This window comes from Lepisosteus platostomus, chromosome 5, assembly GCF_059453375.1.
Source record: "Lepisosteus platostomus isolate fLepPlt1 chromosome 5, fLepPlt1.hap1, whole genome shotgun sequence".
Taxonomy (NCBI): domain Eukaryota; kingdom Metazoa; phylum Chordata; class Actinopteri; order Semionotiformes; family Lepisosteidae; genus Lepisosteus; species Lepisosteus platostomus.
Genome location: NC_142615.1, coordinates 24,920,897 through 25,062,408, shown reverse-complemented (window position 1 = coordinate 25,062,408; position 141,512 = coordinate 24,920,897). Strand labels below are relative to the sequence as shown.

Below are 141,512 nucleotides of genomic sequence, written 5' to 3'. Positions count from 1 at the left end.
GGGTGTGTACATTAAAAGGCTCATAGTGTCCCTGGGAGGGCTCAAACCACCACCCTTTTGGTTAACAACCGAACCACAAAGACTCATGTACAGCTTAACACTTCTCGGTCTCAGTGAAAGTGATACACTCCGTAAAATTTCCAGAGAAAATCACCAACAGCGGCCGAGATCTACTGGAGTTTTTTCATTCTATACTGCGATTTCTGAAGGGTAATCTGTGAAAATACGAGTTTTGACGAGAAGGGATGGACATATAAGGTCAAAAGGCTTGAGGAATTGAACCTTAAGGTGAAGACTGCGGGTTCAGTAGCAGCAGAACCTGATCAGTATCAGTTGACTCCGATATACTTTGAAAATGAACTTGGGGATTTAGAGTCAGACGTGCTACCGTTGCACCATGGGGTACTTAATTAAAAAAAATAGAAAAAAAATCAGTGTTCCTGGATCTGTAATTGAGAACAACACCTGCACAAGAGCTGCGCAGGAAGAATAAAATGTGGTCTGTGAAGAAGAGACTCTCTTCGGAGAGCTGCGCTCTTCACAGGAGATTTTTTTTTTTGTGAAGCTGATTTGTCTCCTTTGGGAAATTCAACAGTTCTGACAACCGTGACTTCGTGGCGCAACGGTAGCGCGCCTGACTCCAGATCAGAAGGCTGCGTGTTCAAATCATGTCGAGGTCAGCTGTTACTTTTTCAGGTTCTGCTGGTCCTGAACACGGAATTCACCCCATGCAGTTGAGTTCTATCTGTACACCACATAGATAATCAAAACAAAATAGAGCAGTACAGGACACGCAGTGTGGAGCTCACACAGGCTTACAGTCTCCAGCATTGGAGTGGAGGGGAAAAAAGAACTTTGTTTTTTTTTTTTAAGAGAAAAGGCACAGTTCACATCTGCTTAACATCACGTCCAACTTTAGAGACAGCTACATCAGATAATGGAATCCCGGAAGTTTCAGATAACTTTTTTTAATACAGGTTCAAGCAAACCTGAAAGTTAATGAGTTTCCGGACACTTTTGTTTTATTAAAAAGTGTCTGAAGCCTGAAACTGTAATTTGAGAACAAAACCCGCTATTGGACATTAGCAGGTGCTTTTTGTAACGATTTGCTATTTCATGCTGGAAAACAAAGGAAACAGACCCAACGTTTGCTTTCAGGTGCGGTTCATTACATAATATACATCTATTACTGAGGAGCTTGAATAAAATTTACACGAACCAGGTAGAAGTCGAACCTACAATCTTATGATACGAAATCAGACGCGTTGTTTATTAAACCGCTGGCATTTCACATGACCTGAATTCCCCCAAAGTGTGCTCAGCGCCGCTACTAGTCATGCACCGCTCCGTCTAAAATTTCAAAGTGAGAAACATGTGTTTTCTGATTTTTTATGAGTTTTAAAATATAATCTCTTTAAATCAGACAAGGGGTTTATGTTTCGCACTGAAATTCCGATTGACTGAGAATTCAAAGAAAGACTGTTTTCTTCCACAACACCGTATAATTATCACATCCACCAGACTCTCCAACCTCTCCAGATCTTGCTGGTCGAGCAATTGCTCCGATAAATTAGGTCACGTATCATGTTAAATCATTTCTTCTCAACACAACATTTCCTGGTGCACGTTTTCTCTATGAAAAAAAAGACATTTTTCCCTTGCACGATTTCTCGTTTTTTATCAAAGCGTACAGAAATAAAAAAGAAGAAGAAATAGTGTCGCAAAAGAACTCTGTCGCCCTTGGGAGATGTCAAACGCATTGGACATGAAAATGCCAGATAAAAGCCAGTTCTCTTCGTTTCTCAGTGTCGGGGCTGCTATGTAAAAGAGGCAATTTGCTCTGAGCGCAGGTTCAGCGCTTACTGAACGCAGATGTCTCAGAGCGGTGTGTCCAAGCGGCTGTAAAAGGTGATGCTTGTCCTGTCACCGTAGCCTAGTTGGTTAAAGCGCTTCTCTATTAAACAAAAGAACCGAGATTCAAATCCTAGCTGTGTCTTTCTTCCTATCTTGTAGTACAGAATGTATCATTTCGGGCAATCACAAAGGGCTTAAGTTCGTTAAATGCAGGTCTTCATTTCCTTTCTGGAAAAGTTGTTTTTGATGAAATTCACACAACTTGCGAAAAATGAAATTCAATTCTTGGTTATCAGTGCAGAAGAAATATTACCGGCTGGCGAAATAAACGGGAAGATATTTTTTTAACCGAAAACTTGTGATTCGAGAGGAGGACCCGCCAGTTAGTGTCTGTGGCGCAATCGGTTAGTGCGTTCGGCTGTTAACCGAAAGGTTGGTGGTTCGAGTCCACCCAGGGACGGGGTTCTTCCCCGATGTAAACGTTGTTTTCAGTCGATTGGATTTCTCAGCGAAACCATAGCCATTTTAATATTTGCAGGAAATGCGATTGTTTAACACGTGTCAGGGTAACCGGTAAATGTCCAATAATGCCCAACATCGCAACTCCCCAGAAAACCATATTCACCCACGAAACATTATCGTCGAATAGTCATTTATACTCCAATTGAATCCTCTGCTGAAATATTTTAAAAATACAATGCAGGTTTGTTTGAGAACTTGACAAGCATTGTTACGATAGCACTGTGCAGTTGGATTTTGATATTTTGACATATTTACCTTAATTTTAAACATAAATACTATACAGTCTATTGTAATTTTAAAATATGTTAGCTGAGGATGCAAAGGGGTGAAAGGGAAAGGTCAGAGGGTATAGTAAAAACAAGGTTAGGATTGGTGGAGGTGGTAGGGGTTTTGATGGTTTTTCTCTTTAGAGGATGATTGAGTTTTTTATCCTTCTCTGAAGTGAGAAATTGGAAGAGTTGGGAGTTGAGGGATCTGATGAGGTTAGTTATAAAAGGAAGTTGATGTGGAGCTGTTAGCCGTAAAACTTCCTAACGTCTTTGATGTTGTCATCAAAGATAAACTGCAGTAAGCAAAGATAAAGAAGGTCTTTCTCACACCTGAAGAAGGCTCCACGGTCAACATGTTGTTTCCTTTCTTCTCTTTTCAGCATGGAATAATCCTTTACTTTTTCCTTTGCAGCCTACGCATGCTGACACAGCTACCCACCTGATATATAACATTCCTATAATCACAACTATGAATGTTTACTGTGGGTATTTTTTCCATTATTATTTATTTTGGCATTGAAGCATATTTTATGTAATACTGAAGTGTCATAATCACTGAAAAACATATTTTTTTCATTTAGAAAGGATTAAAAATATATAAATCGCTATGAATTACATTTAGCCTGTTCTGATCTAGGTTTTCTATATACTTTAACATGCCATGTTCAGAATGTCACAACACAGAAATGCAACAGTGAAGTTTTGTAATTACAAATGTTCGTGATGAGTGATTTTGTCTCTTACCTTAGTGTCAGAATACTAAGATGTTCTGGTAACGAGGAAGGAGGGAATAAGTAATTCAGCAGAAGGGGTGCTATTTGTTGACTATAAATCCTCACATGCCATGTTCAGAGGGTCATATTTAAAAAAATGGTACAGTAAATTTTCTTATACTTCATGATTTTCAAAATTTGTTACATTGTGTCTCACACCTTTGTGTCAGAATTCTGAGATGTTTTTTTTCTAAACAGGGGCCATCGCAATACAACAGAAAGAGCAATTAGCTTTTCCCAATGAATTCTCTCATGCCATATTCAGAGGGTCATATTTTAAAAATGGTAAGGCAACATTTCCTGAAGTTCAGGATTTTGACAGTCTGTTACATTGTGTCTCACACCTCAGTGGCAGAATTGTGAGACGATTTTATAATCAGGAAGGAGGGTCATAGCAATAAGCAGAAAGTGTCATCACCCTTTGCTCATCCTCCGTTAATCATATATTCTCATATGCCATGTTCTAAATGTCCCATTGTAAACTGCTATAATAACATTTCTTGCAAAATGCAAGATTTTGAGACTTTGAGAATTCACGTTTTGCCTTTGTCTTATTTACTTGTTGTCTAACATGCCAGTTTGTGTTATTGTGAGTTTTAAAAATTGGTTTTCGATTTTCTGAAATGTGTTTCATACAAAAATGCAATTTGGATAATCACTACTTACATATTCCCCTTTACTGAGGATATCCGGCCAGCAGCCATATCAGCCATATCAACTAAGGTTGCTGCTGGAAGAGGTGTTAGTGGGGCCAGCAGGGGGCGCTCACCCTGTGGTCCATGTGGGTCCTAATGCCCCAGTATAGTGATGGGGACACTATACTGTAAACAGGCGCCGTCCTTCGGATGAGACGTAAAACCGAGGTCCTGACTCTCTGTGGTCATTAAAAATCCCAGGGCCATTAAAAATCATTAAAAATCCCAGGGCGCTTCTCGAAAAGAGTAGGGGTGTAACCCCGGTGTCCTGGCCAAATTTCCAATTGGCCCTTACCAATCATGGCCTCCTAATAATCCCCTTCTATGAATTGGCTACATTACTCTGCTCTCCTCCCCACTGATAGCTGATGTGTGGTGAGCGTTCTGGCGCACTATGGCTGCCGTCGCATCATCCAGGTGGATGCTGCACATTGGTGGTGGTGGAGGGGAGTCCCCATTACCTGTAAAGCACTTTGTATATAAGTGTAAGCAATTATTATTATTATTATTATTATTATTATTATTATTATTATTATTATTATTATATGTGCAGTAATCCACTCGGATTAGTATTTTTAAAAATGACTATAGAGAGCCATCTACAGGCGAAAGGCGGCATAACATCATAGCAGCAGCACTTAAGGTGGAACAAAAAACGCGAGTAAGAAGCTGGCGAATAAGCAGCCAACTTCAGCCTCGTTAATGCAACAGGATTGGGTGAGGTAGAAAAATATTTCTTCCTCTGAATCCTAACATTTTTATCGGTGTTCTAGGACTTCTCGCCTCAGATAAAGCTGCCAATACATCACTTATTTCTACTCCATCAATATCAGCAGTGTTATCAGTACTGAGCCCTAAGTGTAGGTCCTGTCATCATTTAAAAACTTGAACGTATCGACTGCATTCACCTGAAAAAATCTGATAAAATTGAAAAATACATCGGAAACAAATTTGCACTGTTTTTTTTCAGATCCAGAAGAGAATCATCATGAGACTCAAAACAGACCTGTTTTTAATTCTTTCCAGGAGGAAAGATTATTCAGATGCAAACATGGGTCCAAAATCAATGTACTCACCTATCGGTGTTGCTTCTTCAAATCCTTCAACTAAACGTCGGTATTAAGGGATGATATCATACAAATTTTGGTTTTCTTTTAAAGCACTTTTTTAAAAATATGAGCCTCTATTATAGTTGTCTTTGATCTTTCGCAAGGTATAATAGACCCCCTTGTGCCCTCCGCTAAAATATTATAAAATACAACAATCTTTATATATATATAGAACAGCATTTATGGTTACATCTATATTAAAATTAAGATAAATATACAAAAGTATTGAAATACAAATGTACAGTCCTAACATAATCATGCTGTCCAACTGTCTTTTTCGCTTTTCAAGTTCTCCAAAAAATCTGTGTTGTAATTTTAAATATTTTAACTAAGGGTGCAACGAGAGTATAAATGAATTCTCCCGCCAGCCATTTGAAGGTCAAAGTCCATGGCTGAATATGATTCCCTTGAATGTTGGCCATGACTGGTCATTCCCAGTGATAATGAATGTACTCACTTGTTTACTTGTTGTAGTTTGACAAACAAAACAACTGCATTTCCTGCAAATATCAAGTGGGTTAAGGTTTTACTAAGAAATCCAATTAAGTAGAATAATGAGAAACGGGCTCAAAGCACTAACCTTTCAATTAACAGCTCCCAGAGACTCATGTGCAACCCTTTTCTCCATTTGTAAGCTTTTGGTAAAAAAAAGACTTTATTCTTGCCGGCCTGTGATATTTGTTTTGCACTGATAAGCAAGATCTGTGTTTTATCTTTCGCAAGCTGTATGAATTTCATGAAAAGCAAGTTGTTCTAGAAAGAAAATGAAAACTTGCATTTAACAAAATCAAGCCACACGTGATCATCCATAGTGATACATTCTATAAGACAAGACAGGAAGAAAGGCAACACTGGGATTTGAACTCAAGATCTCCTGTTTAATAGGAAAACGCATTAACCAAATCAGCCAAAGTGCTGTCAGAGTATTAACATCATGTCTGATGTCAGTGATTGCAGCTGATGAGGAGGATCGCTGGAGGACAGTTCACTGTGAACAAGTCAGCCTGCATAATGAGGGGAAGAGACCGGCCTCTGTGATGCACTATAGAGTTACACTAACCTTCTGCCCTACTGTTCTCTGCTGCATTCTACCCTAGCAGATAAATATTGGTTTCCATGCGTGTAAGATTTCTTTTTTTTGTCAAATATTTTCAAGCATATTTTTGCTGTTGAAAATAAGTGGTTTGTGGTTTTGAGTGTTGTGTTCCTCTTCCCTTAGTGTCACCCAAAATGATACATTGTGCTTTGGCAATTCTTCAGGCTATAGTGTTTAGAGGAGCTCAGTTGAATTAGTGTGCATAGATAAAGTATTTATTTTCCTTTTAATCCTTTAAAGCATATTACATTGTCAATACATTGTATCTTTCTTCCTACTAATTGTCATCATTTTTTTTCTGGCTTAATCTCTTATCAGATATTTCAGAATCTTCTTTAAAAACTAGTAAAAGAAGTGGGACACATTCATGCACACTAAAAATACGAAAGGGAAGCAGGACACAGTAACCACCAAACATCTTGTAGATTACGAATGTGCCTAAAATATTTCAGTACTTTAGAGGGTTCTGCCATTTTTGATGTTGTTCTGTGCCTGACTGATTTATCACACGTGTCATTTAAATCTCCCGTCATTTCTAAATCAGTCTGAAGGCCTTGCAGTAAAGAGTGCAATTCATCCCAAAATGCCAAGTTTCCCACTGATGATACGTACAAAGAAATTAATGTACATTTTACCCCAAAATCAACCAATTTAAAAATCAAATGCATCCCTCCTCATCTGCAGTTGGAGAGAATAATGTCAGAATAAATACAGGTTTAAAAGTCAGGAGCATTGATAGTCCTATTTAAAATTTTGCTAAAATGCTCACAATATATTAAAAAAGTTCTATAAAATGCAAAAATAATTAAAACATATTAAAACAAGGTAAAAATAATAGATATACAGTTATAAAGATCAGGAATTATCAATTTGAAGTTACAATCCACTTACAATATGCCAAAAATGGCAAGAATATGTAAAACAGGTGTATAATTTTCTTTTTAAATAAAACAAGTTAAAAATAAATACTAAATACTTTTAAAATTCAGGAATGTGATTGGCCAGATGCTTACGATGAGTGTTGTTGGTGTTTCGTGTGATTTAGCGAATTGAAAAAATATTAAATTTAAAAACGGCAATAGCTCGTATGAAAAAAATAGTTTGTAAGTATCTTTGTTGTAACAGCTGCACCAGAACTACTGTATTCATATTCAGCAGAAAAGTACCTGAACTTGACTGGTTTATATTCAGTTATGTGCATTGGGAACAAAAGGGAGACTTACTGTACGTGGATTTTATTAGGTTTTATGAATCAGAAAATGTATTTTTACACGTTTATGCCTACGAGCAGAACTAACTTCCTGCTTTCAGCGCTTTTATTGTTTCTGCTTGTAATCTCGAACAGAGAAACTCAGTACTGACTCACAGAAACGCCCCTGAGTTTCTGTGTTTCTGGGATTCAAGAGGGATGTATGAAGACAGTAGAGGGGAGTTTGTTTTTTTTCCCCGCTGTAGAAGGCGGTGTGACGAGTCTGGAGATAGGAGACGCACATTCCGCACGGGGAGCGCAGAGCAATGAGTTTCACCTGCAGCTCGCCGAGTCCTGTTCTATATAACCGCTGAGCCCGGACACACAGAGTCTCCAGCCAGTGTTGGAGACTTACAGGGTTAAAGCCTAGAAGTTGAGAGTAGAGTTTGTGTACGAGTATAAGATTAAGGTAATAGGGTTTGGTTTGTTTTTTTGTTTGCTTTTGACACATTTGTAACGGCCATGGCGGCCTGTAGGGTCGGCATGCGCCGTTACTTTTGCGTGCGTTTAGTGTATAAGAGAGGTGAGGGCTCGGCTCACTCGGGTGATATTTCACGGTTGGACTTTTCAAGGAAGGTGTTATAGAAAGAGTTAAAGGTTAAGGCATTAGATGTCAATTGTTTAATTACTTTGCCGAAGGGAATTGGTTTTGACATTAGTTTCAAATCGGCAAAGTTATTTAATTATGTAATTTGGAGAAAAATAGAAGAGAAAAAAGATGTGGGTCTGATTAGAATGTTTGAATGGCAGAAGCTGATGGATCTTTCTAATACGACTGTGATTGTTTGTATTTTTAATGAGATGGTGATGATGGTAGATATTGTGACATGGTTGTTTAAGTATTGTTTAGTGAAAGGTGAGCCTCAGAAAGTCTTGGATGATGATGGGATCTGGAACTGTGCATGGAGAGTACCTGTTTCGTTGCATGAAGACAAAAATGGTTATGGTGGATTTAAACACATTCCTTCTTTGATTCGATTAGGTGAAAATAGAGGCCTTGTGTTCTACCAAGGGCAGCCAAAACTGCAGGAGGTGTGGGGAGCTGGGTCACTTTGTGGATGCCTGTACAAAGGTGGTGTGTGGTAAGTGCAAGGAAATTGGACATGCATATATTGAATGTACAAGCGTGAGGAAATGTAATCTCTGTGAGTGTGAAGGTCATGTGTTTAAAGACTGTCCAAATTCCTTTGCAAATAGAACAAAACTGGGAAGACCAATGCAAAAACAGGAAGAGTTTGAAGAGGTATTTAGGGCTGGAGCAGTGGTTCTGGATCAGGAACTGGATGTGGTTGACGTTGAAGAAAGTAGTGGAAAAGAGAGCGAGGGTTCAGAATGTAGTGAAGGAGATGAGGCTGAGGTAGAAGAGAATGATAATGATGTGGAAAGTGAGGTGGACTCTGAATTGATTGGTAGCATCTCTCCTGATCGTCTGCCACCCGTGGAGACTGAAAGCGCTCAAATGGAATGTACAGAACAGAGGGTGCAGTCTAAAAGGTCTGCTGAGACATCTGATTTAGAAAGTGATCTAACTCCGAGTGGAAAAGTGAGGGAAGATCATTTTCAGAGTCCTCAGATGGCAGGTTCTCCCATGGGATTAGATCTCTCCAATCCTACTGATCCAGCTTTAGAACTAGAGACTCAAGGAGGGCAGGTGGAGAACCATCGTATTGATGGTGGGGGTGGTGGAGGAGGAGGCAAGGAGAGCAAATGGAAAAAGAAAAAGGCCTGTATAGTAGGTGTCACAGACTGAATGATTCTAGCCAGAGCTTTTAGTCTTCCCTGGTCTACCTTTAAGTATGGCTCTGAACATTGTGTCCATAAATGTGAGAAGCATTCGATCCAAGTTAAGGGCAAGGACTATACTATCATTTGTGAGTAAGGTAAATGCTGATATTATGTTGTTACAGGCGTGTGGATTACCTTTTAAAAACAGCTATAAGGATATGGAAGAACTGTGGACATTGGGCCCATCACTTTGGAGTGGGTCCAATGAGAATAAATCTGATGATATAGCTGTTTTAATTAAAAATAAGATGGTAGAGGTACGTCAGTACCTCGTGGTGAAACCAGGGAGAGCACTGGTGTTGTATCTGTGTTTCATGAATGTCAAATTTAAACTTTTAAATGTGTATTGTCCGAGTTGCCCACTTGCATTTTTACTTGCACAACTGCAGGCTTAACCCCCGTTTTTTTCTCTGACCATTGTTTACTGTCATGTACACTTGCTATTCAAAAGGCTGTTACTGTGGGGAAGGGTGTGTGGAAGCTGAATATTTCACTTCTGGAGGATGAGGAAGTGAGGAGCAGGTTCAGGGAAAGATAAGGAATGGCAGTCTTTGTATGACCTGTTTGGCACAAGAGCACAGTGGTGGGAGGAGGTGAAGGAGCGTACAAAAGCATTCTTCATAGAGATGGGGAGGAGAAAACAGGCTAGGATACGAACGGGTTGAAAACGGATTACAAAAGAGATTGCAGAGGTATGTTAAGTTATTGGAAGAGGGGTGGGACTTCAGTGAGGAAATCAAAGAATGAGCTTTTAAATCTCTCTAGAGAAAAGATTAAAAAAAATCATGTTTCAAAGCAAAGTGAAAGAGCTTGAAGAAGGTGAAAAATGTACAAAATTCTTTTTCAAGAAAAGGGTTGCAGAGAGGGGACTAATGTCAGCATTGAAGGGACGAGAGGGGGTTTTGCAAACTTGTATGGAAGACATGTTGACTGTAGCTGAGGATTTCTATGGGGAGTTGTTTGGAAAGAAACAAGTGTCTAAGGATTTGTTAGAAAAATTTGTGCAAGTCATTCCAAAGAGTGTAAAAGACAATACTGCGTTATCAAAAGGCCTTTCTGTAGAAGAGTTAATGGAAAGTTTGAAGACCTTCAAAACGGGTAAAACTCCAGGGTTGGATGGTCTACCCATTGAGTTTTACAGGGCCTTTTGGGATATTTTAGCATTGGATCTTTTAACCATTTTTAAAGAATTTGAGTTTTTAGAAGAACTGCCGGACAGCTTTAAGACGGGAGTTGTGATCTTACTATTCAAAAAGAATGATCGCATAGACCTGGCAAATTGGCGACCGATAACTTTATTGAATTGTGATCTTAAACTGTTTTCCAAGTGTTTAACGCTTAGATTAAAATCTGTCCTGAGTGAAGTCATTCATCCAGATCAAGCTTGTGGTGCGGCAGGGAGGAGGATCACGGAGAGCCTAATACTGATTAGAGATACCATAGGTTATGCGAGAGAGAGGAATATTGGATTAGCGGTCTTAAATTTGGATTTTGAGAAAGCTTACGATCGTGTCTCTCATGAGTATATGTTTAGAGTACTACAAAAGATGGGGCTTTCAACCAGGTTCCTCACTTGGGTAAGGTTATTATATAAGGGTATAGGAAGTAGAATAATGATTAATGGAAGCATGTCAAATGTGGTTAATGTGAATTGCGGTGTTTGCCAAGGCTGTCCGTTATCCCCACTCCTTTTTGTTTGCTGCATAGAACCACTGGCACAAGCCTTAAGAATGGAGAATGGGATTGAAGGCATTAAAATCCCTGGGAGTGGAGCCCAAGAGGTGAGAACTGCACTATACATGGACGATGTAAATGTTTTTTGTACAGATTATAAGGGAGTCAGAAATAGCTTGGAGGTGACAACTCAGTTTTGCGGCGCATCAGGGGCCAAGCTGAATAAAAATAAATGTGTGCTGATGCAATATGGAAACTGGAGTGAAGAGGAAAATGTGGGAATCACAATTCTGGAGGTCAAAATGGGAGAGAGTAAAGAGGGTGGTTGTAGGAAAAAAAGGTGGAAATGGGTGGAAAAGGCATGCCTGAACTGTTCACTTTCCTAATGTACAAATATGTATCATTACATTTGTCTTTAGTGGTAGGGAACAGGGGGAAAGTATCCTTTACGTCTCGCTTTTTGTGTGGTTTTTATTTAAGGACATTGAAAGTTTTAGAGGTCCCTTTAATAGCACCTGTTGCTTTTAACCTCCCATATTCATATTTTATCATAAAGAAATTAAGGGAATGGAATTTGGAAAATGAGGCACTGGATGTGTTGACAAGTGCAAGAAGGTTGGAACTTGTTGTGCAGGGTAGAGGTGCAGTATGTCATATTCGTGGCCTTGTGGCTGGGGATCCCAGCCATGTTTGGAAAAGGGTTGGCCACACGGTTTTGTTGAACAGACACAGAGACATGTGCTGGTTGATTGCACATGAAGTTTTACCAACAAGGGCTGTGATGCATTCGAGAGGCATGGGGAAGACCTCAAGGTGTCCAGTGGAAGGATGCGGACAAGAAGAATCCATCCGGCACGTCCAGTGGGACTGTGGTATCGCAAAAGAGGTGTGGACATTGGCTAACAGCTGGATAAGGTTCTTTCTGGCTTGCGGTATAAGTGACCCCCAGGTAGTGCTCTATGGATATGGACTTGAGAAGCTATCGAAATCGGAAGAAAGCAAAGCCTGGCAGGTCATCTGTTGCCTAAGGGAAGCTTTATGGAAGACTAGATCTACATTGGTATATAGAATGGAAAAAATTCGGCCTCTGTCAGTGATACAGAAGCCTGTGTCTTATTTGAGAGACTACATTTTGATCCACCGGAGAAGATTTGGGGAGAAAGAGACTGAGAGGGTCTGGAAGTTGACATTATGGCCCAAGCATGTTGCAATCAAATGGTGATAGATCACAAGTCATGTTTCAGCAGGTCATGTTGGAAACTTTTTTTTGTGATACCTCTTGCCTTGCACAAAAACTGTCTAGTGTTTTTTATTCTTTAATCTTTGCTTTTGTATCTTATTTAATTTTATGTAGAACTTAATAGTGTAAGTTGTTATCACTTGTGTATCAATAAAAACTTTAAAATTTAAATTTGTGTTTTTTTTTATGCAGAAGCTGGGATTCTTTTGCTTTTATAATAATAATTATTAGTGGATTATTGGAGTTAGTGGTTACTATGCTAAACTGGCGCAAATGGCGCTTCTATTTCTTCTCTCTGCACAAACACTGCTGGGCAAAGCTTAAATTAAAACCCTTTTTCTGAAACATTGAGTGTGAGGGGTAACAGGTGGAGTTTAAAGCCAAATAAAGGGCTGTTTTGGATGAAAGCAGTAGATTGGGTCTGATCGAGCTCGTTACTCGTCACTCACGCAAACTCCATACGTGCGGTAAAGAGAAGAGTACAGATGCAGCCATTCAAAATGGGTGGGGTATTTCGCGGCATACCCCGGTGGGCGTGTCGCGATATCATGCGGTTAATCGTGTCATTTGACGTCACGCCGGAAACTATCCGGAGTCACCTTGTAAAACCGCCGGGGGGAGCTTAACCTCTCATGTACAGCATTTGAGCCTTTAATTTTGAACTGTGTATTACAGCATGTTAATCATCAGTCATTAAAATGTTGGTCTATTTTATGAAAGCAAGATTGCTCAGTTGGACAAAAGTACACAACCTACCTTTATCAGAAATATTTATGCATCAAAGCCTTTACCGAAGATATTACTAATAGTATTAATAATGGATGACTTTGGACAAGCTGTATACTCAAAGTATAATTTCTTTAGCACATTTGTACAAGCACTTGGAATCTGTCCAAGCCATACTTTGTCAGGCATTTTCTTTTACTTCAATGGGCATAAAAACTCCCTTGCTTTTAACAGGGCGTTTCATAATTTCTAACTACGAAAATGATTTAAAATGCAACACTTATCATTCAACTAGAGCTCAAAATATCACAAGGATCCTCAAGAGCACAGCCAAGACTGTATTAAAAGATACTTGTATGTATGAACCCTTTCTTTTCCGTATACCAGATTTTATGGAATCACTTCAGAAGGGTGTCAGCCAGTTAGATTCCAGGAATCGGTACTTTAAAGGAAAAATACACACCGGTATTCCATTTCTCCCTAACGATTTTAAGCATCCAAGTATTTAACTACCATGTGAAATAGCATGTGATAAAGTGGTAGTTTTAAGCTTTTCTGCTAATATAATATGGAATCGCATATCTAAAAAATTGAATAACGATATGATTATATTTGTGTACTGTGACAGGGCTGCGTAGGGCTGTTTCGCCTCTCTCTTCATGCGACTTCCCTTGTAGCCCACTGGTCTATGTGCCCGATTACCAACTCCCGGGTTGTGTGTTCAAATCCAGCTGGTGCTGGACTTTTCTTTTAACAAACATTTCTTCGAAAAAATAGAATAGCGATAGTATGGACAATCAATTGAATTTATTTCAAAATATCACAACATGATTGATTCTAAGTCATTTTTGATAACAATGAATAGTCACCTTCTTCCCTTCTGACAACGGTCCCTGCTTCTGCTTCCTGCTTCTATTGTGTGTGTGTGTGTAATAGAGTAAATTTTTATAGAGAAATGGAGGCTGGACAGTATGCTTTACAATATAAACATTTATATTGATTTAAATCGTGTTTTGATTTAAATCGCAAACACGTTTAATTATATGTGTTTTTTTATCATAATCAGGCTAATGCAACATAAATTGATACAGTATCTTTGTCTTCTAAGTATCTTAATAAACTTTCAGCATAGCTTTCTACCCGTTTAGATTTATATTTCTTGGGATTTTGGGATCAAACGTGGAAGGATTAGGTTGTAATCGTTTTTATTTTTCAAATACGTTTTAGAAAAGTGTAATCTATACCTGCCCAGACTATACGCCTTCCTAAACCCCGCCTTTCACTCCTGTCCTGCTCTTCCCCGCGCACCCCAGCTGGGCGCTCTTCGGCTTCTGCCCGGGACGAATGTATATTTTGATATTTACACCCGGCGCGGCACCGAGGGAGCGTCTGCATTTATAACTTTTTCTTTTTTTTTTCAGCATGGAATAAACCTGTTACTTGATTCATATGGATGCCCGATTCCGCCAGGGATTCAAAACATTTTTTATTTCTTTTATATTTATTTATTTTATTTTTTATTTTTTTAATCGGGTATCAAAGGGAATAGGCAGTATAACCCTGTTCATGCACAAACTGTGGCATGTTACATTGATTTGGGTGTCTCCTCTTGCCAGAAAGCTCTAAATTGCATTTTGAGCGCAGTTTTTGACTTTTTTTAAATTGCATTTTGGGTGCGGACAGCACATACAATGGTTAATGAACTGCACCAAGAAATTTAGAAATTTAAAATTCTTTAGGTGTGAGGGTAGGAGTGGACTGCAGCAGGCATAATCAGCAAACCAGGAAAACAAAGAACAGGACAGGTGAGACGTGTATCCAGAAAGCGAGTGATCAGAAAAAGGAAATGGTGTTACGCCCAGGTTTTCAACCCAATTGTTTTAACTTGCTAATGCATCAGACACATTTCCTGGCGTATTGTGTTTTAAATAAAATAGGAGTGTCTTTCCCTGGCATTAGCTCATCTGTATGGTGTAAGTTTTATGTGTACCATACCATACAGTATATAGGTACAGAATTCAAGCTGCACCACTGTATCGCTTTGGTAAGGAGACGGACAATGACCAAAATCACGAAGACTCTCTCGCACCAAATAATGAAGATGAAAAGAAACGGGAAGTCAACACGGGACATTGTACAGCAGTTGGCTTCGATGGACATCTTCGTTTCTGAAAGCACAGTGAGACGGCATTATAAAGGGAAGAGGAGGCAAAGAGAATCTAAACCGAGGACGATTCAAAGGTAAATAAATTTCTAAAAATACCTTTCTTGCATGTAAATACAACTACGCACATTATTTTTAAAGCTAACTACTGATCTCTTTTTTTTCAAGTCCTATTGTGCGAGCTATCGCCAAACTGACCGATGAAAATGATGAGCTACCGGCGATGCAAGTCCAAAGACGGCTATGGGCTGACCTCGGTGCGAATATTAGCCCGACATCGATAAGAAGAGTACAAAGAAGGCTTGGATGGAGATACAGAAAAACCAACACATGACCCATGATAAGGCTAAAAAACAAAGAGGAAAGACTCAAGCAAGCACTCCAATGGATTGAACAGGGGGAGGCATTTCAGGATGTACTTTTCACCGACGAAACAACAGTGGCTCTGGAACAGTTTTCAACAATGGCATTTTGCAAAAAGGGGAGATATGTGGACAAGCCGAAGCCCAAACATCCACTGAAGGTTCACGTCTGGGGGGGTATATCTAGAAGAGGCCCGGGACCACTTCTTATTTTCGAAGGAATTATGGACCGTGTATTCTTCGAGGAAGTTGTGGTCACACAGCATGCTGCCCCATATATCAGGGAGCAGTTTGGATCAAGGCACCGTCTCTTTCAAGACAACGATCCGAAACACACAGCAGCAAGGGGGAGGCTTATAGCAGAAGGAGTGAACTGGGTAAAAACTCCAGCCGAAGCCCCAGATCTAAATCTGATAGAGATGGTTTGGCATTCGTTGAAAGACTACGTTCGGAAAACTGCTAAGCCCGGCACAAAGCAGGAACTGATCAATGCGATCTATAAATTCTGGGAGGAAGAACTGACCGAACAAAATTGTAAAAATTTTATTAACAGGCTGTTTCGTGTTCTTCCTAGGATTGTTGACCGGGGCGGGGGACATTCGGGAATGTAAGTCTGAGAAAGACAGTCTCACATTTATGGACAGTCTGTCCACAAACAAAACATTCCTGTTAGACAAGAGGAATTGAAAAAAAACAATTTTGTCAATGGAAACCGGTGTGTGTGTCTCTCTCTGCTGGATGTCCCTCTCACTCTCTGCTGAATGAATAAAAGCATTTTATTAAAAATGCTTTTGTGTTTGTCTGGTATTTACTTTGGTCCCTTTTAACTGTTTTTCGATCTACTGTATTGCTTTGAGATGACACTTTTAAAGGTGATATGTAAAATAAAGTTTTTTATTATTGTTATAGAGAAACATGATCAGATTTTCCCTGCTTCAGAAAAAAAGATCTAAAGTGCTACACATAACTTTCTTAATTCGATGTATTTAAAGCAGTGAACTACTGTAGGTGTAACATAGCATTCAGAAATACAATCGAGAATAGTTTTGTGGTGTTTGTTTAGATGAAACGTTCCTAAAACGTATAACGTAACAAAATTAAAGATGATTAAAATCTGTAATCTTTCCACTTGTACTGTATGTCATCGGAAAGTTTCTGCTTTGTGTAAGGATGGTATCAAAAAGCAATCTTAAGTGGTGAGAAAGCTGTGTTCAATGTATTTTATTGACTTAAAAGTAAAAGGAGATGCTTCATATTGCTTGACTAATTTTAAAAATAAGTTATAAATGCAGACGCTCCCTCGGTACTAATATTTTAGTACTTAGTACTAAGTATTTATTTTAGTACTAAAAATAAGATACACTCTACAGACATTCACAACGGCGACTGTCAGAAGATAGGACACAGCGGCTCAGGCACCCGCTGAATGGAAAAGGGGCACTTTAATTTTCTGTATGGCTAATACTAAAGCCAATACTAATATTCAATACTTTAATATTCTTTTCTGTATGTTTAACAATAGTGGGTACTGGCCTTATTCGTCCCTGCTCCCGTTGTTAGGTGTTAATGTGTTGTTAAGTGTGAATTTGTACCTGTTTCCCTGAGGTCTGGCTTTTTTTCTGGAAAACCATAACTCTGGTCTTGTCCAGATTGACTGTCGGCGCCCAGGTCTGACAGTGCTGCTCCAGCAGTGCCAGGTTCTGGCGCAGCCTCTGTTCTGTGGGCGACAGTGGGACCAGGTCGTCTGCAAAGAGCAGGAACTCGATTTCCATAATTAATGCAGATCAGTAAATCAAGGGACAAAACAACTATTGCGCCCGGGTCGTCAATGGGCTTTGACGTGCTAATGCACGGATGTGGCAAGCCTCTAATGTCTCCCGACTTTGGCAAAAGGCACCCGCCTTTCATTGGAAGACAATGAACATTCTAGCCATACATGTGAATATAGCATAAATACACCAAGGGATTGGGTGAGCTCCCATCACAAAAAAAAACTGCGAACCTGCACTACAGCGACCACAGTACAGTATGGAGACCAAGACCTTTTACGGGAAGAGACGGGGTGCTTCTGCCGCCCCAGCTTCCAAAGAGCGAAGGGTAAGCAAATACAGCAAACTTCATCTGAAATACTCGATTACAGCGCATACAGTATTACAAGGTATTATTGCCGTTTTGAATTTTAAATTCAATTATAATTATTTCTTCGTAGCCTGTTCTTCAAGAAAACACCGCACAGGCGAAACGATCTTCGAAATCTACCACCAGGACAGTAAAAAAGAAAGCGGTAAGAGGGAAAAAAAGAAAAGTTTATTTTGAAGTCTGTTCCGCGACTGATGAATACTACTGTGTGACTTTATTTCTTACATGAATTATGTTATTTTGCCACAGGCCGTGGGTCTCTGCTCTTGGCCACTGGCCAGGGTGCCAACCTGTAGAAGCAGCACCTGTGTGGAGACATTTCGGCAGCAGCGGGAGCGGTACGACGCATTACTGGGGAGGACTGGAAGGCTAGAGACACTCCTGAAAATGCAGACGAAGGAGACAGCATGTTCCAGCAGTCAAACAGTTGAGCAGCTGTCTCCCGAAAAGTGCCTCTCCCCGCCGCGCAGGTTGCAATGCCTGGCGGAAGCTCTGCCCCCTGCAGAGCACACACCGCCTCAGGACACTCCATCCCGGCCTCTCCGCTCACCACCGCGCAGGAATCTGTTGATGCCGTCCCCACCGTCTATCTCCCCCCAGGAAGCACAGCGGAATTCACAGACGCCAGTGGGACGAATAATTCTCCCAGATGTCCAACTGCTACCCATCACTCAGGAGATGGAGGGGGGGTTGTACTTGCAGTGCATCGGCATAGACGGGAAAGCAAGAGCCGACCGCTACGCCGCCCTCATGTTTCGAAATCTTGTGACTTTTGAAATTTATTGGGGGTGGACCACGTCTGTAAATTTCGATGGGTCCAGAGGCAAAAGTGCCTTGCCTTGCAATCTCCGGGAAACCATTAGTAGCATGGTGAATCGGAGATTCTCAACCCTTACTTTGTGCGACTGGAAAATAATTCGTGATCGGATCAACGAAATGCTTCGTAGAAGGAGGTGCTCTTTTCCTCTCGTCTAACAGTCTGTCCACAAACAAAACATTCCTGTTAGACAAGAGGAATGTAAAAAAACAATTACGTTTGTCAATGGAAACCTGTGTGTGTGTCTCTCTCTGCTGGATGTCCCTCTCACTCTCTGCTGAATGAATAAAAGCATTTCTATTAAAAACGCGTTTGCGTTTGTCTGGTATTTACTTTGGTCCCTTTTAACTGTTTTTCGATCTACTTTTTTGCTTTGAGATGCCACTTTTAAAGGTGATATGTAAAATAATGTTTTTTATTATTGTTATAGAGAAACATGATCAGATTTTCCCTGGTTCAGAAAAAAAGATCTAAAGTGCTACACATAACTTTCTTAATTCGATGTATTTAAAACAGTGAACTACTGCAGGTGTAACATAACATTCAGAAATACAATCGAGAATAGTTTTGTGGTGTTTGTTTAGATGAAATGTTCCTAAAACGTATAACGTAACAAAATTAAAGACGATTAAAATCTGTAATCTTTCCACTTGTACTGTATGTCATCGGAAAGTTCCTGCTTTGTGTAAGGATGGTATCAAAAAGTAATCTTAAGTGGTGAGAAAGCTGTGCTCAATGTATTTAAGGGACTTAAAAGTAAAAGGAGATGCTTCATATTGCTTGACTAATTTTAAAAACTAAGTTATAAATGCAGACGCTCCCTCGGTGCCACGCCGGGTGTAAAGATCAAAATATACATTCGTCCCAGGCAGAGGCCGAAGAGTGCCCGGCTGGGGTGCGCGGGGAAGAGCAGGACAGGAGTGAAAGTGGTCAGGGCGGGGTTTAGGAAGGCGTACAGTCTGGGCAGGTATAGATTACACTTTTCTAAAACGTATTTGAAAAATAAAAACGATTACAATCTAATCCTTCCACGTTTGATCCCAAAATCCCAAGAAAAATAAATCTAAACGGGTAGAAAGCTATGCTGAAAGTTTATTAAGATACTTAGAAGACAAAGATACTGTATCAATTTATGTTGCATTAGTCTGATTATGATTAAAAAAACACATATAATTAAACATGCATTTGGGATTTAAATCAAAACACAATTTAAATCAATATAAATGTTTATATTGTAACGCATACTGTCCAGCCTCCATTTCTCTATAAAAATTTACTCTATTACACACACACACAATAGAAGCAGGAAGCAGAAGCAGGGACCATTGTCAGAAGGGAAGAAGGTGACTATTCATTGTTATCAAAAATGACTTAGAATCAATCATGTTGTGATATTTTGAAATATAAAAGTCAATTGATTGTCCATAATATTGCTATTCTATTTTTTCGAAGAAATGTTTGTTAAAAGAAAAGTCCAGCACCAGCTGGATTTGAACATACAACCCGTGAGTTGGTAATCGGGCACGTAGACCAGTGGGCTACAAGGGAAGTCGCATGAAGAGAGAGGCGAAACAGCCCTACACAGCCCTGTCGCAGTACACGAATATAATCATATCGTTATTAATTTCTTGAGATACGCGATTCTATATTATATTCCCTTTTAATCAAATTCTAAAAGTATGCTTGTTGACTCCGGTATCACGTTAGTTAAAGACTTCGATGCTTAAAATTTTTAGGGAGAAATGGAATACTGGTGTGTATGTTTTCTTTAAAGTACCGAGACCAGCCATATACTGTATGTTTAAGTTCCAAAATTAATATCGTTTATGGCCTTCACACGCGTTGCAGTATGCTCCTATTCTTTTTATGCTCAGGCACTAAGATTTCCCTTCAGTGGTAAAATTCCATATTCAATACTTAAACGGGCACATATTTAAGACATTAAATATACATATACATACTGTATACAGTACAGTTTGCATACGGTAATATGTTTATGTTCCTAAATCAATCTCTTTTATGAGCATGTGAAAAGCATGGTGGATCGATTCTCAAAAATTACTGTACTTTGCATGATTGGAAACAAATGCGTGATTGCGAAATGCTGTGGTGTTACTTTTACAAAGACGGTCAATAAAAAAAAGAATGTGGACCAGGGCAATACTTTGAGTTTACACTTACAGCTTGTCCAAGGTCATTCATTATTACTACTATTAGTAATATCTTCGTTAAAGACTTTGATAGCGACAGCTCAAACATGAGAGGTTGAGCTTTATTAGCTCCACCTTGCCGAAATTCTGGATACTATTATTTTGCTTGCTGTATTATAGGTGAATTTACGGTAACTAGCAGTATTTACCGGTAACTCGCGGTAGACTGCGTACAGAAAAAAACAAGTGTTCCTCTGACTTAAGCATTTTTTTTTAAGGCAATACATTTCTTTAGCAGGGTGTGCCTTGTGTTTACTTTTCAGAACTTTGATTTTCTCTCTCTCCTGTATCAGTAGGAGTGTACATTTCAAATTAAGTTATTTTTTAGTCAGTTCCAATGTCTTCCTTTCAGTTCAGCTCCACTTGTGCTTAATAAACATTTGGAACAAAGTTGGAGCTCAGCTCATCTTGTGCTTAATCCAGTTCACAGGGCTCAGCACTGTTGTTGTACTATTTAGCCCGAATTGCAGGGGACTGTGCATCAGAACATTGCATCTGATAAGTAGGTTAATTCATAGGCCATGCTAATTACTTTCTCTTGTTTAAAATTAGTCAGGAAATTTAGTTTAAATATAGTTTTTAAATGTAAGAATTGCATTGAGGCTACAATTCACCAAATGAGGGATACTCAATTGCAATAAGTCACAAAACAAATGAGAACTGCGGCTGTGGGCTTGAGACAGGACACTACTGTATTGATTTGACATTCATTTATTTTTAACAGAACTTAACTGAAAATTAAACTTATAAAACTACCTGAGCAAATATATACAACAATTATTGTTCGTCTGACCTTCTCAGAATCAGTTCCAGCATCTTCCTTTCAAAGTGGGGAAGTGCTTGCTGGCGTGTTGTTTTGCTAACTCATGCTTATCCTTTATAACGGTATCTTCTGACACCTTTGCACTATCCAACTACATTACAATACCAGCACTATAACAGGAGTCATAAAAACACAAGAAGCCACATTGAACGAGTCATTGGATCACAGCCACAGGACAGAAAAGGGACTGTAAACCATCATAAATCACTTTTAAGATGCCGAGTTTTTTCCTTTAACATACTTGGGTGCCACCTATTTCCTCCTCATCCCTGCTTTCCTCCGATAACCACAAATACGGAGACCCATCACTAAAATATTTAACAAATCTATCCAGTTGACTCCTCGATTTTATAGAACACATAAAAGCCTCACGCTACATTTATATAAATAATAGCTTAAGTTCTGTTCTCTTCACTCCCTAGCACCTTAAACTTCACAGCTACTAGTAATGATTAACATTCAACATAATAAGTAAGTGTCACTTTTGTAAATACCCACATTTATTAATAACGAAGTTGATTAATGTGGTATGAGTGTTAAGCAATTTTAATTAAATATTACAATGTTTCCAAGCGACGGACGCATAAATTCAGTACGTGGTAACGATATTATTTCCCCTATATTCTGGAGCCTTCTAATGCGATTCTTCGTTACACCAAGTACGGTACTAAGTTGCTCAAGCCATATTAAGAGGTGGTTTAAAATAATTCACTAGTTTAGTCACTTCTAGAGGGCAACAACTATTACTCTGTGTTCGTTGCAATTGAGAACAGGTTTAGTACGGTGCTGGACTAAGCACAGCAGCAACGTTCGTTGCAATTGGACTTAAGGTGGAGCACAACTTCAGACCACAGCTGCGTACTAAACACGGGTTGAACGCCTGTTAGTACTTCACTTTCAGTTTGTTGCAATTAACCCCTAGACTTTGCACTATGAAGGTGTAAATCAAGCTCAAGCAGAGACAACCCATTAATGGCTTTCATAACTTCCATTAGTCTCCACCTCTGTCTTCCCTAACTCATTCTTGATCTTCCTAAACTAGGCGTTTAACTGAAATTCAGCCCAATGATACTGTTTAGTCTGAGAAAAAAAAATATAATAAGCTCTATTCCTGACAGCCTGAAAAGAAACACAGATTCCTATAGCCTCAACTGAGCAAAAGAGTCCGTTTCTGCACCTTCTGAAGTATTATTTTAAAAAAAAACACCAGCACTGGCTGGAGAGGCTGTGGGTGTCCGGGCTCAGCGGTTATATAGGACAGGACTCAGCGCGCAGCAGGTGTGACTCATTGCTCTGCGCTGCCCATGCGGAATGCGCGTCTCCTCCCTCCACACGCCACCGCCTCGCTAAACCGCCTTCATACTCCCCAGCGGCAATAACATCTCCATTTATTAAATTTATTCTTCCATCTTAACCCAGAAAACTCCTGGGACGTTTCTGTGAACCGGTAAAGCTCTCTCTGTTGGTGGTCACAAGTAGAAACAATGCACGAGCTGAAAGCAGGAAGTCAAGCACTCCTCCCTCACTGTATATCTGGGTCCTGACTTCCGAAAACTCCTAAAAGTGAATTCCCAGAAAGCCATATTAAAGTCTCCCATCCGTTCGTTTCAAATACATAAATTAGATGAGTTTGGGTACTTTTATGATGTATTTTAATTGTTTGGCACTGTACCTTGTTAAATATGTTACAAGCAAAGTTTATCAACTTCATGCGAGGTTTTGCGTGGATACAAAAACATTATATGATATCTATAACACACGTGAATAGTGAATCTGAATTAATCAGAATGCCTCGCAGCACCAGAATTGTTATTTGCGTATTTTAAAAATACATCTGGTGCATCTGAAGACAGAATAAAACCCAGAACTGTAAAAGGACGACAGACCATTAAACTGTCTGGTGATATTGCTGCATGGGGCGCAAGATCACAATAGAACACGTTATTGTAAAAAATGTTTACATTCGTGAATTAGTATTTTTTTTAATTATACCAAATGTCCGTTAAATAATGAATTACGTTTATCAGACCATAAACACTATTATATGAAAAAGAAAAACATTTACTATATATGCATTTAACTTGCTTTTTTAAAAAAACATGACAATACGGTAGATAAAAATTGTTGTTCAGCGCTCTTGTATTAAATATACTCTACCAGCCTTTTAAGTCATGTGTCAGAAATAAAGTGTATAAAATTCGCTAAATCAAACAAAACACAAGCGCTACGAAAAATAAAAAATGTGTTTATCCTGCAATTTTATCTTGCTGAAACGTTTTTTTTTCCTGTGGCACTAACGGGCTAACGGTTAGGATTCCTGGTTTCCTGATTACATAGAAATGTGTCTCTCTTGTCTTACGGTGTCCAAATGACCAGTTCAGTGTAGAAAGGAGCAGCGTAAAACACCGGGGTAAAGTTAGCTTGAAGTTCGAAAACGATTTTGCCACGCCTGTAGCGTTTACACGAAACCTCTTAGAATCGCGAGAATACTTGCTTTGTGCATAAAATACATTGTGAATGCTTTCTCAGCCTTTACTTTTTCGTTTATATTACATTTCTTGGACCAAGCACGAATAGTCTTTTGTCCATATCTTCGCAACGGAAGCACAGAACGCCTTCAAACCAATTGCATTTTAAAGACCACGACGTGGATATTTCCACAGCCTCTACATCAAAGTATCAGTGAGCTAATTATCTTTTTTTAAACCTCCGGTTTTTCATCGATGCGTAATTACGCACTAACTGGAACCCGGGGGACCGCTGTATACACAAGTTCACAACGCGAGAAATACTGTTCAATACGGCTTCATGCGAAAAACCCGTATATGACCATAGGCAACAGAATAGCGCAGTCTCAAATTACTCAGACTGTAAGCACGGGAATAAAGCTTTGTCTGAATTCTGAAACCCTTCCTTTACGTCCTGTTTTCATTCAGGTAAGAGTCAACTTAATACTACTGACAGCAGGAAGATGAAAATATTCTTTACTCAGCAGCTTATTAAAAACAGCTCCCATGATGTTCATACCGACTTTTTACACAGAACACTGACACAGCTTTGCGTTCTGAATCTCTTTTTCTCGTGTGTTTATTTAATCTGGCACAATGTACTGGGATAGGGGTATTCTGTTCACAAACCAATATCATTTAAACCACAGCACCCACAATGCTGCAAGTAAGTGTTTTGCACACTAAGCAGAGAGCGATGTCTTCCTCGTTAGTATAGTGGCAAGTATCCCCACCTGTCACGCGGGAGACCAGGGTACATCAGGACATGCATTGAAGTGAAAGCAGGATGCGCTGCGACATCCACTGTGCAGATCCCGCCACACTAAGAGGTGAGTGGGTCTGTTCGATCACAGCGCTAGGCGAACCCCCAAACAGTGTGCGTGGCAACAAACGAAACGGGCCTGTTTCCGCCCGGTTTCGATCCGGGGAAATCGGGCCCAGTAGTGGCGGGATCTGTACAGTGCATGTCGCAGCGCTTCAATGTGCTTCCTGATGTCCTACCCCGAGAACAGAAAAGACAGCATCCACAGCAACAACAGCTCAGGTCTCTGCACAGGAGCTAAGCTGCCCTCATCTCCTCTGCTCTGCGGCTCCTGCGGAGTGGAGTCCCGCCTGGAGCCGTGTTTGCAGACGGCGGCTCCCCGCGCCCTGTCTGTGCGTCGTGTCCAAGAGCTCCTGGGAGGAAGAGAGAGCCCTCCCACTCGGGGGCTTTTCCACAGTCTATGTGAGGAGGGGCGGGTGTGTCCAGTAGCTTATCGAGCGGAAGCCTGGGGCGGCGGAGAGCTGTGATCGTGCAGACCTTGAGGTGTCACCTCTTTGTCTGCTTTCCCGCCCCCCCTCCGCCCAAGCTCTGCTCCAAAGTAGCCCGGCAACCCCTCACACCTGCACGTGTCACAACCTAAGGTGCGGTCATGAGACACCCATGGGGTGTCGTTCTGTTCTTGCTAATTGTTTCCTGCCCGTCGCAGGCAGGAGTCCATGCGAGGAAGATGCGCTGGACAGAGCTCAGAGGGCGCAGCTGGGTTGCTTTCCTTCTGAGTGACGTTCCTGCAACACTCTCCCGCTACTCTTGGTGCGCTCATGCCACAACACAGCAAGGCTGGAGCAGGTGGCTGTGGGCTTTGCGCACCGCCGAAATAGCTCAGTTGGGAGAGCGTTAGACTGAAGATCTAAAGGTCCCTGGTTCGATCCCGGGTTTTGGCATTTTGTTTCATCGCGCCCTTTGTTCCTCTCTCCAGCGCCACCTGCCTAAAGTGACGCGTCCCTTTCTCAGCCCGAAACGCAAGCGAGACACCAGCAGCGGTCCCTGCAGGTTTCCGTAGTGTAGCGGCTATCACGTTCGCCTAACACGCGAAAGGTCCCCGGTTCGAGACCGGGCGGAAACAGCCTCGTTTTGCACGCTCCTGTACTTCACAGAGGTCTTGAGCGACCGGTCATTTGTTCCCAATGTATTTCCGGTGCCTTCGTGCACTCTTGTACCAAACGCACGTTCCTTCTGTACGCGGAGCCGATCATTTGCAATTGGGCTGTGCCGACAGACCAGGACGAGCTCTGTCGGCTCAAAAGCAGCGCAGGACCTGCAAGAACAACAGAAAGATTAGCATCCAGCGGGGGCCTCTTAGTGAGCCCAAGAGCTCATCAAGAATCGGCTCCAGCAACAGGGCTGGGCGCATTGTTCCATTCTCCGCCCACTCTCGGTGTAAACAAGTCCCTCCTGGTCTCTGCTTGAAATGCACTTTCCTGCGTTTGCTTTGGTGTAACTGGCTTCCCCTGCATGGGTGAATGTGAAGAAGATCCTTAGTAAGTCATTGAAGAAAACCGAGAAGAGGTCGGAGTGGCCTCTGTCGTTCATCAACGATCCAGTCAGGCAGTACTCCTCTGTAAAGCGCCGTTCGTTCACATCGATTGGCTTTTTTTTTGCCTTCATTCGTGCAAGTAGTAAAAGCAGACGCCCCTATTCTGCCGTGACCCGGATTCGAACCGGGGTTGTTGCGGCCACAACGCAAAGTACTGACCACTATACGATCACAGCGAGTTACCGAGACACACGCGGCAGGGCGGAAAGGGCTGTGCTCTCTTCGTCTGACATAATTCGGAAAAGTCCTGACGTTGCATTTCAACTGAGCCCCAGTATACATCGACCCTTCGACACTCTGAGTGACAACTCTCTTGCGTGTTTTCTCATAGTTATGTAGTTTGCTTGCATGATGCCGGGAACAGCATGGTTGTTCGCTGCCATATAGTCTAGCGGTTAGGGTTCCTGGTTTTCACCCAGGCGGTTCGACTCGGTTTTGCCTCCTGCTTTCCAAAAGATCAGCACCGTGTACGAAAGAGCCGCATTAAAACTACTCGAACGTGCAAAACGTGCGAGAAGAGGGGGCGCTTGTTTCCAACCGAAACTTCTCGCGTGTGAGACGAGCTGATCATCGCTGTGGGAGGGTTACTCTGGTAGACAGGGCTGACCTTCGGCAATAGGATTTATAGTCTCCAAGATGATATTTGCACTTTCTGGAGAGGCGATTTTCTCCACTTCAGTAGCCCGATTTCGTCGATTGCGTGGAGAGGGCTGTAGAATGTGGCGCCGCCTTTCCTGCTCCGTCCATGACAGGCGTGCTGGTCTCTGGAGAGAGAGCACGGTACATCAGCGCACTCCAATAAAGGCACTGGAAGCAGCTGAATCGCATTGGCGAAGCTCAGCGCTGGGCCGCTGGGCACGTCTTACCACCGTTTCCGTAGTGTAGTGGTTATCACGTTCGCCTCACACGCGAAAGGTCCCTGGTTCGAAACCGGGCGGAAACAGACATCTTTTGTCGCCAGGCACAAAAGGGGATTGGGGATTCGCCTAGCGCTGTGATCGAACAGACCCACTGGACCCACCTCTTAGTGTGGCGGGATCTGCACAGTGCATGTCGCAGCGCTTCCTGCTTTCACTTCAATGTGCTTCCTGATGTCGAGTCGTGTGCCGTGCGGAGGCTCTGAAAGCGAGAGCAATGAAAAGGTGCACGACGCTGTGAAAGAAAACAGAGAAGGGAAAGGCAGTCATTTCTCTAAGGAGGTGAAAGAAAAGCTACTCCCCGTCGGGGAATCGAACCACGGTCTCACGCGTGACAGGCGGGGATACTTGCCACTATACTAACGAGGAAGATATCGCTCTCTCCAACCCCCGGCATCGTGTCCCGACCCAGCATGCTGGAAGCCGACGCGTGCTGTGATCCCTTTACGGAGCAGAAATGACAACCGAGGAGCCGAGAGATCATTTCCACATTTCGCGTCTGAACGGAAAACACAAACGACCAACTCGGAATGACTTGCCTTTGACGCTTTTCAAAGCGTTTTGTGCACGACGACTGCGCCGCCTAGCAGATACAAATGGGTTGTACAACTTTGAACTAGCAAATGGAAGAGGGCTAAGCCCCCTCTCTTTTAGCCCAGGTTCGATCTGTCTCCCAGAATCACCAGGGCGCGCACACACACACACCCGTGCCGTTGAAGTGCTCTGCTTCATTTCTAAGGGCAACTCAACATTCACTCCTACCCCGAGTGCAGAAAAGACAGCATCCACAGCAACAACAGCTCAGGTCTCTGCACAGGAGCTAAGCTGCCCTCATCTCCTCTGCTCTGCGGCTCCTGCGGAGTGGAGTCCTGCCTGGAGCCGTGTTTGCAGGCGGCGGCTCCCCGCGCTCTGTCTGTGCGTCGTGTCCAAGAGCTCCTGGGAGGAAGAGAGAGCTCTCCCACTCGGAGGCTTTTCCACGGTCTGTGTGAGGAGGGGCGGGTGTGTCCAGTAGCTTATCGAGCGGAAGCCTGGGGCGGCGGAGAGCTGTGATCGTGCAGACCTTGAGGTGTCACCTTTTTGTCTGCTTTCCCGCCCCCCCTCCGCCCAAGCTCTGCTCCAAAGTAGCCCGGCAACCCCTCACACCTGCACGTGTCACAACCTAAGGTGCGGTCATGAGACACCCATGGGGTGCCGTTCTGTTCTTGCTAATTGTTTCCTGCCCGTCGCAGGCAGGAGTCCATGCGAGGAAGATGCGCTGGACAGAGCTCAGAGCGCGCAGCTGGGTGGCTTTCCTTCTGAGTGACATTCCTGCAACACTCTCCCGCTACTCTTGGTGCGCTCATGCCACAACACAGGAAGGCTGGAGCAGGTGGCTGTGGGCTTTGCGCACCGCCGAAATAGCTCAGTTGGGAGAGTGTTAGACTGAAGATCTAAAGGTCCCTGGTTCGATCCCGGGTTTCGGCATTTTGTTTCATCGCGCCCTTTGTTCCTCTCTCCAGCGCCCCCTGCCTAAAGTGACGCGTCCCTTTCTCAGCCCGAAACGCAAGCGAGACACCAGCAGCAGTCCCTGCAGGTTTCCGTAGTGTAGCGGCTATCACGTTCGCCTAACACGCGAAAGGTCCCCGGTTCGAGACCGGGTGGAAACAGCCTCGTTTTGCACGCTCCTGTACTTCACAGAGGTCTTGAGCGACCGGTCATTTGTTCCCAATGTATTTCCGGTGCCTTCGTGCACTCTTGTACCAAACGCACGTTCCTTCTGTACGCGGAGCCGATCATTTGCAATTGGGCTGTGCCGGCAAACCAGGACGAGCTCTGTCGGCTCAAAAGCAGCGCAGGACCTGCAAGAACAACAGAAAGATTAGCATCCAGCGGGGGCCTCTTAGTGAGCCCAAGAGCTCATCAAGAATCGGCTCCAGCAACAGGGCTGGGCGCATTGTTCCATTCTCCGCCCACTCTCGGTGTAAACAAGTCCCTCCTGGTCTCTGCTTGAAATGCACTTTCCTGCGTTTGCTTTGGTGTAACTGGCTTCCCCTGCATGGGCGAATGTGAAGAAGATCCTTAGTAAGTCATTGAAGAAAACCGAGAAGAGGTCGGAGTGGCCTCTGTCGTTCATGAACGATCAGTCAGGCAGTACTCCTCTATAAAGCGCCGTTCGTTCACATCGATTGGCTTTTTTTTGCCTTCATTCGTGCGAGTAGAAAAGCAGACGCCCCTAATCTGCCGTGATCCGAATTCGAACCGGGGTTGTTGCGGCCACAACGCAAAGTACTGACCACTATACGATCACAGCGAGTTACCGAGACACACGCGGCAGGGCGGAAAGGGCTGTGCTCTCTTCGTGTGACATAATTCGTCCTGACGTTGCATTTCAACTGATCCCCAGTATACATCGACCCTTCGACACTCTGAGTGACAACTCTCTTGCGTGTTTTCTCATATTTATGTAGTTTGCTTGGTGGCGCAGTCGTCGTGCACAAAGAAGGCTTTGAAAAGCGTCAAAAGCAAGTCATTCCAAGTTGGTAGTTTGTGTTTTCCGTTCAGACGCGAAATGCTGAAATAATCTCTCGGCTCCTCGGTTGTCATTTCTGCTACATAGAGGAATCACAGCACGCGTGTTAAAAGAAGACTGTGATATTCGGTGCGTCTTGGATTAGACGAGATTAAAGAGTGAGTAGTTTTGTTTTTCTGTGATGTAATGGGACCAATGAAGAATGTGGCATTCAGACTAATGTGGAGTATTTGTTTCCTTAGGGAAATTGCCACTACCATATACTGGGGCATTAGGACCCATATGGACCGCAGGGTGAGTGCCCAGCGACAGAAACCAGACGGTACAGTGTGTCGGGCTCGGCCGCGAGCAGGACAATGACTTCACTGAAATGTTTAACTGATAAAACCCAAATGAACCAAACCTGTATAAATTAGTGGTGGAAAGGAGTCTTTTTATATAGCAAAAGGTCCCTGATCCTTTGGTAAGAACGATGGGTATATAACCCATTGTCCTCAATATTAGAAATGAATCCTTGAGCACTGCTGTTGTACCAACGGTCCATAAAAGCCTAACATTACCCTTTCTTGCATAAATTGTAGAACATGCCGTCACATTTCAGTTGCGCCTCAGTAGCAGTTTGATCTATTATCACCCTACTCCCCACCTCATAACCTTCACTCTTCTAATTCTGGTCTCCTAATTGTCCCCCAAGCCCGTCTACACTGTATGAGTGACAAGGCCTTCTCCTGTTATGCCCCCAAGCTCTGGAACTCCCTCCCCAAGGATAGCAGAGTCACCTTCCCTAAACTCCTTCAAATTCAGACTCAACACCTTCTTCTGTAGAAGAGCCTTTACTGAACTGGTTCCATTCTTTAGCCCTCTACTTCTACTTTCCTTAGTACCACCATCCATGGTCTCCTCTGTCTATTGGAATTGTTTTATCCTGTGTATTCTTATTGTAATTATTTCAAGTGCTTTGAGAAGCCACCTTTGGAACCATTATATAAAATAGTTTATCCTAAATCCTTGAAGCTTTAATAGGGCAGTGCAGTAGGGCTAAAAATTGACAGCCTTTGTGGGCCAGCAGGATTTGTGCAAGTTATAGGTAGTCACAAAGGTAGATTAGGATTCACTTGAAATTCATGACATGGGACACTGAAACAGGGGAGAGGCTTTGTGTAGTAAGCGTTCAGTCTCAATCTACACAGTCTGTGCTGCTGATAGAGGTGGTTGTGAACACCTGTCTTGCCAGTCAAGTACTGGGATCTCCTGTCTCAATCCTAATACTTCCCATAACTGTCCAATACTGTGAAATCAACACCCATAAGACAAGACCTCCAAGATTCTAACTGTACCATTATTCACTGATGTTTGCGCACCAGTATTGTTCCTCTGCTAAGGAAGGGAAGGCCTACTTTACACCAAGCCCCTGTTGACAATTCCTTCCTTGTGTTTCTTTTAGTCAGTTTGTGCAGCCTAGAATGGGACACCAGATCTCACTCTTACTGGGCACAACAGTAGCAACTCACACTCCATAAGCACTACCCCTCTCAGAAACGGGAGGATTTCCAGTATATTGAACACCTCTGTCTCTCCCCCAGTAAAAAAAAGGCACACTGCCCTGCCCAAGGAATAGTGCGGCCATCTTCCCCCAGTACAACGCTTTATTACTCCAGCCATTTTCAGTCCTCATTGGCAGCAATATGGGAAGCATTCTTGAAAGGGGAACCCCCACAAATACTTCCCTTGAATTCCTCCACCCCATTCAAACCTATAAACCATAAAGAAACAAGGGCAGGCAGAAGGGTCTTTCACAGCTTTATTGAGATGTTGCCATTACAAGGCAAGTGGAGGCAGGAGAGTCACAAGGGCCAGGCTGGAGCCTTCATTCAGGCACCTGTGGAGGAAGAAGGAGAACAATCCAGCTACACTGCAGGACACCACCCCTACAGGAGCTCCTCCTGCCAGACCCTACCTGTCCACTGGCCAACATCTCCAAAGTCCTCTGCTCCCTCCACATCCTCACTGGTGCTCTCAGCATCTTCACTGGAGCTCTGAGGGTCTCCTTCCTCATCCTCAGTCCAGTCAGCTCCCACATCCAGAGGAGCTTCTACTGGTGCCACAGCCACCCGACTACTGGTCACCAGGCTCCTGGTACCTGTGGACAAGCAACACCCAGGAGTGAGGGATCCGCTATACCCAGAGACCCACAGTCTACTCATCTAAACAGTCCCTTTGTCCAGCACGGGATCATTCCTCAGTTGTCCAAGCATGGTTGTCTCTTGAGCAGAGATGCATCCACAAGGGATAGAGAACCAGACCCACCTTCATTCCGACTGCCAGCACACCTGGACTCACAGCAGGCACAGACCTCATGGTCACCATACAGCTCCTCCCACCTGGAAGAGAGGAGGACAGGTGAGGCCTAAACCTGGCATGTCCCAGAGCACCCTCAGCAGGCTCCTTGCAGAAGTACCTCTTAGCCTCCCTGTTGTAGGTGCAGGACTTGGTCCCTGGTGTTGCTTTAGCAGGAGCCACAGCCATGACACAGTGCATGTACAGCTCAGTCACTTCATGCTGCAAGAGGGAAAGGCACAGCATTAAGGGATCAAGGCCAATAGAGGGACAGAGAAGGACCTTCTGCCATCAGTGAAGGCAAGCTGGCAGCTCTAGGCACTACAGCTGCCACAGTCTGGTTCACATCTAGATCATGGCTGTGAAAGCAGACAATGGATCAGTAGAGCGAGAAGGCTGAGCAGCCTTTGAGAGCAGTACCTTCCTGGACAGCTTTTTCTGGAAGAGGAAGGCATCAATTGTGAAGCGGAGCACATCCTTCTGCTTGGAGGGGACAAACCTGGACAGGCAGCCATCTGCCTTGCTGTCCACCATGCACCTGGGGACAAGGACAAGGATGAACCCCTGCAGGCTCTCAGGGCTCCTGCCCACCTCCCCTCCCAGAAGGGGCCGTACCCCAAGTTGTCGATCACGGGGAAACGGGGCTGGGAGTGCTGGTCTGGTTTCCCCGTTACGTAACACGAGTGGATGTACAGCCTCTGCTCCGCTGTGGCAAAGTAGGCAGTGGCCTGGAAGTACATGGGCTGACCCAGGAAGTACTCATCCTTGGGAGAGAGCCGGACCCAGTGGGCTGGAGAGAGAGGCAGCATTACACCTGCACACAGCACCCCCTGCAGGCAGGTGAAGCCACTCGCTCAAGGAGCTTACAGTTGGTGGTGAGCAGCACAAAGCTGTGTTTGTTCTTCAGGTCCTTGAAGAAGGTCCTTCTCCTGGCCTACGTGGGGACATAGCCAACCTTGTAGGAGTAGTGGAACCTGCAGGACAGAGGGGATGAGGGGCTTCTGGACACTTTCTCAGTGGCTTCTCAGCAGCAGCAGAGCCCTGCCTACCTGTTGTAGGAGCACTTGACCGGCACAGAGAAGGGAATGAAGCGATGCACAGGTGCACTGGAGGAGGGCGGGGCATAGCGGAGAGTATTGGAGTACACCAGGCGGCCCTGGACAACCTGCAGGGTCACAGAGGAAGGGATATTCCCAGGAAAGGCAACCCCGATACTGGCCCTACAGCTCACATCGATACACTGCCTGTAGATGAAGACCCGCTTACCGATCGCTCGGTGCCGCACTCGTGAAGCCCGTAGATGAAGTAGAAGTAACTGCGTGTGGTTCGGCTGACGCTGCAGTTGCCCAAGGTCACCTCCGATGGCCGACAGCTGAAGCCGAACAGGAGCCGACTGACCCTCACGTACATCCTGCTGGAGTCGCACCACACAGCCACTCCTCGGGTGCCCCCGATGGCCGGGCGAGCCGGCTGCCGCCCTCGCTGGGGAGGAAACAGGACGCTCTTGATGTAGGCGGGTAAGGGGCGGCTGCCGGCTTCGGGCTTCATCTTCTCCTTGTCGAAGTACGGCGAGTACGCGTCTCTGGACACGGGAAGGCGGCGAAAGTCGGGAGCCAAGGACTGCGAGTCGTTCTCGCTTGCAGACAGGTCTTCGGAGGGCGCATCTGCCAGGTTCAAGTCCTCCGACTGGGCTGCGTCTTCAGGAGCCGGGAGGTCGGCCTGGAGCGCTAATTCCCGAGAGTCCCAGCCAGCCGGCCCGGCGGAGATCAGTGCGGGGAGCCCGGCCCCTGCGCACAGGCACAGCACAAAGAGAAACGAGCGCATTGCCAAATTGACGTCCCGCTAAACTGCTACAGAAGTAAGACACATAAACCACCAAACTGTGTTGAAGCAAGAGAGCATAAAGTGTGAACGCGGTGACTAGGTTTTTATACTAGTAGGACTATGCTACCACACACATGGTCGCACTACCGCTCAATCAACACAATCAATTACACACAGAGACCCGGATTGTTCTCAGCGTCTAATTAGAACCTGCTTCCAGTCTGAGGCGGGACTCCGTGAAGCCGCCTGAACACTTTCCCGTGTGTATCTGACCCCAGCGGAGGAGTTCCACGTAATTTCGACAGAATTAAATCACCCACACGTGTAAAATTAGCTCAGATTAATTTATTGTTCAATTAGTTTCTAATTTCCAAGGACAGTGTGTTAAACTCGCTGTCAGACAGAGTACGGAACATGCGACACGTCCGTCCACACTTTCTTTTATCGAGGGGGTTGTTCTATCAACACGTACTGCAATGAAAATAATTTTACTCATTTTCATGTGTAATTGCATGTCATATTAAAATGTGTAATACAAGCATTTCTTTGTTTTCCAGTAAAGAAATACTGATCAGCTTTTGACATGTTCTGATAATAATTTGTCTGATTTCTCAGAGATTGCTTTTGCTTCGCAGCACTGAGAACCAATGGAAGCCCGTTTCCGCCAGGGAGTAAAAAAAAAACGCACTATGGTATCTCAGAATTGCGACCTAAAAACTCAGAATTTTGACTTTATATCTCACATTTGCGACTTCGAAATAGCCCATATTTCATTGTCTATGCTTTTGTTATTGTAACGGATTCGGGTTCTAGGGCTTGTGCCCTCGCCGCTCCCACCCTACTTCGTGCCTCACTGTATTGGCTTGAATCCAGGCCTTGCTAGCTGAGCTAAAGAACATTTTAGATATAAAGTCGGAGTTCTGAGTTACCAAGTCGCAATTTTGAGTTACTTAGTCGGAATTCTGCGATACCATAGCGCGTTTTTTTAACTCCCTGGCAGAAACGGGCTTTCATACATTTCAATTAGTCTGATCAGTGTAGGACAAGTTAATGTAGAACCATTGCTATGTCTGTCTCTTGTTTGTATATAAATGAATGTCTTTGACAACTTAATGTTAGTTTTTAATTTAGTTTTACGATGTAGGTCATGCGTTAACATATGCACGAGCATACAAAATGTCTCCCTCCTGATTCAGCTCATGCTCCATTGGAGAGAAGCGATGCCTCCTGCTTCTCGTACAACCATATCAGAACAGAAGCCCGTGTCACCCGGCTCTGATTCAAGAGCCACTCACATCTTTAGCCCCTTTTTTTATTCGTGATCATAATTTTCTTAAGTTATGATCAATATTGAACTTTTTCTAAATAAAACGACAATAATCAAACATACAAAGTATTAGGAGTTGACAGGGTGCCCCTTTGGAGTAGTCGTCAGAAAATGTGAGAAAAGGAAAGTTACCTAAGCTCTCACACACAGCATTAGAGATTGGAATCTGATTGTAAAACAAAAAACTACCTGTCTCCCCTTCATTTAACGGTGCTGTTGTTTTTATTTTACATGTTGTTAGCATTTTAATGAATTGTTAAAAGATTGATACACAAATCGCTAAATAAGAAAACGTAAAAACCCAACTGTAAGCAATTGACCATTCATATTCCTGAATTTTAAATCCCTGTGTTTATCTGTGTCCAAGTGCCTGGTGCAGCTATTTTGAAAGCAGAGTCTATGATTTATTGCGGAGGCGCATTGTTGCCACCCAGGAAAAAAATCTTAATTAATAAATACCAAATTATCTCCTAATTACGAGATAGCAACGATGTCATTTGTGTGTATGAACAACCTGTTACATTTGCAATGGCAGTACCTACAGGCTATCGAAAGGTTTGCTGGCACTGTGGGTTTAGTTTTCCTGACAATGTGCATGCTGAGAAATGCGCACGGACTGACTTTCTTCTCGCAATGAAAATGTTACCGTTTGTACCTCATGTAAACACAGTTCTAACCATTAGCACACTCATATACAGTATATCCTGAATCAAGAACGAATGTGACCTAGAATCCATTGTACTGCTTCAAACTGAAAGTCAGATATGTAGTCTCAAAACTACATAACTCAGGATTTTTTTTTTCCTTGATGGCAGCATTGGCTTCTGTTATTTAGATTCAACCACTGAAGAGGTTGGTTTTGTGTTTTTAGCTATTGAACATAACTGGTAAGTTTAAGTCAGTTCTTGTAACTCTTTCCGCTCGAAAGCGCTGTATTAATACCGGCGCACCTGTCTCCACAGGAAAGTTATTGCTGTTCCAAAACCAATGTACTGCAGCTTGTGGCCACGTGTTCCTGCTGTCAGCATGTGATACCATGTTCTTCCACCGCTAGAAATATTACTGCTCTAGTACAGGAGTAAAAGAAGAAACAAATGCAAACACCGTTTAGAAAAAACACACACGTCTCAGGCCTTAACTATGACAAGGATGGGATTTGAACCTAGACGAGCAGAGCACAGTGGATTAGCAATCCAAAAAAAGACTCCTGTTTAATTTTCTTTTCGCTTGCTCGATTTGTAGTACGCACCTCAATCCTTACAACCGGCAAACAAAAGGGCTTCATGTGCCACAGAATTCTGCTGCAGGTACGGTTTGCACCGTGTATTGGGCGAACCCGAATGAAATATTTCAAATATGTGAAGAATTTCATGAAACCTGAAAAAAGAAGATCACAGCCAATGTCAACAATTCGGAGCCTGTAGGTAGCTTCAACAGAACAAAACGATCTGAAGCCGCAATTCTTTCATAGAGTATTGTGACACTCTACGCTGTTGCTATTACTGCTATATCTGCTGCCGTTGCTTAAAACTCTACTCAGCGGGCAAGTTAGTTGTACAAGGAATAGACTACTTTGAGCCGTCCAAATTCCATTATGTGAATTTAAGCTTTTTTTTTATTAATAACAGCATTAGTAATACAATGCGTGCTCAGAAACGTTACTTATTAGCTCATGAAGCAATAGTGTTTCGACAATTTGCGGTCTTCAAAAAGTAAACGCTGAAGTTTTTATACTTCCTTGTGAGCAGATCACCTTTGATTTAGAAAAGGAAAACTTACTCCCCTGTTGCTTTCATTGCAATATCTGAATCGAGACCCAAGCGCTAAGAAAGCTGAAAAACGCAGAAGTCATAAACCCGATTTTAATTTAGATACACATTTTCTAATGCAGCCTTCATTACAAGACAGTCTATTTCTCGAAAGCGTGTTATGTAAAAAAGAGAAAAACGAAAATATGTGGATGACAATATTTAAAAGCTGAAGATTTTACTTTTGAGAAATTGTCATTTTATGTATCTAGACGCTTTTCAACCACTGCTTTTAGAACTTTGCTGTGCTTCCTGAATCATTTTCAGTGTTATAAACTGGGTGTGGAAGTAGCGATCACTTTGTAGAGCAGTTGATAGACTGGAGCTGTTCAGACTACTCTTCTTATTTCTCAAATGCTTCCATCATTTTTCTTTCACACTAGGACGCGAGTGTGCACATGTGTTTGGTTTTCGTTTCACTGATTCTCATTGAAGATTTGTGAATTAAGGAGGAAAAATCAGTTGCTTGGGAAAGCAGAAGGTTTGGTTCTCAACGATCTTGAAGACACGCCCATGTAGTGCAGCGTGTGATATTTGTACTATAAAAGACCAAGTGCTCAAAGTGACGTCTGCGTTTACCGTTTAGACTTTTCATCTCGGGCGCACTTTTAGAAAGCAAAGATAGAGCAGTTGTGTTGAATCACCCTATGACAGCTGTCAGCAGAGTGGCGCAGCGGAAGCGTGCTGGGCCCATAACCCAGAGGTCGATGGATCGAAACCATCCTCTGCTATACACACCGTCAGTCTAATAAAGTGAATTTAAACAGATTTTTTTCTCTCGTGTGTGTGCAAGCTTCACACTTACTGTATTCGTTAATCTTTACCAATAGCAGATGCCCAAATGTATCTTTGGTTGTTCTGTGATCCTTCATAGTTTCCTCAATTCCTTCAAATGAACATCCATATCAAAGCAATTATATATATATACATTACAATTAAGGTACATATTAAAAATATCAACGCACATTTGTATAATGCTCATTTAATAATGATTGTCAAGGATTGTCAAGTTCTCCAACAAATCTGTGTTCTAATTTTAAAATATTTTTGCTAAGGATACAACGGGTGTATAAATGAATTCTCCCAACAGCCAGTTAAAGAAAAATTCCACATGTGAGGATGGTTTATTGGACATTGACTTAGGTACTTAATTGTTTACTTGTTGTAGTTGCACACGAGTAAAACACGAAGATTTCCTGCAACATTCAAGAGGGTTTGCGAAGAAATCCCTTCAATTTTTAGCGGAGATTATGTTTACATCATCACAATCTGAAGCTCGTCCCTGAGTGCGTTTGACCCAGCAGCCCTTTGTTTAACAGCTGCACAGGGACACATTCCCATTGGTTTTCACAAATCACTGGCATTTTTTTGCAGCATTTCTTCTGTCCTGAGAAGCAAGATTTGTATTTTATCTTTCAGAAGTTGTATGAATTTTTTGAAGTTCAGAAACAAATTGTTCCAGAAAAGAAATGAACACTTGCTTCAAAGTAAATCAAGACGTATGTGTCTCTTGCTGTGTGTGCTCTTATCTGTCCATCTCTCTCTCCTCTTCTCTCTGGCAGTCTGTGTAGAGTATCTGAAGGGGATGTAACACCACTTGGAAAAGAAGAAAAATTCTCAGGCAGAATAAAAAATCATTATTCTCTTCTCAGTCAGATTCACAGCTCAGACTCACACTCAGACAGAAGCTCAACTCCGTACTGCTCTCTATCCTCACAATCCAGAACTAGAAGATATTCAGACAATCAGTGCTGCTACATGAACAATATCAGACAGAACAGCCTGGACTCATGTCACATTTCCCCCTTTTTTCCTTCCTCCCAGCCCTCTTAGAGACATAGAAGAGCTCCTGGTTCTCCTCTCTGTGAACTGGGCTCAGGGGTCACTGATCTGGCAGTTGTGGGCTCTGTTCCAGGTCGAAAGCAAGAAGGTTCTATTAACGCTTTCTAGGACTTCCAGCCCTTCAGTATTACTTTCTTTACTGTATGTCAGCCTCCCAAAATGTTTATAAATGTTTTATAACACATATGAGTGTGGAATTATCTTATTATTTATATATAGTATTTATGTAATAAACACCAGTAGTGACACTATGATCAGTATATTGATTATTTGTAGCCGATGGTCCGATGGTCGTGTCTACAATAGTGACCATTTGACCAGTCTGTAGCTCTGGGCAGTGGGACTCAGATCACACAGAAGACCCGTCTGTGTGTGATTCCATACGAGCCCTGGGATTCAGCTACTCTAACAAATGTCTCACAGACTGTCTTATAAATTTACAATTAGATGAAGTCATGTAACAGTTTTACAGATAATTTAAATAATCAGACAGCAGTTTTGGCAGTGGATACATCTCCACATGGGGGAAAGAAACTGAAATATATGTGCTCACTGTGAAGTAGGAAGAGGTGGTCAGACAAGCAAAACAACTTTGCAAATAATGTGAAGTGACATTGTTATGTGTCAATCAGCTCACAGATTTCGCTTCATGTGCCTTAAGCTGTGCAATTTGTATGGTTGTTGAATGAGATTGGTTTCTTCACAAGCCCAGTCAATTGCCCAGCTTGCCGACGCACACCTCCATGAAGACTCTCTTTAAGATTTAATTGTCAAGTCGCCTCCTTTGCATACAATAGTAGCACCGACACTAAGAGAAAGGATGAGAAATGGCGTTTATCAAGCGATTGCAGTGTTTGTTTGACTGAGGATCCTTGTGTGCTGAACTGGCATCTGGAGAAGTGTAGTGCTGTAAAACAGAAGGTTTGTGTCACTCAAGATTGTTACAGAACAGAACAATACAATTACAATACTTTTGTGAGAGTAAATATTACTGGTGCATCACAGTTCTTATAATGGTGAAAACAGGAGCACCTTCTCTACATTTTTGACTAAAGTATTTAAATGGAAAGAAATAATATCACTATGCAATTCATAAATGCAATTGAGCTCCTCTAAATGTTCTAGTCTGATGAAACAATGTATAGAATTAGGTGACAATATCGGAATTAATTCAAATGCACAAGATTAATTTTCAGCAACAAAAAAAGTGCTCGGAAATATTTTACAAGAATGAAACCTAACATTCACCTAAATAAACATTCACCCTCTACATAAGTAGAGAACAGTAGGACAGAAGGTTAGTGTCACTGGACACTACGTCAGTAAGGCCGATCTCTTCTCCCTCATTATGCAGGCTTGCCCACTCATGATGAACTGTCCTCCAGTGATACTCAGCTCCCATCATCGACTTAGACATGACGTTCATGTACATATTATACCTTAATATGGCACTGCATTACAATAATTTGATAAAAAACTGGTGAAAAAATAATAATCAAATATTTCTTTCCTTCTTTTAGTAGATAAAGACTTTGTCCAAAAAAGAAGCATTTATTCCTTTCCTCTCCTACCAGCCTTTACAAGTCAGCCAGTTTTTAATTTAGAGGTGGATTAAAGCTCTAGTCTCTTTGGGGGTGTGAGTTGGAATCCCACTGCTGCCAAATATCTCCAACTATCTCAGTGTTAAGAAGCAAAAAACACACATTTGCTGCAGAAGGAACAGGATAATTTGTGCCATTCAGCCTTATAGCGTGATGTCATTTTCTCATGCTCATTTTTAGATGCTTGTGATCGAATCTATGATTCTTATGAGTGTGCTCAACCTCCATAAAGGTAGAACAGATACAGATGCAGCCATTCAAAATGAGCGGGCGATACCGCATTATTTTGCGGTGTGCTTTATGCAGTCTACCGCGAGTTACCGTAAATTCTCCTATAATACCGCAATAAAATAATAGTATCCAGAATTTCCGCAAGGTGGAGCTAATAAAGCTCAACCTCTCATGTTTGAGCTGTCGCCATCAAAGTCTTTAACGAAGATATTACTAATAGTATTAATAATGAATGACCTTGGACAAGCTGTAAACTCAAAGTGTTGCCCTGGACCACATTCTTTTTTTCATTGGCCGTCTTTGTAAAAGTAACACCACAGCATTTCGCAATCACGCATTGGTTTCCAATCATGCAAAATACAGTAATTTTTGAGAATCGATTCACCATGCCTTTCACATGCTCATAAAAGAGATTGATTTAGGAACATAAACATATTAACGTATGCAAACTGTACTGTATACAGTATGTATATGTATATTTCATGTCTTAACTGTGCCCATTTAAGTATTGAATATGTATATGGAATTTTACCACTGAAGGGAAATCTTAGTACCTGAGCATAAAAAGAATAGGAGCATACTGTAACGTGTGTGAAGGACATAAACGATATTAATTTTGGAACTTAAACATACAGTATATGGCTGTCTCGGTACTTTAAAGAAAACATACACACCAGTATTCCATTTCTCCCTAAACATTTTAAGCATCGAAGTCTTTAACTAACGTCATACCGGAGTCAACAAGCATACTTTTAGAATTTGATTAAAAGGGAATATAATATGGAATCGAGTATCTAAAGAAATTAATAACGATATAATTATATTCATGTACCGCAACACAAGAATAGTACATGCTGTACATTGTTGATAATGTTTCTGTAGTGCTTTTTCAGCACTCCCCATGTGCCCTTGCTGGTGGCGCAGTGGGTTAGGTTCTTGATTCCTACTGTATATCACGTTGTCTGTGATCAAATCCTGCTGGAGCTATGACCCTTTTTTTTAACAAACATTTGTTTGAAAAAATGAAACGTTTTCCTGAGTCAGAGATTAAATAAAACCTCACTCGCATCAAGCAAATTTATATTTCTAAATATCACAACATGATCGAATTTAAGTCATTTTAATAACAATGAATAGTCACCTAGGCGTTACAATATAAACATTTAGATTGATTTAAATCGCATTTTGATTTAAATCGCAAACGCGGGTTTAAATATGTGTTTTTTGATTCACAATCAGACAAATGCAACATAAATTGATATTTTTGTCTTCTAAGTATCTTAATACATTTTCAGCATAGCTTTCTCCCCATTTAGATTTATTTTTCTTGGGATCTTGGGATCAAATGTGGAAAGATTAGATTGTAATCGTTTTTATTTTTAAAATACATTTTAGAAAAGTGTAATCTATACTAAAAAGCTGTACACCACCTGCTATAAAGATACATATTGTAATACTTTCGGGTTCAGATAGGACAGACACAAGAACTCAGACTAAAATCAAAGTCTGTTAAAGCTTTGATTTTATATATCACCTTTAAAAGTGGCATCTCAAAGCAAATACACAACACTGATCGTACCCATCTGTCATGCTAATAAAGCACCTTGAATTGAATTGAGAGGGGGGGGAAGGGCGAGCAAGAGAGCGAGAGAGCACAACCAGCACAGACAAGCATCGCATATCTAAGGAAATAGCAGTATAACCTTGTTCATGTACAAACAGTGGCATGTTTCATTATTAATTTGGGTGTCTCCTCTTGCCAGAAAGCTCTAAATTGCATTTTGAGTGCGGTTTTTGACTTTTTTTAAATTGCCACCCGTAAATAAAGCAGATACTGTTTAGACTTCTAATTATTTTAAACTGTATTACAGCAGCACAATGCAACGTAAATTGCATAAATGCACTTGGAATCTGTCCAAGCCCTACTTTGTCAGGCATTTTCTTTTACTGTAACGGACATAAAACCTCCCTTGCTTTTAACAGAGTTTCATACGAAACTACGAAAATTATTTAAACTTATCATTCAACAGAGCTCGAAATATCACAAGTATCCTCAAGAGCACAGACTGTATTAAAAGTATACTAGTGACAAACTAGTATACTTTAGATATTTTTTTCTGAACGGGGGAAAATCTGATCATGATTCTCTATAACAATAATAAAAACATTATTTTACATATCACCTTTATGTGATATCACCTTAAGCACAGCACATACTGTACAAGGGTTAATTGCACAATGGACCGCACAAAGAAATTTAAAATAGTCTTCTTTAGGTGTGAGGGCAGGAGTGGATCGCAGCAGGCATAATCAACAAATTAGGAAAACAAAGAACAGGACAGGTGAGACGTGTATCCAGAGAGCGAGTGATCAGAAAAAGGAACAGCTGTTACACCCAGGTTTTACGCTCTCTCTCTCCAATCTAAGTGGTGAGAAAGCTGTGCTCAATTATAACTAAGGGACTTTAAAGTAAAAAGAGATGCTTCATATTGCTTGACTAATTTTAAAAACTAAGTTATAAATGCAGATGCTCTCTCTTAATATCTAATATCTAATATCTTTAGAGGCTGTACAGTATGCATTACAATATAAACATTTACTGTCAACCTTTAAATCATCAATTGATTTAAAGACAATCTGTCAAAGCGCAATGAAACCTATTACTTGATTCTTATGGACTCCCAGTCCCGCCAGGGATTAAAAAATAACATAGAATCGCGTATCTAAAGAAATAACAGAATACAGTAACTATGTTCATGCACAAACAATAACATGTTACATTATTAATTTGGGGGTCTCCTCTTGCCAGAAAGCGCTAAATTGCATTTTGCCTCAACACTCCATACTCAACAACGATAATTCACAAACAGCCAGAACATTAACTCCACATTCCCAAATAGACCTCATTTCCATAGCCCCACCCCTTATGCAAACCCAACATCCCTCCTCTGTTCTCTCTCTCTGCTGGCGTATGTAATCGTTTTTATTTTTAAATACATTTTAGCAAAGTCATGTATTTTAAAAATCTTAAGATTTCTTTATTTATGTCTTTAGTGGTTTCATTTGTGACAAAGGCCAAACTTTCTTGGAAAAATGTCTTTTATGTAAAACCATGTTTGCTATTAATTCATTTAGGGCTAGAATATGTTCATTATTCGTCTGACTTAAGATCAGGAAATTGTATGTTTGACTCCTGCATGGCTTTTGTTGCGTTAAAACGATTTACCTTCCTTTATATAAATTAACTGCACCTGAAAGCTATAGAAAACACTTCGGGTAAATTGTCGAAATTCGCATGAGGCTGCAGACAACACTACTGTCTGGAGATCAGCTCCTTCTCTGAGCTCCATTGGAATGAAATCTCGTGGGTAGCAAAGTTGGAGAGCAGCTCAACTTGTGCTCAGTACGGTGCTGAGGGTTCAGTACTGGTGTCGTTCTAATTAGCATGAACTGCACAGGCTCTGAATCAGACCATTTCAATTAGTTTGGTCAGTGTAGGACACTTAATGTAGAATTATTACTTTGCCTGTCTCTTGTTTGTATATAATTTAATGTCTCTGATAACTTAATGTTAGTTTTTAATTTAGTTTTAGTTTTACGATGTAGGTTAATGCGTTGACATATGCACGAACACACGAAATGTCTCACTCCTGATTCAGCTCATGCTCCATAGGAGAAAAGCGATTCCTCTTGCTTCTCATACAACCATATCACAACAGAAGCCCGTGTCACCCAGCTCTAATTCAAGAGTGACTCGCATCTTCAGCCCTTTTTTTTGTTCGTGATCATTAATTTCTTTAGTTATGATCAATATTGAACTTTTTAAAAATAAAAATAATCAAACATGCAGGCAGGTTTTTGAAAAGTATTAGGAGTTCACAGGGCGCCCATTTGGAATAGTCGTCAGAAAATGTGAGAAAAGGAAAGTTACGTAAACTCTCACACACAGCATTAGAGATTGGAATCTGATTGTAAAAAAGCTACCTGTCTCCCCGTCGGTAATCAAACCCCAGTTTCCCGCATGACAGGCAGGGATACACACCATGACACTAACTAGGAGCGCTTGCTAGCTGTTAGGAGGCATTTACTCTTATGGCTACTACTGTTTTGGGTTTCGACTTTTATTTTCATTCCTTCCAGAGGAGCGCATGAAAACGAGTTTCCATCTGTGCCATCCTCACTCCTGCTCTGCTATTGTCACAGCTCCTCCTTGTGCACGACCAATACCCATGGAGTCGGTTCTTTCAGCTTTACTAATTAGGTTTTCAAAGGCTGGAAGTAGGGCACAAGACACACGAACACTAAAAGCATCCTTATCTGCTTTCAGCTGCAAAATGTCATTTGTGGACGCTGAAGAATTTGTTTCCAAGGCAGCGGTTTCAAGCAATTTTGCATTTTAAAAGTAGAGCAGTGCGTTTCCATTTTTATGCAGGCACACGATGACATAAGGAGATTGTCGTAGTCGGCAGGACTTGAACCTGCGCGGGGAGACCCCGATGGACTTCAAGTCCATCGCCTTAACCACAAAAACACAGCAGAACTCTTCAAACCAATTGAAGTCCGATTGAACCGCTCCACCAACCTGTCATTCCGGGGATCCAGCGGGGTGGTCTGCGTCTTAGAGATCCCCAGGCACTGGCACACTCTGGCGAAGACGTGGGATTCGAAGTTACGCCCCTGGTCACTGTGTAACTCCTCCGGCACCCCTAGCCTGGCAAACATCCCCTCCAGTAGTGCATCGGCCACGGTGGGGGCACTATGGTCCGGGAGGGCATATGCCCCCGGCCATTTTGTAAAATAGTCCACTGCCACCAGGACATAGCAGTTTCCGGCCTCAGTGCGCGGAAACTGGCCCAAAACGTCAACCCCCACCTGCTCCACAGGAGTCCCCACCTGGTGTTGTTTGGAGGCGGGCTCCTTCTGGGCCACGCGCACCGCACACGTTCGGCAATACCGCTCCATGTCCCGGTGGCAAAGACCCCAATAAGAAGTTTTTTTACAGCCGAAATGCCCCACGCCCGGCTGGCTGTGCACCACTCGGAGCACAGCCCCGCGGAGCGACTGTGGCACCACCAGCTGCCACCATATCTCGCCACTGAAGGGTGCCCGCCAACCCCGGCGCAGCACCCCATCCTTTACCTCCAAGGCCTCCCACAGGTCGCAGAGGGCCTTGACGGACTTTGGGTGCGGGGCAAGCTCCTCTCGCAGAGGCCGCGCTCCTGCTGCCTTCCAGGGGAGCACCGGCCCCACATCCGGATCAGCTGCCTGTCGCTGCACCACGTCTGACAGACCCACCCCCAGTGGCCCCTCCAGGGCCGCGGCCACGGCGCTCGACTCCGCCACGGTGCGGACGGCCCCCTCACACTGCTCCCGCGAGAGAGCATCAGCATTGAGATGGCGAGATCCTGCACAGTGTACGACAGTGAAGTCGTATTCCTGCAGGACCTCCATCTATCACACCATCTGCCCCTCCGGCTCCTTACAGTGGAGCAGCCAGGTGAGGGACGCATGGTCGGTCCTCAACCGGAATCGGGTCCTGAACAGGTACGGCCTGAAGTGGCGGACCGCCACCATCACCGCCAGCAGCTCGCGACAGGTCACGCAGTAGTTCCGTTCAGCCTTATTCAAAGCCCGACTGTAGTAGGCAACTACCCGCTCCCCATCTGGCCCCTCCTGCGCCAACACCGCGCCCACCTCCGAGACACTCCCGTCGGTATCTAGGATATACTGTAACCACTGATCGGGGAAGTCTAGCACGGGGGCCCCCACCACAGCTTCACGTAACCGACCGAAAGCCGTCTCGCAGCCCGAGTCCAATTCGAAACGGCGGCCCTTGTCGGTGAGGCAGTGCAGTGGGGGAGAGATGCTGGCAAAGTCCCGGTCGAACCTCCGATAATACAACGCCAACCCCAGAATGCAGCTCTGCGACGGTGCGGGGAGTCGGCCATCCCCTCACTGCAGCAACCTTACCTGGGTCTGTAGCCACCCCTCGTGGTCCAACAACATGTCCCAGGAAGGTCCCCTCCCGCAGCAGGAGCTCTCACTTGTGGGCGTTGAGCCTCAGGACAGCACAGCAGATGCAGGCCAGCACCGCTTGGAGGTTCGTCAAGGCCTGGAACCAGCAGGTCGTCCAGATACAGCACACACTGGTTCCGCGGGACCAATGCCAGCACCCTCTCCATCAGCCTCTCGAAAGTCGCCAGGGCATTGCACAGGCCAAAGGGCATGACAGTAAACTGCCAGAGGCCCTGGCCGATGGAAAAGGCCGTCTTTGGTCGAGCATCGGGAGCGAGCGGTACCTGCCAGTAGCTGCACCGGAGGTCAAAGGAGCTGAAGCAGGTTGACCCTGTGATGTAGTCCAAGGCGTCGTCTATCCTCGGCAGGGGGTAGGAATCTTTCCAGGTGACCTCATTCAGCTTGCGGTAGTTCACGCAGAACCTCCATGAGCCGTCTTTTTTTCGGAGCAGTATGCTTGGCATGAGCCATGTGTCCCGGTGGGATGCAGATGGGCCTAGCGTCACCAGTGTTGATGTCGTGTTGGACCAGGGCGGCGCGGGTGCAGTCCTCATCCCTTGCCGCAAAGAGGTCCTCTTTTTGGGCGAGTAGTTCCTGGAGCCGCTGCCGCTGGTCCTCGTAGCTTCACTGGTAGAGGTCCTCAATGGCGCGCCTCGCTTCCACGCAATGCTCGGCCCCCGCCACCGCCACCGCCGCCTTGTCAAACCCCCCGGGTGATTCAGGGGCAGGATCCGGCACACTCGCTCCCCGGCTCGCAGGCCCGGTCCGCCCCGGCGACTGCCACCGCCACTGCCTCTTTTTCCCCTGGCTCCGGCAAGCCCGCGTCCCTCGGCCTTCGCCGGGCCTGCCCTCCACCAGGTGAAGTCGCTTTCCCTGCCACACCAACTCCTGCCGGCCCAAGTCCAAACCGGTCCCCACTCCCTGCAGCAGGTCCAGCCCCAGGATGCAGTCCTCCTGGATGGGTGCAAGGTAGCAGGCGCACCGTCGCTGTACCCAGACGGAAGGCAAGCACCTGTTTCCCTGTTTCGGCACGGCTCCTCGGGTAAGAGGGCCTTGAGAAAGGCCTGAAGAGCCATCTCCCGCTGCGCCTCCCGGGGGAAAACCGGGTATCCTCAGCGGGCGAGGAACATGACATCAGTGGCGACCGGGCCAAGCCGGAGAGCTGCTGCCAGCGCCGCGTATTCACCTTAGTCCTCCTCTGGGACATCCAGGAGAACCTGGCAGGCCACTCCTTCCAGCGCCGCTGCCAGGTGGCCGGCCATCTCTGCCCGGTTCCAGCCATTTGTCCGGGCCGCGAGCTGGAACTGCGCCTCGTAGGTTTCCCATGCGCTTCCCCGTCGTAGCGACTGGGTCGCACCCGCGCTGGCGGGTGTGGGAATAGCTGGCCGACTCCGGCAGGGAGGGCATCTTCTCTCTTGGGCATCCACTGGGCAGGAGTAGTGGGCAGTCGCCCCAATTCTACCAGCGAGACCACTACTGGGTAGCCCTGGTAAGGGCTGTGGCCACCTGTCGCACCCAGGAGTTGCTCAGGCTCTGTATGTGCGCTGCCGGTGGGTTCAGTCTCTTTTAGGGTTAGCCGGCGCTTGACAAAATCAGTGAATGTCTGCCATGGTCTGTCCATCCTGCCCGCTTCTGACACCAATGTAACATTTTTCAGGTTCCCTCAGGACAAAGGACAAGTGGAGACATGATCGTAAACCAAGCGACGGCTTTATTCTCCAAACAAAACCACACAAAAACCAAACACAGGCTATACACACATGAGGAGACCGACAGAACACTTACACATGGTTAGGGTGGTAACTCGTTAACTTCGGGCTATACACTTATAGAGCTATACAGGACACTAAAACTACTATCACAATATTTACGTATGCAGATACATATCATCCTGCTGACCCTCAGACTCCCCCCGGCTACAACTCCCAGCCTGCTTTGCGGTACTATGAGCGCCTAGGTGCGCTTCCTCCTCACCACTGGGCGAGGGCGTTAAGGTATTATGCTATTGGCTTGTTTGTTTATTACCAAATAGATTCACCGCTGTAAAAGTAAACTTTATAGTTGTGTTCAGAGGCTATTGGGAATCTTTTGCGTTTGCAACGTTTTTTAGGAACACGTATTCTGTTTGTGGCAATGTACACTTTGTAGTGTTAAACGGGGATTGCTGCCCCAGTGTCTCCAACCAGTTATTAAATCTCCGTCTCAGAAGAAATTATTGAGGGTACTGCAAAATGTGAGAAATTCCGAGACCTTCACAAATTCTTGAACGTTGTGCAAGTCCTGTATGGTCACCATGTTTGTGGAGATCAGCGCAAGGCTGCTCTCATCACGGGTGAGAGCTCGCGAGAATTGTGATGTAGGGGCTGCCCTTCCTGCTCGGGTCAGTTGTAATGAACTGAAAGCAGCACCCCAAACTGGAATTCAGCCTTAAGACCAGAAGCAACAAATGTGGCCGCTGAAATTAGCCCCCTGTTTAACTTGAATTGACTTTAGTGTTGACAGCATGAAGTCTGCAGAATAATTTCTTGCTTAGAATGTTTTTTCTTTCCATTTACAATGATTTTTTTTCCTTTTGTCTGTTTGCATATCATACATCAGCTCCACTGTTATACTCCTGTTTTTTAAATTATTTCATATATTTTCTCCTGTGATTCCTCATATGGTTACCTTATATTTCTTCATTAATTATGGGTTTTCTTATCCATTCAGCCCTGTTTGCTGGGTTGTTAGATGGTCTAATTTCCAGTTTCGTCTCCTATGTGTTCCGATCATTTGATCGCAGCTCGTCTGAAAAAGGTCTTTACACCCTGTATCATTCACACCACACAGTGTTGCAGACAGTAGCTGCGGTCACCCACTTTATCTGTCTCTGGAGCTGTAATCGAGAGCATTATCAGATATGGTATTTCAGTGTGGTTCGGTCATCTATCAGTTCATTTTAAATGGCAAATGACCCGCCTCATCCAGACAGCTTTCAAGGTCAAGGGAGTGAAACAGCAGCCCTCCCCGCAGGCCATCTTTGAAAAATCCCTAATCAGACAGACAGGAACAATGATATCAGATCCTTCCCACATCCTCAACCCTGAATACCAACTTCTTCCTTCGGGCAAACGTTTCAGGGTTCCCAAAGGTAAGTGAAATGGATACAAAGATTCCTTTGTTCCACTATGCATTACAGCTGTCAACACAAAAATGTCAAGGATAAACAATTTTGACTCTTACAACCCACCTGAGTGCAATATGTTTTTGCGATGTGTTATAAACGTTCCATGTTATGTGTTCTACTGTACATGTGCAATAGAATGATGTGCAGTGTTTTTCTTATTTTTTGTAATAGTGTAATGTGCAATGATTTTATTTTCTTCTCTCTTTTTGTGCATGCTATTTAAATGTACAGGAGTGCTGGGTGTCCATACAAAATTCCCTCAGGGGACAATAAAAGTCTTATCTCTTTGCTGGAATTTTTTTTTGCCCATCTGTTGAGAGAATTGAAGTGTGAAAGAGCGTGAGGTGTTAAAGTAGCTCCTGTCAGGTTTATTATATTGCTGTTGCTTTGTTTGAATATACTGTTATCTGTTGTGGGAATTTAAAAAAAATCATCTGTGTTAGTGTGGGTGTTGCTCTGTAAATGGCTGACTTAGCTTTTAACTCATCATTCTGTAAGGTACAAAACAGAGCAGAAGATATATAGGACTTTATTGATCCTGAAGGGAAATTGATGTGTTACAGCAGTCCAAGACAAGCCAAAAAAACAGAAAACCAGACACCAGAATAGACGAAAAATTAAGATGCGTACAGCAATACAAAATAAATATTAAAAAAAATCACTTAAATAGAAATATAAAAGACTCTTTTCACAGGTCCCAGGCTCTAACACAGTCGGGTCTCCCTGGGGGGCGGCGTTTATTTGAACATCTCTCCAGGCTCCGTTCTTGTGCCTGTGTCTTCTGTAAGTCTCTCTTTCAGCGAACTCAGAGCAAGAGCTGCTGCCCTCTAGTGGTTACTGAAGTAGGGGAACGAACTGACATCACCTCTTCATGTGGTTGAAGCAGCTGGAGTCACATTAGAACATCCCCAGATAGGGTGGACATAATACGGTCACTACTGTCATGAGTCTGTTATGCAGCTGTCGATGGGAACATATTAATATTTAACTGAAACTGCTTTCCAGTGAACATTAATACATGCATGAACTAATACGAATGTCATTTAGTAATGGCGAACTTCAATGTCTGTCTTTGTTCGTAGCTGTATTACAGCTGGTGAATGTAGAGCCATGTGCGATGTGAGGGCGTGGTGTGTGAGAGTGGGTTTTCAGAGATCATGGGGAGCAGAGCGATCTGAAATGAAGGAAAGGCATGTTTAACTGGGGTGTAAACCTGAAATGTGTTCGGTCACCTCTGAGTGTCAGTTGAATAGATGTGTTGTCTTTTGTTATTTGGATGGGACTCCACCCTCTTGGCTCTCAGGGTAAAGCAGGGATATGGAGAAAAGGTTGTTTAGTCAAATGGAGGGGTACGTTTGTACCCCACCCCCACCACCCTTTATGTACAGAGGAGCCTCCTGTCCTGACTGGAGGAGCTCATCCAGGTGTGTCTGGAGAGAAGCCAGGGTCTCGGCTTCCACCACAGGGATGGGCGGCTTGTTCCACACCCCCGCCCCACTCTGTGTACAGAAGACCCTCCTGTCCTGACTGGAGAAGCTCACCCAGCTGTGTCTGGAGAGAAGCGAAGGAATAAGCTTCAACAACACGGCCGGGCAGCTTGTTCCCCAACCCCACCACCCTCTGTGTACAGAAGAGCTTCCTGTTCTGAGTGGAGGAGCTCACCCAGCTGTGTCTGGAGAGAAGCCAGGGTATCGGCTTAAACCACAGGGCTGGGCAGCTTGTATCACAGACGAGACCATTTTATTGTGCAGTTCCATTATTTTATGCCATACAGATGGGGATCAGGCACATGAATTACACCGTGTGTGGGGGATCCCAAGTATGACATTGTGGAGCTATGTGACAGTCACCTCCCTCACTTAAGCTGTCCAAATGCCATTAATGAACATAGTCAAAAAGGTGCATTTGAAATTTTCTGCAGTCACACTAGAAACATGGACATAACCAAACCCCCCTGCTGTAGATTAGCAACACCCTAGCCTTGATCCTAGTCTGCATGATAACCCCTCACCAGAACCCCAGGAGCAGGGAAAAGCGATTCCCATCCTCCATGACATCATAAATCACCACATGACATCGTCAAGAAACTAGACAGATGGCCAAACAGGGACCCCATTATAATGCAGGAAGCGCAGAGGCAGTGAGGGAGCTCTTCCCGGTCCTCGTCCTCCTGCCTCAGACTCCGATGGCCATGTCCTGGGAGAGGCTCAGCTGCTCCAGCTCTTGCAGGGCCCGGTCGTACTCCCTCTGCAGCTGCTCCGCAGACAGACTGGAGGGGCGCAGGGCCAGGAAGCTGTAGGCGTCTTCGCAGTGAGAGAACTTCTCCCCAACACTGGAGCAGCAGGCACACAGCACCTGGAAGGACTGCAGTGTGCGTGTGCGCAGATCAATTGTGTGTATGTGTTGCATTGATGTACACAGTACAAATGTGTAGTGTGTATACAGTATAGTTGGGTGTAGAGTGTGGTTGTGTGTATTGTGTATACAGATCAGTGGTGTGTAAAGTGTGTATGCATTGATGTATGTAGTACGAATGTGCATGCATGTGTAGTGTGTCGTTGTGTATATTGTGAATACAGATCAGTTGTGTGTACAGTGTGTGTATGCGTTGCGACGATGTGTACAGTATGAATGTGTGTGCGTGTGTAGTGTGTATGCGTTGTGTTGATGGATATAGTACGAATGTTTGTGCGTGTGTAGTATGTATACAGTATAGTAGGGTGTAGAGTGCGATTGTGTCAGATCAGTTGAGTGTATGCATTGTGTTGATGTGTACGGTGCCATTGTAGTCAGAATGTGTGTAGTGTGCATTTGTTCACAGTGTGTAGATGTGTGGAGAAAAATGGCAGTTATTAACTCTAAAATGAATGTCTGTCCTAAAATATCGTAGTTTCCTTATTTCCAGCTACTGTAGAGAGCTACCCGTCTGACTGACGGAGGCTCCCACTGAAATTCGGGAGAGAAAATCACACCACCGATCTGCCCCTCTGCCCCTCCACCCACCTGCTCCGCCTCATCCAGGCTCTTCAGGTACTCCTCCTTGAAGTCCTGGATGTAATCCAGGAAGCTCTCTCCCGCCTCGGTCTTCTGCCCCAGGCTGGCGATGGCCACCCGAGCCGTGTCGCAGAAGTTGTGCAGCCTCAGCAGGATCTGCTGGACGCGGGACAGGCAGCGCTGCACCTCCTGCAGCTGCTTGGGCTTCCCGAGCTTCCCTGAGGGAGAGGGAGAGAGGGAGAACGGTGGGCAGCAAGCAACAGGCACAAGGCAGGGTTCACCCTGGACAGGACAGCAGTCCATCACAGGACACACACACACACCCTGGACAGGACAGCAGTACATCACAGGACACACACACACTCACGCACCCTGGACAGGACAGCAGTCCATCACAGCACACACACCCTGGACAGGACGGCAGTCCATCACAGGACACACACACACACACTCACACTCACACTCACACTCACACTCACACTCCCTGGACAGGACAGCAGTCCATCACAGCACACACACCCTGGACAGGACGGCAGTCCATCATAGGACACACACTCACACTCACACTCACACTCACACTCACACTCACACTCCCTGGACAGGACACCAGTCCATCATAGACACACACACACACACCATGGACAGGACGCCAGTCCATCACAGGACACACACACACACACCATGGACAGGACGCCAGTCCATCACAGGACACACACACACACACCATGGACAGGACGCCAGTCCATCACAGGACACACACACACACTCACACACCCTGGACAGGACAGCAGTCCATCATAGGACACACACACACACACGCTGGACAGGACGCCAGTCCATCACAGGACACACACACACACTCACACACCCTGGACAGGACGCCAGTCCATCACAGGACACACACACACGCTGGACAGGACACCAGTCCATCACAGGACACACACACACCCTGGACAGGACACCAGTCCAGGACCAGGCATGGACACCCCCCTCAATCGGCACGCTTACCTATTTCCACAAGCACCTGGGAGTAGACGGCCTGCATGCGGTTGAGCTCGGCCGCGTTGTCCCAGATCTCCCGTGTGAGGCGGTTGTCCTGCCCGTAGAGGTGGCGCAGCTCGCCCTCCAGGGCGCTCAGGCGGGCGTTGTTGCTCTTGTCGCTGTAGGCCCAGCAGCCGCCCTGGCGCCGCCTCTTCTCCACCAGCTTGTCCTGGATCTGCCGGCCCACCCGGGCCTTTTCCTCGTTCAGGCGGGCCAGCCGGTCCTTCAGGGCGTGGGCCTGCGCCCGCAGCGCCTCCGCCTCCTGTGTCTTCTTCTCCCTCTCCTGCTGCTCGCTCTCGCGGACCGCCTTCACATCGCTGCAGGTGCTGGCCACGCTGCCGTTCAGGCTCTCGTACCTGCGGTCGAGAGAGAGAGAACAGGCAGGAGGAACTGAGTCTCTTTAGTCTGAAGAGTCTGTCCCACACCGTCAGGCTGGAGGAACTGAGTCTCTTTAGTCTGAAGAGTCTGTCCCACACCGTCAGGCTGGAGGAACTGAGTCTCTTTAGTCTGAAGGGTGTGTCCCACACCGTCAGGCTGGAGGAACTGAGTCTCTTTAGTCTGAAGGGAGTGTAAAACTATCTGAAAGCATTTGAAAGCGGAGAACAGAAAACACCTCTTTGCACAAAGTGTGGTGGGGGTGTGGAACAACCTGCCCAGCTCTGTGGTTGAAAACTGGCTACTTTCGCACCATTGCAGCCTCGGATCCATGAACCATTAAAACTGGCTAGACCGGTTAGAAATGAAAAAGAGGACTTGGCCCTTCTTATGTTCTCACGACAGAGAAAAACAAGTGCCTTGTGGGGGGGGGAAACGAACGTGAGACTTGACGTATCGTTCAAAAGCCTTTATCCATTTGCACAGCTGTTCAGTTCAACCCTTCCATCTTGAGACTGACTGAACTCTGATTAAAATGATGAGAATGATATTTAACCCCCTTTCCCAAGAAAGCATCAACAGACCCAGCAGTCGCAGCTGGAATTCCCCAGAGAAAATAAAGATGCGTACTTTTCCACGACGTTCTGCACGTCGGAGCACATCTTCTGGATCAGGGTCTTGGAGAGCTCCAGGCTGACCCGGGCCGACTGCATTTGCTGGTCCCTCACCGCCTGCCGAATTGCTGGGAACACCCGTTTCATGATGTCGGTCCCCACGTTGGCGCACTTCGGGGGGGGGGGGGAAGAACCGGAAATGAGAGAGAAAGGTAAAGTTACTTGTTCCCCACCCCCACCACCCTCTATGTACAGAAGAGCCTCCTGTCCTGACTGGAGGAGCTCACCCAGCTGTGTCTGGAGAGGAGCCAGGGCATCGGCTTCAACCACATGGACTGGGCAGGTTGTTCCACACCCCCATCCTTTGTGTACAGACGTGCTGCCTCCCCACCCCCATCAGTTTTAAATACACTTCCAGGCAGTGGTCCACTACACGAGCATCACTATTAGTGCTGATGGGCCAGCAATAATGATATTTAAAGGGTATGTTGCCTACCTGTAAAAACGTAGCCGCCGTGGAGATGCACAGCTTGCGCGACTCCGTCCCCCGCTGGTGGACTTTGGTCTCCAGATCCGGGTACTGGCAGAGGCTGAAGTAGGACACCTTGAACAGCACGGCCGCCTTCTGCACCACGGAGACCAGCTCCTGGAGCTGGATCACCGACTGCACCGCGTGAAAACCGGCCTGGACTGCGGCTGCACTCAGGCGGAGGGAGAGAGAGAGAAACCGGACAGGAGGCCACGTTAAAATCCGCCGCGGGCCGCCAAAAACAGCCTGGCAGACGGATAAGACAGGAGGGGAGGAGAGCGTTCAAATGCAGCTGCCTCGGCCGCTGTAGGAAAAGCTCGTCCCAGCAACAGGGAGGAAAGAGCCGGGAGTTTGCGCCATTCCCGAAGGGGGAACCACAGCGCTGTTTTCACTTAAATCCAAAAATAAAAATTAATTTTCTAGAACATCGATGAGGAAATGGTGGTAACCGAGATCTAATAAGCGGGTCTTTTAGTAGTAACGAGTAACTTTTTTTACTAGTTGTTTGAGGACGCCTCATTGTTGAAGAGGGCCGAGCCGCTGATAATTCGGCCTTTTTCCGCCAGAGGGCGCCCTAAGTCCTATCAGACTTCCATCAGGTCTACGCGTTCCCACAGTTGAAGCCATTTGGACATAAGGAAGAGATTCCCGAGGATAATATAACCAGCATGTAACCGGGAATGTTTTGGGGGGCATTTATTTTCGATTTTGTAAATTAGATCTCACTTGACGCTGCTCAAGAACGTCATCTTTGATTTTCTCAGACTTCCGTCCTTATAATATAACGGGATGAGAAGTTCCTTCATTTAACAGCGTCTGATCTTTAAGCCGACTTGTCACGCACATGGCATGCAGTCGGTGATCCTTTTTTCGACCTCGGAGGTACCAACACACTTACCTTTGTTCTCCGCCATTTTTGTTTCTGATCTTCTTTACTTCTGGAAAAGAGAGAGACGGAGATTAAAATGTTTTTTTTTTAAATAGCTTGGTTTCTCCCTCCCTCGTTTTTTAAAAAAATCTGTGGTCAGTATGTGCTCTTCCTTTCCCTGCATCTCTGTCACCCTAAGCGTCACCCAGGCGGGGCTCCACACTGGTGGGGGGTGGAGGGGATCCCCGTGAGCTGGAGAGTCCGGAAAGGCGCTATATAGGTGTAAGGGGGTTGAATAATATGACCTGTACCCCCCTTTTGGGTAAGAGGAAACTTTTTCCAGGGTCCTTCATTATAGGGGCAGCTCCAGCATGCGTGTTTGCTTCTTCGCTGGCGAGTAGAGGGTCGCTGGTGTGTTTCTGCCGGTGCCTCGCTGTATCTAATGAATTAATTCCTTATATACAAAGGGGCGGAGCGCGGAGCGGTGACTCTGTGCCTCAGGGTCTGCCGGTTCCAATCCCGCGGCCGGCAGAGGAAGCCCTTCACCCCAACTGTTCCAGAGGTGCTGTATAAATGGCCGACCCTGCGCTCTGACCCCCAGCTCCCTGTCTGTGTATCTCACGGACATCTCATCTTATTTTATAGCTGCTGCCTCTACCGCGTTTGCTGGGGATCGGAGTGAAGTTGCACATTCCTACTGAATGACAGTTCTAGTGCTCTTCACGCGAGACAGGGGAACCCGAAAGAAAGCCACGCGCGTGTCCCTTTTTAAACCTTATTGCGTTACGCATCGGTCATTAGAACCCCCCACAGACGCAGATCTGAACCTTTCTGATTGGAACAGGAACCCCGAGACACACACAGCCCTGCACCGTGAAAGAGTGCGGCGGGGATTCATTCCACGCAGAAAAGCAGAAACGGACACACACGCTGGGTTTTTTTTTCTGTCCACGTTTCGGCGTGGAATTAACTTTTAAGCCTGCTTAAAACACACACACACACACAGGACAGGACACCAGTCCATCACAGTTCACACACACACACTCCGTGCTCGCGTAGGATCGGCGCGTCCGTGTGACCCTGGATCGTGGATTAATATCGGCGTACCCACCCCGACACACAATGCAGAGCAAAACCCGCAAACCCGCAGGCCGGCCCGATCAAGCGCGTCAGCACCGGTAAGCTGATCGCGCGGGGCAGCGGCCACGCAGAAGAGGACCGAGCTCAAATACGCACCGAGGAGCTGCTGGAAACGCGCATAGCCGGCTGCGCTTCTGAAAAGGATCTGATCTTCGCAGCGTGAGAGGAATAAAAGCGTGCGAGAGGAGGAGGAAGTGGGGCAGGTTGGTGATACAGACCTGTGTGAACGCGGCCCCGCCTACCTCCTCCCCTTGAACCCCTCACCCCGCGCGACACGCAGCCTTTCCTGCTGAAACGGGTGATTTCTGAAGAGGTGGGAGTTTTCCAGGCCAGTCAAGATAAGAACAGGCGTCGGCTTTTCTCAACCGTCCGCTGTCCAACCCGTCTGTGTCTCTCGGGGCGCGTCCCCAGTCTCTGTCGCGTCCCGCCTTAGCTTCCGTGTGAACACACCTGCATCCACGAGGGGCCCGTTCAGCCCGTGGGACCCCTCCGCCCCCTGTTTGCTGGTGAGGAATTAATTGTTCCGAGGAGCTCATCTAGCTGTGTCCCGAGAGAGGCTTCAACAACAGGTTGGGCAGCCTGTTAATAATAATTAATAACTCCTTACACTTCTATAGCGCTTTCCTGGACTCTCCACTCTCCAGCTCTTCCCAGGTCACGGGGATCCCCTGCAGCCCCACCTGGATGATGCTCCAGTCCGCTCAGCACACAGCAGCTCTCAGTGGGGAGGAGAGCAGAGGGATGAAGCCAGTTCAGAGAGGGGGGTTATTAGGAGTCCATGATGGGTAAAGACCAGGGGGGGAATTGGGCCAGGAGACTGGGGTAACACCCCTACTCTTCTCCAGGGGCACCCCGGGATTGTTAATGACCACAGAGAGTCAGGACGTCGGTTTGACGTCTCATTAGTTTTTCCCAGGAGTCTCCCCTCCAGGTACTGACCAGGCTCACACCTGCTGGGCTCCAGTGGGGGGGGGGGACTGCCAGCTGGGCGCTGCAGGGTGAGCTGGCCGCTGGCCACACCCCCCACCACCCTTTGTGTAAAGAAGCGCCTGCTGTCCAGTTTTAAACCCACTTTCGTGCAGTTTATACCCCAGCCCCGGGTTGTGCTTCACCATGAGCAGTATGATACTGGGGAAAAACTGAAACTGGACACCAGCCAGACAAACTGAATCCTTATTTTTTAGATTGACTTCTGCACTCGCAAATGCTGACTGTTAACATACCCAAATGTGATTTTAAGAAGTTCCCCGATGGCCTGAGGCTATTTGGATGACATTTTGTTGAGATAAAGACGAATTAAATGAAGCAGGAAACAATGATCCGCAGACCTCAATTGAACCGAGCCTATAATATAAATTCAATCAGACTTTCACTCTTTTCCAGGATTCAGCACCATACGTGCTGATGGAGTCTGTGAGCAGAATCAGTGTGTAACCCTGTACCCAGATAGTGGCAGGAGCTGTGAACTCCTGCTGCATTCACATGCTAAGCTCTAACCTTCACGCTGGCTTGAGCACAGATGCTTCTCACTTCCTGTCCCAAATTCCCAAATGGGGAATGTTTACACTGAACTCCTGACAAGAAAGGAATGTTTTAAGTGCTTTCCGAGTCCTGGGAGTGTCCTGAGAAAGCTACCTCAAAGACAGGAGGGGGAGGGTGTAGAGAAACGTGTATATATAAGCTGTGTAGAGGCATGTCCCCTCTGAGCTACTACATCTACTATAGTCCTTATTGTGGTTCCTTGTATGCCTACTATAAAGCTTGGCTGGACGAACGGACACTTCAGGCTCGAATCTCTTGGTTTCTACAATGCCAGCTGATCTGCTGGAATATCGTCAAGTATAACAGTGGCTAGGACTTCGATGATCGTTTATGGTGCGTATTTTCATATCTGCACTTTGTTAAACACAACAATATGATCCTAATAAAGCTTAGAATATCCGGCCTTTTCAGTATTTAGGAGTTAATTGATCTGAGGAGCTCATCAAGCTGTGTCCTGAGAGAAGCCGAGGTTATCGGCTCCCAACAGCATAGCTGGGCAGCTTGTTCTCCACCCCCACCCCCCTCAGTGTAAAGCAGTGTCTCTGTTTCTCAGTTCCATTTGCCCTTTCACGGAGCTCCTGTTTCTCTGATCTTTTTCAGACATCCGCTGGGTTGACGTCGTCCCCGGGGCCTCAAGGGAAGGCATGCTAAGAGCATCCTGCTAACAGAGGCCACTGCTGGAGGGGGTGGGAGTGTTGGAGGCCAGAGGCGTGTTCTGGCATGCCCCTTCAATAGCTTCAGATCACTCCAGATCATCTTACTGTGGCTACTGAGGTGGACACACCCCTCCTGCTCATGTCCTCTGGCGTTCTGTGAGTGTGTGAGCCCAGCCGTCTCCGTATTGAGCACTGTCTCTCTTTCACTCGATATGAGAGCAGGTTTTTGTTTTTTTTACTGTCCTCCAGTTTGGTATTTTGCCATGTTAGTATTAATTTAAAATTATGCCAAAAAAAAAAACGAACTGAATTTTTATTGTGTTCCAGATTCTTGTAAAGCAGAGTTTTTATGATTTATTTTTTTATTTTTTTATTGAGCCCACTCCTGAAAGGTAAAAGGACTTATCTTCTGTAGGACTTGTAATCCAAACCTCCAGACATCATGAATGTAGTAGATGATATCAGTCTGAAGTTGACTCCAGCTGTGGAAAACCTGATATTCGAACATACTGTACACTCATCCCTCAGGAAATGGGGACCTTGCTTACGAGTACTCTGTCACTGACAAAACATGAAACAAAACATTTTACTGTCAGTGTGGGACACCCCCTTCAGACTAAAGAGACTCAGTTCCTCCAGCCTGTCAGTGTGGGACACCCCCTTCAGACTAAAGAGACTCAGTTCCTTCAGTCTGTCAGTGTAGGACACCCCCTCTGCACACACACACACACACACACACACACACACACACACACACACACACACACACACACACACACACACACACACACACACACACACACACACACACAGCAGTCCTTCCAGGTGCTGTGTGCCTGCTGCTCCAGTGTGGGGGAGAAGTTCTCTCACTGCGAAGACGCCTAAAGCTTCCTGGCCCTGCGCCCCTCCAATCTGTCTGCAGAGCAGCTGCAGAGGGAGTACGACCGGGCCCTGCAAGAGCTGGACCAGCTGAGCATCTCCCAAGACATGGCCATCGGAGTGTGAGGCAGCTGGCTCCTTCCCCACTTTCCCGGCAGGAGGAAGACGTATAGGTACTTTATTCATCCGGTAAAATTCAGGTGCTACAGCAGCCAGGCACAGTCAACACAGCACAGTACAGATGTAGTAATACAGTAATACAGTAATACAATACAATAACTAAATGAAATGGAATAAAGAATTACAAACAAAACAGAAAAGGCACACAAAGCAAAAAAATGAATGTACAGAACACAAGGAAGGTGTAATAGACAGTATAGATATTACAAACTCCCAAGCACATTGCAAAGAGTAGGTAACTATTGAACAGTTGTGAATAATAAATGAATTTCCCATTCCACTTCCACCTATTGCACTATAAACCAGATGTTGACAGAGCGCCAGTAACACAGAGCATCAGTTGTTACAGAGGAATCAGGTTTCAGGAGTACAGGTATGGTGTTGCAACAGGTCAGTGCCCCTGCCCCAGCCCAGACATACTGTAGTTGGGATGTAAAGTCTTATGGCAGAAAGCACAAATGATCTTCTGTAATGGTCCCTGTTGCACCCTGAGTACTGGGAAAAGCTCTTTCACAGCTACAACGCCTCTGCTGTTTCTGCAGGATAGTTAATCACTTGGCCCTGCTAGGCAGTCTGTTTACTTTATTGATGTTAAACAATCAAGCAGTGTTAAACAACTGGAGGACCTCACCCAGTCTTTTCTCAGGACACAGCTGGATATCGGCTTCAACAACAGGGCTGGGCAGCTTGTTCCCCACCCCCACCACCCTCTGTGTACAGAAGAGCCTCCTGACCTGACTGGAGGAGCTCACCCAGCTGTGTCTGGAGAGGAGCCAGGGTATCGGCTTCAACCACAGGGCTGAGCAGCTTGTTCCCCACCCCCACTACCCTCTGTGTAATGAAGAGCCTCCTGTCCTGACTGGAGGAGCTCACCCACCTGTGTCTGGAGAGAAGCCAGGGTATCGGCTTCAACAACCACAGCTGGGCAGCTTGTTCCACACCCCCACCGCCCTCAGTGTAAAGTAGCGTCTCAGTCTCTGAGTTAAAATTTGCCCTTTCAAGGAGCTCCTGTCTCTCTGCTCTTTTTAAGACGTCCGCTGGGTTGACGTCATCCCCGGGCCGGAAGTAGACTGGGGACATGCTCTGTCAGACCTCTTCGACAGCTGTAAATCATTTCCTGCCACAATCGAAGCTCAAGTCTGCACAAGTCTCTGGCACTCTGTAAGTGGGTGAATCTAGTCGCTTCTGTCAAATATTGGGTCTTTTTTTTAACATGATTTTAGAACAGGTTTTGTATTTAATTGTCCTCCATTTTGGCATGTTTCTATGAATTTGAAATATGTTTTCATGTTGTACAAAAAAGTAACTGGATTATTTATTGGTCCCAATTCTCATGAGCAAGTTTTGTGTTTTATTTTTTTACTATTGCACCCACTCCTGAGCAAAGCGCTTATTTTCTGTAGCTTACAGTCGAAAGCTTCAGACATCATGAATCAAATAGGTGATATCATTCCGATGTTGACACTATGGCTGGAAATCCTGACATTAAAAGTCGGACTAAAGAGACTCAGTTCCTCCAGCCTGTCAGTGGGGGACCCTCCCTTTAGACTAAAGAGACTCAGTTTCTTCAACCTGTCAGTGTGGGACACTCCCTTCAGATTAAAGAGACTCAGTTCCTCCAGCCTGCCAGTGTGGGACACTCCCTTCAAACAAAAGAGCCTCAGTCCCTCCAGCTGGCAGTGTGGGACGCTCCCTCAGACCCTGACATGTACTCTGTCTGGTTGCTGAAATCGCCGTACATTGCTGTAAACACACATGACTCTGGTGATTTCACTGACACTTCACAGAAAAGGCTCACGTGAGCCCATGTCCACACAGCTGCGTACATTAGTGAGAGAAACACAGGGGGCTGCTTGTGTCAGAACACTGTAATAGGGTCTGCAGGAATGCCTCCTGGTAGAGGTGTCTGCCGAAGGGTGTTGTGGTAGAGCAGTCCAGACCCTGTGCATCGCCCCCTCCACTCAACTGTCCTGCCCCCTCAGTTTTGGACAAAAGGACTTTCACCTACTTAACTCGGGCCCTAAAAAAACAGATGTGCTTTGTCAATGGTCAGATAATGAACACGAACCCCCGAATTCGCAGGTCCTGCATCGGGCTGTCTGATGTGCCGGAAGAGCTATCCGTCCATGAACAGCACCTATTCCATGGTGTCTGCATTCCTGGGTGTCAACATTATTATAAAGCAGCTCGAGAAGGTTTCCTCTAGGTAACAGGTAAGGACAGGTAACGAAAAGAGCAGCAAGGCAACGCAACGTTTCAGCCTGAAGAAGGCTCCACGGCCCGAAACGTTGCCTTTCTTTCCTTTGTGGCAGGGAATAAACCCCTTACGTCCCTTTGCAGCATTATTACGATCTCGAGGGCTCGGGTGGACCGATGCCTTGCTGGAGTTTATCCTTATACTTAAGAGTCGTTCTATAACGAGGACCGTAGTTATCGGAGTCTGTGCCTGCTGTTTTCTTAATCTGGAGGGGGGACTCCTGGGAAAGCTGAGGCTGCTGCTGGGAGAGGTGTTAGTGGGGCTGCACACTATTGGGGCTGGAGGGGATCCCCATGACCTGGGAAGAGCTCTGAGTGGAGGGTCCAGCAAGGCGCTATATAAGTGTAAGCAATTATTAATTATTATTATTATACTTCAGGACATACAGCTCCACTTGCAATTATTATTATTATTATTATTATTATTATTATTATTATTATTATTAACGATTCAGAACGTCGGTGCATTTTGCTACTCCTGGCAATAATAAAAATAATCGCGCGGGCGCTGGTGAACGTGAAACCGGGCTTCCTCGCTCAATGCCAGATGGCTCATCGGTATCTTCGATCACGACCATCAGGGGCCTGGTTGTGAAATTCTGCTGGGGCAGTCACAGCGGCTCTGTTTCACTCCCCCCCTCCGAATTTCAGACGGCTCCCCTACAGATTTTTCCCCTGGAGCAGTCTGAGTAGGGGCGGGGTTCTGCAGCCCTGCGAGCCTTATATGGTGTTTCTTACCTGTTCGGAGCACTATAAAACAGGCTCAGAGAAGGGCACACTGTCAAAGTCCTCCGGGAAGAGCTGAGAGAGCTTCGTACAGCCATGAGTCTAAAGGCTTTTTTTATTAATATGCTCTAGGATGCCTTACTACATCCGTTTAGGCTCCGTTGTCCCATCTGCTGCCTTTGCCACGTGCTTTCGATTTGAACCAGTCAGGCTTGCAGTCCTCCTGTCTCTCCTGGTCTTAATGTGGGGGGAGGGGTGTGTGTGTTTTGTCCGCTGGTCAAAGAAAATGATTAGTTGTTAAGAGGAGACCAGATGCTCGTTTTATGAAAATTTGCACACCATTCCAGTGAGCTGTGAGACCGCTAGAAAATGCGGCTGAAACTTGTGTAGACTTGAAATCGGTGTGTGCTTTCTCTACTTGATACCTCCCCAGTAGGGTATCTCAAGCAATTTGTTGGTCTCTCAGCTTGTATTGTAGTTCATCTCAAACCCAGCTGCTCTCCATCGGCGGTGTTCAGCTGGTGTTCTGGCATAGGAGCGGCAGGGGGTGAGAGGGAAATAACTTTATTATTTTCTTGATATTTGCCTTAAAAAAACACCCTCTTTCTCTTTGCAGGACAGACGTTTCAGTGCCTAAGGTCGCCCACAAACCTGCTTCAAGATGTCTCAGTGTTGTGGTAAGCGTGTTCTGATCCGTTAACCCGATTCGGATATTGTGATTCTCCGACTTCAGCTGTGGTGTTTGACCCCTTGGTGTCTTATGGAGGTATAATGAGGCTTTAGGATTCACGAGCTGAACCACAGTGAACTGTCTTGATTTCAGTTACTGAAGGTGTTTGCACAAGGCAGATGTGCAGAAAGTTTTACACAGACTCAAGGGCTCAAGGTGTTCATGTTGGACACTCTGGGTTGGGAGGGTTTTGACATGGGGGACGTGGGGGTGAAGAAAATATTTAAAAAGCCTTTTCTTTCCTGAATGTCTCTCTCAGACCTAGTGCCTGCGGATCAGCAGCTGATGAATGACATGGAGATGTTCAGGGATATGGTCCCGGCCGCCGAGAAGACAGCTTTGCTCTTCCACCTGTCCTACCTGTGTCTGGCCACCCACCCTGAGCTGGAGAGGAAACTGAGGCTCAAGGCCACAGAGAGCCAGCAGCTGTTCGCCTCCTCCGAGGTCCTGCTGCTCCAGGTGGGTCTGTGTCTCTCTGTGTGTGTGTGTGTGTGTGTGTGTGTGTGTGTGTGTGTGAGAGTACCTGCTGCTCCAGGTGAGTCCTCGTACTTACAGCTCCAGGTTTGCGTGAGTGTGTGTACCTGTTGCTACAGGTGTGTGTGTCTCAGTTGTGTGTGTGTGTGTGGGCACCTGCTGCTACCGGTGTGTGTCTCAGTTGTGTATGTGTGTGCACACATGCTTTGAAAGGTGTGTGTGTCTCAGTTGTGTATGTGTCTCAGTTGTGTGTGCAGAAAATTTAATGAAATTTAAAATCTGGAAAAAATCTCATTTTCAAAGGGTTCTACAAATGAACTTGTATTCCATACATTTAGTTGGGTCTTGGGAGAACCCTGGGAGGCTTCCATAGACTCCTACAAACTCCTACATGGACTTTGCATATTCTCCCTGTGTTCATGCAGGTTTCCTCTGGGTGCTCCAGTTTCCTACCATAGTACAAAATCATACTGGCAGGTGCATTTTCCCTAGTGCGTGTCTGCGTGTGTGTGTGTGTGTGTGTTTGTGTGTTTGTGTGTTTGTGTGTGTGTGTGTGTGTGTGTGTGTGTGTGTGTGTGTGTGTGTGTGTGTGTGTGTGTGTGTGTCCTGTGATGGACTAGTGTCCTGTCCTGTCCTGTCCTGTCCATGTGTGTGTGTGTGTCTGTGTGTCCTGTGATGGACTGGTGTCCTGTCCAGGGTGAACCTGCCTTGTGCCTGTTGCTTGCTGGGATAGACCCCAGCTTCCCCCTGTGACCCTGTACTGGAGAGAGCTCTGAGAAAATGGATGGATAGTCTGCTGTAAAATACATCCCAATCCTAAAATCTAGATCCAGGGTGTCTTCCCTGTTGAAATAAAAGCGCTGGAGACTCTTGAGACAGCAGAGGGGTCAGGATTGCGAAACAGAGATAACGGTGCTGGCGCTTGATCTCGCTCGCAGTGCGCCAGTACGGGGACCAACATCGTTGGCACCATGCTGCCGATGATCCGGACGGCCGTGAAGAAGAGGAACGTGGCGCTGGCCAAGAAGTTCCTGGACAAGTCGAAGGGCTGGATCGAGGACATCTGCCACCAAGTGGACCGATCGGTGGAGAAGTAAGACCCCCCCAGAGCTCCAGCTCTGCCATGGGGGAACCCGTCATTGCAAGCAGCCAGAGATCCTGGGATATCAGGATTCATTCCAACCGAGTGGCTTACTCCACCCTCCCACCACCCTTTGTGAAAAGCACTTCCTGTTAGGCTTGAATTATCCGCTCCCATACTGTCTCGGGAGCTGCCGTTTGCTTCATATTAGATAGACTGTCAGCCCAGGGTGCCCGTTATCGTTGTTCTGACACCACTGAATACCTTATTTTACCAACTAGGAGAAAGTACTGCGGGATCCTCCTCTGCTGTTGGCATCAAATGCATGAGAATGCATCAACCCAGTCAAAACTCTTCATCGGTCACCCAGTAACCTCAAAGATCACAAACCAGAAGTAGCGCAGGGGATGAGAGGCAGAGTAATTTATAAGATCACTTTATTAACCCTATACAGTTTCTTGCATTGGGAATTTGTCTTTTCACAGACTCCAGCTTGCTCTCCATGAGACACACAGATAGGGAGAGAGAAGCTGGGGGTCAAAGCGCAGGGTCGGCCATTTATATGGTGCCACCTGGAGCAGCTGGGGTGCAGGGCCTCGCTTCTCGCCAACAGAGTAGGATTGCCCTACAGTATGCACACATACAGTCCATAGGAGTTTGTATTGGCCCCGTTCTCTCGGGAGGCGCACAGTACAAAAAAGACGGCACAGTGTGCATGGCACGTTACAAAACAGTAAATAACAACAGTCATGACAGCCCACCATCATGCACAACCCAACACCAAAAACGGGCAGTGCTGGACAGTAAATGCGCAATAACTCTGTAACACCAGCAAGAAGAGCAGCGCGCGGAGGCGAGTGGAGTTCAGCAGATGTAGCGGTGAATCATTCACACTGCTGCCCTCTGATGGCGAACAGGGGGAGGCTCCTTCCACTGGGTCCCAGGCTGCTTTCAAGCAGCAATAATAATAATAATAATAATAATTGCTTATGCTTATATAGTGCTTTTCTGGAAAGTCGACTCAAAGCGCTTTACAGGTAATGGGGACTCCCCTCCACCACCACCTGGATTATGCGACAGCAGCCATAGTGCACCAGAACGCTCACCACACATCAGCTTTCAGTGAGGAGGAGAGCAGAGGGATGAAGCCAGTTCAGAGAGGGGGACTATTAGGAGGAAATTTGGCCAGGACACCGGGGTTACACTCCTACTCTTTTCGAGAAACACCCTGGGATTTTTAATGACCACAGAGAGTCAGGACCTCAGTTTTACGTCTCACACGAAGGACGGCGCCTGTTTACAGTATAGGGTCCCTGTCACTATACTGGAGCATCAGGACCCATACAGACCGCAGGGTGAGCGCCCCCTGCTGGCCCCACTAACACCTCTCCCAGCAGCAACCTTAGTTTTTCAGCAGGTGGACATCTCCCCCCCTGTCTCTTGGCTCGCTGGCTCGGATTCTCCTGTCCCATACGGTCTCGGTGGTGGGGGGCTGCGGGCTTCCACACAAGAGGGGTCACAGTTCCCCACCCCATCTCCTCCTCCAGGTATGAGAATCTGAGCAAAGGCGTGGGTGACACCTGCAGCGACGTGGTCAAGACCAAGGCGGACAAGGAGCAGCAGAAGAAGGAGAAGACGGCGGAGGCCAAGGCCCTGGAGGGACAGTGCAGCAAGCTAGACACCTCGGTCAAACAGCTACAGGGGGAGAGGAACCAGCTGGAGACGGACATCCAGGACAAGAACAAGAAGCTGCAGTGCCTCATCAACAGCATCGGGGAGCGGGACCGCAAGTTCGGCATCGTGGCGGCTGTGGTGCCCATCCTGGGCGCCATGATCAACACCATCCAGAAGGCCACCAACGACCCCAAGGACAAGGCGGCCGTGGAGTCCCTCAAGGTCCAGCTGGAGGAGCTGCGCAGCCGCAAGGACGCCAAGGTGTCGGAGCTGTGGCAGAAGGAGAAGGAGCTGATCCGGCTGCAGCTGGACTACGCCAAGGTCCAGATCGACATGGGTAGACGGGCGGGTTGCCGGATCGTGGGGGCCGCTGGAACGTGTTTTGTGCGGGGTGTTGGCCTCAACAACGTGGCTGGACGGCTTGCTCCACACCCCTACCACCCTTTGTGTGAAGGAGCCGCTCCTGTCCTGACTGAAGTCCCGCTCTCGGCTTCAAGCCCATAGCAAAGTCAGGATTTAGGGAAATGTGTTTTGTTTTTCTATGTGATTGCTTGCTTGTAACAGACCTGAGCTGTTGCCAGAGTTGAAACCAGTAGGCGGGTGGGTTGCCGAACCGTGGGGGGCCGCTGGGATGAGGCTTGTCTGCCGGGGTGAGGTCACGGCCTCGGTGACCCCGATTCCCACCGGCAGCTCAGGACAGGCCTGTCCCGGTCCGGCAGCTCGGTGCACGAAAACGTCCTGTTTGTAACCTCCAGGCTCGGCTGGCAGATCGGTAACTGACTGAGAAGCAGATTTCAGCCAGCTGCGTCTTAACCGAATTCTGGGTGTTGGCTTCAGCAACATGGCTGGGCAGCTTGTTCCCCACTCCCCCACCCTTTGTGTAAAGGAGACCCTCCTGTCCTGACTGGAGGAGCTCATCCAGCTGTGTCTTGAGAGAAGCCAGGGTATGTTTCCATCTAAAAATGACATCTGCCTCTTGATCCAGCCCCTCCAGCAATTCCTGTTTTCCTCCTCTGCCTCCCAGGATCCATTGGAGATCCCAAGATGCTGGCGGAGGTCCAGAAGTGCCTGACCAAGATCCAGGAGATCCTGCTGCAGATGAAGAAGTTCTGGGAGACGACCGGTGTAGATTATGCCGGTTCAGGGACGCCAAATATGTAATCATAGTGGCTCTCTGAAGGCACCAGTTCTGTAGGGTTTGGGCATTTACTGAGACAATTATTAATTGTAGCAGTAAATCACAAAGTTGATTCTTTTGATGGCTTTAGAATCCAACCATGCGACATAACTCAAACAACGCGCACACACAGGTACTAATACACGGGGATACATTTATTAATACATAGAATATGCATATAAACCTAACAGATCTTATCGAGAGGGTTATCAGAATACAAAAGATATATATTCAATCAGTTACAAAGTGTTACACATATCAAGAGGACATACGTTCAGTATATCATTCATTAAGACCGTTTCGTAAAGTGAACTTGGTTACAACTTCTACATTAGATACTCAAACAAGTACATAACTCTTAGGAATTAAATTGATATCAACTGGTTGGGATAACAAGTGAATTCTCGAGCTGTAATGCATTGAAGTTGAATACTCATCCAATCTTTGGGGATTCAGATCTCCTGCGGGCACAAAGGAACAGTTGCAGGCTGTTGCTGTCCAATCCGCGCTCTCTGGCTCGGTGCCAGGCTGTGCTGTGCGGCTTGCGACGGTGCGCTGCTGATGCTCATTGTTGGCTTTAACTAGCAAAGTTTGTGCACAGGAGAAAAGATGACTGTGGGTCCCAGCAAGTCAGGAAGAGGACTGGTTCGTTCCTGATGAAGAGCTAGTTCTGAATAGTAATTCAGCTGTCCACAGTTCCGACCTGTTCACGAGGCCTGCTGCTGGTTACTCTCTGGCAACCTCAACTCTAGACTCTTAGAACAAAGGAAAGTTCTGGCACTCGGACACACTGGCCGTTCCGTGGTTGTCCGGGCTGAGTCTCAGGATGGTCAGGAGGCGCGCTGCGAGAATGTCCTGCCCTTGGGATTCTCCTTTGAATTCCCTTTAGAATTGTTGAATCTGAATCTGAATCTCAATCTGAAGCTCCCAGGCTCTCTGTGTTGCCTGTTTTTACCTGGAGGAACTTCAGCTCATTGATTGGCTGAAAGTTCCATGGGCATCAGAGTCCCACGTGGGTTACTCGGCCCTACCGGTCCCTGATTGGTTGATCAAGGTGAGATATGAGTCACTTAGTCCTGACACTTAGGAATGCAATCCAGATGTCCAACTCGCACTCCCTAGACAGATAGGCGCCAATGGGTGACCATTGATCATGATAGCCAGGCTTAGCTAAGTGCATCCCCCTTTGGGAGCTGTCCTTGGACCTTAAATCACCTTGCATGAATGGTTTCTCTGTGGCTGCACCACAGAGATGAACAGAGAAATGAGGCCTAATTTGGGAAAGCTCAGAAACACTTAATTCTGCCTTATTATTAAGCCTCGCCACTACACCGGCGTGGCGCTGGACAACCTCAAGCAGAGGACCTTCGCCGGAGAGGACATGCTGGACTTCCTGGAGGACTGTGAGATGGACTTCCTGTCCAGCCTGGATAAGGCCGAGCCGGTCAGTGTTGTTTTTTTTTCCCAGAGCGATTCTGGTAGATCAATCTCAGAGCGGGGGTGGACAGAGCTGTCCTGCCTGGCGGGTTGAGCTTCTCTGATCTGGTACCTGTTGGCCCAGATCTTTGCCTGCACACCCCAGACACTCTGATTGAGCTGCAGCACCAACAATCCTACAGGCAGCCCCTGAGCTGCCGATGCAGTGGTTACTGTGGCTTCTGATGGGTGCAGTGCTTGTCCTGTATAGGCGCGGGTGGTGTCGTGGGGAGGCTGTTCTGTCATCACCCTGTCAAGTGGAATAAGAAAAGTGAGAGTCAAAAGTGTAGCCTAAGGCGATGGAGACCAAAGGCTACGAGATTGAAGAGCAAGGTGGGAGGTTTCACAGGGGACGCAGGGGATCATGAGCTGTAGCTGTGGATCAGAGAGTAGTCATGTGCTAAACATCCAGACGGCCCCCTTCTGGGCTAGAATTCGGTCAGATCCTTTCACTGGTCAGGGATAATCCTGCGGGTGGATTATCACTGCAAGGGTTTGCGAGACATGTGGACCGCACCCCAATGCCTTCTGGGATAGAGGTGTGCACCCCCCCCCGAGCGAGCAGATGATTCCTGGCGGGCTGATGGGTGCGTTTTGATTCCGATTGGTCCACGTTATCTCCAGGCCTCGGTGCGGCAGGGATAAATCCTGTTGCTCTCAACTGCGCTTCACTGAACGGACTCAAACCCCCTCTCGCACCCAAGATGGCAACTGGCAACCCACTGAAGCTACACATGTGTGAGCCTGGTCAGTACCTGGAGGGGAGACTTCTGGGAAAAACTAATTCTGCTGCTGGAAGAAGTGGTAGTGGGGCCACCATGGGGCACTCACCCTGCAGTTTGTGTGGGTCCTAATGCCCCAGTATAGTGACGGGGACACTTGACTGTAAACAGGTGCCGTCCTTCTGATGAGACATAAAACCGAGGTCCTTACTCTCTGTGCTCATTAACAGTTCCAGGATGTTTCTCGAAAAGAGTAGGGGTGTACCCCCGGCGTCCTGGCCAAATTTCCCATTGTCCCTTACCAATCATGGCCTCCTAATAATCCCCATCTCTGAACTGACTTCATCACTCTGTTCTCCTCCCCACTGAGAGCTGATGTGTGGTGAGCGTTCTGGCGCACTATGGCTGCCATCGCGTCATCCAGGTGAGGGCTGCACATTAGTGGTGGTAGTGGGATTCCCCATTACCTGTAAAGCACTTTAAGTGGGGTGTCCAGGAAAGTGTTATATAAGACCGCGTGGGTCTGATTGGGGAAATGGAGTCACGTGGTTCAGACAACAGCGCCCCCTTTTCCCACAGCAGAAGGATTGCCAGCAGCAGGAGCGTTTCTTCTCTGCCCCGTGGCAGTGAGATCTCACGTTTCCCCGCACCACTCGGGTCGGCCTCACGTCTGTGCTTCACCTCCCCTTCCCCGCAGATCTGGAAGAGCTTCTGCAACGTCTGCATGCACGTCCGCGGGATGTTCATCCTGCAGTCCAAGGAGGCCTACAGGTTCCTGAACCCCCCCACCCTCCGGGAGCTGCCGGACCAAGATGCTGGGAAGGCTGTTGAGGGGCCGAAGTAGGGCGGTGCTTCAAGTCGGGGGGGCTGCTGGGATATCGACCACTCTGAAGGGGTCGACTCCTCCCTTCACCCCCATCGTGGGGTTCTTGGGGCTCCGGCGATGCTCTTCACACGCAATAAAAAGTCGATCAGCACCTCTTGCGTAGTGGCTTTTTTTGCAGTGATTATCTGTACCAGAGGCTTGACCCCTTATTTCTGGGGGGGCGAGGAATGATGTGCCTTTCGTCGAACCTCTGTATGGTGAAGGCAGATGGGCCTCGAGGGGCCCCTGCTTTCAATCCCCTGCCCATCAGCGGGTCCTCTGCTGTCTCGATCGTGTGGCGAAAGAGGGGACGAAGGTCTGACAAAGATGGCAGCTCTTGTCTCAAACTACATTTCCCAGAATGCATTGGGGGGTGTGTGTGGGGGGGTTTGACCTGTGCCATCCTCCGTCACCTGACTGATTTGGAAGCAGACCATTGGTCAGGTGACTGCTTCAAGACAGGAAGCTGAGGACTCTAGGTCTGCTTTCTTCCCACTGGCACAGCACAGTGCCTTACAGCGCTGCGGCCCCAGTTCTGACTCCTGGAGTGCTCTATCTGTGTAGAATATGTATGTTCTCTCTGTGTCCATGTGGGTTTCCTCCCACAGTCCAGAGACATGCTAGTGGGTTCATTGGCATCTAGGAAAATTGGCCCAGGTGTGTCACCTTAGTCTTTTTCTACATTTCTAAATCTCACAGTGTTTTCCTGCCTGCACAGTAGTGGTAGAAACCATGAAGTTAATTCTTACGATCGGCTTTAATTCAGACCTCTGTCTGCTAATTAGACACCCCACCATCCCGATGCTCAGGGCATGACCATGACTCCCCACCCCCCAGCTGCGTGTTAAACACAGGAGGAGGAAAGAGGCTGGTTCTCTTTCGTCTGAAGTGATTCATGGGGGGTTTGACTGGATTTGGAGATTGGGATCGGGATCCAGTCTGTTTACGGAAATAAGCAGCCATCACATTAATAATTCAGTAGATCACACATATTAAAAGAACATGGCATGCTGTAACCTTTCACAGAGAACATTTCAGCTCCCATGAGAAGGTCAGATGGTACCGGCTGCTCTGATGAAATCCGCTGACATTGTGAATACATCACGAGTATTCATACTGTTGTAACAGAAGAAATAAGGTTCTTGATCCCGAGATGAAGTAAAACAGATGAGTTTATTGCATGCAAGGAACAATAAAGCCGAAGTCTTGTTTCCCGCAAGAAACAACAAAACCGAAGTATTGTTTCACGTACTGTTACAAACTTTTGGGTTATATATTGTTTTCTTCTCCGTTTCTGACGTCACTCGGTCTGATGGTAAAGAGGGGGGTTCATGGTATTTGGCCAGTTTACGATGTTCTGGGCAAATGGTCAGTTTAACATTACACCCAGGGGGGTTCCTAGCTTGCATCTGCAATCCTTATCAGTTAACCCCCTTTCCTGCCATAAACCCCAGCTTGTGACTTAGAAGTCTAAACCCCCTACAGAAAGGATTAAATTCAAACCCCCGTCTTCACATCTTTCTTCATTCCCCCCTTATAAAATATGGCATACGTCAGTGTAGCCTATTTTTATACATTCAATGTCAGGGCAGATCTTTCCTTTCTTGGCGAACAGGTATGTATTGCCATGTCATTGTACGTTCCACGGTTATAGAAAGATGTGATACATGTTTTTGTGAATGTGATGATTACAATTATACATATAAACAATACTACTCCTACAGATAAACACTATAAAAAGGTTCCACCCCAGGCCCCAAACACAGACTTTACCCAAGACCCAATTCCCCAATTTTCAGTATAATAGTCCTGATATTTCTGTCCCTCATTGTAAATGTGTTGGGCCAGATCTGAGATGTGCTCAGAATTATCAGGAATATATGTGCAGCATTCAGTGCCAATTACTGCACAAGTTCCTCCTTGGGCCGCCAGTACATAATCTAAAGCTAGTCGGTTCTGCATGGCCACTGTTCTGAGGGCTACCATCTCATCATTAACAGCCTTCAGACTAGATGAGGTAGAATTTGCTAATTCTTCTAAAGTCGAGGCCATTTGAATTAACTCTCGACTCAGAAAGTTCATGCCGGCTTGTGGAAATATTATACCTAAATAATATTCCCAATCAGCCAATTTTCTTTGTGGTCTGTGGTTAGGTCTGAAGGGGCTGTGGATTTGAACACGGATATGAGGAACCACATATCCTAAATAACATGAGCCAGACCACTGGGCTGGCAACCATGGGTAGGCTCGTTTTCCACAAATGAAATATGTTCCGTTTGGCGCTCCCCATGCCTCTGAAAATAAGAAGCTTATACCGAATTGTGGGGTGTGCCGATCCCATCCTGGAATTTGGAAGGTAGAGGTGGATATATTTGCAGCGATGGTAAGGTTGCAACGACTCCATCCAACCAAGTGCAGACCATTAGTGTGCTGAAAACATATGTTTCCCTCACGTTCCTTATTGAGAGTCAGGTATGGTGGTGTATGGCTTCTGTTATATTTAGGAGCGTAAGAGCCTGTGAAACTCGTGGGCTCTAAGCCTCGCTCCTGTAGATATTGTAATGTTGTGCAGGTTAAAGTCGTGTTATGGCAACCCCCCATAGTTTGTCATATTAAAATCTCCTAAATTATCCCTCCAAATGATCATGCCTATGACTTCCTCGAGACGCCAAGGAATGGCCCCCATAGGAAGTCCTCCCTGTACATATTTGGGTAATGCGGCACACACCCAGCAGGCACTTTGGTTGGTTTTCTTAGCTGTCAGATAGGAGAGGCCTAAAAAGGAATTAATTCCATGTTCTCCTTTGTGGGAGAGATGATCATTAATTCCTGCGGAACATAGTCCTACAGCAACAATTATTGTTATAAACAGAAATGATTTCATTCTGAGTCTGTAAATGGGGATGAGGCTCGTCGGCAGTGTGGCGCGTGGATCCAGCGATCTTTTCCTTCCACTCGAACCGCAGACTCGGTTGTCAACAGGATCTGGTAGGGTCCGTCCCACCTGGGCTGGAGAACCTGTGAAGGAAATTTCCTGATCCACACCCACTCTCCTGGGATGAGGTTGTGCCCTCCTTCAGGTGGTGGTCCCCACGCCTCCAGGACCTGCTCGCGGGCTCCTTGGGTGGTCTCTGTCAGCAACTTGCAATAATACAAAGGAATGGTTGATCCATCTGAGGAAACCACAGTCTCAGCACCTGTAAGAGAACTTGTTTCAAATTATTAAAGGCGGCTTTTGCTGCGGGAACCAAGGCAATCTTGTCCTTGTACTGCACTCCCCCCTTAAGCAGATCTGTTAAGAGTTGTGCTCACCCTGTAAAAAACATTGCACCCAGGCCCTGTTAAAATTTCACAATGCTAGACACAAAAGGGCCTTATCATAACTGCTTCTATTAGACACTCTAAAGCTGAAGCAACTCAGACTTGTGGGTTTCCTCGTCAGGGGAAGCACTCAGAATACCATCAACATACTGAGTGATCACAGCCAGTTGAAGCCACGTGATACCCTGTTCTGCATAGTCATTCTTTGTAATGCATAATATTCCAACCCAATAGATCTGGAATAAAACCACCCATTAAAATCTGGTACTCGGCAAGTAAAACTTGCTGTCCCAATACTCCTGTGGCCTCCTGCCATCTTCCCATATACATTGCTCTATAGTACACTGTTGAACAGAGGAGTGAAACAAGCAGGACAGTAGTGATCCAGTATCCCCTAACAGAGAAACCAACACTCCATTAACAGTACATTTTTAACCACTGGACTGGGACAGACTTAGGGAGGCTACAAGGGATTTACAGGATCTAATGGTGAGGTAAACAGATTTTCTCACAAGACATTATTCTCCCCAGTGTCGATTCTAAACCTACAGCGTTTCAGCATGTCTGGTTTCGAGACATTCGAATAAAACCAAATTGTTTCCACTATTGCAACAAATTGTATAAATTACAATTTATAATAATTTATAATAATACAAAAACTGTTTAACTACTTTTACGTCCACCTGTACTGTACTTATACGTTTCAGACGCTCTTATATTTTCCAATCTCCTTAAGTTGATTTTCGTCAAGTCTCTTTAGTTACGTCTCTAGCCAGTCCCGCTGGCTAAACACACTCACACCGTTATTTAGTATACCAAAACTCACAGTTACACACATACATGCCGGCACACAAATTCATAAAACACACATACACATCAAGAATATATTTTTCTCTTCGTAATACAATGTGCTGTATTCTTGTTTTACTTCTACATGAATCCTTTTAATTCCTGAAGCGCACTCCAGGTTCGCTGCATTTCTAATTTCGGGTGCGGTACTTTAGCCCACCGGTCAATATCTTACGGTTTTGGATTTGATCGTATGGGGGAATCAGGGAAGGTAGGTGCGATTGCAGACCCCCTCGATGGGGTGCGAGACAGTGTTAGAGTGGCGCTGTCATCAACGGCGCCAGCCCCTGCTACATCAAGTCCTTTCCCACTTCGAGTGAGAGTACAGATCTGCGGGCGCCCTCCCTCTAACAGGGGAGACCCTGATCCGTCTTTATCACACTCATACCAAGTGTTATCCCAATCAGACCCCCCTTCTCCATATGGCCACTGAGGGAATTGATCCCAATTATTTTCGTTTCCTGCCTGTTTGTTCCCCTGTGGGAGAGCAGGATATAACTTAGTCGCTGGCTGCAGCACATTAAACAGTGCAGCGTGACCAGGAGTTAATTCCTTCTTTAGTTTCTCATTCTCCTGTACTGCCTCTTTTAGCTTTTTTTTTTATATACTCTTTCGTAGCGAGTAAAGTATATTTTCTTCCGGGTTTTTATTTTCCCCGTAAACATACTTTTAAGTCACATCCCAATTTCTTTCTTTTTCGTCATGTATCTGCCACTACTGGTGCCGGCCGTGCACCAGGGTGGGAGCTACATGCTTGTGCTTTTGCCAATCAATACTCATATGCTTTCTTTACAGGCGTCTTCGCCCCAACTTCCCTCTGACAAACTCAGCTTTTTCCATATTTTTCTCCTTCTTTTCCGTCAACTTACACTTTTCCGATATTTAAACGACCCTTCCACCACTTTCTCAAACCATCAGTTAGCGCACATGTTCGGTCTCTTTAAGATTTACTTTTGTCGTGTGTGAGGTAACAGCTCATTCAGTAGGGGGATGCTTTCACTTGAAAAACCTGTGCATTCCTGCACTCATTCAGCCAAGGGCGTCTGTTACCTCCGGATCTAAATACCTCTCAGAGACTTTAGAGAGGATTTACACCGCACTGTTCACAGGTAAGAAACGAGACCTCGAAAACCCCCTTTCTTGATCAGTAATTCATCATCCCCAGAACGCCAGCATCGCTGCGTTTGCCCCGGGGTGGACTTACGCACTGAGCTCAATCAGGGCGATTCTCGGGTCTCAACGTCCTTTAAATCCTGCTACTTAATGCTTTGCTCTTTTATTATGAGGTGCGTTTATGTTAGTGTCGTGCGTGTGTATATGTATTTCACAAACAAGGAAAACACCAAAAACATACATACATATATCTCTTCTACTCCTGTTTCCTTTAAAACAAAAAAAAACCACGCCACGCCAGAAACCACGCCACTCCAATCTGTGCACGATCAAGGCGTAGCTAATCTCAGGACCCCGGGCGTAATTAAAGCCCACACCAATCCTGGATTATACGTGCATTTAATGCACCACTTGCTCTAGAACTCCGGGCGCAATTAAGGCCCAAACCAGTTCTGACCTTCAGAACTCCGGGCGCAATTAAGACCCACACCAGTCCTGAACTTCACGGTAAGGGTCCAAAACCCGTTCAAAACTCCACGCGCATTTAAGGCATACACCAGCTTCGAACACCTGTACACAATACCGCGGAACCCCTGCCAGACCAAATTCTGGGCTTACAGCAAACAACCCATTACATACACCGGTGCCTTCCCCGGGCCAGAGGAATTCAGGAACTCACGTTTACTCCGTCATCTCGGGCGATTCTCGCAGGAAGCAGAGATTTCCCAATCGGTCAGAGAGAGTCGGGACTTTTAAATAAAAGAGGAGTCCTTACCTCTTAGTTATGTGCGCGTTGACCGTCTCTCCTGCCGATGGGAAGTTCTGCGCCTTCTGGAGCATCCGCCGACTACGCCAAATTTGTTGTAACAGAAGAAATAAGGTTCTTGATCCCGAGATGAAGTAAAACAGATGAGTTTATTGCATGCAAGGAACAATAAAACCGAAGTATTGTTCCACGTACTGTTACAAACTTTTGGGTTATATAGTGTTTTCTTCTCCGTTTCTGACGTCACTCGGTCTGATGGTAAAGAGGGGGGTTCATGGTATTTGGCCAGTTTACGATGTTCTGGACAAATGGTCAGTTTAACATTACACCCAGGGGGGTTCCTAGCTTGCATCTGCAATCCTTATCAGTTAACCCCCTTTCCTGCCATAAACCCCAGCTTGTGACTTAGAAGTCTAAACCCCCTACAGAAAGGATTAAATTCAAACCCCCGTCTTCACATCTTTCTTCAATACATACAGTACTAGTATTGAGAAGTAATTAATAATAATAATAATTGCTTACACTTATATAGCGCTTTTCTGGACACTCCACTCACTGACCAGGTACTGACCAGGCTCACACCTGCTTAGCTTCAGTGGGTTGCCAGTTGTGAGTTGCAGGGTGATATGGCTGCTGGCTTAATTGTGATGTGATGTAATTGTGATGACATCCCCTGAGTTGGCTGTTCGTCGCATGAAATACTAGTATCAGGTGCCCTAGTAGTTTTCCCTATTTTGGGCAACAGCCATATAACTCCTAGCTGGCAGCCCCACTGAAGCTCAGCAGGTGTGAGCCTGGTCAGTACCTGGATGGGAGACCTCCTGGGAAAAACTAAGGCTGCTGCTGGAAGAGGTGTTAGTGGGGCAAGCAGAGGGTGCTCACCCTGCAGTCTATGTGGGTCCTAATGCCCCAGTATAGTGATGGGGGACACTATGGCCCTTACCAATCATGGCCTCCTAATAGTCCCCATCTATGAATTGGCTTTATCACTCCGCTGTCCTCCCCACTGAGAGCTGGTGTGGGGTGAGCGTTCTGGAGCACTATGGCTGCAATCGCATCATCCAGGTGGATGCTGCACATTGGTGGTGGTGGAGGGGATTCCTATTACCTGTGAAGTGCTTTGAGTTGATTGTCCAGAAAAGTACTATATAAGTGTAAGCAATTATTATTATTATTATATTTATTATCCCTACTGAACCGCACAGCCCTGCCGAGACCCTTACAGCCCAGAGTCTTAGCCCCTACTCAACAGAGCCACAAAGTCCAGCCCCAATTTCTTTACTTATCAATGTGCGACTGTCACTAAGGTGAAAACCAGCTTGCACTCAGGAGCAGGATGTGATCCCCCCAGCCTCTGACACTGAGCCCACAGTCTTAACCTCCACACTACAGAAGCACACACTCCCAGACTCCCTCTCTTCACACTTATCAGTGTGTTGACATTTCAGGAAGAATTACACTGAAAAACCACAGGTCTCATGGAGGATTTGAGCCCACCACCAGTCAGCCACAAGCCCAGACTCTTAACCTCTGGACCATAAAGCTCAACCCCTAACTGTTGACTTAGCAATGTGTTACTGTTGCTATGAATTATACTGAAAAACAACATGCAATCACGGCCAGGACTTGAGCCCACAACCAGGTGACTGTGAGTCTACAGTTGTAACCGGTGAGGTACAGAAGCACACACTCACAGGACCAGTCTCTTTACTGATCAGTGTGTTGACATTTCAGGAGGAATTAAACTGAAAACAAATCATAAATCTCATGGACTGAGACTGAGCCATGACTCCATACTTCACCTCTACATTAGAGCTCCTGACAAGCCAATCTCTGTACTAATCACCGTCTTACTGTCACTAGGAACGAAATTGAAAGTTAACATGAGGACACAGCCAGGACTTGAACTCCTTACCCTCAGGCTGAGAGTCCTGCTCGACAGAGACACAAGCCTTGTGACTGAGTCTCTTTACTCATCAACGTGTTACTCTCAGGAAGAATGTGATTGGGAAGAAAAAGAACAGTTCTCTGGCAGGACTTGGTCATAGTCAGCAGTTCAGAATCTGTCCCTTCAGATCCGGACAGCTGCTGTTCCTCGGTCCTGAGTTGAGAAGATTCGTTCCTGTCACGACCGCCAGCCAGCAGAGATCAACTCGTAAGCAAGCTAATCAGCACCAGCATCGGGTTATTATTAACAAGCGCCGCCTCACGAGTTAACACATCTGCAATTGCTCTACCGTGCGGCACGCCAGGTTATTTATACCATTCTAACCCGCTTCCCGTTGCTCGGTATTGAGTTAACTTCTCGTAAACTCTACCTAGCGTTTCTCTACCTTTTTGCCTTCCTGGAATTTTGGACTACACCTTTTTGCCTTCGGACTACGGATCTCGCCTTGCCCCTCGGATTGTTTGCTATCAGTGTCTATACCGGATTTACTACCGCTCTCTTTTTGACCTCGATTCTGTCTCAGGTTTTGGATTGTTCGCCACCAGTGTCTTTACCGGATTTCGACCTACCTTACACCTTCTGACTACGATTCAGCTCCTAGTTTCGGTTTGTTCGCTTACTTACCTCCCTACGACTCCGGCATCTGCATTGGATCCGTTTCACCTCTTCAGAGCAGCATTATAGAATACCGAGCCTTATTATGGATCACGCGGACGCACAGACTCTTCGTTCCCTTCTCCCGCAGCATTCCCAAACTATCACCCAGCTGCAATCTTCACTCCAACAGCTCACTAACCAGGTCACCTGGCTTTTTTCTTCCCCTGTTTCGCCGGCTCCTGCACCGATTCCTGTAACGCATTTTGCACAAGCACCTGCTCCGACCCCCGCAGCCCCGTCCACCACTCCCTCAACCTTACCATTTGTCCTCCCGGAGAAGTATGATGGCAGCCTTGCAGGCTGCATGGGCTTTATTGCTCAGTGCTCCCTGGCTTTTCAGCTGCAGCATGAGCGTTTTTCTACTCTTTGGGAGCAGATCGGATTCGCCCTTTCCTTGCTCACAGGCAAAGCATTGGATTGGGCAGCAGTATTGCTTGCTAGGGGAGATCAGCTGTTCTCTGACTTTCAGCTTTTTGCTGACCGTCTCCAGGCACGTTTTTCTCAAAGCAACCCGGATTTGACTTGCCTTCGGCTTTCCTCTCTTCGCCAGGGCGACAGACCACTGCAAGATTATGTGGCTGAATTCCAAGCCCTCGCCACAGAGTCTGCCTGGAACCCTGAAGCTTTGGTTTGCCTCTTCTCTAAGGGTCTCTCGGAGGATTTAAAGGACCACCTGATGCTCAGGCCTCTACCCACCTATCGCTCAGGTGGTTGAATTGGACACCCGCATTCGGCTTCGGAGAGCAGAGAGACACCCAGGAAGCAGACCTGTGCACCCCATGGATCCTCCCCTTTTGGCACCCACCCTGCTACATGCACCCCTGTCCTTGGAGGAAAAGGAAAGGCACCGTCAGGAGGGGCTGTGTCTGTACTGCTCTGCGTTGGGTCACCTGCTCGCCTACTTGTCCTTCGAGACTCCCACATCCATCTCGAGCTCTCCCACTGCCTACTCTTAGAGTCAGTAGTGCTGTTTTTTCACAATCCTCTTTGGGGCCTTTATTCCCAGCTGAGATTTAATGGATGGACACGCCCCTTCCCCTTTCGGTTTTGGTGGATTCAGGGGCAGCGGGGAACTTTGTGGATGCCTCTTTTGCTAAGAAGTGGGATATTCCTCTTGCTCCGGTTTCACCCCCTGTCTGCATTCAAACTTTGGATGAGTCACCGATTTCTCCTGGACACATTACCTGGCAGGCTATTTTTTCTATCCCTTACTGTTGGTGCCACTCACGTGGAGAACATTTCACTCCTTCTCCTGGATTCCCCTGCTTACCCTGTGATCCAGGGCTTTCCCTGGCTCAAGAAGCATGATCCCCACATCTCCTGGGCCAAGAATGAGATCATCGCCTGGAGCCATGCCTGTCGTGACAACTGTTGTAACCCACCGCTCAACGTTGCTGCTGCAGTAATCCCCTTGGAAGAGCAGTCTATTACCCCCCCCCCCCCCCAGTATGCACATCTGAAACAAGCCTTTGACAAACAGAAAGCTCTATCGCTCCCCCCTCACTGCACCTGCGACTGTGCAATAGATTTGCTTCCGGGAACCCTCCCACCCAAAGGACGGATCTACCCTCTCACTCAGGCAGAGAATGAAGTCCTGCAAGACTATATCATGGAGACCCTGGATTCCGGTTTCATCCCTCCTCGTCCCAAGCCTGTGCAGGGTTTTTCTTCATAGGGAAGAAGGACGGCTTCTTGAGGCCCTGTATTGACTACAGAGGGCTGAACTCCATTACAGTCAAAGATCACTACCCCTTGCCTTTAATCCCGGCCGCTCTGGAGTCCGTACGTGGAGCGTCCATCTTCTCAAAACTAGATCTACAAGGGGCTTATAATTTAATCAGGATCTGTGAAGGGGATGAGTGGAAGACGGCCTTTATGACCACTATGAATATCCGGTTATGCCTTTTGGACTCACTAATGCCCCGGCAGTCTTCCAGTCCTTCATGAATGACCTTTACGGACATTATTGGAAAGTTTGTTTTGGTATACTTGGACGACATCCTAATTTGTTCCGCCAACCCACAGGAACATGTCCATCACATCCAGGAGTTCTTGTCCAGACTCATCGACAACCAGCTCTACGCCAAGCTCGAGAAATGCGTTTTTCATGCTTCTAAGATTCACTTTCTGGGCCATCCTGGATGCAGTTGTAGTGTGCTCTCTGAAGGCACCAGTTCTGTAGGGTTTGGGCATTTACTGGGACAATTATTAATTGTAGCGGTAAATCACAAAATGATTCTTTTGATGGCTTTAGAATCCAACCATGCGATATAACTCAAACAACGCACACACACAGGTACTAATACACGAGGATACATTTATTAATACATAGAATATGCATGTAAAACTAACAGATCTTATCGAGAGGGTTATCAGAATACAAAAGGTATATATTCAGTCAGTTACAAAGTGTTACACATATATCAAGAGGACATATGTTCAGTATATCATTCATTTAGACCGTTTCGTAATTGAACTTGGTTCCAACTTCTACATTAGATACTCAAAACAAGAACATAACTCTTAGGAATTAAATTGATATCAGCTGGTTGGGATAACAATTGAATTCTCGAGCTGTAATGCATTGAAGTTGAATACTCATCCAATCTCTGGGGTTTCAGATCAGCACTGTCTACGAGAGTACCCCTCCCACCTCCTGCAGGTTTCCGAGCTGCAGCAATGATCAGTTCGTCTCACGTGCGAGAAGTCTTCAGGTGGAAACAAGAGCCCCCTCTTCTCGCAAGTTTTGCACATGTTTGAGTGGTTTTAATGCGTCTCTTTCGTACATGGTGCTGATCTTTTGGAAAGCAGGAGCAGGTGACTCCTGTCACGCGAGAGAGCACAGCCTTTTCCTCCCCCAGCGTGTGTTTTGGTAACTTGCCATGATTGTATAGTGGTCAGTACTTTGCATTGTGGTCGCAACAACCTCGGTTCGAATCTGGGTCACGGCAGAATAGGGGCGTCTGCCTGTACTACTTGCATGAATGAAGGCAAAAAAAAGCCAATCGATGTGAACAAACAGCACTTTACAGAGGAGTTCTGCCTGAGTGGATTGTTGATGAGGCCACTCTGACATCTTCTGTTTTCTTCAATGACTTACTCAAAGTGAAAATATTCAAGGCGATCGTATCACTGTACTCCACGTAGATGATCTAAATGAAATCACAGTAGAGTACAGGACACATAGTGAGGAGCTCACGCAGTCAGTACTCTTGAATACGACAAGAGGAAAGGCACATTGTACATCTGTGGAACAGATTTAGCTTAATTGGCTTAGCTGGCTAGTAAACAGGAGTCTTACTGTACAGAGTTTATCGTTATAGTCAAATCCCATGCCTTTTAATTTACGTGAATGCAAGTGTTGGTTTCCTTTCTGCAACAACTTGTTTTTAAAGAAATCTATACAGCTTGCGAAAGATGAAAGACAAATATTGAACCCATGCCCCCAAAGAACCTGGAGCCTTAAGCCAGCACCTTAGACTGCTCAGCCACACTACCCGCTGTGCCTTGTCTCTTTGTCTCATTACTTGCCTGGAGGAAGCCGGGTGGCTCTTGCTCTTGTCATCCAACTTAGTGGCGTTATGACTGTGGAACCGACTGCACTTCTTTTTCTGAGATGCTTCCCCTCTCATGGCGAGATCTTGACTTCTTTAACATAAAGTTTCTGGATAAAGTTTTCCTGTGGAGCAGGCTTCAGACCTCTGCGTACAGCACCCTTGATCTCATTTTTTTTACAGCAGCTGCATCCAGAAAATTATGCTTCTTACTTTTCATTTGAACAACAAAAATACATACAATACAAACAAGAGCACATATAACGTATCAAGAAAATCGCCAGGGGTTCATGCTATAATACAATTACATTTTATGAAAAACGATTGCACAAGGTAAATAAGAAAAGGTCCGCACACCCAGTGGGCAGTGATTCATTGAATATACGTATATATCACGGCGAAAATACGGCTATACGTATACAGATGCAGCCACTCATAGTACGCGGCACAGACACATACCGCGGGTAATTGGCTACGGCCTCGCGCATCATGACGCAAAATACCGCGGTACGTGATTGGTTGACCGACAGGGGCACTCGTGGTGCGTTGGTTGGTCGTAGAAAGATTTAAATGTCTTTACTGTGCCCGTTTTAGTATTGAATATTTAGATGGAATTTTACCACTGAAGGGAAATCTTGCAAGAAATAGTAGCTGAGCATAAAAAGAATAGGAGCATACTGTAACGTGTGTGAAAGCCATAAACGATCTTAATTTTGGAACAAAAACATACAGTATATGGTTGGTCTCGGTACTTGTAAAACATACACACCAGTATTCCATTTCTCCCTAAACATTTTAAGCATCGAAGTCTTTAGCTAAAGTGATACCGGAGTCAACAAGCATACTTTTAGAATTTGATTAAAACGGAATATTATATGGAGTCGTGTATCTAAAGAAATTAATAACGATATAATTATATTCATGTACCGTAACACATGAATAGTACACACTGTACGATGTCTGTTGATAATGTTTGTAGGGCTTTTTCAACACTCCTTATGCAATCTTGATGGTGGTGCTGTGGGTTAGGTTCTTGACTCCTATATCACATGGCATGTTCGAAGCCATGACTTTTTTTTTAACAAACTTTTCTTTGAAAAAATAAAACATTTCCCTGGGTCAGAGATTAAATAAAACTTCACTCGCACCAAACAAATTTATATTTCTAAATATCACAACATGATCGAATTTAAGTCATTTTAATAACAATGAATAGTCACCTATGCGTTGCAATATAAACATTTATATTGATTTAAATCACGTTTAAATCGCCTTTATTTAAAACACATAAATAAAGCTGATACTGTTTAGACTTTTAATTATTTAAAACTGTATTATAGCAGCACAATGCACAATGCAACGTAAATCGCTATCTTTGTCTTCTGCGTAATAATGTTCACCTCTCTGTCCAGCAAATTAACAATAGTAATAATAATGAACTTTATTGTATATGGCGCCTTTAAAGGTGGCTCCTCAAAGCGCTTTACAGGATAAAAACAATAACAACAATACTGAGATATAATGATGTGTTCCGGCTTAGACATTAACGAAGAGCATAACGAAGGTCATAAAGGTCATAAACTATATTAATTTTGGAACATCAACATATTATATAAACTGTTATTGTTGCTGTTATTGGTATTTTAAAGAAAATATACTGTATAATCCTGGGTTCGGTACAATGATTCAGGCATTCATGTGAAGGACAACAGAGCTTTCACTGGCTCAAAAAGACAAAAAGAATAACTGACACAGAGCGAGCCTGCATTCTTTCCTCAGCCATCCACACCTCCCTTTTTCCTGGGTCAGATTTTAAATAAAACTTCACTCGCACCAAACAAATTACCACACACTGAACACTGAACATGTTAACCCAAATATGTCTCACAATACTTTTATGGTACATTACTTTGCTAAAATGTATTTAAAAATAAAAACGATTACAAACGCCAGCAGAGAGAGAGACACACACACAGTTTTTCATTGTCAAAAAGTAATTGTTTTTTACTTTGTCAGCACCCAGACAAACGCAAACGCGTTATTAATGAAATACTTTTATTCATACTTAATCAAACTCACAAGTTGTCATCTGCTGTTGAAGCTCTGTGAGACTAGACTCAGACATGGCTAGACTTGACTCGGCTCTGGCTTTCCCATCTATACCGATGCACTGCAAGTACAACCCCCCTCTCTGCGGGAGTGCTGGCTGTGATGAATTAAACCGGTTTCACAGGCATTTTCAAAGTAGAAGGGGGCGAGATTTCCAGCGAAAGACACCCCCCCCCCTTCAAAACCCAGTAAGTACAGTACTTACTAGTTAAGAAAGCTAGGCTCCTCAATGAAATCGCTTTAACATGCTAATGCGTTGGTGTATTGGAGTAAGTGAAAAGACCAGGGGCATTCTTCCTCCCCCTACATTCTCAGAGTAGAATAGAATTTTCCTTTGACAAAACAAGGATCGCCAGATAATGTGAATCGAAACCTGTTTTTCTAGCTTTTAAAGTCGTGCAATGTGTAATCAGGAACACATCATTATATCTTACATATGAAAAATACATAATATTATTCCCAAACAAAAACAAACGTGTTTTTAATAAAATGCTTTTATTCACTCATAATCTGACAATTTCAGGAAGACTAAGGAAGGACTAAGGAAATTTTCATCTGTTGTTGAAGCTCTGTGAGCTCGGTGACTTTGGGACCACTTGTTATCCCAGGTTGTTGAATCGCCACAATTCAAATAGAGAAAAAAGAGCTGACTGACAAGATTTAAGATGTGCCTGTCAATGTTGGATTAAAAAAAACACGTTGCCCGACATTAGTTGCATTGCTTGAAAAATATTTTTTTTTCGAGAGACTGGATAAGTAATTCAACTGTTTTTTTAACTTCCTGAAAAACAAGTAATAATTTAACAATATGTACAAATGTTTTGTGATATGTCACTGTTGTGAATGTCTGTGGAGTGTATCTTATTTGCCTGTCTGTCCTGACTATGCTCTCTCGCTCGCCCTCCCCTCCCTCTCTCTCTCAATTCAATTCAATTCAAGGTGCTTTATTAGCATGACAGATGGGTACAATCAGTGTTGGGTATTTACTTTGTAATCTGTATTGCTTTGAGATGCCACTTTTAAAGGTGATATATAAAATCAAGGCTTTAACTTCGCAATTCTGAGTTCTTGTGTCCGTCCTGTCTGAGCCCGAAAGTATTACAATATGTATCTTTATAGCAGGTGGTGTACAGCTTTTTAGTATAAATTACACTTTTATAAAATGTATTTAAAAAATAAAAACGATTACAATCTAATCTTTCCACGTTTGATCCCAAGATCCCAAGAAAAATAAATCTAAACGGGGAAATCTAAGCGTTTGCGATTTAATTCAAAACGAGATTTAAATCAATATAAATGTTGATATTGTAACGCATAGGTGACTATTCATTGTTATTAAAATAACTTAATTCAATCATGTTGTGATATTTAGAAATATAAATTTGTTTGCAAGTGAAGTTTTTTTTATTTATCTGACCCAGGGAAACGTTTTATTTTTTCAAAGAAATGTTTGTTAAAAAATAAAGTTATGGCTCCGGCTGGATTCCGGCTTGTGTTGCGATACATGAATATAATTATATCGTTATTAATTTCTTTAGATACGTGATTCTATATTATATTCCCTTTTAATCAAATTCTAAAAGTATGCTTGTTGACTCCGGTATCACGTTAGTTAAAGACTTCGATGCTTAAAATGTTTAGGGAGAAATGGAATACTGGTGTGTATTTTTTCATTAAAGTAATGAGACCAGCCATATAAATATTCAATACTAAAACGGGCACAGTAAAGACATTTAAATCTTTCTACAACCTACCAACGCACCACGAGTGCCCTGTCCGTCAACCAATCACGTACCGCGGTATTTTGCGTCATCGCGCGTCACAATGCGCGAGGCCGTAGCCAATAACCTCCGGTACGTGTCTGTGCCGCGCACTTTGAATGGCTGCATCTGTATGTATTGTACTATTTTTATTGTATCATTCGTTACACTGTGGCTGTGTTGTCTGTGTTAAGCTGCGGTTGCACTGCAATTTCCCTCATGGGATCCATAAAGTATCTATCCAAAAAAATGTATATGCATTAGTTCATCAGATTGTGATATTGTTTGATGCTGTTTGTTGGCTTTAAATTCTTTTACAAGACATAATGACACAGGCTTCCTGATTGACATGTCTACAGAGGCTTGAGACCTGATACACATGGACCCTAACAGAATAATACTTCACAGTGCAGAGTGATACCACATCCATACAAATAAAGAGAATCACACCAGCATGACAGTATGAATAGAGGAGCAATGGATTATCACTCATACCCATACAAAATGTACAATTCTACTCTGGGCAGTAGAAACACAAAAAAGTGAGTGATTCTAAAACAATATTTCCCAGAAGAGTATGGTATTGCATGGAGTCTATTTAGGGTTAAATCAGTGCACAGCTAAACATGAATTCTACAGTATGTGTACATTATATTAGTAATAGAACATAAATCTTACTTCACACTGTCAGTAACAGGCCCTACGAGTTGTGTGTCAGTGCCTGTGGGATAATACTCCTGTCCTGTTTTCCAGGAGACAATTTCCCTGCTCCTCTGGATGGATGGTGGCTCTCTTCCTAACAGCAGCTGTTACTGTAGCAGCATCAGTACTTCTGGTGATCCAGTGGAGAATAATGGACAGTATGTGCTCATTTATATAGACACGTGTGTGTGTTTGAATGTCTGTGTCAGGAAGGATTTAAAATTCCTCTGTGTATGAGCAGATCAGGACATTCCTCTTGATAACAACTGACTGCCAGTGGGAACTGAAAAACTAAAACATTTAGCTCAAGAGCCAGAGCATGTTCTAGTCTTTATAGAGAACTACACCCCAGCAGAGCTACTGATGCAGCTATCTATAATACAAACATCTATAATACACATCAAACCCTGAGATAAACTCACTGCATTATACCAGTGAGCCACAATCAGCCCTTTGTTGCTCAAAACAGATCAACAGGTGACACTTGTGAAAGAAGATTCATTTAATCTGTTCTTTCTCCTTAGCCTAATGATCACATGTCTTGAAAAAAAAAATGTTGTAGCGATTCTCTGTAGTTTCCCTCTGCACAGGAGGACGAGAGAGGCAAGAGACTGGGAGTGCAGTGAACTGGCTTCTTGTCCTTGTTTGGGACACAGGCGTGCTGGTCACTCAGAGAGGACAGGAAGGAAGAAGGTAGAGGGAGAGAGTGATGGCCAGAGAGACAGAGAAAGGAAACTGGACTCTGTTTATAGAGAGAGGAGAGGGCAAGCTGGATGATGAAGGTCAGGTGTTCAGGCTTCAGGATTGTTACAATTGATATAAATTACAGTACAATATGTTCTTAAAGCCTCTGAGTATAGTATATTTTTAATAAGCAAAAGTAAAATAAAATTAACTTTTCTCTAATTATTATTTATACACAATTTCTAATATTTCTGTGTACTATATGAAATAAAAATATTTCTGTTTGTGTTACACAATATTGTACAATACAATATTTGTGCAGAGTTGTGTGTAATCATTGTATTTTATTAGATTGTTTATTGCTACTGTACAGTATGATTAATGCAGAAAGGCACAAACAGGTATATACATTTTTACATTTCAATATTAGAATAAGATTTGACAACCACACACAGCTGCAGTAGTTTAAGGATTCACTTCAGAGTAGTGCAGTCCTCTGATTCCGGAGTATCTATCTTTGTCACCATAGTCAAGCCCATTCAAAGACCCCCTAACCCTTCCTGTCTATTTCAGCCCCTGATGGCAGTGAATTTCCCTCAGTCTGGAACAGTGTATTCATGAGCTCTGTGTTCATTGGTCAAACATGATCACGTGACAGGAGGGGGTGGGGACCTTTAAAGGGGAAACCACAGATGAATGGTAGAGAGTGTCAGACCTGCTAATCTATCACAGAAATCACAGATGACCTGGAGAGAGACAGACCTTCTCATCTATCAGAGAGAACAGGGATAAGAGGGGTCAGTTCTTTGGAAGTTCACAGCAGAAAGGGTTGAATAAGATCTGTGGATCAATTACTGTCAAACGTATGGCTAGAGGAGCAGAACGACCTGCAAGGATTCTCTCTCTTATGTTATTTTGTGCAGTGAAATATAGAATATTTGTAATAGAAAACATGGCTGATGTATTTTTTCAGCTTCTGCAGCCCTGATGCTGTGTCACTCACTGTTCTGTCTGTGTTTCTTTACAGGGCAGGAGAAACTCAATGGTGAGTAAATCAGTCAGACTCTCTGTGCTGTGTCCTGTAGTGATTTCAGCAGGAGCTCCTCTGTAAATGATCCTGCACCAGTTTTCTAACTGAATTGTCTGTTATTATGATAAAAGGTCCACGTAGAACAACTTGTTTATTAACACTTTTCTTATAATTGACAGTTTATTTATGGAAGGAGCTATTAACTGCCAATTTGAAATTGAAAACTTAAACCAAGTTGAGTGTCATCAGACACCGGAGCTCTGATGGTCTAAATCATGTCTTATTATTTCCAGCCATCCCTGTCATCCTCACAGAACTGGCTAAGTGATCTTCTGTGTCTCTGAGATCACAGATCCACCAATACAAACACTAATGAATTATATTTGAGTGCACTGTTGTTCTGCAGTTTACTGTACTCTACTGTAATGAACTATATTGCACTGAAGTGTATCCTTCTTGTGTATTATCCGTCAGTAATACTGTTATGTCCCAGTGTGTGTGTTTTTTCTGTTATGTCCACACTGCTGACCCTTGATTGTTCTCCCTTCCCCATTGGCCCACCATCACACCACATTTTCAGTATGATGTCATCATTAATTAACTCTCAGCCAATCAGAACACATTTTATTCACTATATAACATGGAGGCTTTCAGGAAAAAGAGGCCTTTTGTTTGACTTCGGTCCCGTTTGGTTTTGGTTATCGCTTCGCTTCGCTTCTGGTTATTGCTTCGGCTTCGTTTGTTGGTTTGTTTTGCTTTGTATGTGTGTGTATTTTCATATAGCTTTGGCTTTGTTGTTTTGTTGGTTTGTTGTTAGTTTCTTTGTACTTTCGTTTGTTTGTGTGTTCATCCTTGTTTTGTCATTACATTGCCCCAGTGGTACATGTTCAACTTTTGTGTTCTTTTGTACCCTGCTCCTGTTGATTACTCTTGTTTTCCCTTATTTGTATTCCTGGTTCACTTGTGTTTTTGTGTGAACTTTTGTATATAAGGTTAGTTTAGGTTGTTGGGTACACTTACACACTTAGTTGATTTTGTATTAGTACACTAGTTTAGTACGGGTGAGTGCCGTTTGTCTTGTATGGTTTTGGGTAGTCAGTGCAGGTTAGCTAGGGTGTTGAAGACGCCGAAGACCGTGTGTTTCGGGTTTTCTTTTGTAGTCAGATTAGCTTTCCCTCACTGTCCTAGCCAGCTCTATTTTGTTTTTTTGTTTTTTTCTTTGGCACCACTCTAGTTCCTTAACCTTATCACGCTTCCTAGTCCCTCACCAAAACCCCCCCTGCTTTCAAAAGAATTATCCTAAATGTTACACCCCTTTTCCCCTAGACACTTGGGGTCGTTACAAATACACACAGGTGTTTGATCAGTTGTGAAGATTTAAAAAGCAATAGAAGCTACAGAGAAATAGAGACATTCCTGTACCACAATGTAAATAAGGAGATCTTACTCAGTTTTGACTCTGTTTGGTCCCAATGCACATTTTCAAAGTTAATATTTTAATGAAAACTTTAGTTTTAGACCATTTGCATGGGTGAAAGAAACTAACTGGCAGCACAAACTATAAAGTAAGAAATGCTGCTTGTATGAATATCAGTACTCTTTGCTCTCTTCTAATGTGTCAAAGACACATTTTCTTCACTCTTGTCTGAAAAGACAAAGACTGACAACAGCCCATCAGCCCCCTGTCCTGAGTGAACAGTCTGTATCTTGACACTGTGGGGGTCCTGCCTGTGTCTTGCTGTCACACACAGTGTCTGTAGTGCTGGAACAACACAGCTGCTCTGACTGCTTGTGTTCAGCCAGCTGGGCCCCTGTCTGTGTCAGACTGATACTGTCTCTGTCAGTCTTCCTGGATCAGGCCTGGTGTGGAGATGTGCTCACCATGGTGTGTGACTGGTCATCTCTCACTGTCCAGCTGATGTCCAGAGATCAGGCAGTGTGACCAGTGAGAAGGACATCTCTGTATCTCAGTCAGTGATACTGGTCACTCTTGGTACCGGACCCTTAGTCTGTGTGAGAGCAGCCCACACTTTCACTCATCTGACTGAACAGTGAACAGAATTCAGTATTAATGGATGGTTATTTAAATATGAAATATCCCTCAGTGCTGGAGACTGCAGACTGTATTTATTTCTTATCTCTCTCAGTGGTTCAAGCACCAGACTCCAGGGTGTCCTGTGATGTGTCTGTGTGTCTTATTGCATTATGCTGCTCAGTCTTATTGAGTGAGACTCCAGTCTTACAGCCACTGCTGCTCACACTCACTGACACTCTGATCCACACTGCAGTGGAGACTGGGGATCCTGAAATGAACTGACTGCAGACTGTAGTATAAACTCTGGTATAATAACAGGTAAGAAGCAATAAAGGTCTTTAATGCAATAAAGACTTATTCTCTTTCTGCAGATGCTGTATGTACAATGTGTGAAACTCTGCTGACTGACAGCACTGACTGTACTGACATTTTCTTACCAGTGTGTGACTGTGATTCACAGTGTCTGTATCTCTGTGGTCCAGTGGGTGACTGGGATTAACAGTGTCCGCATCTCTGTGTTTCAAAATGGCAGTGGCTGTGCAGTGCTGCAGGTAGGTCTGTTTCCTGTTGAAGATTCAGACACAGTACTGCTATTGAGCACCAATATTAAAGAGTATTGATTCCTGGTGAGAAATGCACTGATAAAAGGTTAAGGAGAATGAGAATCAGTGTAAAGTGAGATTCCCTGCAGGTTCACATCATATTCCTTTGGAAAACCTCATCTCCTTTCACAGTGATCATGTTGTCATTCAGCCAGTAGAGTCATGTCTGTGCTGGACTGACTGAGCTATAAAATCACACAACCTAAATCAAAACCTTTTTACTATGAAAAGTTCACAGCCTGTAGCAGACTACATGTCATGGGTACAAATCATGAATCCTACACAGTGGAGCATTTTAATAAACATAGTGGAGATGACAAAATCGATTATTACAATATTTACACAACTGACGGTAAGAACACTATTTCACTGCTGACCTCGTGATCCTACATAATAAGGATATGTGTCCCCGTCACTGTACTGGAGCATTCAGGGTGAGCGCCCCCTACTGGCCCCACTAACACCTCTTCCTGCAGCAGCCTCAGCTCTCCCAAGAGTCTCCCCTCCAGGTACTGGCCAGGCCCACACTGCTGGGTCTCAGTGGGCAGCTGGTTGTGAGCAGTTTTCACGCTGGTGCTTGATCTCCTTCAGAGATATTAGACATAAAGCCAGCAAGCAGCACAGCCTGATAACCCACACACTGTCACACTATAAACTATATCTTTACATTACCTTTGCCCCGTTCACCTGTCTGGGGTATAACCTCAGTATTGTCTGTGCTGGACACAGACACTACAGCTCAGTACTGAGCATCTCCTTTCTTCTGTACAGGTGAAGGCACCCCATCCCTGACCTGCGTAAGTCCACTGTGTGTAAAATCACAGCTCCTGCTGGGCTCAAGTTCTCTCCCTGTCAGTGTGCTGCGGAAGAGTGTGTGTGGAGGACAGAGCGGTATTTAAACTGGGGGGCAGAGAGCTCCCAAAAGGGCAATTCTGTTGGATTTTTCAATTCTTAGAACATGAGCAATAAAGAGGAGGTTTCACACCGGTTTCAGTGTGAATGAAGCTGAGCTCCAGATTTTTTTTTAATACTGATACTGTATGTCTGAAGTTGTCTTGTAATTTTAACGTTTAGTCTCTTGAAAGAAACCAGTTCAAGAAAGCATTACTGGTCTCCAGTGAATTTCATTACCCCTGACCCCTTACTTTTTGTACTATGAGATTTATAATGAAAACTGTTGTGACATCTTTGTTTCAATATGTAGCCCAGTGTGTGTCTGTGATTAACAGTGTCTGTGTCTCTGTGATCCAGTGTGTGACTGTGATTAACAGTGTCTGTATCTCTGTGTTCCAGTGTGTGACTGTGATTAACAGTGTCTGTATCTCTGTGTTCCAGTGTGTGTCTGTGATTAACGGTGTCTGTGTCTCTGTGATCCAGTGTGTGACTGTGATTAACAGTGTCTGTATCTCTGTGTTCCAGTGTGTGACTCTGATTAACAGTGTCCGTATCTCTGTGTTCCAGTGTGTGTCTGTGATTAACAGTATCTGTATCTCTGTGTTCCAGTGTGTGTCTGTGATTAACAGTGTCTCTTTATCGCTGTGTTTCTGAATGGCAGTGGCTGTGCAGTGCTGCAGGTAGGTCTGTCTCTTCTTGATGGTAGAGATTCTGTTTTAAGCCCTAGTGTCTGGGGTTATTGTGTTCTTGAGTCCAGAAGGTCTCTTTAGTGTGAGATGGTCAGTATGTAAACTGTGAGAGGCAGCAGTGGGACTCTGGTACAGGGGTTCCTCTGGAGCCTGTAGGCCTCTCTCTTGTCTGGGAAATGGCTGCTTCTCTTCACATGTCAACCAGGCTGATGGGTCAGCAGGAAGAAACATTATAAAATCACCTTTTCTTCTTCTGTTTCCCTCTTTCCTCTGTCTGTGTTAATATTCCAGTTTTCAGAGCTGAACCTCTCTCTCAGCCCCTCAAAGGTCATTTCCACCTGGAGTGTTTGTGTCCTGAACATCTTGCAATATCTTGGACGGGATAGAGAGTACAGGCCTAGTTCGTGGTCTGAATTCAAGGAACCACCTGGACATCAAGTCTAAAACATCAGATTTATATATATATATTACTCAGTACACACACTAGGAAGAAATATCCACCCCCCCGAAAAAAATCTTCGAAAGTGATTTTTCAAAATGTAGCACATGTAGATACCTATTTTTCCCGGCTATGTCCAATATATTTCTACTATTTGTACTGGATAGGCTTTTTTTACAGCCTTTATATTCTCCAGGAATAAAACAATAAGAACTGAAAAGAATCTCTTTGATCTTCACTAGATTGTGTCACGATATTAGTTCCCCCTCCTTAAGGGTGCTCCAGCCCTTTCACTCAAGACTTTATTCTGTTCACCTGTTTCCCATTCCCAGCCCACCTTAAAAGCCAGGCGCTGACGCTCATCCGGGCTCTGCATCTGATTTCCATATCGTGCCAGTCCGGGACCTGGAAGCGCCTGGTCTCGTTAAGGTTTTAACCTCCGTTCCCGTTCCCGTTCCCTGTCCGCCGGTTCCGACCCGGCCTTCGTGGTTTTAATTCCGAGTTCTGATGGATCTTCTGGTTTTGGACTAACTCGTGTGTTTTGGATATTCCCTAAGGACTACTCTCTCGGATTGTTCGCCTCGGCCACACCTCCCCCGTGCACCAGCGCACCGTGGACACGCCCCCCTGTCTTCTGCCCCGTATTCCTGCATGACGTTTCCCCACTCCGTCGGACTATGTCGTCCGCATAGGGTCCGGAAAGAACTGTTTGTTACAGATTGACCTGCAGACGAAAGAAGGGTAGTATTTATTAAGTATTGAGAGTTCATACTTAAGTATTTAGTATCAGGAGAGTATTAAGTCAGTATTCACTGGTCATGCGAATAAAGCTTCTTGAATTTAATTGATTAAAACCTCCATTCACTCTGATCATGTATGAGCCCCGCCCCTGTCTCTCAATGGATAGAGATCACTGATTGACAGCTGGTGTCTCCTGTCAGAGATGCGGACAGCTAAGCGTGAGCAGTCTGAAGTCAGTATGAGCGCCTCTGTTTCTCTCAGGGTTTTATGGATGTGTTATTTCTGGTTTAAATTGAATACTTTGGATATTTCCTCACATTTTCAAAGTGTGAAAGCTTTCTTATATTTTTTTCTGTAACAAACGGGCATTATGCAGTCTTTGAATTCTGCACTTTTTTATTTTGCATCATCAGGAAAATGGTCTTAGAGAAGATGAACGACCTGCTGAACTGAGATTTGAAATAAACTGGTTTAACAGACAGGCTGTCCAGTTTCTTACAGTATACAGGTCGTTGTGGTGAGTTTTGAAGTGTATGAAAGCGAGTGGTCGAGCTGTAGTTTCTCTTGCAGTCTGGTTGGTCCTGTGTTCATTAATAATGTCGTTTAAAAAAATAAAGTTTCATCGCTGTGAAAACTAATGTTTAATGTTTGTATTTAGAGGACATTGGGGATCACTTCCATGTGTAATACTCAGTGAAACAATGACAGAAGATGTTGTTTCTCTGGAAGGGAAGAGAAGTCATTAGTAATTGACTTGTGTTTCTCTCTCAGTGTGTTTGGGGACAAAGACATTTCACAGTCTAATGGAGTTGAATTGGACTGTAATCGGCAGAAGCCTGTTGTGATGTTTGCTGTTTTATTCCCCAGCTGCTGTGACTCTGGACCCTGATACAGCTCACTGTGGGCTCAGCCTGTCTGAGGATGGGAAGAGAGTGAAACTGGGACAGAGGAAGAGTCTCTCTGACAATCCTCACAGATTTGATTACATTAAATGTGTCGTGAGCAGGGAGGCCTTCACCTCAGGGAGACACTACTGGGAGGTGGAGGTGAATGAGTGGTGGAGAACAGGAGTGACCAGAGAGTCTGCAGAGAGGAAAGGAGATTTCAGCTTCTCTCCCCAGCAGGGTTACTGGTGTCTGGAGTCTTACCCTGGTTTCTGTGCTCTCACTGACCCTGAGACTGATCTCCCCAGCCGTCTGTGGCCCAGGAAGCTGGGGGTGTGTGTGGATATTGAGGAGAGGAAGGTCTCCTTTAACACAGTGGAGTCCAGAGCTCATCTCTACACTTTCACTGACATGGTCTTAACTCAGGGGGAGAAGATCTATCCTGACTTCTGGACTGTTGATTCAGTTAAGGACCTTGAGCTGCTGCCTGCTGTCAGTGTGGAGATTAACCCCATCACTGACTTATGAACACAGGCTGACTCTCTTCCAGCTCTCTGTCCTCTGAGATGATGTCATAAATATAATAGTAATTTTAGAAATGATGATGTTGTGTCGTGTTTATACTAAATAAAAAAAATTAAACAGGGAAAAATAACATGTACCAGAGAGGGCGAGATAACTCGCTACCAGCCTGCTGTACTCCTGACTTGTAAATATCTCTGGAAACCCTCCCATGTTTTTTTTTTTCTAATTTTAAGAAAATAAACTTTTAAAAATGAAATCCTGTATGAGTCTCTCCTGCGCACACCGGAGGTTGTGAAGCTGCCAGAACGGGAAGGGACCCACTGATGTCACCACAGCCAGGAGGAATAGGGACTGTGATGCAGACAGGAAGTGGCTCAGGGTGTTTATGGGAGTTGTAGTTTGTAGCCAGCACTGTGTCTGTGAGCAGCTACAGCCAGTCTAATCCTTAGACAGGGTCACATCAGCATATTCTGTATTGTGTATTTTATTTCTTATTGGGTTTATTTTTCCTATGGTGGTTTTGTTAGTGTGAGAGCAGTTTTTTTTATCTCTGTCTCAGGGGGAAGTACGGTGTGGACGCGCTGTGTCTGTTACTCTTTTCTTTTTTCTTTATTTCAGTTCCCAATCAAGTGTGATAATCGGCCAGTGAAAGCTCTGTTTTTCTTCATATGAAAGCCCAAAACCCTAAACCCAGCCCAGGGATTTACATCTGTTTGGTGGCTGCGGCTTGCTAGGTCTTCATTGACAGAAACGTGGACTTGTAAAAAGCAATGAAGAAGTATGAAGAAATGTCGACCCACATCCAGTTCTTTCTGAAAAGAAGTCTGTATATCAGCTTCAAGAACATGGCCGGGCTGCTTGCTACACACTCCCACCACCCTCTGTGTAAGGATGTGCTCCTGTTCTCAGTTTTAGATGCACTTCCAGCTAGTTTCCGCTCTTGTGCTCCAGATGAAAGCCCTGAATCTAAAGGCTGTGGATGAAGTCACGAGGAAGACTCCCTGTCAGAGGCACTAGGATGAACCCAGTAATGGCTGGACAGTGACACCGAGGAGGTGGAAATTTCATCTGCGTGACAGGTGAGGTTGTCATCAGTAGGTGAGAATGAGACAGGGCCAGTCCTGGGGAGAGATCTGGGGGTCCTGGCAGCCTCTAAACGGGGATTGTCGGGTCTCTGCACAAGCAGGTAGCTGAACTGTAACTTCAGCTTGAGGCAGTGACTCGCGTGCTAATGTGTTGAAGTCCTGTCGCAGGACAGGGGAGGGTGAGTGTGAGCTTGGGTTCGATGCAGAGAGAAGGTGCTGGCGTCTCTTCTCAGGCAGGACTGCCCAGCATTTATTAAATATTTCAAACAGATTCTCAAGCAGTAATAATTATTAAAACACAGAATAAGCAGGATGTGATACAGACAGAGCAGTGCCACCATGACATCACAAAGTCCTGATATAATTTCATGTGCTTCCAATATTACATCACATTTTCCAGAATTGACATCATACAATCCCCAAATGTCTTCACAGCCCTTGTAACTTACTGCGGGGATGTTATGTTTATGAGTAGGAGCCATGCAGCTGCACCCAAAGGAGAGAGCGATGAGTGGTCCTGACTCAGGAAGAGAGAGAGGAAAGATGTCTCAAATGCAGATGTAGAGTGAAAACAATGACTTTCTCAAAAAGGGCCCCCTGTTCCCTTAGCCAGACAGAACGTTCAGCTCCTCTTCAGCTCCAGTGAGGAGCTGGTCAGGGCTGCTTCCATCCCTGGCACCCAGGGCCAGCCTGACAGCAGGGGAGGAGAAGATACTGCGGCCATTCAGAGGCAAGACAGGGCGATAAACATCAGCCAAGTGCAGGACTGTAGTGAACTGGTCAATCTGGAGAGAGAGAGGGGTTAATACAGACACACTGACTGGACATTCCAGGACATTAACACTGCACTGAGAGAGAGAGGGGTTCATACAGACACACTGACTGGACACTCCAGTACATGAACACTGCACTGAGAGAGAGAGGGGTTCATACAGACACACTGACTGGACACTCCAGTACATGAACACTGCACTGAGAGAGAGAGGGGTTCATACAGACACACTGACTGGACACTCCAGTACATGAACACTGCACTGAGAGAGAGAGGGGGGTTCAGACAGACACACTGACTGGACACTCCAATACATTAACACTGCACTGAAAGAGAGGGGTTCATACAGACACACTGACTGGACACTCCAGTACATTAACACTGCACTGAGAGAGAGAGGTTAATACAGACACACTGACTGGACACTAACAGCTCAATACTAACATGTTTAAGACACACACACACGTCCGCCTGTCTCTCATCAGATCTCTGCTGACCCTCACAGGCTCCTGGAACACGGTCCATACCACAGCCTCATTACAGTCAGGGGTGGTCAAGGACCCCCTGTAGCGAAAGAACTTGGAGTGGTCTACCCCCCTCAGCAGCTCGTCCAGGGAGAGGGATAGAGCCAGAGTCTTAGTGGAGCCTATGGGGGAACGAGAGAGAGATGCATCCTTAACCGAGAGCGCTCGCTGATGGACCCTCACTGGCTGGACACTCCTCTCCTGTCACCTCACCTGTCCCAGCGACCTCCTTCAGGAGTGACGTCAGTGTCTTCCAGCCCTCAGGAGTGCCACCTGCCTCTGTCGCCTAGCAACCCAAAGAGAGGCTGTCTGTGTCCCAGTCTGTGGTCTTCATCTCCACATGTCTGAGATCAGCTGGTCTCTGGACTGGACAGCGCCACTGGACACACACAGTGACCCCAGGGGACCGCAGGAGCTGAGAGCCTGCACACTCATCTTCCTGCAGGAACACTGCCCTCTGCTGGACACTGGGGCTCAACCAGACAGCTTTGCTGGCGCGACAGATGAACCCCATGTCATTTCAGACGTTCACTATCACATATCACTTCTCTGTTATCATGCCTGTCCTCTCTCTGTCCTCTCTCACTTTGTTCTGTCTTTCTGTGTCTCTCAGTGTTCTCCTTCTTTCTGTGTCCTGTCTCTCTCTCTGTGTGTCATTTCTCTCTCTGTGTATTCTCTCTCTCTGTGTGTCCTGTCTCTCTGTGTGTGTGTCCTGTCTCTCTCTCTCTGTGTCCTGTCTCTCTCTCAGTGTCCTGTCTCTCTCTCTCTCTCTCAGTACTGACCTCTATGAAGAAGCCCAGGACAGCAATGCCCTCAGGATCAGCCAGAGCTGCAGGCAAACTCTTCCCCTTCTTCACATGGACGATGTGCAGCTGATAACACAACAGTAACACAACACAGCAGTTACACAACACTGTGACAGAGCATTGAAAACACTGTCACACAGCCCTGGAAACAGTGACACAAGCCTGGAAACAGTAACACAGCCCTGGACACAGTCGCACAACCCTGGACACAGTCACACAGCCCTGGACACAGTCACACAGCCCCGCAATGTCCCCTCACCTCCATGGGGAAGCGCTGTCCGTCCAGCAGGTGCTCGGAGCCGGGGAAGTCTGCGGAGTTTCCCCAGTGGAAGTGGAACTGGACAGCGGAGTACCAGCCAGAGAGCCCCCCGCCACTGACCCCTGCCCCTGGCCTTAGGGTCACCTGCACTGAGACACACAGCCAGAGAGAGCCAGGGTGTCTCCCATCACTGCTCCCGTCACTGTGCCAGTCACACACTGCTCCCATTACTGTCCCAGTCACTGTCCCAGTCACACACTGCTCCCGTCACCCAGTCACACCCTGCTCCTGCCACTGTCCCAGTCACTTACTGCTCCTGCCACTGTCCCAATCACTCACTGATCCCGTCACTGTCCCAGTAACACACTGCTCCTCTAACTGTCCCAGTCACACACTGCTCCCATCACTGAAACAGTCACTCACTACTTCTGTCACTGTCCCAATCACTCACTGATCCCGTCACTATCCCAGTCACACACTGCTCCTGTCACTGTCCCAGTAACACACTGCTCCCATCACTGTCCCAGTCACACACTGCTCCTGTCACTGTCCCAGTCACACCCTGCTCCTGTCATTGTCCTAATCACACACTGATCCTCTAACTGTCCCAGTCACTCACTGCTCCCGTCACTGTCCCAGTCACTCACTACTCCCGTCAATGTCCCAGTCACACACTGCTCCCATCACTGTCCCAGTCACACACTGCTCCCGTCACTGTCCCAGTCACTCACTGCTCCCGTCACTGTCCCAGTCTCTCACTGCTCCCGTCACTGTCCCAGTCACTGTCCCAGTGACTCAGTGCTCCCGTCACTGTCCCAGTCACACACTGCTCCTGTCACTGTCCCAGTCACACATTGCTCCCATCACTCTCCCAGTCACTCACTGCTTATGTCACTGTCCTAGTCACACACTGTCTCGGTCAGTCAGTGTCTCAGTCAGTCTCTGTCTCAGTCAGTCACTGTCTCAGTCAGTCACTGTCTCAGTCAGTCTCTTTCTCGGTCAGTCTCTTACTGTCTCAGCCAGTCTCTGTCTCAGTCAGTCTTTGTCCCAGTCACACATTGTTTCGGTCAGTCTCTAACTGTCTCGGTCAGTCACTGTCTCAGTCAGTCAGTCTCTGTTTCAGGCAGTCACTGTCGTAGTCAGTCTCTGTCTAAGTCAGTCTCTGTCTCAGTCAGTCAGTGTCTCAGTCAGTCTCTGTCTCAGCCAGTCTCTGTCTCAGTCACACACTGTCTCAGTCAGTCTCTGTCTCGGTCAGTATCTTACTGTCTCAGTCAGTCACTGTCTCAGTCAGTCACTGTCTCAGTCAGTCTCTGTCTCGGTCAGTCTCTTACTGTCTCAGCCAGTCTCTGTCTCAGTCAGTCTTTGTCCCAGTCACACATTGTTTCGGTCAGTCTCTAACTGTCTCGGTCAGTCACTGTCTCAGTCAGTCAGTCTCTGTTTCAGGCAGTCACTGTCGTAGTCAGTCTCTGTCTAAGTCAGTCTCTGTCTCAGCCAGTCTCTGTCTCAGTCACACACTGTCTCAGTCAGTCTCTGTCTCGGTCAGTATCTTACTGTCTCGGTCAGTCTCTGTCTCAGTCAGTCTCTGTCTCAGTCACACACTGTCTCAGTCACACACTGTCTCAGTCAGTCTCTGTCTCAGCCAGTCTCTGTCTCAGTCACACACTGTCTCCGTCAGTCTCTGTCTCGGTTAGTCTCTCGCTGTCTCAGCCAGTCTATGTCTCAGTCAGTCTCTGTCCCAGTCAGTCTCTGTCTCGGTCAGTCTCTTACTTTCTCGGTCAGTCTCTGTCTCAGTCAGTCTCTGTCCCAGTCACACACTGTCTCGGTCAGTCACTGTCTCAGTCAGTCAGTCTCTGTCTCAGTCAGTCTCTGTCCCAGTCACACACTGTCTCGGTCAGTCTCTCGGTCAGTGTCTCGGTCAGTCAAGGTCTCGCTCAGTCACTGTCTCAGTCAGTCTCTGTCTCGGTCAGTCTCTGTCTCGGTCAGTCTCTGTCTTGGTCAGTCTCTCACTGTCTCGGTCAGTCACTGTCTCAGTCAGTCAGTCTCTGTCTCGGTCAGTTACTGTTTCGGTCAGTTACTGTTTCGGTCAGTCTCTGTCTCGGTCAGTCTCTCACTGTCTCAGTCAGTCACTGTTTCGGTCAGTCTCTGTCTCGGTCAGTCTCTCACTGTCTCAGTCGGTCTCTGTCTTGGTCAGTCTCTCACTGTCTCTGTCAGTCACTGTCTCAGTCAGTCAGTCCCTGTCTCAGTCAGTCAGTGTCTCGGTCAGTCTCTCACTGTCTCGATCAGTCTCTCGCTGTCTCAGTCAGTCAATGTGTGTGTCAGTGTTACCTGTGTGTCCGTTGTTGGTCAGCTCTCTCATGATGTTCTTCTCTCTGTACCCAGTGAAGGTCAGCTCAGTCAGATTGGGGTCAGTGGTCACTCCGGAGGTCCTGATGTCCACAGGAGACTGACGTTGCCCATTGCAGTGACCAAAAGGCCTGGATACCCAGGCAGAAGGGCCTGTAACAGAGACACAGTGCCTGTGTACACTGATCGGTTGTGTAGACAAGAGACTGGACCTCAGTCAGGCCATTCCTTAACCAATCATCATTCAGGGTCATTAATCAGAGCATTCCTTAATCAATCACTGATCAGGATTTTATTGATTAGATGATTCACTCCGGTGTCTTACCACACTGCCCGCGATGGTAGCACCAGTCACACTGATGAGACTCTGAAAGACAGAGTGTTACAAGAGGCAAATTCTCAGGACAACTGGTTTCCTGCTTTCTTACGACACTCAGAATTACACCTCCCATCCTGTTACTGAGCTTTGCAGTGATCGCCTCTCTCACTGTGTCTCCTGTCCTGTTGTGTGTGTTTATCACTGAGGGATTCTCTGTGATCTCCTCTCTCTCACTGTGTCTCCTGTTCTGTTGTACTATATGTGTTTATTACTGAGGGATTCTCTGTGATCTCCTCTCTCTCACTGTGTCTCCTGTCCTGTTGTGTGTGTTTATCACTGAGAGATTCTCTGTGATCTCCTCTCTTATTGTGTCTCCTGTCCTGTTGTGTGTGTTTATCACTGAGGGATTCTCAGTGATCTCCTCTCTCTCACCGTGTCTCCTGTCCTGTTGTGTATTACTGAGAGATTCTCTGTGATCTCTCTGTCTTCAGGTATTCTTACTCCAGTCTGCAGGTGCTCTGTTGAGAGTGTGGTATCACCTGTGGGATCACAGTGTGGTTTGGCAGCAGCTCGATGTCTGACTGGAATGTGTCACAAGGTTGATCAGTTTGGCCCAGTCCATTACCCTCTGGTAAGCATTATAGGAGCACAAAAACACAGATCTCCAGACTCAGAGACAGCTTCTTCCCTCATGATGTCAGCTTGTCTAATTCTACAGTGACTCTACAACTGCACACTGCTTCTGCTGCCTTTTATCTGTGTGTTATTCAGCTTCGTTGTTGCTGCTGCTGTTGTTGTGTGTTGAAGGTGATGTTTCCTCAATGTCTTTGTATTGGAGCCTACATGCAAATAAGCATCTCATTGCGCTTGCCCCTGTGGCAAATAGATTAAACTGAAACTGCTCTGAGATTGTGTCTAATTAGATTGCTGATTGAATACTCAATAGAAATGTATATCACTCTGAACCACAGCAGAGCTTCATTTCCAGCTCAGGATCTAAGGAGCAGGAGGAGTGAGAATAATACTCACTGGCTCTCACTGAGGACAGCAGCCCCAGACACAGCAGGAGGAGAAACACATCCATCTGTTAGAGAAAACCAGACAGAGATGAGTCTGTATCCCTGAGCACACCTGCGTCTTTAACACACAGCTGGTCACTGAACACAGACGAACCCCAGTCCAATCAGGGCAATACAGCAACCTACACAGCCACACACAGCACTGAGACTTTCTGTCAAGTACTGTAGTAAGATATACTTTGTTATTGTGTGGTGAAAGCACAGTACAGTGCAGTAAAACCCAGTGAGATTGTAAAAGAGTTGATTACAGGTAAAGTCCAGTGAGATTGTGGTAAAACAGTCCATTACAGGTAAAGTTCAGTGAGATTGTGGTAAAAACATAGTACAGTGCAATACACCCCAGTATGTTTGTGGTAAAACACAGAACAGTGGAGTACATCCCAGTGAGATCGAGGTAAAAACACAGTACAGTGTAGTAAAGCCCAGTGAGATCAAGGTAAAAATACACTACAGTGCAGAAAAGCCCTGTGAGATTGTGGTAAAAATACAGTACAGTGCAGAAAAGCCCAGTGAGATTGTTGTAAAAACACAGTACAGTGCAGTAAAGCCCAGTGAAATCAGGGTAGAAACACAGTACAGTGCAGTACAGCCCAGTGAGATTGTGGTAAAAGCACAGTAGAGTGCAGTAAAGCCCAGTGAGAGTGTGGTAGATGAGACAGCAGATCAAAGGAGACACACTTACTCTGGGAGTCACTGTGGTGTCGATGTGCCCACTCACTCAGCTCTCGGTGTGAGCCCATCTGTGGGCTGTGCTGCTCTTAAACCCTGCAGACAGCCAATCACACACAGACCTGTTCAGCCCCTCTCGCCCGCTTGATTTTACATAACTGATCTGAAAGTGCTGCCCAGCTTCAGTAGCATGGCTGGGCAGCTTGTTCCACACTCCCACCAGAAGATCCTCCTGTCCCAAGGTTTGTCAGGGATCGGTCTCCTGTCTTTTCTGATTCCATCTCTGCAGCTGTGTGTTGTTCTCATCTTGATGAGCTGCTGCACTGGCGCTTGTGTGATTCGACCCTGATAAGCGCTCCCAGACTTTCCAGATAACTCAGGCGCACCTGATAGCTCTGCAGATTCCCCGAATCTGATTTCCAATCACCCTGGGGGGGAGACAGCAGGACAAAGCTGGAATTGAACAGACGAAAGAGCAGCTAGACCTCAGGCACTGAGCAGGGGTGAGCATGTGCGCCTTGTAGCACTGAGGTCCTGGGGTTTAGCTCCTGGGGTGCTGTGTGTGTGGAGTTTGCATGGTCTCCCCATGTTCATATGGGTTTCCTCCCACAGTTCAAAGACACACTGGTAGGATCTGGGAATATTGGCCCTGGTGTCAGCGTGTGTGTGTGCCTTGTGATGGACTGGCGTCCTGTCAAGGGCGTACCTTGCCCTGGGCCCATTGCTTGCTGGAATTGACTCCTGCTCCCTCACGACCCTGAGCTGGAAGAAGTGGTGCGACAACGGAAGGATGAATAAAATTGTGAGCCTTGAGTTGACAATCCTCCCCAGCTGTAGAACAAGGACAAAGTCCTGTTTTAGAGTATAGTGTACTGTTGTGGTCAGCATGTTACAAAACAAAAGATGCTGCTGCACTGGAATAATTCCAGAGATGTATACCATACTGACAAGCTGAAGGAACTGAGTCTCTTAAGTCTGAAGGGAGTGTCCCACACTGACAGGCTGTAGGAACTGAGTCTCTTTAGTCTGAAGGGAGTGTCCCACACTGACAGGCTGAAGGAACTGAGCATCTTTAGTCTGAAGGGAGTGTCCCACATTGACAGGCTGAAGGAACTGAGTCTCCTTAGTCTGAAGGAAGTGTCCCACACTGAGAGGCTGGAGGAACTGAGTCTCTTCAGTCTGAAGGGAGTGTCCCACACTGACAGGCTGAAGGAACAGAGTCTCTTTAGTCTAAAGGGAGTGTCCCACACTAACAGGCTGAAGGAACTGAGCATCTTTAGTGTGAAGGGATGGTCCCACACTGACAGGCTGGAGGAACTGAGTCTCTTTAGTCTGAAGGGAGTGTCCCACACTGATCAACACAGCTGAATTCTTCATAATAAACAGTAAGACACAAGCCAGAGGACAGCAGAGGAAACGTTGGGGAAGAGCAGTTCAAACTGTGCCCAGAGGGCTCCCCCTGTGGTATTATGATGAAAGGGCATGAGTGACCATGGCATGTGCTTCAGAACTATAGAACGCTTCCACACGTGGCACAGTGGCTATTTCTGATTAGGTGAACCTCCTCTTTCAGGAATTCTGAAAAGACAATTAATCAGCCCAGATCAGAAGTGAACCTAGGTCAAGTCATGTCAGGTTTGAAATTCTCTCACCCCTCAGAACGGTGTCTGTGCTGACACATGAGACAGACTGAGACAGCTTTACTGGGAGTATGAAAGCCCCTGGAGAAGGTGTGAATGCAGAGATTAACAGGGAAGATGCTCCTCTGTGTTCCTGTTGTTTCATGAATGACCATCTGAGACTCAAACTGTCTTTAATCCTTTCTGGTTTAAAGACACTGCAGCTCCCAGAAGTTTTCTGAAACTTTAGTCATTTCTGGTTCACTGCTGGAACTCCCAAAAGTCCTCAAAGTGGAAGAGTATCCAAGCAATGCAGACGTTCAAGAGAGTTTCTGGTTTTAATGACCTCTTGTCACTACAGTAAAGTTCTTACACACTAGATGTAAAGTAAGTAACTGTGGTTTTATTCCATGTTCAAACAATTAACTTGAACCTCATTACTTTCTTAAAGAACATATTATTCTCTGACCCTTGAACTACAAAACCTCACCTACAGAATTCTTTTTAAGCCCCCAAAAGTCCCTTCCCTTTCAACTTACTTCCTTCAATGTATCCCAAATTCCAATCTCCAAACAAAGGCACTAGAACTGTCTTTGCTAAGCCCTGTGTACTGTACTGTAGAAACCAGCTCTAGGGCCAATGGAACCCCGTGAAACTGTCAGTTGGCCCTCTGGTGTCACACTTCCTGGTATTTGTAGTCCTGGCTTGTAGTCTTCAGCTCTAGCTGCCCGTCCAGGAATTCAGTCTCTGTGAATCAACAGCTGTAGGAAACACAGCGAGAAGCAGGTGGAGAGGAATCCTGCTGAATCAGGGCTGAGGTCCTCTTTCTCAACCGCGGGCCGTTAGCAGGCTCGCACCCTTGCGAAACACCACATGATTCGGGGTTAATAACGGCTTGGTTTCTTCAGCACAGCTTGTGCAAACCTCTTGCAACTTCCAAGAATAACAAAATCTTAAATTTGTGAAATCATGAGTCAGGATGCACTTCTTTTAAATATCGCTACTGCTGTTGATACTAACAATCCCAATGATAATACTGAAACACCAATAAATAATATTGATGCTCATTAAGGGTAAAGGTGTTGGTATAGGGTTTCACTATAGATGCAAGAATCTACAGCTGGTAACACTATAGAAACATAGATGGATGACAATACTAATGCTAATCTTGACACAAATACTGATATTAATAATGATACTGAAATTAGTACTAATGATGATACTAATACTGATATTAACACTAATAGAGAAAATAATACTGAAACTGATACTACTGATACTAACACTGATGATACCTTTCATACTGACAATACTAATGATCTCCCTTCTTGTATGAATTGGCTGCCCAAAAGATAATGGAAATCAATCTCCCTACTCTACAAGTACATCAAGTGTCAGGATTCCAGAAATAATGGGAATTATCCATCCATCTACTCTCTAACCTCTGCATCTGCTTCAGGGTTGCGGGAGGGCAGAGCCTATCCCATCAGGCAGTGGGCTCAGGGCAGGGTCCAGCCTCGAGGAGAGTCCAGTCCATCACGGGGCAGCACACAGACACAGACACGAGAACAGGGGGCTAGTTTGCTCAGCTTTGCTAAGTCACTTAGTCTCCCGGGATATCTCTGGGCTGCTGGAGGAAAGTGGAACTCCAGGAGATAACTCAAGCAAACACAAGAAGACCTCCACACACACAGCACCCCAGAACCTGAGTCCACAACCCCAGCTCTGTGAGGAAGACATTCAGCACCACCACCACCCCCAGTCTTCCCATTTCTGATTTATGAAGAGAAGGGGCTGCTGCAGAGCGGCTTGTGCAAGATGACCAGACGTGTGGTTTCAGGTTTAAGGACGGAAACGAGCCCAGTCACTAACGAACTCACTCCCCCAGCGGGCAGTGAGGCCACACCAGAGGGCTGGAGAGGGGAATTCTTCTTGATCACGCCTGAGTTGTACGAGTTGTTCACAAACCCCGCACTCCACCTTCAACTAGATGTTCGGTTAGAGGATTGATTTGATCATCATTGAATCAGTGATGAACTTGTAAATGTTAACAATAGCAATAAGCAGCAGAAACTGTACAAAGGTCTGTGCTTCTCCAGCGCACGTCGACCATGTCTGATCGCTGCTCCAAAGATATTTACTGTGCTTTCGCTTCCAGCCTCTGTTGGGATTTTTCTAATTAAAGAGAAATTTATCAATTTTAAATTCGATACCTTCACAGTGTGAAGTGACCCAGGCTGTGATCATGGGGAGGCCGAGAAGAAAGCTGTTGAGTATACTCCTATACTCTGGAAATGCCATACTCTGATACTCTCAGACTCCAATACTCTCATATTCCTACAATATGAAAGGAATATGAGAGTATAGGCACATGGGAGTGTGCCTATACTCTCATACTCCTGAATTCCCATACTATCAGACTCCCATACTGCTTTAATCCCAAACTCTCATACTCTCATTCTCCAGTACTCCTATATTCCCAAACTCCTATAATTGTGTACTTCCACACTCCCCTACACCTATACTCCCATATTCCTGTCCTCCAATTACTCCATTACTTCTATACTCCTATAATTCTTTAGAATTAATAATAATTAATAATTGCTTGCATTTATATAGGGTTTTTCTGGACACTCAAAGTGCTTTACAGGTAATGGGGACTCTCTCCACCACCAGTGTGCAGCCCCACCTGGATGATACGACAGCAACCATAGTGCGCCAGTACACTCTCAACACATCAGCTATCAGTGGGGAGGAGAGCAGAGTAATGAAGCCCATTCATAGAGGGGGATTGTTAGGAGGCCATGACTGGTAAGAGCCAATGGAAAATTTGGCCAGGATGGCGGGGTAACACCCCTACTCTTTTCAAGAAACAGCCTGGGATTTTTAATGACCACAGAGAGTCAGGACCTCTCATCCTTTTATGTCTCATCCGAAGGACGGCGCCTGTTTACAGTATAGTGTCCCCGTCACTGTACTGGGGCATTAGGACCCACATAGACCGCAGGGTGAGCGCCCCCTGCTCGTCCCACTAACACCTCTTCCAGCAGCAACCTAAGTTTTTCCCAGGAGGTCTCCCATCCAGGTACTGACCAGGCTCACACCTGCTGAGCTCCTGTGGGTTTATTTTTTACTCTAATTAACCTCATCATTGTCCCAGACATCTTTGCTCCTGTACTCTAACATTCCTATTCTCTTTGAATCCTAGACTCCAGTATTCCCATACTCCTATAATCCCATGTTCATATAATCTCATGCTTCTGTTCTCCCACACTCTATACTTCAATACTCCCATACTCCTGCTCTCCAATACTGCAATACTCCTGTACTTCCACTCTGCTACAGCCCCACAGGAAACACTTTATAACTGAATAAGAAACTGGGCCAGCTGGTCAGTGAGGGAGACACCAGACTGGTCTCAATCACGAGAGTAAGACAATCAGACAGCTTGCAGACACCAGGGAGCCATTTAGCCCATCTGGCCCCACTGGGCATCAGGCAGAGCGCTGGCTCTGTGGCTCAGGATCTGCGCCTATGTCTGGAAGGTTCCCGGTTGGAATCGCACAGCCGGCAGAGGAATCCTACTCCGTTGGGCCCCTGAGCAAGGCCCTTAACCCCAACTGCTCCAGGGGCGCCGTGTAAATGGCTGACCCTGCGCTCTGACCCCCAGCTTCTCTCCTTGTATGTGTGTCTCATGGCCAATAAATGATCTTATATATCTTATCTAGTACCTAATGGATTGAAAAATCGGAGACGTGGGACAAATGAAGTGAAAAGGCTCTTCGCTGGGATCACCCCCAGGGCTCCAGCTGTAAAGCTACGGGGCTCTGTGTCCAGTAGTAGCTGGAGAAGGTCAGTGCTCTGTGTCCAGCAGCAGTTAGGAGGGCCAGTGCTCTGTGTCCAGTAGTAGCTGGAGAAGGTCAGTGCTCTGTGTCCAGCAGTAGTTGGGGAGGGTCAGTGCTCTGTGTCCAGTAGTAGCTGGAGAGGGTCCGTCTTCTGTGTCCAGCAGTAGTTGGGGAGGGTCAGTGCTCTGTGTTCAGCAGTAGTTGGGGAGGGACAGTGCTCTGTGTTCAGCAGTAGCTGGGGGTGGGTCAGTGCTCTGTGTCCAGCAGTAGTTAGGGAGGGTCAGTGCTCTGTGTTCAGCAGTAGCTGGGGAGGGTCAGTGCTCTGTGTCCAGTAGTAGTTGGGGAGGGTCAGTGCTCTGTGTCCAGCTGTAGTTGGGGAGGGTCAGTGCTCTGTGTCCAGCAGTAGTTGGGGAGGGTCAGTGCTCTGTGTCCAGCAGTAGTTGGGGAGGGTCAGTGCTCTGTGTCCAGCTGTAGTTGGGGAGGGTCAGTGCTCTGTGTCCAGCAGTAGTTGGGGAGGGTCAGTGCTCTGTGTCCAGCAGTAGTTAGGAGGGTCAGTGCTCTGTGTCCAGTAGTAGCTGGAGAGTGTCCATCTTCTGTGTCCAGCAGTAGTTGGGGAGGGTAAGTGCTCTGTGCCAAGCAGTTTATCATGTGCTCGTCTCGGATGGATTACCTTGTTATGGATTACGGACTGTTCCCTGAGTACCAACCTGGATCTGCCTGGGCTCGGTTGCCTTTGGCTGTTCCCCTGTGAACTGGATCACAAACTGTCCTCACAAATAAACCTAGTGTGTCTTTCCCTGAAGTCTGTCTAGTGTCTTCTCCAGAAAAACCGTCAGGTTTAACTGACCTCTACATGGGAGACCAATCTGGCTCCCATAACACACCTGCTGTGGTTTGTGTTAATAGAGCTCAGATACAGAAATCAGGACTCCAGGTGGACTGATAATACAAGCTCAAACTGCTGCTAGAAGAGTTTGAACTGACTCTGGACTCAAAAGAACATGCGGACGCTGTGGCTGTGGGGCTGGATGTGCAGGGCACACCCTGCTACTGCCGCTGGCTGGAGCGGAAGGAGGTAGTGGTTTCCTTCCTCCACCTCCCTGCATATATCTCAGACGAGACTATCAAGGAGAATCTGAGTAGCTGGGGGTTGAGAGTGATTTCGGACATCAGGATGCACCACTACCCCGGGACCACCATTGCTGATGGCACGAGGTTTGTTCAGATTCGCTTTCCCGAGCATGTAGCCTCGTTGCCATACAGCACCCACTTCGCCACGGCAGAGGGGGTGCAGTACTTCAGGGTCCTCCACGACCAGCAACAAAGGGTGTGTCATGTCTGCCTGGACTCGGGGCACATCGCCAAGGAGCAGCTACCCGCAACGCTGAGGGGGTTGAAGATGGACTACGAGTGGCCGCTGCAGCTGAGCATGGAGAGTTGCCAGCAGCGGCGCCCCAGGACCCCAGTGAGCCAGCAACGCCCCAGCCGGTGATGGGGGAGAGGCAGAGGGAGGCCCCTCCAATCTTGGGTACAGCGCAGCAGAAAGGAGCCGGGGACCAGCCAGCATCTCCACCAGCAGGGGCGCCCCGTTGCCCTAACAATCCTGCTGCATCCCACTCTGTGCCGCAAGAGAAGCAGAGGGAGGTTGCTCCACAACATGCGGCGGTGCAGCGTGGTGCAGCTGAGATCCTACGGGCACCACCACCACCAGAGGCGGCCCCTCAGCGTACCAGTGGGCTTTTGACACCCCAGCCTGTGCAGGGAGAGAGGCAGAGGGAGGAGGCGACGGCACCAGCACCACCTCCACCATCACCGTCAGCGGTTCCCCAGCTTACCAGTGAGCCAGCAGGGCCCTCTTCTGGGTCCAGGGGATGAGAAGCCTGCTGGGGTCAGCAAAGGCGCTGCTGCGAGGCGTGTGACCAAGCAGCAGCGGCAACGGCGAAAAGACCCTGGCAAGGTGGACATAGGCCCAGACGAAAAGACGCCCAAGGACCCAGAGGAGCCTGAGGGGAAGCGCCCGGTTGCCCTGCAGCGGCCACAAGACACCGGCCTGCCAGGTGAGGGAGCCTCTTCAATACTCGGTCAGGCACCGTTGGCAGAGACTGAGGAAGGGGAGTTGGATATGGTCGTGGGAGGAGAGGTAGGGGAAGTGGTGGAAGTAGGAATGGAGGATGGGTGTCTGGAGATGGATGGGGCAGGGACGGAGGAGGGGGAATTACAGGGCATGAAGATGGAGGGGGAAGGAGAGGTGGTGGAGATGGATGGGGTGGAGAGGGAGGACAGGGAGGAGGGGGAGAGGAGTGGGCGAGCCGGGGTACAACCGCCTGGGCCCTCGAGACTTGCGGGGGCTTGGGTCAGGAGACTTCCTGACGTGGCTGACTCCGGGGCTGGTAAAACATCTGCCCCCCTTTTACAGGGAGGTCCTGCTGGTGTGGGGGCAGTTCATGTCCCAGCATGTCTCCTACATGCCTGAGACCCGGGCCCAGCTTCTGGAGCAGCCTCTGTTTCTCAACCCCCTGCTGGGGTCTCGATGGAAAAGGCGGCTCTACGAGGCTGGCATATCCAAGGTCAAGGATCTTCTTTATGAAGTAAAAGACGGGTTTCTGCCCACCCAGGCTATTGTCGACGCTGTCCAAGAGGTCGACGACGAGCTGCCAGTCAGTAACATCCATCAGAATTACGAGCAGCTCAAACTCAGTCTCCCAGACAGTTGGCTGGAGATGCTCCATCTACAAGACGGGGCAGCAGGCCCGGCCTAGCCGGAGCTGAGGGTGAAGTGGGGAGACCGTGGGGTGGACCTCCTGGGGTGCACAACCAGCATGTTCTACAGGCTGATGGTGGCGAAACGCTTCAGAGTGCCGGTCTCAGAGGCGTTCTGGGGTAAGATCTTCCCCCAGCTCGAGCCAGGGCATACTTGACGGATCTGCTGGATGGCCTGTTTCGCTCTGTTCGAGGAGCTGTTCTTGACGGGGTGCCCTGGAAAGAGCTGTTCCTCTTTGGGTACCGCGGGTCTGAGGGGGGGGGGGGGGTTAACGCCATTTTAGTGAACCTCCTCCTCAGCCTAGCGAGGACAGCTGTCTGGGAGAGGAGGAACCTCATGATGTACAATGGCCTGAAGCCAGACCTTGTCAGGCTGTACATTGCCAGGGTGAAGGACTGCTTCTCTCTCAGCTTGGCCTACTGCAGGGCTGAGAGGCGGATGGCCGACTTTCGCAGGATCTTCTTAAAAAATAACATCTTTGTGGACCTGCGGGAGGAAGGCCTGTACTTCCAGCTCTGAGATGGGGGTGTCTTTGAACAAAAGACACACACAGCTCCACCCTTTTCTACCCCTGAATAGCATTGGTGAGTTGAATAGCATTCAATTCACATCGAATAGCATTGGCCCCTGAATAGCCCCTGAATAGCATTGGCGAAGCTCAGCACTGGGCCACTGGGCATGATTTCCCACCGTTTCCATAGTGTAGTGGTTATCACGTTAGCCACACGTGAAATGTCCCCAGTTTGAAACAGAGCAGCTTTTTTTGTTGCCACGCACACTGTTTGGGGATTCGCCTAGCGCTGTGATCGAACAGACCCACTCACCTCTTAGTGTGGCGGGATCTGCACAGTGCATGTCGCAGCGCTTTCTGCTTTCACTTCAATGTGCTTCCTGATGTCGAGTCGTGTGCTGTGCAGAGGCTCTGAAAGCGAGAGCAATGGAAAGGTGCACAGCGCTGTGAAAGAAAACACAGAGAAGTGAAAGGCAGTCCTTTCTCTAAGACCGGGGTAAAGTTAGCTTGAAGTTCGAAAACGGTTTTGGCATGCCTGTAGTGCTTTCGCGAAATCTCTTAGTGTTACAAAAACACTTGCTTTGTGTATAAAATGCATTGTGAATGCTTTCTCAGCCTTCACTTTGTCATTTTTATGACTTTTTTTTACCATGCTCAAATATTGTTTTGTCCATATCTTCACAATGGAAGCACAGAACGTCTTCAAACCAAATGCATTTTAAAGACCACAACTTGTGGAAATTTCCAAATTCTCTACATCAAACTTTCAGTGAGCTAATTTAGTTTTTCATCGATGCGTAATTACGCACTAACTGGAACCCGGGGGACCGCTGTGTGCACATGTTCACAATGCGACAAATACTGTAAGACATGATGCCAAGAAGCATGAAGCGAGGGGGATTAGCTCAAATGGTAGAGCGCTCGCTTAGCATGCGAGAGGTAGCGGGATCGATGCCCGCATCCTCCAGGTCTGAGTTTGGATCTCCGGGAGCCCGGTGCTCTTGTTTAGCCTCTGCGACTTCTGACAGGTGCTCCTCCGTTGCAGAGAGAATGTCCTTCAGTTGTCAAGCGTTGAAGGGCCACACCTCCTTCCCAACCTCAGTCTGCACTGAGTGCGTCTCCGGCATTTTCTTGTCCAATTTGTCAGCTTAGCAAGTGAAAAGTATATCCGAGTGAAAACAGTGCTGATAATACTCTCACGAATTGTTAGAAGACGTGCTTTTGATCATCGATTGCTTAACAATCACATTCGTTAAACTTGAGCAATCAAGCTCGTAGTTTTCCATCAAATCTTGAAAGCTCTCAGTGAGAACATCATAGGCTGCAGGACGCCCCGTAACTTGATTACTTCAACAGAAAGAAGAGCAGACAGCTCCACAAATATGCGAGGCGCAGAGAGCGCAAGGCGAGCCACACACGTTTCAGTGGCTGAGAGAGGGCAGTTTTTGCTTCTGCATTTCCCAAGTAAGGATGCATGACAACAAGCGATCGCGGTGCTCATCTACGACATAGTGGTGATGAGTTTTCAGTACGTGTTCTTTTGAACAAGCAATGAGGTTGCCGCCTTGGACAGCTGACTGCACGCTCTCATTGTGCCACGTGATGAGAATTCACCAGGCTCGTTCAGTCACTAGTCACATTCCATCGTTTGCCATAAGCAGACGCTGCGAAGTGATGTGGATATCAGTTTCCAGTCTTGTGGAAGAGGAGGAAAGGAGCACACGAGGGCTCGTCCGGGAGTTGAACCCGGGACCTCTCACACCCTAAGCGAGAATCATACCACTAGACCAACGAGCCACAGCAGCACTTTTCATTTCAATCTGTCAGCGAGCTTGAGGATGGGGGAGAGGCGCCATTCGCTCGTCCAGTCAGACCTTCATCAATAAGTCAAGAAAGCCGCAATTACACGACTGCCTTGCAGACGAAGGTCAGTGAACTGTGCCCGGTAAGAGGGGAACAAGCGGCTATAGGTGACGCCGAGGCATAAGTCCCAGCGAGGGGGGTTGGCTTGTATGGTACAGCGCTTGCTTTGCATGTAGGAGGTAGCAGGATCAATTCCCGCATCCTCCAGGTGTGTGCTTAGAGCTTGATGTGCCGAAAGGTGTCCTTTAGCCTGTGGTCACACCTTGCATGGAGAGCATCGTGCAGCTGTCAAGCGTTTCGCAGCCACGCCCCCTTTTCATCTTCTCTCTGGCTTAAGCGTCACTCCGCCCCTCTCTCTTGACATTTCATGTCAGCATGTCAGAAGTCCGAGTGACATTTTTAATGGCTGAGCGAGGGCACGATGCTGAAGCAGAGAGGCCACTTCAGCCACAGAGACTTGTGCTAGGTGAGATCTGAAAGACGGACTCGCAACAGAAACAGACCAAAAATGTATCGGTGAGATCAAAAGGCAAATGCAACATTCAGCAGAGGGCGTCTAAAGATTAGGAAACGGGCGACTGAAATCCATGTGAGGCAAACTTTCCGGTGTGTGTCCTGCAGCTGGGTTTGTTGGCGCAATTGGTAGTGCGTCAGTCTCGTCCTCTGAAGGGCCTGAGTTTGATCCTCACACGGGGCAGGGCTGCTTCCTCTCTTGCTCTTTTCAAACACTTGCGGCAACTGTTCGCTCATAACCACGTCTGGAATGCGTGACCTTTACACAGCCGAGAAGCAACGCCGCATCCCTTTTCTAAAGAACATTCACATTCAGAAATAAGTCAAGAAATTTGCCTTTACTTTCGCTCACACTGCTGTCAGCCTGCCCATGTTGCCAAAGAAAGATTCACTCGGCGTCAACATGACAGAACAGCGATCACTTGAAAACAATGTTCCACACTCCGTAAGCAAGAACTTCAGTGTTTGCAGTCACCCGATAGTCAAAGGAGCGCAAAACACGAAGCGTCAAAAGACAAGATGTGTTGATGGAAAGAGCGTTGAATTGATGAGCACAAAAGTTCAGCTCGTACAATAGGCAACGAAGGTCCCAGCGTCGTCATCGCACTTGAAAGGACTGCCTTGCAGACCAAGGGCAGTGGGCGGTGCCGGGTAAGAGGGGCAGAGGCGGTAAGACATGATGCCGAGAAGCGTGACTCGAGGGGGATTAGCTCAAATGGGAGAGTGCTCGCTTAGCATGCGAGAGGAAGCGGGATCAATGCCCGCATCCTCCAGGTCTGAGTTTGGAGCTCCAGGAGCCTGGTGTTCTCCTTTAGCCTCTGCGACTTCTGACAGGTGCTCCTCCGTTGCGGAGAGAATGTCCTTCAGTTGTCAAGCGTTGAAGGGCCACACCTCCTTCCCAACCTCAGTCTGCACTGAGTGCTTCTCCAGCATTTTCTCGTCCAATTTATCAGCTTAGCAAGTGAAAAGTATATCCGAGTGAAAACAGTGCTGATAATACTCTCACGAATTGTTAGAAGACGTGCTTTCGATCATCGATTGCTTAACAATCACATTCGTTCAACTTGAGCCATCAAGCTCGTAGTTTTCCTTCAAATCTTGAAAGCTGTGGGAGTGGGAGGTTGCTGTTTTGAGACGGAGGCATTGGGATGGTGGGCCGAGATCTATTCTTCTTAAGGAATTCTTCATCGTGAAAGATCGGTCCACAGGTCATCTAAAGAATTAACAAATTTTTTGGACTCGGGGAATCCCGTGCTACCTGAAGGAAGTGAAGTGCTGAAACACATGACATGCCCCCTTGATCTCACATGCACAATTCTGCTGCAACATGCACAGCTTCTGTCCACACCAGGCAGTGGGGATTCAGCAGAATTTGCTACGCCACCTGCAAATACATATCCAGCTGCACACATATACATGGCCCCTCTGTCCTTTTCAGGATCTCAAAAAAAAGCGTAGCGTGGTATTACTGCAACCAGATTGACCGGATCTCGCTCAGAATTTGCCCCACCACTTTCATTGCTGAAGCAGGATGGAGGCTAACGGACATGCCAGAACAGTTAGGTTCAGCGATCTCTCCAAAATATTGTGGTTGCAGTGGAAGAAATATGGTTTAAATTGTACCTTGGTATTTCAAACTCTCTCTAGAATGTTATCCATTTCTATTTCATTTTGACAGGAACTGTTAAAAGGCTAATGACACTAGATGAAAAGAGAAAAAAGAAAACACGTTTCGGCCTTGGAGCCTTCTTCAGGTGTGAGGGCTCCACGGCCGAAATGTTGTGTTTTCTTTCTTCTCTTTTAAGCATGGTATAGACCTATTACTTGTTCCTTTGCAACCTACACATGCTGACGCAGCTCCCCACCTGAACTGCTAATGATACTAGATGCCTGGTAGTTTGTGGTACTTGGTTATTGTCTTATGTTTGCTCAAACTGCATATGTGTGATTGCATATTTTTATGTATTTTCATATGTCAGTATTTAATTCACTGACATTCCTGTATGCTTGGAAGGAAGGCAGATTGGATTTGGTACAGGACACCTGCTCATATATGTTGATCTTTGTTGGGCTGGAAAAAGAATGATAAAAAGTGCATGAAAAAAACCTCTCTCCAACATTTCCCTTCTCTTGGCCATGGTTACACTGCCCTTTCTTTCCGTCTTTTGTCCTTCTACAAAGATTCCAGGGCTCTTTATCCACCATAATATCAGAAGCCAAAAATAACCATCTAATGTGTAAACAGCATTTGTAATGTTGGTAGCTGGAAAAGGTTAAGTATGTTTGCAAGAGCTAGTTGATTACACCACAGACTTACTTTGCTGTAACTGTTTTTTTCTCTTTTAAAGGCTGTAGGTGGGTGTGATGGACTGTACCACTATCATAGAAGATTTTATTCAGGGCACATCGCAGTTCCATAGTAGAATTTATCAATAGTAGAATTCCATAGGACATTATTTATCAACATATAACATTACCCAGTGTGAGACTCTGCCAGTAAACCTCAGAGCATTGAGTTCTTTACTGGAGAAGATGGCTTTCTGAAGTCATGAAATCCACTGCTGGGATGCCTGAGAAACAGTGATTTAATCGTGGCTGGAATTAGGCTCTCTGTTAGTGTTGATCTGTGGGAATTATGTAGTAAAAAGGGAAAACTCCTTTACTTTAGTCACTTTGAAAATTCAAATGTACAGAACCTGCAAAAATAAGCAATGAAAAAAATCCTTCACCACTCTCATGATAGCATAACTCATAGTCTCTGCTGTTGTGTAACAATACACACTTTCAATTTTCTTCTCACCTGTCTCCAGAGAGAATGTTGTTAGTGCTGATGACCTTGAATTAAACCTTGTTGACTCTGTAAAACAATCTTCCTCTGCTTAGATTTTCACTCAGATTGATTTTGTTCTCAGAATATTCCTGGCAGCACTTAGTTTCTAGGAAATGAAAAGTGAAAGAAAAAGTACAGAAGATCAGCCCTTGAATATACAACATTTGCAGTGAGATTGTTAAACGTATTAGCTACTATCCTGTGCTAGAGCCTGTCATGGTAAGCAGTGGATTACAGGATCTAGCACAGATACTAATGAAACACTGTTAATGAAAGATAAAACACTTGAGTCTTATTTTAGTTTTCCATTTCCCTTTCATTTGTGATGTACTGTACAGCAGGCCACAGAACATGCACAGAAACAGATATGCACACATTCACACCAGGCAATGACAGTCTGCCTAGTCAGAATTTTGTTTGTCACGGATCATCCACAATAAGGGCAATGTTTGAACACAAGGATCCCCAGGAGAGAGCCTATTTACATAAGCCCTAGGAGCAAAAGCAGATGATTAACTTCATAGTTTGTGTGGTTGAGCCAGAGTTGAGCATGAGGATATGTGAGTCACCATTCTTATAAATGGATCCAACTTCAGACAGGCGTCAAAAGTAAGACTATACAGTGCTGGGGCAACGGTACTTTAATGATCAGAAGGAAAACAAGATTTATAATGCATTGAAATTGATTTTCTGGTGATGCACACGACAGCTGCAACATTTTAAAGGGAGCAAATCTTGCACATCTAGAGTTCAGAATGCTTTGCCAGTCTTACTTGCAGTTATGCTCAAGCTCTGTCAGGTTGGATGGGTGAACTGGAATCAAGTACTTCTACAGATTGTCAATGGAATTCAAGTTTTGGCTATGCTGGGCCACTAAAGGACATTTACTCACTTGTTCAGAAGCCACTCCAGCACTGTCTTGGCTATATGCTTGGGGTCGTTGTCCTCTTGGATTGTGAATCTTCAGAAACCCCAGACTGAAGGATGAAGCAGGTTCTGCTCAAAGAGTTGCCTACGTTTTGCTCAATTCACTCCAAGCAGATAGTCCAACGTTTGTTGTCTCTCGGCCATGATTACACTGCCCTTTCTTTCATCTTTGTCCTTCTACAAAGATTCCAGGACTCTTAATTCACCAAAATTCTTAATTGCCAAAATTAACCTTCTAACATGTAGAAATCATTTGCAATGAAAGGAGGTGGAAGAGTTTAAGAATGTTTGTAAGACCTGGTTGATTACCACACATAGACATAGTTTGTTGTCAGTTTTTTTTCTCTTCGAAAGGCTATAGGAGGGGCGTGATGGACTGTACCACTATCATAGAAGATGTTTTTCTTCTAAGGACACTTCTGTAGCGGCAAGGCGTATTTAAAATACAGGAATTAAGTTTGCTGCTCCCTTGCCAGTCCCTCTCTCCCTCATCTCAGTGCAGCTGGATACAGAGAGGCCATTCCATCTGGTTCACATTTAAGGTGTTTTTCTAGCTGATAGAGTTTCCTGATAAGAAACAGCTCCCAAGGCTGAGATTCACCAGCCACCCTAATAAGTGGTCATCTCTGGCGCCTTACTGTCTGGGAGATTCCGTGGGAGAGTCTCATCCCAAGGTTTACAACCCTAAGGTCAGAGGTCATTGTTACTCATCCTCCACCACATGGGTCTCGAATGCCCGCGGAACTTTTAGTCACTGAACTACCGTAGTTCCTCCAGATAAAACAGGCAGCACAATGCCCAGAAGGTGCCCCTCCAGGACGTTCTCAGGCTCAGCTCGGACAATCACGTGACGGCCAGTGTGTCCGAGTGCCAGGACTTAAGAACGGAGGTTGCCCATGCATAACAAAAAGATCTGCCCGAGGTTAGCCCAGCAGCAAGCCTCGTGAACCACCGGTACTCCATCGCCAAAGCTCGCCTGATCAACGAGTGAACTATGGTTGGAACTGTCGACAGCTGAATCTCAGGATTCAGGACTAGCGCTACATCGGGAACGAACTGGTCTTCTTCCCATCTAAAGAGTGTGACTGGCTTGGACCCGCAGTCACTTTCCATGTGCACAAGCTCTGCTAGTTTCAGCCAACACTAACTAGCCGGTCTTCAAAGAGCATCAGCAGCGCATCGCAGCAGGAATCTCTCCCTCCTCTCCTTCTCACCAGCCGCACTGGCCATTGCCTGGCACCGAGCCAGAGAGCGCCAATTGCACACAGCAACAGCCTGCCACTGCTTCTTTGTGTCTGCGGGAGATCTTAATCCACACAGATCGGATGAGTATTCAACATTCTGCATTACAGCTTGAGAATTCAATTGTTACCTCAACCACAATTGATATCAATCTAATACCTACAGATGCAGCCATTCAAAATGGGTGAGGTATTTCGCGGCATACCCCGGTGGGCGTTTCGCGGTATCACGCAGTTCACGTGTGTCACGTGGCTAACTATCCGGCGTCGCCTTGTAAAACCACCAGGGGGAGCTTAACCTCTCATGTACAGCATTTGAGCCTTTAATTTTGAACTGTGTATTACACCATGTTAATCATCAGTCATTAAAATGTTGGTATATTTTATGAAAGCAAGATTGGTCAGTTGGACAAAAGTACACAACCTACCTTTATCAGAAATATTTATGCATCAAAGCCTTTACTGAAGATATTGCTAATAGTATTAATAATGGATGACTTTGGACAAGCTGTATACTCAAAGTATAATTTCTTTAGCACATTTGTACAAGCACTTGGAATCTGTCCAAGCCATACTTTGTCAGGCATTTTGTTTTACTTCAACGGGCATAAAAACTTCCTTGCTTTTAACAGGGCGTTTCATAATTTCTAGCTACGAAAATGATTTAAAATGCGACACCTATCATTCAACTAGAGCTTAAAATATCACAAGGAAAAATACACACCGGTATTCCATTTCTCCCTAAACATTGTAAGCTTCGAAGTCTTTAACTAACGTGATACCGGAGTCAACAAGCATACTTTTAGAATTTGATTAAAAGGGAATATAATATGGAATCGCGTATCTAAAGAATTTAATAACGGTATGATTATATCCGTGTACTGCGACAGGGCTGTGTAGGGCTGTTTCGCCTGCCTGATCATGTGAGCTGTCTTGTAGCCTACTGGTCTAGGTGCGTGACTACCAACTGGTAGGTTGTGTGTTTGAATCTAGCTGGTGCTGGACTTTTCATTGTTATTTATTTATTTTTTAATCACGTAACATAAACATATTACCGTATGCAAACTGTACTGTATACAGTATGTATATGTATATTTAATGTCTTAACTGTGCCCGTTTAAGTATTGAATATTCATATCTAATTTTACCACTGAAGGGAAATCTTAGTAGCTGAGCATAAAAAGAGTAAGAGCATACTGCAACGCGTGTGAAGGCCATAAACGATACTAATTTTGGAACATAAACATACAGTATATGGCTGGTCTCGGTACTTTAAAGAAAACATACACGAAACATGGTTTCATTATGACCAGAATCGGTCTTGAGATATTTTTAACTTGATTTACAGTATTTGAGAGGTATGTCTTAACACCGATACTACAGTGCTTAAGTACTGCTCACGTATATGTTTCTAGGTTTATATTATGCATTTCATACGGTCAAATTACTTTTGAGCAACTAATAAGAAGCGCGAAACGGTATGCGTTTTAGTTTCGTTTTGTGCTGGGACCCGTGGATTGATTAGAGATATCAAGTACATACAAGTCATTTTTTAAATGTTGTAGTTCGTCTTGAAAAAATGTTACGAGTACATCATCTATCAACAATTACACAGGTTCTGTTTCCATATTGCGGATTTTGGTTACGTAATATTATTTTCTAGATTTCACGTTGTGAATATATGATTTGGGCAAACAGAGCCGCAAAGAAGTACATTATGGGTTGTTGTTTTTTTTTTTGCAGTTTTATCTAGAACAAGAGATGCTTAAACCTTTGTCTGATTCTTGTGAAACTATCCACACGACAGTTACAGTACCTAGGAGTTGACTTCAGTGATGTCACTGATGGGATGTTTCTAAAAATCCATCCTCTGTAAAACGTCTTCTCTAGTTGTCCTGCATATGTATTCGCTAATGAAGCTGTGTGTTCTGAGCCTGGATCTCTACATTTCTGTATGAACCAGCTTAGAGAGCTAAAGACAGCTTGTGTTTAAATTGAGTGTAAGGCAATTTATGCTTCTAAAGTCATGGTCAGCATTTATTATTGTACTGTGCTGTAAACTTGTTCTGTGCCAAGTCACATTATTTTAAAGCGTTTTTATAGCGTTATCAAATCCGGTGGCGCTGTGTGTTAGTTTCCTGACTCCCATGTCACATGGTCTGTGATTGAAACCTGTGAAACCGGTTTAATTCATCACAGCCAGCACTCCGGTTGTAAAGTAGAAGTAGGCGAGATTTCCAGCGAAAGACACCCCCCCTTCTTCAGGTGTGAGGGTCTTCTGCTCAGAATGAAACGCTAAAATGTAATGTAGGCTCTGAATGGGTTCAATTATGATTTGGGCTTGATTAAGGTCGCTGCCTTTCATCTAAAACCCTACTTGAATCCTTCTAAACTAAAAATCAGTGTTAGTGAGTTCTAAATAAAGAGGTATCCAGGTAACAGTGAAACGGGCGGACAGTGTGGGGAGATCACCCGTTTTCCATGTAAATAGTTCCCTGGTTCCGCAACCCTTGGTGTTTCTCTCGCTCTCTCTAGGGTCACCTGATCATTAGCTCGAAAGATTTGAGTGCTTTGTGTATATTCTAATGGTAGTGGGGGCAGGGTGTGTGGGAACAGGTTTGGTTGAAATTGCATTGGAGATCTATGTTCTTCACACCTGAAACATTTTCTCTGAAAGCATTTTCTTCGCAGTTTAGCCGATCTTGTTACAGCATGTTACAGTTTACTATTATTAACCATATTAATTTTAAGTGCTTAATGTAAAATCTTGTAAAAATATACATTAAGTCTGACTATCATATTATTAGTTAAATACAAAACTAAAGAAAAAATAGGGTTAAATATAATTCAAAATATATTGCTAACAATGTTAACTGTTGATGAATAATAAAATGTATTAACTAAGTAGTAGGATGGCACAGTTGTTAGTATGTTTTTTGTTTTGTTTCTTTTTCATAAATACAACAGTAGTACCTGATGTCTCAGTGGCTTTCAAAATTAAATTATGCATGCAAACCTGTGAACTAGAAAGATAACTAAGATATCCATCCATTTATAATGGTGGCAAAGTGGTTAGCATTGCTATCTTGTAGCACTGGGGTCCTAGGTTCAATTCCTGCCATCCTGTGTGTGTGGGGTTTACATGTTCTCTCTGGGTTACATGGTTTTTCTCCATATGTGTGATATGACTCCCTCTCGCACTCCAAAACATACTGGTAAGTTAATTGGTTTATGGGAAAACTGGCCCTGGTGTGTGTGTGTTTGTGTCTGTCTGTCCTGTGATGGACTGGCGCTATGTCCAGGGTGTATTCTGCCTTGTGTCCGTGGCTTACTGGGATAGGCTCCAAATCCTCTGTACTGGATAAAGAGATTAGAAATGGAAGTAAAGGCACTGTGTGGATGGAACTATACACAGTGTTAGAAACCCACTATGAAATGGCAGCATCTCACTGAGAATAAAACATTTTACAGTGCTGGCTTAAGGAAACAGCCTTTCCACCTCTCTTGCACATCAGTATCCATACCTAGTTATTTAAACAAATTGCCTCTAATTATAAACATCTTAATATGCTGGTTCTGTGGATCCGCATCAGCTATGTTTGCCCATTCCTTCAATTCATGTGCATCCAACACACAGTTCAATGCCAGCAACTACACATAATCTAAAATACAATCCTTATTTCAGTATCTATGTAAACATATAGTCTGTTAACTTCATCATCTTCATCAAAAGTATGCCTAACCCCATTAGGAAGTGTTCTTGTTATAAGTGTATTCCTCAGCTTTCCCCAGATTATCTTCTTCTTACCAACATCTCTAGTCTTTTATCCTGCAATAACTCAGCCAACACTTAAATCTCCAAAAGCTGCTTGTGTTAATTTCTTTAAATCACAAATATCATGTGTAAATACTGGCCATGTAATACTCTGCATTGTGGAATAATAGTTTATTTTAAAGGGAACTAGAGAAACTAAGAACTAGAGAAATCAAGAAAGGCTTTTTTTCTAGAATTAATAAATGCACATCCTGTTCACTGGGGAAATTAAATCCACACTGAGCAATCTTCAATATGTTCAGAATATGACAGCAAGAATCCTATCAGGGATGCATTACACCTGTTTTCAAGTCCTTGCACTGGTTACCTATTAGATTTCGAGTCAACTTCAAAATCCTTATCCTCCTTATATACTGTCCTACAACTGTTATTATTGATCACCGAATTATTGTACTTGACATGACTTCATTCAGCCTTTCCTGAACGTCTATGACAGGCAGAGAGAGTGCTGTTTCTGGTGCGATCTTTTGCAGCTGACATTTCACTGTTTTAAACGAACAAGAAATTAGATTGCTCATAAATCAGTTATTTTATATAAACACAGCGTAATTGCCCTCCGAAAATCCTCTTTTTCTTGTTCGTTTTAGAGACCTTGATCGAAACTGATTTTAGATGTCAGAAAGGATTTATTTTCTCTGTATTTCCTACATTGCTTTGTCGAGATTTTAACTTGATATCTTACTTTATATCTAGGCTCAGATTTCAACTATAAATCGTACAGTAATTAATAGCAGTAAATACTGATGTTTTGGGCCGTCCTACCACAAAAATATATGTTTAAAAAAATGTCATGTTCCCATAAAAAAGTCATGCCTTGGAGTATAGACCCCCAAAGGAATGCCATAGACTCAAACTGCAAAATAAACACATACAGAAAGAAAGTATTTGTATTGTAATTGCAAATCCTGGTACTGTATGAGTGATTGGTATGACTTTCCTCATTACAAATCTCTTATTAGAATTTAAATTTCTGTAACTCCAGGTCAGAACAGAGAAAATGTAACTGCCTTAAGGAGTTTACGATTATGAAAAATAGAAGGATAAGCATGATACGTATGTCTTCTGTCATTATTATCTTATTGAGAATATGAATCCATTTAAGGTTTATACCATTAAAGTAACGGTTTATTCCATGCTGAAAATGTTTGTACCAGACTTTTTTGAGGCCCGCTTAATTGTGTCTGAAGTCTGATGTTGTAAATTTTATTGTTAAAAAGATCCATGAAAATGTCACTACTAAAGTTAGCTGGTACTGTTGGTATTGTAAGTGGCAAGTAGAGCTCATATTTTAGATTTTGTGTAGTTGCTAGCTGAACTGTGTGTTGGATGCACATTAATTGAAGGAATGGGCAAACATAGCTGATGCGGATCCACAGAGCCAGCATATTAAGATGTTTATAATTAGAGGCAATTTGTTTAAATAACTAGGTATGGATACTGATGTGCAAGAGAGGTGGAAAGGCTGTTTCCTTAAGCCAGCACTGTAAAATGTTTTATTCTCAGTGAGATGCTGCCATTTCATAGTGGGTTTCTAACACTGTGTATAGTTCCATCCACACAGTGCCTTTACAGATGCAGCCATTCAAAATGCGCGGTAAAAACCCGCGGTACGGTAACCTACCCACAAGCCACCGCGGGGCACCGGAGCATACCGCAGGGCAAGTGATTGGCTGGCCAAAATGACCGACAGGGGCACTCGTGGTGCATTGGTTGGTAGTGCAAAGATTGAATCATTTAATGTCTTTACTGTGCACATTTAATCCGCTTAGTTTTGAATATTTATATGGATTTTACCACTAAAGGGAAATTTTAGTAGCTGAGCATAAAAAGAAGAGGAGCATAACGCATCTGAAGGTCATAAACGATATTAATTTAAAACATTACTGTATGTATGTAAACTGTACTGTGTATGGCTGGTCTTGGTAGTTTAAAGAAAAAATACACACCAGTCTTCCATTTCTCCCTAAACATTTTAAGCATGAAAGTTTTATGAAACGGTACCCAAATATGCGATTGCTGTATAGAATGAATTTTAATTAAAAAAAAATATTTAACACGAACATTAAGCTGTTTACATCTTCCGCCTGAGAACAGTCACCCGTTGCTACCCAACGCAGAATGGTGATTGGCTGACACCATCTGACACCCCTCTGATTGGAGAAAAAAGACGTGCTGGCGTGCTATACCAGGAAGAGGATTCTTTCCATTCAAAACGTGTATTTTAAAAGTTTAAGAAGTAAAAACCTTACAGCGTACACAGATTTCTAAACTGATCAGGATCGTTATCTTTGTCTTATGCATAATAATGTTCACCGCTCTGTCCAGCAAATTAATAATAAACTTTATTTTATATAGCGTTTTAAACGAATAAGTAATTAGATTGCTCATAAACCTAATCACTTGCTTTTTCTTTTTATTTAGGCTCAGATTACAACTATAGATCGAATTATTAATAACCATAATAACAACCAACCAACAAAAACAACCATATAAACATAATGGTGGTGCTGAACCTTCCAGTTTTATTTATTTATTTTTTAATCGCGTAACATAAACATATTACCGTATGCAAACTGTACTGTATACAATATGTACATGTATATTTAATGTCTTAACTGTGCCCGTTTAAGTATTGAATATTCATATCTAATTTTACCACTGAAGGGAAATCTTAACATAAACATACAGTATATGGCTGGTCTCGGTACTTTAAAGAAAAAAATACACACCGGTATTCCATTTCTCCCTAAACATTGTAAGCTTCGAAGTCTTTAACTAACGTGATACCGGAGTCAACAAGCATACTTTTAGAATTTGATTAAAAGGGAATATAATATGGAATCGCGTATCTCAAGAAATTAATAACGATATAATTATATTCATGTTGCAAAAGAACTGCAACGGACATAAAAACTCCCTTGCATGGTTTCATTACGACCAGAATCGGTCTTGAGATATTTTTAACTTGATTTACAGTATTTGAGAGGTATATCTTAACACCGATACTACAGTGCTTAAGTACTGCTCACGTATATGTTTCTAGGTTTATATTATGCATTTCATACGGTCAAATTACTTTTGAGCAATAAGAAGCGAGAAACGGTATGCGTTTTACTTTCGTTTTGTGCTGGGACCCGTGGATTGATTAGAGATATCAAGTACATACAAGTCATTTTTTAAATGTTGTAGTTCGTCTTGAAAAAATGTTACGAGTACATCATCTATCAACAATTACACAGGTTCTGTTTCCATATTGCGGATTTTGGTTACGTAATATTATTTTCTAGATTTCACGTTGTGAATATGATGGGATGTCTGATGGGATGTTTCTAAAAATCCATCCTCTGTAAAACGTCTTCTCCAGTTGTCCTGCATATGTATTCGCTAATGAAGCTGTGTGTTCTGAGCCTAGATCTCTACATTTCTGTATGAACCAGCTTAGAGGGCTAAAGACAGCTTGTGTTTAAATTGAGTGTAAGGCAATTTATGCTTCTAAAGTCATGGTCAGCATTTATCTTTGTACTGTGTTGTAAACTTGTTCTGTGCCAAGTCACATTATTTTATAGCGTTTTTAAAGCGTTATCAAATACGGTGTTACTGTAGTTTACTGAGTCCCATGTCACATGGTCTGTGATTGAAACCTGTAAAACCGGTTTAATTCGTCACAGCCAGCACTCTTCAGGTGTGAGAGTCTTCTGCTCAGAATGAAACGCTAAAATGTTTGTGTATATTCTAATGGTAGTGGGGGCGGGGTGTGTGGGAATAAGTTTGGTTGAAACATTTTCTCTGAAAGCATTTTCTTCTTGTAACCGATCTTGTTACAGCATGTTACAGTTTACTATTATTAACCATATTAATTTTAAGTGCTTAATGTAAAATCTTGTAAAAATATATTTTCATTGTTCAAATATACATTAAGTCTGACTATCATATAATAAGTTAAATACAAAACTAAAGAAAAATAGGGTTAAATATAATTCAAAATATTTTGCTAACAATGTTAACTGTTTATGAATAATAAAATGTATTAACTAAGGAGTAGGATGGCACAGTTGTTAGTATGTTTTTTGTTTTTTTTAACCCAATCTCCGGGAAACCATTAGTACGATGGTGAATCGGAGATTCTCAACCCTTGCTGCGTACGACTGGAAAAGAATTCGTGATCGGATCAACGAAATGCTTCGTAGGAGGAGGCAGTCTTTTCCTCTTGTCTAACAGTCTGTCCACAAACAAAACATTCCTGTTAGACAAGAGGAATTGAAAAAAAAACAATGTTGTCAATGAAAACCGGTGTGTGTGTCTCTCCCTGCTGGATGTCCCTCTCACAAACTGCTGAATGAATAAAATAATTTTATTGAAAACGAGTTTGCGATTGTCTGGTCTTTAAATTCTGTAGATACGCGATTCCATATTATATTCCCTTTTAATCAAATTCTAAAAGTATGCTTGTTGACTCCGGTATCGCGTTAGTTAAAGACTTCGATGCTTAAAATGTTTAGGGAGAAATGGAATACTGGTGTGTATGTTTTCTTTAAAGTACCGAGACCAGCCATATACTGTATGTTTAAGTTCCAAAATTAATATCCTTTATGGGCTTCACACGCGTTGCAGTATGCTCAGGCACTAAGTAAAAGGAGATGCTTCGTATTGCTTGACTAATTTTAAAAACTAAGTTATAAATATAAAAATTGCAGGCGCTGCTCTGGTGCGTCGGCTCCTACACAGTGCCTGTCTGCCGTAAGCGTTACAATATACATACAGTACCCAACACTGCTTGTACCCATCTGTCATGTAAATAAAACACCTTGAATTGAATTGAATTGAGGGGAGAAGGGGGGGATACTAAAGCCAATACTGGCTCAATGGGCTTTGACGTGCTAATGCGTTAACGGTCCGGGTGTGGCAGGCTTCCAATGTCAACTCGACTCGATTAGAAGACAATGAACGTATTTTAGCCCTAAATGAATTAATAGCAAACATGGTTTACATAAAATACATTTTTCCAAGAAAGTTTATAATAATACGATCTATAGTTGAAATCTGAGCCTACTTTAAAAATAAAGGAAAAGCATTTTCAAAGAGCAATCACGCTGTGTTTATGAAGAAAAAGTGATTAGGTTTATGAGCAATCTAATTACCTATTCGCTTAAAATGCTATATAAAATAAAGTTTATTTAGAGATGAATGATCAGTGTCGCAGTTTAAATAATGTGAGTCAGGAAACTAACACAGCGCCACCGGATTTAATAACGCAATAAAAACGCTATAAAATAATGTGACACAGTACAGCACAGTACAACAATACTGACCATGACTTTAGAAGCATAAATTACCTTACACTCAATTTAAACACAAGCTGTCTTTCTGTATGAACCTCTAAGCTGGTTCATACAGAAAATGTAGAAATGCATTAGCCTGATCATGATTAAAAAACACATAATTAAACACGCGTTTGCGATTTAAATCTGAACACGATTTAAATCAATATAAATGTTTATATTGTAACGCATACTGTCCCGCCTCCATTTCTCTATAACAATTTACTGTTGCACACACACACACAATAGAAGCAGGAACCACTGTCAGAAGGGAAGATATATTCAAAATATCGCAAATATCGATCATGTTGCGATATTTTGAAATATAAAAGTCAATTGATTGTCCATAATATCGCTTACCTATTTTTTCGAAGAAATGTTTGTTAAAATAAAAGTCCAGCACCAGCTGGATTCGAACACACAACCTACCAGTTGGAAGTCACGCACCTAGACCAGTAGGCTACAAGACAGCTCGCATGTTCAGGTAGGCGAAACAGCCTTACACAGTCCTGCCGCAGTACACGGATATAATCATACCGTTATTAAATTCTTTAGATACGCGATTCCATATTATATTCCCTTTTAATCAAATTCTAAAAGTATGCTTGTTGACTCCGGTATCACGTTAGTTAAAGACTTCGAAGCTTACAATGTTTAGGGAGAAATGGAATACCGGTGTGTATTTTTCCTTGTGATATTTTAAGCTCTAGTTGAATGATAGGTGTCGCATTTTAAATCATTTTCGTAGCTAGAAATTATGAAACGCCCTGTTAAAAGCAAGGAAGTTTTTATGCCCCGTTGAAGTAAAACAAAATGCCTGACAAAGTATGGCTTGGACAGATTCCAAGTGCTTGTACAAATGTGCTAAAGAAATTATACTTTGAGTATACAGCTTGTCCAAAGTCATCCATTATTAATACTATTAGTAATATCTTCAGTAAAGGCTTTGATGCATAAATATTTCTGATAAAGGTAGGTTGTGTACTTCTGTCCAACTGAGCAATCTTGCTTTCATAATATATACCAACATTTTAATGACTGATGATTAACATGCTGTAATACACAGTTCAAAATTAAAGGCTCAAATGCTGTACATGAGAGGTTAAGCTCCCCCTGGCGGTTTTACAAGGCGACGCCGGATAGTTAGTCACGTGACACACGTGAAATGCGTGATACCGCGTGATACTGTGACACGCCCACCGGGGTATGCCGCGAAATACCTCACCCATTTTGAATGGCTGCATCTGTACTTCCATCCATTTCTAATCTCTTTATCCAGAACAGAGGATTTGGAGCCTATCCCAGTAAGCGATGGACACAAGGCAGAATACACCCTGGACATAGCGCCAGTCCATCACAGGACAGACAGACACAAACACACACACACCAGGGCCAGTTTAAAACCTAACCTCAGAACCTTTCTTTTCAGAAGACTTAGTGTCTGTCTCTGCTTCATTTTCTAGTTTTGGTAGCACCTCTAACTGCTTGACTTTCTTATATGCATTTACTTTGTAATCTCTGGTCCTTTTATTTGATTTTACATCTACTGTATTGCTTTGAGATGCCACCTTTAATGGTGATATATCAAATAAAGTTTTTTATTATTGTTATAGGGAAACATCATCAGATTTTCCCTGGTTCAGAAAAAAAAGATCTAAAGTATACTAGTTTGTCACTCTTCTCATTCCCTTTGCTAAATGACTTTTCATACTAATCTGATCAATCTAACTGCCAGTTTTCTGTGCTTTCTCTATCCTGCTAGATTTGCAATTATTCTGAAAATTTTCATCTTGAAATAACTCATTTCTAAATACCTTTTTCACTGTTAACATCTTGCAGCAACTCTGCAACAAAATATACACTCTGACAGTTAATCCTGCTACCAACATTAAATAAAACAAATCTTAAGATTTCTATATTTATGTCTTTATTTAGTGGTTTCATTAGTGACAAAGGCTAAACTTTCTTGGAAAAATGTCTTTTATGTGTTGCGGGAAAAACTGACTTGCTTTAACAAAATATGTTTACAAATCCTTTCACCTGGCATTTTCGTAGTTAGAAATTATGGAACGCTCTTTTTATGTTTTTATGTCCATTGCAGTTCTTTTGCAACATGAATATAATTATATCGTTATTAATTTCTTGAGATACGCGATTCCATATTATATTCCCTTCTAATCAAATTCTAAAAGTATGCTTGTTGACTTTGGTATCGCGTTAGTTAAAGACTTCGATGCTTAAAATGTTTAGGGAGAAATGGAATACTGGTGTGTATGTTTTCTTTAAAGTACCGAGACCAGCCATATACTCTATGTTTAAGTTCCAAAATTAATATCTTTTATGGACTTCACACGCGTTGCAGTATGCTCCTATTCTTTTTATGCTCAGGCACTAAGTAAAAGGAGATGCTTCATATTGCTTTACTAATTTTAAAAACTAAGTTATAAATGCAGTCGCTCCCTCGGTGCGCTGCTCTGGTGTGCCGGCTCTTACACAGTGCCTGTCTGCCGTAAGCGTTACAATATACATACCCAACACTGCTTGTACCCATCTGTCATGCAAATAAAACACCTTGAATTGAATTGAATTGAGGGGAGAGGGGGGGAATACTAAAGCCAATACTGGCTCAATGGGCTTTGACGTGCTAATGCGTTGGTTTAACAGTCCGGGTGTGGCAGGCTTCCAATGTCAACTCGATTGGAAGACAATGAACGTATTTTAGCCCTAAATGAATTAATAGCAAACATGGTTTACATGAAATACATTTTTCCAAGAAAGTTTATAATAATACGATCTGTAGTTGAAATCTGAGCCTACTTTAAAAATAAAGGAAAAGCATTTTCAGAGAGCAATCACGCTGTGTTTATGTAGAAAAAGCGATTAGGTTTATGAGCAATCTAATTACCTATTCGCTTAAAACGCTATATAAAATAAAGTTTATTTAGAGATGAATGATCAGTGTCACAGTTTAAATAATGGGAGTCAGGAAACTAACACACAGCGCCACCGGATTTAATAACGCAATAAAAACGCTATAAAATAATGTGACTATGCACAGAAAAAGTTTACACCGCAGTACAATAATAAATGCTGACCATGACTTTAGAAGCATAAATTACCTTACGCTCAATTTAAACACAAGCTGTCTTTCTGTATGAACCTCTAAGCTGGTTCATACAGAAAATGTAGAAATACATTAGCCTGATTATGATTAAAAAACACATAATTAAACACGCGTTTGCGATTTAAATCAGAACACGATTTAAATCAATATAAATGTTGATATTGTAACGCATACTGTCCAGCCTCCATTTCTCTATAAAAAAATGCACTTCTCATTATTGCAATGTAAACCTCATCTCTACTTATTCGGATTTCTTAGCAAAACCTTTACCCACTTGATATTTGCAGGAAATGTGAATGTTTTTGTTAAACAATTAAGTACGTAAGTCAATATCACTGGGAATGGCCAATAATGACCAACATTCAAGGACATCATATTCAGCCAAGGACTTTGATCTTCGAAGGGCTGGCAGAAGAATTCATTTATGCTCTCGATGCATCCTTAGTTAGAATATTTAAAATTACGACACAGATTTGTTGGAGAACTTGACAAGCAAAAAAGACAGTTGGACAGCATGATGATGTTAGGACTGTATGTTTGTATTTTAATACTTTTATATATTTATCTTAATTTTAATATACATGTAACCATAAATGCTGTTCTATGTAAATACTTTTTGTTGTATTTTATCATATTTTAGCTGATGGCACAAGGGGGTCTATTATACCTTCCGAAACTTCCAAGACAACTATAACAGAGGCTCATATTTTAATATAATTTGCTTTAAAAGAAAACCAAAATGTGTAAGATATCATCCTTCAATATTGACGTTCAAATGAAGGATTTAAAGAAGCAACAGCGATAGGAGAGTACATTGATTTTGGACCAATGTTTGCATCTGAACAATCCTTCCTCCTGGAAAGAAGAAAAAACAGGTATGTTTTGAGTCTCATGATGATGCTCTTCTGGATAAAAAAAAACAGTGCAAATTTGTTTCGGATGTATTTTGGATAAAATTATAACTGTCATCGAAGAGAAATTTGATCAGTTGAATGCAGTCGAAACTTTTGACATTTTATATGATGACAGGACATACGTTTAGGACTCAGTACCGATACACTGCTGCTATTGATGGAGTAGAAATAAGTGTATTGGTAGTTTTATCTGAGGCAAGAAGTACTAGAACACCTCCTATAAAAATGTTAGGATTCAGAGCAAGAAATATTTTTCCATCTTACCCAGTGGTATTGCATTAACGAGGCTGAATCTGGCTTCTTATTCGCCAGCTTCTTCTTCTGCCTTAAATGCTGCTGCTGTGATGTTATGCCGCCTTTCACCTGTAGGTGGCTCTTTACAGTAATTTTTAAAAGTACTAATCGGGATGGATTACTGTATTTATCCTCAGTAAAGGGGAATATGTAAGTAGTGACTATCCAAATAGAATTTTTGTGTGAAACACATTTCAGAAAATTGTAAACCAATTTTCAAAACTCACAATAACACAAACACAATAAGTAAATAAGACAAAGGTAAAACATAAGTTCACAGGCACTTTCTGCATATTTACCACAACCTTACCTTCTGATCATAAAAAGTCTTAAAATCTTGCATTTTACAATAACTTTTTAATATAAATGGGACATTTAGAACATGGCATATGAGAATATATGGTTAACTGAGGATGAGCAACGGGTGATGGCACTTTCTGCTTCTTGCTATAAACCTACCCCCTGGTTATAAAAACATCTAAAAATTCTGACATTGAGGTGTGAGAGACAATGGAACAGACTATCAAAATCCTGAACTTTAGGAAATTTTACTGTGCCATTTTTTTTTAAATATGACCCTGTGAACATGGCATGACCCTCCTTCCTCATTACCAAAACATCTCAATGTTCCGACACTATGTACATTACAACACTTCACTGTTGCATTTCAGTTGTGACATTGTGAACATGCCATGTTAAAGTATATAGAAAGTCTAGATCAGAACAGGCTAAATGCAATTCATAGTGATTTATCATTTTCTGACTTTCTAAATGAAAAAAAAAATCGGTGATTATGACACTTCGGTATGACATAAAATATGCTTCAATGATAGAATAAATAATCATGGAAAAAATACCCACAGTGGACATTCATAGTTGTGATTATAGGAATGTTAAATATCAGGTGAGTAGCTGCGTCAGCATGCGTAGGCTGCAAAGGAACAAGTAAAGGGTTATTCCATGCTGAAAAGAGAAGAAAGGAAACGACGTGTTGGCCGTGGAGCCTTCTTCAGGTGTTAGAAAGACAGGGCAGTATGCACAGATAATTTTCTTTTTATCTTTGCTTACTGCAGTTTATCTTTGATGACAACATCAAAGACATTAAGGAATTCTTACGGCTAACAGCTCCACATCAACTTCCTTTTATAACTAACCTCATCAGATCTCTCAACTGCACTCTTCCAGTTTCTCACTTCAGAGAAGGATAAAAAACTCAATCATCCTCTACAGAGAAAAACCATCAACACCCCTACCACCTCCACCAATCCTAACCTTGTTGTTACTATACCCTCTGACCTTTCCCTTTCACCCCTTTGCATCCTCAGCTAACATATTTTAATATTACAACACAATTACAATAGATTGTACAGTATTTACAGTTTAAAATTAAGGTAAATATGTAAAAATATCAAAATCCAACTGCACAGTGCTAACAAAACAATGCTTGTCAAGTTCTCAAACAAATCTGCATTGTATTTTTAAAATATTTCAGCAGAGGATGTGACGGGAGTATAAATGACGATTCAACGATCATTTTTCTTGGGTGAATATGGTTTTCTGGGGAGTTGCGATGTTGGGCATTATTGGACATTTTTGACAAGTGTTGAACAGTCACATTTCCTACAAATATTAAAATGGCTATGGTTTAGCTGAGAAATCCAATCGACCTATGTGAAAACAATGTTTACATCACAGAAGAAACCCATCCCTGGGTGGACTTGAACCACCAACCTTTCAGTTAACAGCTAAACACGCTAACTGATTGCACCACAGAGACTGACTGGTGGAGTCTCTTCTCGAATCAAAAAAAAAAATCTCTTACCGTTTATTTTGCCAGCCGGTAATATTTCTTCTGCACTGATAACCAAGAACTGAATTTCATGTTTCGCAAGCTGTGTGAATTTCATCAAAAACAAGTTTTCCAGAAAGGAAATGAACACATGCATTTAATGAAATCAAGCCCTTTGTGAGTGCCCAAGATGGTACGTTCTGTACTACAAGATAGGAAGAAAGACACGGCTGGGATTTGAATCACAGTTCTTTTGTTCAATAAAGAGGCACTTTAACCAAATAAGCTACGGTGACAGGACCACCATCACCTTTTACAGCCTCTTGGACACACCGCTCTGAGACATCTGCGTTCAGAAAGCGCTGAACCTGCTCTCAGAGCAATTTGCTTCTTTTACATACAGTAGCAGCCCCGACACTGAGAAACGAAGAGAACTGGCTTTTATCTGGCATTTTTCATGTTCAATGCGTTTGACATCTCCCAAGGGCGACAAGGTTCTTCTGATTTTGGATCACAAGATTGTAGGTCCGACTTCTACCTGGCTCGTGTAAATTTTATTCAAGCTCCTCAGTAATAGATGTCTATTATGTAATGAACCGCACCTGAAAGCAAACATTGGGTCTGTTTCCTTTGTTTTCCAGCATGAAATAGCAAATTGTTACAAAAAGTACCTGCTAATGTCCAATAGCGTTTTTTTTTTTCAAATTACATTTTCAGGCTTCAGACACTTTTTAATAAAAAAAAATGTCCGGAAACTCCCTAACTTTCAGGTTTGCTTGAACCTGTATTAAAAGAAGTTATTTGAAACTTCCGGGATTCCATTCTCTGATGTAGCTGTCTCTAAAGACGGATGTGATGTTTCGCAGATGTGAACTGTGCCTTCTCTCTTGTGTTCAAGGGTATTCGCTGTGTGAGATCCTAACTGTATGTCCAGTAGGGCTCTATTTTGTTTAGATTATCTATGTGGTGTACAGATAGAACTCAACTGCATGGTGTGAATTCTGTGTTCAGGACGAGCAGAACCTGAAAAACTAAAAGTAGACCTCAACGTGATTTGAACACGCAGCCTTCTGATCTTTAGTCAGACACGCTACCTTTGCACCACAAGGTCACAACTTCCAGCTCATTTGAATTCCCCAAAGGAGACAAATCAGCTTCACAAAAAAAAGATTTTTTTTCCTCCTGTGAGGAGCGCCGCTCTTCTGAAGAGAGCCTCTTCATCCCAGACCACATTTTATTCTTCCTGCGCAGCTGAAGTGCAGGTGTTGTTCTCAATAACAGATCCAGGAACACTGACTGTTTTTCTATTTTTTTTAATTAAGTACCCCATGGTGCAACGGTAGCACGTCTGACTCTAAATCTCCAAGTTCATTTTCAAAGTATATCAGAGTCAACTGATACTGATCAGGTTTTGCTGCTACTGAACCCGCAGTCTTCACCTTAAAGTTCAATTCCCCAAGCCTTCTGACCTTATATGTCCATCCCTTCTCGTCAAAACTCGTATTTTCACAGAGTACCCTACAGAAATCGCAGTATAGAATGAAAAACTCCAGTAGATCTCGGCCACTGTTGGTGATTTTCCTTTAAAAACAAATTAATCTCCTGAAATTTTAGTGTATCACTTTCACTGAGACCGAGGAGTGTTAAGCTGTACATGAGTCTTTGTGGCTCGGTTGTTAACAAAAAGGGTGGTGGTTTGAGCCCTCCCAGGGACACTATGAGCCTTTTAATGTACACACCCGTCTCACTTTATCTCCACGGCTGGTCTCCACCGCAATCAAATACAGAGCCCGTAGGGGGCAGTAAGCTCGCATATATAGCTCACTGTGTATATAATGAAGAAGCAGAGGTTAGTTTCTTATCTGCGCGTTACAGGGTCTTATGCAACTCGTACCAACAGCTGGGGTTTGATCCCTGCACGGGCTATTAGTTGAAAGGCCATTGTAAATGACATGTAAGAGATTTATAGATAGATACTTTATTGATCCCGTGAGGGAAATTAATCAAGCTTATCCAGCTGGATTTTATGTTTCACACTAAATTGCGATCTTGAAACCAAAATAGTTAGAAATATGGAACACAACCGTTGTTCCCCAAGAAGGAAAGCTGTTTAACACTGATGTCACACCTTTTTATTTATCCAAGATTGTGAAGACAACTCTGCCCTATCAAAGGAAAATGTTGCACAAAAGTTGGAAAGCACACTCTGAATCCATCTGTACTGTATATTTGATTTCCGCGAACCGTTCAAGGCTGCTTGGTGCTTCGCAAGCAAGTCATTTCAGGGAAGAATCTCAGTTTAGAGAACTACTGTTGCATTTTCACTCATTGAATTTGATCTTTGTACTCTCTTTTCATTCTCAGCTATAATATTTCAAAATTACAGTTCGGATTTGTTGGAAAACTTCAGAGGCATTATTAAGTTAGGACTGTACAATTGTATTTTAATATCTTGTTATATTTACCTTCATTTTAATATGGATGTAACCATAAATGTTGTACTTTTTAAAACATTTTAACTGAGGACGCACGACGACTATTATACCTTGTGATACATGCAAGACATCTGTAAACGAAGATGTAATTACAGTCAAATTGGCAATTAAAAGAAAACCACAATTTGTATAATATTATTTCTCTATGTCGATGATCAGTTGAAGGATTTGAAGAAACTATATATTATTCCTCGATATCGATGATCAGTTGAAGGATTTGAAGAAACAGCAGCAAAAGCAGGTGATTTTGGTTTTGAACCCTTTTTTACACCTCAATAATTCATTTGTCCTCGAAAAGAGAAAAGACAGGCATGTTTTGAGTCGTATAAATTTGATTCCTTCCGTAGTATTTTGAAGGATTCAGGCTCCTTCTCAGAGATCCTTGCTCGCCAAATAACTTTGCATCTGAGGAAGAGCACCACGGAAAAAACCCAACTCAACTAGAGAGCGCGTTGGTTGCTCTTGCTCTTAATGCAAGGAGCTGTTTTTTTTTCCTCACAATAATAATTATTAACCAGAAACAGCAGCACAGGTAGGTCGCATTTGTGATTATGTCACTTCTCTGCTTCAGCAAGGTCAATAAAAGACTCTGAAAGTAGTAAAGCAAAACTGAACTCAAAATCATATTAGGAATTCTGAGCGATATCTCCATACAGGTAATCCAACAGAACGTTGAAATATTTGAATATCATCTCTCTGTATATTGCGCTGCTTTTAACCCAGAGTAAAACTATTGGATTGAAGGAATGCTAACCGCTGGGTTAAAATGTATAGTTGTTATTTGGAGAAATCTGTAAACTCGTGATCTTATATGTTTTAAAAGACAGCACAGGAAAAAACAGTGCTGATTATTTTCCGGAGATGGAGCACTGATGACCTATCTGAGCTAATCGATAAAACCCACCCAGTGGATACTCTAGCAGAATGTCAAAGAACATTCACCTTTGTATCCAAAGAAACCACAGGAACAACATCAGGAAGCACAATCAATTCCCCTTTTAAATCTTTCCTGTAAGGTATGCTATGTGAATTCATGAAGTGAATCCTCTGATCTCTTTTGATCACGAACAAAGTACTTCTGATGGAGCGCTATGTTCAAAGATTTAATAAGCTTTACCCCTTCCAACGATTCGGCGTGAAGAATTAAAAGTTTCACAGACAAAAGCAGCTCACCACCACAGCCAATATTAAATGTACTTGCCGGTACACTATCATGTGCACTGCCTCAAAAGTGATCTCGGCAGATGTTGTTCCCTATATAAAGCTGAACGTGCCAAAGAGAATTTCTGTTGAGAAAACAAAATATTTTTTCTGCCTTGATGTTAAGCCTGTCTTTTAGAAAGTCTATCTCTAAACACCTCCCGCAGTCTAACAAAAAGCGCTTTTACTGATCATATTGCAGGTCTTAAAAAATTAACATTTGGCAGCGGTGGGATTCGAACCCACGCCCCCAGAGAGACTGGAGCCTAAATCCAGCGCCTTAGACCGCTCGGCCACGCTACCTTCCACCAGTTCCATCTTCCTCACATTGCTGGCTTGGAAAATGCTTGTCGTCGGATCTAATGATATCATGACATGTGGAAGTGACTGCACCTTCATCTTCCAAGATGCTTTCAATAGCACAAACGCTACTTTCACCGGCACAAACATAGCAATAACGAAGGAGGTGGGTTTCATCCTTTGTGCTGTTCGTAGGGGCGCAACTCTACGTCGATCTTCTGACTTGAAGAGCAAAAATCAAAATCCTCTTCTGCTACTATTGCTTTTTTCATAGTTTCTTCAAATCCTTCATTTGAATGTAGATTTTGAAGGATATTGATGATAATACCACATAAATTGTGGTTTTCTTGTGATCGCCAATTTTATTCAAATACCAGCCTTTTTTACAGTTCCTTGCGTGTTTCACAAGGTATAATAGCCCCCCTCGCATCCTCAGCTAACATATTTTAAAATTACAATAGATTATACAGCATGCATGTTTACATTTATATTAAAATTAAAGTAAATATACAAGAATACATACAGTGCTAACCCAATAATTCTTGTCAGGTTCTCCAACAAATCTGCGTTGTTATTTTAACATGTTTCAGCTGAGGGTGCAACAGGAGTATAAATGAATTTTCCCGCCAGCCATTCAAAAACCAAATTCCATGAGTGAACATTATTTTCGCAGACGTTGCCGGCATTGGACTTTGCCGGTGGTATTGAATTATGTCCACAACTGTTGTAGTAGTTCCTTCTTGAAATTCGACACGTGCAAAGCACTCGTAATATCATAGGTGTTAACGTTCGCTGAGACTATTCGAGTCATGGTGTGTATCCCTGCCTATCATTGGGAGACGGGTAGCCTTTTTATACTCAGATTCCAATCTTCAATGCTTTGTGGGAGAGATTACATAACTTTCATTTTCTCACATTTTCTGACGACTGTTCCAAAGGGGCACCCTGTCAATTCCGAATACTTTTCAAAAATCTGCCTGCATGTTTGATTATTGTCATTTAATTTCGAAAAAGTTCAATATTGATCA

At 44.5% G+C, this 141,512-nt stretch overlaps 5 protein-coding genes, 3 long non-coding RNA genes and 13 other non-coding genes across 25 annotated transcripts; 12 read left to right on the top strand and 9 right to left on the bottom strand.

Annotated features, from left to right (window-relative positions):
* The first annotated feature begins 608 nt into the window (after window positions 1-608).
* Window positions 609-680, top strand: trnaw-cca (transfer RNA tryptophan (anticodon CCA)). Its single transcript has one exon. It is a non-coding gene; the product is annotated as a tRNA-Trp (tRNA).
* A 1,560-nt stretch (window positions 681-2,240) lies between these two features.
* On the top strand, window positions 2,241-2,314 carry trnan-guu (transfer RNA asparagine (anticodon GUU)). Its single transcript has one exon. It is a non-coding gene; the product is annotated as a tRNA-Asn (tRNA).
* A 23,331-nt stretch (window positions 2,315-25,645) lies between these two features.
* trnaf-gaa (transfer RNA phenylalanine (anticodon GAA)) lies at window positions 25,646-25,718 on the top strand. The gene has a single exon. It is a non-coding gene; the product is annotated as a tRNA-Phe (tRNA).
* Window positions 25,719-25,827: 109 nt separating this feature from the next.
* trnav-aac (transfer RNA valine (anticodon AAC)) lies at window positions 25,828-25,900 on the top strand. Its single transcript has one exon. It is a non-coding gene; the product is annotated as a tRNA-Val (tRNA).
* Window positions 25,901-26,475: 575 nt separating this feature from the next.
* Window positions 26,476-26,547, bottom strand: trnah-gug (transfer RNA histidin (anticodon GUG)). Its single transcript has one exon. It is a non-coding gene; the product is annotated as a tRNA-His (tRNA).
* A 694-nt stretch (window positions 26,548-27,241) lies between these two features.
* trnav-cac (transfer RNA valine (anticodon CAC)) lies at window positions 27,242-27,314 on the top strand. Its single transcript has one exon. It is a non-coding gene; the product is annotated as a tRNA-Val (tRNA).
* Window positions 27,315-28,679: 1,365 nt separating this feature from the next.
* Window positions 28,680-28,752, top strand: trnaf-gaa (transfer RNA phenylalanine (anticodon GAA)). The gene has a single exon. It is a non-coding gene; the product is annotated as a tRNA-Phe (tRNA).
* A 109-nt stretch (window positions 28,753-28,861) lies between these two features.
* On the top strand, window positions 28,862-28,934 carry trnav-aac (transfer RNA valine (anticodon AAC)). Its single transcript has one exon. It is a non-coding gene; the product is annotated as a tRNA-Val (tRNA).
* A 2,650-nt stretch (window positions 28,935-31,584) lies between these two features.
* LOC148665357 (uncharacterized) lies at window positions 31,585-31,933 on the bottom strand. Its single transcript, XR_015937164.1, has 2 exons — window positions 31,755-31,933; window positions 31,585-31,676 (listed from the first exon to the last, which is right to left on the bottom strand). It is a non-coding gene; the product is annotated as an uncharacterized LOC148665357 (long non-coding RNA).
* Window positions 31,934-32,036: 103 nt separating this feature from the next.
* LOC148665356 (zona pellucida sperm-binding protein 3-like) lies at window positions 32,037-32,943 on the bottom strand. The gene is made up of 4 exons (XM_088630937.1): window positions 32,750-32,943; window positions 32,555-32,672; window positions 32,256-32,356; window positions 32,037-32,178 (listed from the first exon to the last, which is right to left on the bottom strand). Exons 1-4 carry the CDS (start codon window positions 32,941-32,943, stop codon window positions 32,037-32,039), a joined length of 555 nt encoding a protein of 184 aa, XP_088487063.1.
* Window positions 32,944-33,007: 64 nt separating this feature from the next.
* LOC148665355 (uncharacterized) lies at window positions 33,008-34,030 on the bottom strand. The gene is made up of 3 exons (XM_088633080.1): window positions 33,401-34,030; window positions 33,184-33,299; window positions 33,008-33,108 (listed from the first exon to the last, which is right to left on the bottom strand). The coding sequence occupies exons 1-3, from the start codon at window positions 33,956-33,958 to the stop codon at window positions 33,069-33,071; spliced, it is 714 nt and encodes a 237-aa protein (XP_088489206.1). The 5' UTR covers window positions 33,959-34,030; the 3' UTR covers window positions 33,008-33,068.
* Window positions 34,031-37,752: 3,722 nt separating this feature from the next.
* On the top strand, window positions 37,753-37,824 carry trnam-cau (transfer RNA methionine (anticodon CAU)). The gene has a single exon. It is a non-coding gene; the product is annotated as a tRNA-Met (tRNA).
* Window positions 37,825-50,461: 12,637 nt separating this feature from the next.
* On the bottom strand, window positions 50,462-57,800 carry LOC148665353 (uncharacterized). 5 transcript variants are annotated; one of them, XM_088631596.1, is made up of 7 exons: window positions 57,606-57,800; window positions 56,400-56,436; window positions 55,469-55,668; window positions 54,989-55,143; window positions 53,951-54,339; window positions 52,952-53,160; window positions 50,462-52,217 (listed from the first exon to the last, which is right to left on the bottom strand). In XM_088631596.1, the coding sequence occupies exons 2-7, from the start codon at window positions 56,413-56,415 to the stop codon at window positions 52,005-52,007; spliced, it is 1,182 nt and encodes a 393-aa protein (XP_088487722.1). In that variant the 5' UTR covers window positions 56,416-56,436; window positions 57,606-57,800; the 3' UTR covers window positions 50,462-52,004. The 5 variants fall into 5 exon arrangements, with proteins under 5 accessions (XP_088487722.1, XP_088487720.1, XP_088487724.1 ...); XM_088631594.1 differs by having other exon boundaries at window positions 56,400-56,439; window positions 57,606-57,799; XM_088631598.1 differs by having other exon boundaries at window positions 50,462-52,312; window positions 56,400-56,439; window positions 57,606-57,791.
* A 6,554-nt stretch (window positions 57,801-64,354) lies between these two features.
* On the top strand, window positions 64,355-72,059 carry LOC148665352 (uncharacterized). Its single transcript, XM_088631593.1, has 7 exons — window positions 64,355-64,425; window positions 64,738-64,937; window positions 65,891-66,045; window positions 67,581-68,044; window positions 68,732-68,832; window positions 70,203-70,328; window positions 71,780-72,059. The coding sequence occupies exons 1-7, from the start codon at window positions 64,410-64,412 to the stop codon at window positions 71,924-71,926; spliced, it is 1,209 nt and encodes a 402-aa protein (XP_088487719.1). The 5' UTR covers window positions 64,355-64,409; the 3' UTR covers window positions 71,927-72,059.
* Window positions 72,060-88,784: 16,725 nt separating this feature from the next.
* On the top strand, window positions 88,785-90,906 carry LOC148665351 (uncharacterized). Its single transcript, XR_015937163.1, has 3 exons — window positions 88,785-88,884; window positions 90,438-90,455; window positions 90,734-90,906. It is a non-coding gene; the product is annotated as an uncharacterized LOC148665351 (long non-coding RNA).
* A 3,653-nt stretch (window positions 90,907-94,559) lies between these two features.
* On the top strand, window positions 94,560-97,505 carry LOC148665350 (uncharacterized). Its single transcript, XR_015937162.1, has 2 exons — window positions 94,560-94,651; window positions 96,708-97,505. It is a non-coding gene; the product is annotated as an uncharacterized LOC148665350 (long non-coding RNA).
* A 1,050-nt stretch (window positions 97,506-98,555) lies between these two features.
* On the bottom strand, window positions 98,556-105,216 carry LOC148665349 (carbonic anhydrase 4-like). The gene is made up of 9 exons (XM_088631591.1): window positions 105,119-105,216; window positions 104,387-104,441; window positions 103,364-103,405; window positions 103,021-103,191; window positions 100,696-100,844; window positions 100,413-100,502; window positions 99,844-99,916; window positions 99,568-99,752; window positions 98,556-99,119 (listed from the first exon to the last, which is right to left on the bottom strand). The coding sequence occupies exons 2-9, from the start codon at window positions 104,439-104,441 to the stop codon at window positions 98,940-98,942; spliced, it is 945 nt and encodes a 314-aa protein (XP_088487717.1). The 5' UTR covers window positions 105,119-105,216; the 3' UTR covers window positions 98,556-98,939.
* Window positions 105,217-114,735: 9,519 nt separating this feature from the next.
* trnaa-agc (transfer RNA alanine (anticodon AGC)) lies at window positions 114,736-114,808 on the top strand. The gene has a single exon. It is a non-coding gene; the product is annotated as a tRNA-Ala (tRNA).
* Window positions 114,809-115,566: 758 nt separating this feature from the next.
* trnap-agg (transfer RNA proline (anticodon AGG)) lies at window positions 115,567-115,638 on the bottom strand. Its single transcript has one exon. It is a non-coding gene; the product is annotated as a tRNA-Pro (tRNA).
* A 21,890-nt stretch (window positions 115,639-137,528) lies between these two features.
* Window positions 137,529-137,600, bottom strand: trnaf-aaa (transfer RNA phenylalanine (anticodon AAA)). The gene has a single exon. It is a non-coding gene; the product is annotated as a tRNA-Phe (tRNA).
* A 2,805-nt stretch (window positions 137,601-140,405) lies between these two features.
* trnal-uag (transfer RNA leucine (anticodon UAG)) lies at window positions 140,406-140,487 on the bottom strand. Its single transcript has one exon. It is a non-coding gene; the product is annotated as a tRNA-Leu (tRNA).
* Between the last annotated feature and the right edge of the window lie 1,025 nt (window positions 140,488-141,512).

What these genes read in the sequence shown, in the direction of transcription:
- LOC148665356 (XM_088630937.1), bottom strand. Translation starts at nt 32,943, where the DNA reads ATGCTGCCTCTCTCTCCAGCCCACTGGGTCCGGCTCTCTCCCAAGGAT. An exon ending in CCCGTGATCGACAACTTGGG is followed by an intron (nt 32,673 to 32,749) that starts GTACGGCCCCTT and finishes CCTTGTCCCCAG; the next exon opens with GTGCATGGTGGACAGCAAGG. An exon ending in TACAACAGGGAGGCTAAGAG is followed by an intron (nt 32,179 to 32,255) that starts GTACTTCTGCAA and finishes CCTCTCTTCCAG; the next exon opens with GTGGGAGGAGCTGTATGGTG.
- LOC148665355 (XM_088633080.1), bottom strand. Translation starts at nt 33,958, where the DNA reads ATGCGCTCGTTTCTCTTTGTGCTGTGCCTGTGCGCAGGGGCCGGGCTC. An exon ending in AGTGCGGCACCGAGCGATCG is followed by an intron (nt 33,300 to 33,400) that starts GTAAGCGGGTCT and finishes GTGACCCTGCAG; the next exon opens with GTTGTCCAGGGCCGCCTGGT. An exon ending in GTCAAGTGCTCCTACAACAG is followed by an intron (nt 33,109 to 33,183) that starts GTAGGCAGGGCT and finishes TCTGTCCTGCAG; the next exon opens with GTTCCACTACTCCTACAAGG.
- LOC148665353 (XM_088631596.1), bottom strand. An exon ending in GTGCAGAACGTCGTGGAAAA is followed by an intron (nt 54,340 to 54,988) that starts GTACGCATCTTT and finishes TCTCGACCGCAG; the next exon opens with GTACGAGAGCCTGAACGGCA. An exon ending in GCCTGGATGAGGCGGAGCAG is followed by an intron (nt 52,218 to 52,951) that starts GTGGGTGGAGGG and finishes GCGCCCCTCCAG; the next exon opens with TCTGTCTGCGGAGCAGCTGC.
- LOC148665352 (XM_088631593.1), top strand. An exon ending in GTGGACCGATCGGTGGAGAA is followed by an intron (nt 66,046 to 67,580) that starts GTAAGACCCCCC and finishes CTCCTCCTCCAG; the next exon opens with GTATGAGAATCTGAGCAAAG. An exon ending in GCCTGGATAAGGCCGAGCCG is followed by an intron (nt 70,329 to 71,779) that starts GTCAGTGTTGTT and finishes CCTTCCCCGCAG; the next exon opens with ATCTGGAAGAGCTTCTGCAA.
- LOC148665349 (XM_088631591.1), bottom strand. Translation starts at nt 104,441, where the DNA reads ATGGATGTGTTTCTCCTCCTGCTGTGTCTGGGGCTGCTGTCCTCAGTG. An exon ending in CTACCATCGCGGGCAGTGTG is followed by an intron (nt 103,192 to 103,363) that starts GTAAGACACCGG and finishes TCTCTGTTACAG; the next exon opens with GCCCTTCTGCCTGGGTATCC. An exon ending in GAAGGAGGTCGCTGGGACAG is followed by an intron (nt 99,753 to 99,843) that starts GTGAGGTGACAG and finishes GTTCCCCCATAG; the next exon opens with GCTCCACTAAGACTCTGGCT.